Source organism: Pteronotus mesoamericanus, unplaced genomic scaffold (genome assembly GCF_021234165.1).
Source record: "Pteronotus mesoamericanus isolate MK-2021 breed Mesoamerican mustached bat unplaced genomic scaffold, CSHL_Meso_final contig_25, whole genome shotgun sequence".
Lineage (NCBI taxonomy): Eukaryota > Metazoa > Chordata > Mammalia > Chiroptera > Mormoopidae > Pteronotus > Pteronotus mesoamericanus.
In genome coordinates, this window is record NW_026555105.1 from 18,101,141 (window position 1) to 18,228,031 (window position 126,891).

Genomic DNA, 126,891 nt, shown 5'->3' on the forward strand with positions numbered 1-126,891 from the left:
ACTAAAAAACATTGAATTGTACACTTTAAATGAGTGGAATGTATGGTGTGTGAATTATATCTCTATAAAGCTGGGGGGGGGGGTTATTTTAAAAAAAGACATTGCATTTGGCAGTATCAACTAGAGAAGAACACAAACTATGACCCAGCAATCCTAGTCTTAGGTATATAGTCAGCAGAAAAATTGTACATGTTCATCCAAAGACATGTACAAGAATATTCATAATAGTACTATTAAATATAGACCTAAAGTGGAAACTGAAAAGCTCGTCACCAGTAGAATGGATAAATTGTGATACATTCAAATAATGAAATTATATGAAACAATGAAAAGGAACTACAACTATTTATGACAATATAAATGAATCACAAAAACAAAATTGAGCAAAAGAAGCCAGAGTCAAGATTCCATTTATATAAAGTATAATACCTGGCAAGCCTAATCTATGGAGTTAGAGGTCAGGATACTGTTTTACCCTTGGGTGCATGAGCAGGTAATAACTGGAAAGGGTATATGAAGGGGCTTTTGAGGGCTAGCAATGTTCTGTTTTTTGATTTGGGAATTGGTTAGATGTATATTCACTTCGTGAAAAATTAATTGGGCTTTACACACTTATGATTTGTGTATTTTTATGTTATACTCTAATAAAAAAAGTTTTAAAATTTCAGGACATTTTTGAAAACAGGCTTTTACGTGCTAAGATGTTTCTCCTGTTTTTCATCACTCCTTGATACTCTAATTTTTTTCAGCTGTGTAATTATCACTCTATTTCAATTTTTCAATCTTTTTTTCTTTAAAAGCAAGCCATTGCTGCCCTTAAATAAGCTTTTATTCGAAATAGAAGTGACCATTCTTCTATTTCCTGCTCCAGCAATATTCAACCTTTTTCATCTCATGGCTTATGTAAACTAATTACTAAAATTCTGCAGCACACCAAAAAAATATATTTTCTGCCAATCTGACAAGAAAAAATATGTATAATTTTGATTCATTCACACTGGACAGCTATTATTGTGTTGGCTGTTGTCACTTTTTAAAAATGCTTCCTTTGAGAAGATTTTTAAAATTTTTCTATTTATTTTTAGAGTGACGGGAAGAGAGGGAGAAAAAGGGAGAGAAATATCAATGTGCGAGAGATACATCAATTGGTTGCCTGTTGCACACCACCAACTGGGGACCTGGCCCAAAACCCAGGCATGTGCCCTGACTGGGAATTGAACCCATGACCCATCAGTTCGCAGGCTGGCACTCAATCCACTAAGCCACACCAGCCAGGGGCTGTTGTCATTTTTAAATCTGACAGTCTAAGAGAAAAAAGGTCAGTGCCCCTGACTAAGTAGTCAGGTATTGTATGTTTTAAAAATTCCTGTGAAACACTGGTTGAAAATCACTGTCCTATTGTCTGAAAATTGTTGAGCTGATTTTCTAATAAAAAGACACTTTACTGCTCTCTACTGGTAAATTGTCACAATAAATTTATAAATTATAATGTCTATGGCACCCACTTAGATATCATGTCCTGCAAAACAGCTTGTCCAACTAAATGTGGTGACCTGTCATTTGGCATTGTTGTGGTGAAACCTTCAAAGAGTAGAATGCTGATGCTCTCTACGTGGTTTTGTTCTTTCTTTTTTTTCATATTTGATACTGTTCTTAAAGACATGATTTAAGTATTTACCATCAATCATCACTGAAAAGGTTAAGCCCACTTAGACAAACATATAAAACTAGAAGGTCAATAAATGTTAATCAAGTTGTTCAATCAAAGAACAATTGATTAGCTTTTTCTCTACCCAAATCTGTATCCAGAACAATTCTAGATGCCTTAACTGCTGCTTTTCTTGCTCACAACATCCTGTGAAATAACCTGATAGACACCTTAAAGGCCTCTGTTAATCTACTGCTTGTGGAGGCCTCATAAGTGCTAGGCATTCTTCTAAACATTTTAAGTACTAATTCACTTAATCTTCTAATCCTCATCTGTAAGGTGCCCTTACTTTCTGCACTTCACAGATGAGACAACTGAAGCACAAAAAAGTTGTTATAAGTGATAATATTACAAAAATATGTTCTTTGGGGGATTTGCAGTCCAACATGGACACCAAACAAAATAAAAAACATGTAAAGATTAAAAAACAAACAAAATAAAAGAGTAAATACTTTGGACCCATGAGACAAGCATTGATATCTGTTTGATCCCAGTTTTCTCATTGGTATGACAAGGAGGTTAGATTTGCCCAAGGTCACATAGCTGATAAATGGCAGAGCTAGAATCCAAACTTGGGTGTTTTGGCTCCAGAGCCCAATCTTGTACTTCCTATGCTAAACATAGTACCAGTCCATGGCCTGTTTCTGTTTCTTTTCTGCCTTCCTGTGGGCAACAAGTATTTGTTGCCTATACTCCTGCTATTTTCACCTATTGGATGTATAGATACCCAAGTGGGCCCCTGTCTCTTAGCTCCCTGCATCCTTCCTAATCCCAGAAAAACCTATGACTTTCAGCTAAGGACATGGAAAACAAGGTAAAAAAAGAAGATAGTGGCTCAGGTTCTGATTTATATATGCGGTCTGTCCAGAAAAAGTCCAGCCATTGTTGATATCATAATGGGTTGCACAACATCACTGTGACCTGGCAGCCAAGGAGAGTGGACTGGAATGCGCATGAGTGAACAATGATGACTTCACTGTACTTGTCAGCGGGGGTAGGGGGGCAGTAGACACCTGTTGAGTGAGTATGTATACTATGTGGCCCTTGCATTCAAAATGACTGAGTGCATAGAGCAATGAATCTGCATCAAATTTTGCATAAAGCTTGGGCATTCTTCCATGGAAACTATTTGAATGATTGAGAAGGCTGCAGCTAGCTATGAGCAACTGGTGATTCAGCTTCATCACAACAATGTGCCTGCTACCTATCATGTCTTGTGGAGTTTTTTGGCAAAACATAAAATCACCCAGGTGACTCAGCCCTCCTACAGCCCAGATTTGGCGCCCTGGAACTTCTGCCTTTTCCCAAAGCTAAAATCACCTTTGAAAGGGAAGAGATTTCAGACCATTGATGAGATTCAGGAAAATACTACAGGGCAACTGATGGCGACTGGGAAAAACTGGATAAGATCCCAACGGTCTACTTTGAAGGGGACTGAGATGTCATTATCCTATGTACAGAGTTTCTTGTATCTTCTTCAATAAATGCTTTTATTTTTCATATTGCATAGCTGGATACCTTCTGGAGAGAACTTTTTCATCTTCCCCAATAGAAACTCTGGACCTATTAAACAATAACTCTCCATTCCCTCCTCCCTCCAACCCTTTGGCAATCACTATTCTACTTTCTGTCTCTATGAATTTGACTACTCTGGGAATCTCACGTCAGAGGTATCATACAATATTTGTCCTTTTGTGCTTAATGCCTTCAAGGTTTATCTGTGTTGTGACATGTGCCAAAATTTCCTTCCTTGGTAAGGCTGAATAATATTCCATTTTATGTAAATAACTCATTTTGCTTATCCATTCATCTGTTGATAGACACTAGGTTGCTTCTAACTCTTGGCTATAGTGAATAATGCTGCTGTGAACATGGGTGTCCAAATATTCCTTCAAGTCCCTGCTTATACTTTTTTGGGATAAATAGCCAGAAGTCGAATTGCTGGATCAGATGGTAATTCTATGATTAACTTTTTGCAAAACCATCATACTTTTTTTCCATAGTTGCTGCACCATTTACATTCCCACCAGCAATGTAAAAGGGTTCCGATTTCTCCATATCCTCAACACCTTTTTTTTTTTTTTTAAGTAATAGCCACTCTAATGGGTGTGAAATGGCTTCATTGTGGTTTTGAATTGCATTGTCCTAATAACTAGTACTGTTGAATATCTTTTCATGTGCTGATTAGTCATTTGTATGTCTTCTTTGGAGAAATGTCTATTCAAGACATTTGCCCATTTTTAGATTAGACTTTTGATGTTTAGAATCTTTCAGAGCTTTCTTATGTCTAGAAATTTTTGTAAGACTTGGAGGTGTATGTATGTCATTTTAGCCTCTGGGATGACTTGCGGCTGGACCTTTGTCTCTGCCAGGATGAAATAACCAGTTTCTCATTTAGTTTTTCATATTAATTAATTAATCAAGTAAATCATTAATTGTACTGTTATTCAAAGAGTCAGTCTTTGGGTATGATTGATTTCCAGGCTAACACAAAAGAGTATATGCTTACATGATTATATGAAGTTCTATAATTGTTAAAATTGGTCTATGGTGCTAGAAGTCAAAATAGTGGTTACCTCTTGGGGAGCAAGTATTGACTGGGAAGGACAATTTGGGGAGGGAACAAAGGAAACTTTCTGGGTTTATCTGTAACTTTATCTGGATGGTGGTAACACAGGAACATAGGTAAAAATTTATTAGGCACACAAGATGTTTGCATTTTGCTTTGTGTAAATTATATCTCACTTTTTAACAGAAAATGCTTAAAAAAATTTTTTTGCAGGCTCTTCTTGTAAATCCTTTTAGTGTTAATATCATGGGCTCAAAGGTCTGAGGTGTTCCCTTGTGACCTCCTGTGGCTCTCTTTATTTTTCTCTGTCCTTGGACCCAGCACCTAGCACAATGCCCAGGATTCATATATACAACATGTATTAATTGAGCACCTCCTCTGTGCCAGGCACTATGCTGTGTGCTGAGGAAATGGCAGTAAACAAAATGGATAAATCTCCCTCCTTATGGAGCCACAATCTAGTGGTAAAGATAGGGAATAAATAACCTAGCACATACTATTGAGGACAAGTAAGAGAACCTGTCTGGGGAGTGGTCAGAGAAGGTACCCTTGGGGTATCAATGTTTGAGCTGGGATCTGAGGGCTGAGGAGTTATCTAAAGGGTGTAGGGGGGAAAGGGAGAGAATTTAAGGTGAGAGGAATCAGTATGTGTAACGGTCCTGAGAAGGAGAAAAATACAATATATGAAGGTCACTGTAGTTGCAGTCCAGGGAGAGGGGAAGAGGGTCCTTGAGATATGTCTGGAGTTGTGGAAAAAGCAGCAGTAAGACATCTATTTGGCCTTTATCTTAAGAGTAATGTGGAACTATCAAAGTTTTAAATGGGGAAGGGACATAATCAGATTTCTGACTTAGAAACAGTACTCTCACAGCAGGGTAGAGAATAGATTAGAAGGATACCAGGGAGGATGTGAAAAGGCCCGGGACAGTTTAGGCACCAGTCCAAGCATACAGTGTATGTTTAATAAATAATTGTGGAATGAAAGAAATTCTGACTCCTTTTCTTAGATGAAACCAGTTAGCCTGAGCTTTACAATCAGTTTACAATCCACCTGCTCATCTTCAATCGTCTGTGATGTTTCTGTGGTAACAGACCCTTAACTCCCATTTTAGATGATGAAGCTGAGGTTCAGAGGAAAAGAAAAACACACAGCTATCAAGGGTGAAAGCCAGATCTGAATCCAGGCCTCTAGGACAGACATGAAATTCAGTGCTGGGGAAGCTGCCCTACATTTGAGGAGGGAGGAAGGCACCTACTGAGTTTGGGGAGACGATGATGATGGAAAAAGGTAGAGAGGGACTTACAGGCAAATGATAATAAAGGCTAAAGATTATCTTTATCACTATTAACGTTACTAGACACTATGTGTCAGGTGCTGTACTGTTTTCCATGCCGTCGCTCATTTCCTCTTTGCAAGCACTATTTTTATCCCCATAGTTCAGCTTGGTAAACTGAGGCTTGAAGAACTGAGTTCCCCAAGAATATTGAGTTAGAAGCCTTCCATAGTGCTGTACAGTGACTCTGAGGTGGGGAAAGGTGCCACTGACGATATTACAGCACCAGAACACAAAGATCTTTTGGGTTTCGGTACCAAGCTCTGCACCCAAACGAGCTGGTGCGCGCTCGGCTGGTCGCGCACTTTGAGACGTTTGGTCACGTGGCCAGGCCCCACCCACCCTGGTCCGCCCCGCCCCCTCCCGCACTCCCTCCCTCTCTCCCTCCCTCCCCCTCCCTCCCCGGCCCGGTCCGGCCCATCCCCCTCCCCGCCGGCTCCCTGAGGCCCTGCCGGGTCGGGCTGCTGGCAGCCGGGCGCCGACGGCCGGACAGACGGGCGCACGCGAGGACGGACGGACGAACTCACGGAGGGCCGCGGGCACGCACGGCCGGGGCCGGTGCTCCGAGGCCCGCCCGGGAGGGCTGGGGCCGCGCTCAGGTGAGGTGACGGCGACGCGAGCCCGTAAGGGGTGGGCCCGCCGGCCGTCCGCCGTCCCGACCCGGCTGGCTCCGCTGGAAGGAGGCACCGCCCGGGCCCGGCGCGGAAAAATGGCGCCGGCCGACCGTAGAGCACGGCCCGTGTGCGGGCCGGGCCCGGAGCTGCCCCGCCCGCCCGCCGTGCTCGTGTCCCCGTCGCCATGTTGGGGAGCGGACCCCGGGCCTGCGGGCGGGGGCGCTGGAGGGAGCTGGGGCCCGGCCGGGTTTAGAGAGGGTGCCGGACGCGCGGTTGGGGCGCTGAGGGAGTGCAGGGCGGGCCAGGGTCTGCACGGGGTGGCGCTTCAGGCCCGAGGAACTGGCGGAGCCGGACGTGAGGTCGTGGCCAGGTCGCGGACAAGGGACACTGGTCCAAACGGAACCGGGGTCGGGGTCCGTGGAGCTTGTGGGGGCAAGACCTGGAGCTGGGTTAGACTATGGGTAGTGTTCAGGACCCCAGAGCCGGTAGGATCCGTAGGGGTGTGAGGCCCGAGCTCAGGCTGTCAGGACAGTGGCAGTCCTTTGGGCGGGGAGGAAGGGGTTGCTTAGAAATGCGGACTCTTTAGGTATCAGATTGGGGCAGTCATCAGAGTCGCGGGGCTGAATTGCAAGACCGTATAACTCCTGAGGGACTGAGGACGTATGTGCCCCCAGGATCCTCCATTCCTTATTGGGGGAGCAACAAAAATGGGGAAGGGTTTGATAAGGAAGGGAAAAAAGAGGGACTGAGGTTCGGGTGCAGGAGCTGGCCAGCAAAACGGCTGCAGAGAATGGAACTGGTTGGCAAAAAGAGAGAGTCTCCATCAACTTAGGGAGTTTGTATGTATCTTTAAAAGGAGGGACCGGGCTGTTTGTGGGCGGTGACCCAACGTGTCTTCCCAGGAAGGGGACAGCCCACTGTTTTAAGAGCTGGGTCACCTGGGAGGTCATCAGAAAGGCATTATTGAATCCAAAGATCTTAGAGATCCTGTAGCGATTTCAGGTGATTTTCTCTGAGACATGTATAGAAAGGTAAAGGTGACTTCTCAAGATTTTAAAAGCTAGTAGCAGAGAGGGTACTGGCACTCAGGTCTGCTGCCTCATTCAACACACTGCCTTAGAAGAATTTGCTAGCAGGCAGAAAAATGTTAAGAAATCAAGCATAGCAGCTTATGTCAAAGAACTATTTATTTTGTTTCTGTAATGAGTTTGTCAGTTTGTGAGTTCAGAGGCTGAGGGAAATACAAAAAAAGTATGGGTAACCAGGTATTTGATAATTTCCAGCCTACCTCCATTTGTGCAAAGAAGTTATCTTCAGGATCCTTATCTAGAATTTTAAGAGATGCTCCTTCTCTAGGTGTTTACTATGCAACAAAGGGACATAAAAAGCCTTTTTTAAAAAAAGTGAATAATGATAGAGACCCAGGATCACAATTGTGATCGAATTTTAAATAAAGAGAAGAACTGAAAGATCAAATGTGCTATGGGAGAATTCTGAGGGAAAGCTATGCAAATCAATCATGATATAGTTCTAGGGCTCCCATATAATCAAGAAGGACTTAATTTTGTTTTTAATTAATTGATTGTAGAGAGGCGGGAGAAACATAAATTTGTTGTTCCACTTATTTATGAATTCATTGGTTGATTTTTATATGCGACCTCACCCCCCACAATCTAACCACCTGAGCCAGGGCCAAAAAGAACTTTCAACAAAAAGGTTGTGAGGACATTCATAACAGTAAGATTTTCAATAGATATTCAATATGTATGCATATACCATATGTGTGTGTGTGTGTGTGTGTGTGTGTGTGTATAGCAACACGATTCATTTGTTCTGGGTCTTTGTAACACAGGAAGGCCCAACTTTGTGCCCTGGGCCCCACTAGCATCTAGTGAAACTTACGTATTTTTAAACATAAAACAAAATACAATTTAAATTTCAAAGAAAATGAATTATATTGAAATATAGTAGTTTTTTATTGATTGATTTTAGAGAGAGCAATGGAGAGAGACAGAATTTCTTTTTCTTTTTTTTTGTTTAAAGATTTCATTTATTTAGTTTTAGAGAAGAGGGAAGGGAGGAAGAGAGGGAAAGAAACATTTATGTGCGAGAGAGAAACATTGATCTGTTGCCTCTGTCATGCCCCCAGCCAGGTACCTGGCCAGCAGCCCAGGCATGTGCCCTGACTGGGAATTGAACCAGTGACCCACTAGTTTGTGGAACAACACTCAACCCATTGAGCCACACTAGCTGGGGTAGAATTTATTTTCTTAGGCAAGTTCGTGGATCCCGCCCCCGCACTGCCCCGAATTCTATCTGTGGACTCAAGTCTGTGAATCCCAGGTTAAGAAACCCTACTCCTACTACAAAGTATGTTTTCCATTCACCATACATTTACTGTGTGGTAGACATCAATTGCATGTCCAGCATTATGCTAAGCTTTGAGGCTTCAGAGGTCTTTAGTGCAGGACCTTTTTACTTTGGATATTCACTCCCATGAGAGAAGTAGACATGTAAACAATGGTAAATGCCAGAGGAGAGTTAGCAAAGGTTGTAAGGACACAGCAGTGGGCATGACTCTGCTCTAGGAATCAGGGAAGGTTTCGTGAAAGGATGACATGAAATGTGAAGGAGTTTGCCAGATGGAGAATTGGAGAAAGTTGATTGGAATATGGTTGTGAAGGACCTTACAAGGAGTTTGGACTGAATCCTTAGCTGATAGGAGGTATTCAGGGTCTTCAAGGAGTGGACTGTATGATGATATTTAATTTTTAGGAGATAAATGGATGTCCTTTAGAAGGAAGGAGGACAGGAGAGCAGGGAAAAAGTAATGACTTGAACTAAGGCAGAGACTTTGAGCATTGGACATTAGAATTTGCAGGTGTTGATAATTATGAGTGGTAAGAAAATTTAGATTTCTAGTTTGGGATAGTGGCTGTCAAAAAGGTTAAATAATAAAAGGAAAATGAAGTGAGAATTGTCACAGATAACAAAGGAGAAGATATTTTTTGTTCAAGACTTTTGGAAACCATTGCAAAACTGTTGAATGTATAGTTTTTCCTTCAGGAAAATAGAGATGTCAGCAGACATAAAAGTCAGAGAAATACACGAGAAATATTCCTAGAGTGTAGGAAAATCACAGCAATCTATGGTAGGGATCCACAAACTATGGCCCATAGGTGAAATTTGGCCTGCCCCCTATTTATGTAAAGTTTTATTGGAACACTAGCACACTTATTCATTAACATATTATCTTTGGCTGTTTTCACACTACCAATGGTGGAGTTGAGTGTTTGTGATAGGATATGTACCTTACAAAGCTGAAAATACTTATTTTACCATATGGCCCTTAACAAAGACCTTTGCTAATCCCCCATCTGCGTGTCTGAATTTGGGTCTTCAACTTCAGTTTAGCTAGCTAGTTCCTGTATGATGGAGAATAACCATTTTGGCTCTGTCCTTCTGGCTGGATCCCCCATGCTCTGTGTACCGGCAGCGTGACATAGACCCCTGAATATTTTATGTCCGTGTCAGTGATGCCAAGGCCTGCTGTTCTCAGTTCTGCTGTGTGGCAGCTGTGGTAATACCAGGTTTTTACAGCTTAGACCATGCTGGGACTTGTTTTGCCATTTTTCTATTTTAGGTTGTCTTTTTCAAAAAATTTCTTTATATTTTCTGATTATTAATCATTTGTTGGTTATATGCACTACAGATGCCATTTCCCATCTTGAGGTTAATCTTTTAAATCTCTTTAAGTTGTCTTTTGTTAAAAAGAAGTTCTGAATTTTAATAAAGTTTATCAATCTTTTCCTCCCCCAAGAGTTTGAAATTATCCTTTTACTGTCTTCTTGAATCTATACTGATTTGCCTTTGATGTTTAGATCTCTAATTCATCTGGAATCAACTCTTGTGTGTGATTTGGGGTGTGTACAGTTTAATTTTTTTCCCGTATGTACAATTAATTATCCCAGCACCGTTTATAGAATGGCTTTTGTTTTCAAACTGTGAGTTCTTTTGGTGGACTTTGAGGTCCTAATTCCAGCTCCACTGCTTGCTAATTTGTGACCTTGGTCAAGTTGCCTCAGTTTCCTGATCTTTGAACTAGGATAATAGTGTTTATCTTATAGGATTATCATGAAGGTTAAGTGAGTTAGTTCATGCAACATGTAGAACTGTGTGACACCTAGAAAATGCTTAATAATGTTACCTGTTATTTAACATTATCATTCATATCTGATTCCCAGCAGTAAGCACAGAGGAGAGGCTTGATATGCTCAATATAATTGTAGAATTAGTTTGGTTTTTAGGACAATACAAGGTGGTTGAGAGCTAGGCTAAGGGTTGCAGGAGATGCTTCCCGATTGTCTTGGTTTTAGCTGTTTATCATTAGACTGTCAGCTGAAATGGATGTCCTCCCACCCCAACACTTATTATAGAGAACTTCTGCAACAGAGGATGCAAACTGGCAGCCTGTGGTTGGATTTGACCAGCAGACACCTTTTGTTTGGCTCATACAATATTTTTTTTTTAAGATTTTATTTATTTTTACACAGAGGGGAAGGAAGGGAGAAAAGAGGGAGAGAAACATTGATTGGTTGCTTCTCACATGCCCCCAACTGGAGACCTGGCCCGCAACCTTGACTTGGGGGTGGGGGGAATAGGGAATTGAACCTAGGACCTTTTGATTTGTAAGCTGGTGCTCAGTCCACTGAGCCACACCAGCTAGGATTCATATTGTATTTTTAATGTCTTAAAATTTTATATAAATTTCAGAGTTTCTGACATCTTGAGGAATTGAAAGATCTGTCAACACCAAGCCCACATTCTCTCATATCAAAACAATAAAAGCTGAAGTTTTTAGGTGGATATGTATTTCCTGGTTTTCTTTGTGATCCTCACTACTCACCTGCTTTGCACATTTACTTTTACCACCCTGCATGCATGTAATTTTCTGGTTCTTTCTGAGGTTTTAAATATTATATCTCCTAAATCAATAAATGACATATTAGGATAGGGTCAGGACAGATGTTTGACAAATGAGTTCGTGGGCAGGTAAGCACAAAAATCTGTTTCTAAGGCTGACTCATACTTGATCATAATGAATGAAGTGATAATTGAAATTAAAAAATGAGATGACATTTAGTTCAAATCACTGAACATTTAGGCATCTACTATGTGCTGGGTACTACATAAGAAATGATCATATCAGTGATAAAAGAAAATTAGCTGGCCAGCTTTATGAAATACCACAGAAGAGGTCTTTTTATGTATGATGTAGAGCTGTTTTCCAAAAGAGCAGTTGGATGAGAGAGAGGAAATACAGAAATTCATTCATTTGTCAAACATTTATTGAGCCCTACTATGTACTTTTGGCTGGAACTCCACAGGGTATGAAGATGAATCTAGCCAGGGTTTAAGTGTCATGTGTGATGGACCTGGGATATCAGAGAATGGTACTTGAAAGAGGTAGTCTTTGAGCGGAGCTGCCAAGAATGGTTAGGATCATAATACTTGGAGACGAGGCAGTTTTTTGCAGGCTGAGTGAAAGTATGATTGTGGAGATAGATATTCAGGAGATAGTAGAGTCCAGCTTGGCTCGAGAACAAGATTACAACATGTCTGCTGTTGGAGTTGAGGCTGGAAATGGAGATCGAACATCAGCAATAATAATAGTAGAAGGTCACATTTTTTGCATGCATACTATTTGCCAGATAGTGTGCCAAGCATTTTTATAGTAGTATTTCATTTAAACCTTACAACAACCCTGTGAGATAGGCACTATTTTTATTTATTTTTTTGTTTATTTTTTACAGATAAAGAGACTGAGGCATAGAGCTAACAACTGATGGAGAAAGAACTTGAGTCCAGGCAGTCCAAACCTTGTCCTTAGTTTTTGTGTGTTATACAACTGAATCATGAAAGGCTTTGAATCCTTTTCATTTGCAAGCTAAGAAGTATATTGATAATAACTAATAACTAATTGACTAAGTAATGGGAAGTCATCAATAGTTTTTAGCCATAGGGTAACATAATTAAGGCTGTACATTAGGAAAGTAAGCTTGGTCATGAAGTGTAAGAAACAGCAGGAGAGAAAGGAGAGATAAGGAACTAGTTTGCTCTCTCACTCTTCACTAGATTGCGTGCCCCTTGAGGGCTGGGCTTGTGTCTGCTGGTTCCTGCCTCCCTCCCTGTGGCCCCAGTGTCTACCTAATGTGTTATCTTGCACATTTATTTTTTAAAATTTAATCTTTTTGTGTCTCACCTTATTCTAAAAAGATAAGGTGGCTGCCTAGGAGCTCAATAAACATTTGCTGAGTTAATTAATAAACGAGTAGAGTATATATAAATATGTACATAAAGGGAGTACCAGGACTGTGTTAGAGTAACACAGCTCTAGAATTTGGTGATAAGCTATAGTTTATATATAAACACTATAAAGTAAAAAACCGGTACCAACATCTTCTGTAACTTGTGAAGAATTGTGTATTTTATGTCAGTTAGACTATTAATTATCAATTAATATTAACTATGTCAGTTAAAAAGCTGAACTCATAGAAACAGAGTAGAATGGTGGTTGCTGGGGCTGGGGAGGTGAGGAAAATGGGGAGATGCTGGTCAAAGGGTTCAAACTTGCAGCTATAGATGAATAAGTTCTGGGGAGTTCATGAACAGCATGGTGACTAGAGCTATCAATACTGTATTATATAGTTGAGAGAGTAGATCTTAAGTGTTCTCAACACTCAAAAAATGGTTAATTATGTGAGGTGATAGCTGTGCTATAACCTTATTCTGTTATATATTTTTCAATATATACATGTATTCATCTTTTACACCTTAATTAATGTATATAACTTATGTTTCTTATATCTCAATAAAGTTGGGAAAAAATGATGTCAATTAATGATCCCCAAATTCAGAGGGTATTTATACCTTAAATAGGTATTTAGGTTAGTATTTAGCATTAAGCAGATTCAAATCCCTCCCACCCTCACCCCCACCCCCACACACAAGAAGGCAACAGAAGTTCTCATTAACCAGCTCCTTTACTGATATTAAACCACTGAATTAGAATTAATATTAGTTCTATAGTACTGTTTATGTACATTTTCTAGAGATCACACAGCAGCTGTCTCTCACAGAAAGAAATAGTTGCAAATTTGTGGATCAAATTCCTGTTTTAGATTTTTACTGAGAGAAATTATTCATTAGATTAAGTCCCTTGCCGTAATTTTAAATGTTATATGGAAGCAAGTTCATTTCTGCTATAAAATACAGACTTTAAAAAATTCGAACACTTGGAGAAATTCACAGACACTGTGGTTAACTACCAATTAACCAGTGAAAGTGGGAAGTTACATAAACCATCATCTGACTAGACTTAATAGAGACAGTTTAGTATACCCTAAATAATGGATTTGTTAAACATTCTTTCTCATTATGGATATTAGTGAAGAACAGTTTGTGCATACACATGCATGCATATATCAGTGTGAAGTATATTGATAATAACTAATATAAGTAAAGTTGAATCTCAGAATGCTTACTAAAGAAAATGAGCCTTTAACTGAGTTCTTTTATGTTGTGTTACTTTTCACTGTATGAAGAGATGACTCATTCAGAAGCATTGAGATTAGTTAAAGTGTGGAGAAGAATTTGATTAGTATAGTCTGTATATGTTGACTGCCTCCCACCACTGAAAGATGTATATAGTTGATGAGTAATTAGTTTCTACCTTCCAGTAAACTCATTCATCTGGGGAAATGATGTGAACATAAATAAAAAGAAGGGAAAGCATGGTTTAAATGAAATAGTAAGTGCTGTGGGAATTCAGAAGAGAGAGAGAACTTCACCTTGGAGGATCACGGAAGGCTTCATGGAAAAGGTGGTATATTACTTTTCCAGGTGTAGTTACAAACTGGGTGACTTAAAAATTTATGTAGGGGAAGGGGATAAACAGAGGTGGAAGGGGATATGAGGGGATAAATGGTGATGGAAAAAATAAATAAATCTCTGACAGTTCTTGAAGCTAGAACTGGAATTCAGGGTTTCAGCAGGGCTGTGTACCCTCTGAGACTTTGAATAGAATCCTTCTTTGTCTCTTCCTAGGTTCTATCAGTTCTTGGTGTTTCTCGGTTTGCAGCTGCATCACTTCACTCTCTGCTTCTGTTGTCATATGGCATTCTCTATATATGTCTCCAAATTTCCCTCTTCTTATAGGGTTACCAGTCATATTGGATTAAGGGCCTGCACAATTCCAATATGACCTCCTTCTCACTAATTACTGTATTTTGCTGTGTATAATGTGCACTTTCTGCCCAAATTTTTGAGGAAAAAGTAAGGATGCTCCTTATACATGGGTATAATGATTACATTCCATGGATGTAATATGGATATAATAACCCTGTGTATAATGGGCACAAAAACATGGGTGCACAATGTACATGGCAAAAACAGTACATCTGCAATGATCCTATTTCCAAATCAGGTCACATTCTGTGGTCGAAGGATTAGGATTTATGTTAACATATCCTTTGTGGGAACACAATTCAACTGATAACAGATGACATGATAAAGAAGTATTAAATTAAAATTTACTAAATAGGCCCTGGCCGGGTGACTCAGTTGATTGGAGCGTTGTCCCATACACCAGAAGTTCACCAGTTCGATCCCTGGTCGGGGTGTGTACAGGAGGCAACAGATGATGTTTCTCTCTCACATCAAATTTTTTTTCTCCCCCCTCCTTCTCTCTCCACCTCCCTCTCTCCCTCCCTCTCTAGAATCAATAAAAATGTATCCTTGGGTGAGGATTAAAAAAAATAAAATTTACTAAATAAAAGGAAGGGTAAGATTGCAACAAGGAGAGAAGAACCAAAGGGAATAATGGACATAGGAAAGTAAGGAATATTTAGGAAGTGAAATAGTGAGACTTGTGGTTTGCTGCTGTGTTGAAGAGTTATGGAGAGATCCCAGAGTAGTTTCTTGGGGTCCTAAAGGCCAGACCTAGGACATTTGAATAGTTCTGAGTGGGTAGTGTGTGTGGGAGCAAGACAGCATTGCAGAATTTTGAAATGGCAGACAACTGATTCAAACTTTGAACAACTAATTCAGGCTTTAGGGAGATTCTGTGATCAGGTGATCTTGGATAAGTAGACAACTTGAAGAAAAACAGATGGTTGATGATATAACACACCCAGCGGCCCTCATTTGCCTATGCCAGTAACTTTTCACCAGTCAAGAAATTCTTCTTATGAAAAATCCAAAACCAAAAATAAAACAACAAAAACCATGACAACAAACTGAGGGTTTTTATTAGCCTCTTAGTCATCTATGGGTGTTGAGATAGATTAATTTTTTAGGTTCTCTATTCAGAAGCCTCTCCATGGATTTCAGTAGTAATAATCATGTCGCTCTTCATTTTCTTTCAACCTTTTCTTCAAAATCACCTTTTTTCCATCCTATTTTTTACATCTTGATTTTTCTCTGAACCCTTTTCAGTTTTTCCATATCTTTTTAAAACATCTGACTAATGGTAAGAATTGAGGAAGACTATGCACTATATATGCCAGTGATACACTCTTTTTCTGTGTCCTTTTAATGATAATTGACCTTTTGTTCATAATAGGATTGTATTCAAATTGTTAATACTCATTCAGATCATAGTCAACAGTAGCCCTAAGGTGCCTTTTCTTATTTGCGCCTATGCAGTTTTTCCTGATTCTTTATTTGCATTCATATTTTCTCTGAGAACATGTATCCTCATGAAGTTCTAAAAACTGTATTTAAATATTACAAATAAATACATAACCTCCTAGTCATTATCATATACATATAATCTTTACAACTTTAATTCGTATAGTTTTTTTTTATAGATGTTTTTCATTTGGCAATACATTCATGCATTTTTCCACTTGTTTATATAGTCATCATTTTTAATGGATACACAATAACCAAAGTTTAAATACTCTTTGGTTATTTTGCATTTGAGTAATTGCCAGTTTGTTTTTATTTTGGGTTTGCAATTCTAAATTATACTGCTGTAACATCTCTTTAGAGATATTTTTTCCCCAATTCATTTTTCATTTTTCATTTTAGAGTATTTTCTCTAAAATGATTCAGTTGGGTCTAAGTATTTAACCATATTGTCAGTATTTTTTAGAGCACCTTTAGAGCAGTTTATATTACCACTAACCATTAGCTAATATTAGATTTCATATTTTTTTCTTCCAGTATAATAGTGGTACGTCACAGTTTTGTGGGGGTTTTGATATTTAAAGTTTTATTATTAAAATTTTAAGCATACAGAAAAACTCACCCGGAGATAGTACAATGAACACCCTTTTACCCATCACCTATATTCAGCATGTTGCCATTTGTTTAATAGTATACTTACGTTAAATCTTTTTAAAAAAATCCTCACCTGAGGATATGCTTTATTGATTTTAGAGAGAGAGGAAGGGGGATGAAGGGGAGAGAGAAAAGCATCTGTGAGAGAGACATCAATTGATTCCTCCCCTGTGCGCCCTGACCAGGGATCAAATGATCAAATCCACAACCTTGGTATGTGTCCTGACTGGGAATCAAACCTGCAGCCTTTGGGTGTACAGGGCGATACTCCAACCAAACTAGCCTGGTCAGGGCTGTTAAACCTTTTTAAAATAAAGCCATCATGATATTATGCCTTTAAATATTTTAAAATCCATCTCTTAAAAATAAGGACGTTCTCTTTAGTAGATCATAGTACTGTTAACACATCTAACAAAATTATCAGTAATTCCTTAATATTGCCTAACATCACCTAGTATATTTAAGTTTCTTCAACTGACTCTGAAATGTTCAAAGTGGAATCAAATTAAGTACCATGTATTTCATGTGCACGTTATTATTTTTATAGTTCTTTAAAAACCTGTAACAATTCCCATTTGTCTGCTGCCTCACCATTTCCTGCCATGGCATTAATTTATTGAGACCAGAGCAGTTTTGTTGTTGAATTTGCCACATTCTGGATTTGTCTGTTTTCTTTGTGGTATTTAACTTGTTCCCTTATTCCTTGCATTTCCCTAAACTGGAAGGTTTAAAGACTTGATTATATTCTAGTTAAACATTTTGGCAAAAATAATAATATTCTTCACATTGCATGATATTGCAAGGTACATAAATGTCAGGGTTTTCCACTGTCAATGGTAATATCAATTACAGAGTTCAAGTTGTGACTGCCAGATCTCTCCATTGTGAACTTGTACTTATTTTCCTTGTGACCAGCAAATAAATAAATAAATATATTTTTTGTCATTGATGAGCATTTTTTCAATCTCATTTTATCTAATTTTCATATTATTTGACCATTTGTTTAGTGAAGATTTGGTATTTTCCTTTCAAGTGTTTGTACTATGCATATTAAAATTTTACTCAGTGTAACAAAAATGGTGCATCGTTATAAAACAGAAATTTCAAGTTTTAAAATTTAGCGAAAATAAAATATAACTTAACCAAAAAAAGAGAAGATACAGATTGTAAATATATAACTGGGCGTTTCTTTGACAACATCTTATGATGAATCATGTTTACTTTTTTGTTTTCTAAAGATTTTATTTATTTATTTTTAGAGAGGGAGGAAGGGAAGGAGAAAGTGAGGGACAGAAACAGTGATGTGAGGGAGATAAACAGATGAGTGGGAGATACAGCAATTGGTGCCTCTCGCACGCTCCCAACTGTGGCCCCAGATGCAGCCCAGGCATGTGCCCTGACTGGGAATTAATTCAACCAGCGATCCTATGGTTTGCAGGTCAGCGCTCAGCCCACTGAGCCACGCCGGCTGGAGCTGATGTTTGCTTTTTTTTTTCGTTTGTCTGTTTAAATTCTAAACAGACAAACTTAATTTTAAAGCTCTTGAATCAAAAACTTACTTTTCTTTTTGAAATGGAGATAAATCCTAAATCATAAAAGTTGTTTTATATACGCACACACAAGACACCCAGAATTTATTTTCATTCCTTTTCCTCTGAGTGTTTCATTTAGCTGTCTTTTATACACTGTTCTTTATCACTTTTAAATAATTATTTTTGTGTCATTCCTAGTACAGATTTTTTCTTAGTCCGTTTCTTTTTTGTTATGTTATACTCAAATAGGATTTTTCTTTCAAACCACAAAAGCAGTATAGGCTAATTGAAACAAGCTGAAAATCATTGGAGGCACATGAAGAAAAAGCCAAACATCGGTTCCTCTCCTCCCAGCTACCCAAATGGAATAGCTTAGTGTTTCTTCCATATTTTTCTCTATGCGTTTAGAAACACAGGTATACATACTGATTCATTTTCTCTTATTTTGTAAATTATCATGATGCCATATACATTATTCTACAACTTCCTTTTTTTTTTTTTTTTTACTTACTTGGATATCATATATTTTCTTTTATGTCATTAAGCAGGGATCCAGTTCCTTCTTTCCAGCTGCATAATACTTGTGTAGGTTTCTATCAGTGAACATTCAGGTTGTTTCTCATTTTCCCATGTCACAAAGAGTAGACATCCTTGTGCATAGATTTTTAAGAAATGAAGCTTTTACCACTGAGGTAAATTTCCAAATACTGGTTAAAAGATAAGCTTCTTTTAGTATTATGAACTGCCACGTTTTTTTCCCTTTTATTCCCTCTGGCACTGGAGAACAAGGATCTTTTTAGTTTTGCTAATCAGTTGGATGAAAAGTGTTGTCTTATTTAATTTTCATTTCCCTGACCATTAATAAGTTACAGACCCTACAAATCACTTTTCTAGACTTTTCTTCTCTTGAGTTACTATTTTTTTACTTTTTAATCAATTTGAAGGTGCTTTTGTGTATTTGGGATATTAATCCCTTTTTTTTGTCATATGGTACAAATATATTATGCCAGTCTATCATTTGGCTGTTTACTTTGTGGCTTCTTTTGACATATAGACTTTTAATATTTACGTAATCGTGTCTGTTGATCTTTTTCTTTATGACTTTTTGGGTCATCACCACCCTACCAAAGTTAATAATTCTTTTACATTTTATTTCTATATTTTTGTCCTATGTTATTACTTTTTAATCTTAATTTTGTTTTTCTTTTTTGGTAGTTTGGGCAGAGACTTATTTTTTTGTTTTTTAATATTAATGAACCTGTTTTTACCTTGCCGTTGAATTTCCTTTTCTGATCAAAAAATTATCTCTTCTTCACTGTTTGTGGACAGGCATGGTATTAGATTTTCTAATTTTTAAATAATCTCATTTGAGCTTTGAAGAAAATGCTTTTCATTTTGATTGCTGTCCTGTGTTTGAAAATATTAATGTATTCATCTAATACAGTTATGTCTGCAGATTTGCTAAGTGTATTCATGTGGGTCATCAGTAATGATGAAATGGTCGCTGCAGGACTTGAAAGCTGACCTTAGGACTTCAGTGTTTGATTTAAAAAGTGATAATTATAAGAGCATAAAGCAAAAAAAACAAAAACAAACTGTCAACACTGTCATTATGAATATATTAAGACCATGCAGAAGAAGAAACACCAACAGGTTCTTTGAAATGATGGTCTAAGCCAGGACTCCTCTAACATAGAGCCCAGATCTCATGATTTAACTCTTGTTAGAAACTTTATTAGAGACAGAGTCCTTGTTCTTTAAAGTTGTCTTACATTATTGTCATATAGCAGGACAACATTCATTATCATATGAGAGAGAGAGACATCAATTGGTTGCCTTCTCATATGTGCCCCAATGAGGGATTGAACCTGTAACCTGGGTATATATGTGCCCTGACTGGAAATCAGACCCGCGACCTTTTGGTCTATGGGACAGTGCTTCAGCCAGTTGAGGCACACTGGCTGGGGCTTTTCTAGTTTCTTTAATATAAAGTATTCCACTTGTAAGTAAGTGTCATATAGGAAGTTTCCCTACTACTAAGAAGCTTTGGACAAATTATCGACTTGAACTTTAATTTTTCCATCTGTTCCATGAGAATATTGGACCAAATTATTGCCAAGGTCTCTCTCGAGTAATTCTTGCTCTGCTCAGATTCTTGTCAAGTTATTTTTAGGGAATTTTGTATTAGTGCCTAGATTCTAGGATTTGGTCAACTTTTCAATGTCATTTGTATATTTAGAGCATGGATTAAAAGACTGATGCTCTAAACGTATTATTATTTTTTAATTGTAGCTTTATAATTGAAATAATGTGGTGGTGTTTATAATTAGCCCATGATGTAGCCCTGGCTTGTGTGACTGAGTAGATTGAGTGCTGGCTTGCAAACCAAAAGGTCATAGGTTCAGTTCCCAGTGAGGCACATGCCTGGGTTGTGCCCAGGTTCTTCTGTTGGGGGCGTGTGAGAGGCAGCCCATCGATGTCTCTCTCACACATTGATGTTTCTCTCCCTCTGTTCTTCTCTCTCTAAAAAGTAAATAAATTATATATTTTTTAAAAAAGAACATGATGTATAAAGTAATTTTTCCCTAAATTTTACTTTATCCACCTACTATGATATCTAACAAGGGAAAAATCTTATTGAGCCTCTAATTTATTCTTTTGGTTTACAGTATGCATGATTAAATTATTAACTATGTCTCTATTAGAATTAGTACTAGTTTTAGGAATCTAAAATTTCATATTTCACTAATTTATCTTTTGTTTCTTATACTATGTCAAGATTGAAGTTTAAGAGTTAATTTTACTAATATTTTTTAATCTCTTAAATTGTGTGTTATCACTACCACGAGCAAACTAGTGTTATAGTATTGAAATGCCAGTCTCCTTGACAGGCATTTTGTTGATTCTTTCAGGGAACTAAATTCTGTGATTAGGGTGGAGGTTTGCATAAATTTTCCCTGGGAGCTGTGGACTTGGGAACAGGAAGTATGTACTAGTTTTGTAAGAAACTCATGAGAGAGTGTAGGGAGGATGAGATAGGATCTTTCTTTAGTTGTGACATGGCAGATTGTCTTTGATAATTCACAGGTAGTTTTTTATTCAGACACTTTTAAAATGCCTTATAAATTATCCTGAAACATTTAAGCCTCTGTGATTAAAGGTCAACTTAATTTCTTGAAATTAAGTAATATAGGTATAATATCTAGACTTAGATTTATAAGGCAGATAATGTAGGAATTCTAGGATAAAAGCATATAAAATAATAATTAACATTCTTGATAAACAGTCCTTGAGTTTTCTTAAACCTAGAAGGAACCTGAGACTCTGTCTAGCTTAGTGATTCATCTTCTCATTTTATAATTTAGGAATCTCAGGCCCAGAGAGATTGTGTCCTGCCCAAAATCATACAACTTTATGGGAAGATCATAACTAGAACTCAAGGTACACCCTGCCATGCTCAGCCTACCTCTCTTTCTAGTCTATTACCTTGTTTCATTATTATAAATAATGCTAATCTATTCTCAAGATGTACTCAGTTGATTTTACTGCTAATAATTTGACATTTGTCTGTATGAAAACAGTTTAAAAAGTGAATGTTGAGTTAGGAAATCATTGCACAGGCATTTGGCTTTACTTAATTTCCTTATATGAGTGGTGCTGCAACTGTGATGGTGCACAGTTGTGAACCCAGGACATCTGTGTTTTCCATTCATTTGTCTGCTTGCTGCTGCTGCTTTTTTTTTTTTTATAGCTGTCATTTGTAATAAATTTTTTAAAGGAATCAGTTATTGTTACATTAAAAAAATATAATCAGCGTATTTACAATTTTAGAACAGAAAGAGCAGGAAAGTGACAAGAAAGACTAAGTCTATAGCTAACTATATATGTGATGTAGGGCAAAAAAAAATGTAACCTCTGTAGGACTGTTTCAGTTCCCTACTTACTAGAATCCTTCAGGGGTTCTCCCCAGGACAAATGAATTGGTTTTTAAATATTTGTTAATTGAAGTGTGACATGCATAATGTGAAGTGCACAAATTATAAGGATATTGAATTATAAAATGAATACCCTAGTGTAATCACTATTGATGTATTTTGAAAAACATCCTTGCTGATTATGATAAGCTTTCCTTGTTAAAAAATGAACAAACAAACAAGACTGTAGATCCTCTCATGTCTTTACCACTCTTTCTAGAGTGAAATTAGCCAAAGCAGTGATCGAGAGAACAGGTTTGGCCAGTCACGAAAATGTTACCGTGAAGAAGTTTGTTATGCTTATATGTTTAGTCTTCTGATATTTCTCTTCTTCCTCTTTACCCTTTTTCCTTTCTGTTTAGGTCCTGGATAGAATGGAGAGGGGTCCTACTGAACCTCTAACTATCTTATCTGAGAGTGGTCAGAATTCTTACACAGGTCTGTTGATTCTATGAATACAAATGCAAGTTTGATTTATAAAAGACTTGTATCTACTTAAACAAAGGATTGAATTAAAAATAGACTTTTACTTTTAAAAAAGAAGGCCTTTTGATCTCAATGTGTGTAGAATATTTTACTTTGGCAGGCTGCATTTGGCCTGTGGATTGGACCCAAAGTGACCCAGTTGAGATCTGCATGGTAGAAAAGCAGTTGAGTCATGTTGTTATCAGTTCTGTTAGAAGTACAGAATGTGGAAGAATTTGTAATTGATTACATGGAAAGTACCAAAAAAAGATGAAGAGGTGAATATTTTAGTTGTCCAGGATTCTGGATGGGATTGGAGTTATGGATAAATCCAAGAAGGAAAATACTTATTTGGTGCTCTTTCTGATGTTCTCAGATTTCATACCATTGGAAAAAAAAAAATTAAGAGTACCTTGTAAGTCTCTGATTCAGAGAAGGGCAAGTGTATATAGTTGATTTCTGGGGTTTTTTTGCTCATCTACCATCTCATCAACATGAATGAACTTTATCATTAATCAGACATAAGAACTCTAGCTCATTGATTTCCCAAACCTGTCTTCACATTTGAGTCACCTATGGAGCTTGGCAAATTACTAATGTCTTTGTTTCCCTACTTTCTCCCCCACTCACACCTCCATTGGGATTTTGTTATTTAATTGACCTGAGCTTTGGAATTTTTATGTATTTATTCTTCAATAGGTTATTTATTTACTTACTTATTTAGAGAGGAAGGAAGGGAGAAACAGAGGGGGAGAAACATCTATCAGTTGCCTCTTGCATGCCCCCAACCGGGGTCCTGGCCTGCAAACAAGGCATGTGTCCTGACTGGGAATTGAACCAGGGACCTTTCAGTTTGCAGAAAGATGCCTAACCCACTAAGCCACATCAGTGAGGGCAGCTTTGGAATTTTTAAAAGATGCCTAGGTATTTCTAGAGTGTAGACAAGTTTGGGACCTCTGCTCTAGCTGGCTAAAGCAGATTTGGCCACTATGCAACTTAACTTTTTTTGCATAAATATTTAGATAAATATATAAATAAGGGTATAAATCTTTTGATTTAAGAATCCTTTGCTTTAAACCTAAGTTGTTAATAGAATGTAAGCTTCATAAAAGCAAGCACCATGTCTGTATTTTCTTCACCATTTTATCTTTATCCTTTAGAACAATACCTGGCGTATATTGCATACTTAAATAATTTGTTGAATGAGTGAATTAATCTGTCAGTCTCTAGTGAACTGAGAGTATGCTTTTACCTAATACTCAAGTGGTCTGAGACATCCAGTGGGGTGATATTGAAGAGCCCAGCCTCTGTAATCTGACTGCTGGGTCTCAAATCATGGCTCTGTCACTTACTAGTTGTATGACCTTAAGCAAGTTTCTTCTCTATGCCTCAACTTCCTCATTTGTAAAATGTGGGTTATAGAATCTATTCCATGAGTTTGTGGGGGATACAAATTGAGTTAATAATGCAAAGCACTTAGAACAATGCCTGACACATAATAATGTTCTGTAAATTTTAGCTGCTGTAGAATTCAAGAAGCCCTGGTTTCTCTGCAATTTGGGTAATTTATCTGTAGAATACTGTTTGAGGACTAAGGTAGAATAAAAGAATCAGCTGCATTGAATGTAATTAAAGAAAGCTTGACAAAGAAGGTGATTTTTTTGTCAACTTAATGAGGTATAATTTACATGAAGTAAACTGCATGCATTTGAAGTGAAACATGTTTTGATGAGTTTCAACCAATGTATTTATTAGTTTATAGTATTTCTTATGAAGCAACCACCACAATTAAGTACAGAAGATTTCCATTTCCCTAAAAAGTTTCTTTTTTTTCCTCTAAAAGATTTTATGTATTTATTTTTAGAGATAGAGGGAGGGAGGGAGAGAGGAACATAGATGGGTTGCCTTCTCACACCCCCCCAAATGGGGACCTGACCCACAGCCCAAGCATGTGCAGCCTTTTGGTTTTCAGTCCAGAGCTCAACCCACTGAGCCACATGAGCCCGGACCCTAAAAAGTTTCTTCTACTCCTTGTCAGTCTGTTCCTCCCAGTGCCTCCATGTACTATACTGCTTTGTATTTTTTAGTATTTTATATAAACTCATTCATACATTATATTCTTTTTTGTGCTGGCTGTCATTCAGTATAACGATTTTAATATTTATCTACGTTTGTATATCCATTCACCAGTGATGGACATGTAGATTGTTCCAGTTTTGATGATTGTGAATAAAGCTACTATAAACATTTTGTATAAGTCTTTGCATAGACATGTTTTTATTTATCTTGGGTAAATTCCTAGCAGTGGGATTGTTAGGTTTTATGCTATAGTATCTAACTTCCTTTTTTTCTTTTAAAGATTTTATTTATTTTTAAAGAGAAGGGAAGGAAGGGAGAAGGAGAAAGAAAGAAACATCAATGTGTGAGACATACATTGATTGGTTGCCCCTTGCAGGCCCCAGGGGACCTAGCCAGCAACCCAGGCATGTGCCCTGACTGGGAATTGAACCAGCCATCTTTGGGTTCGCATGCCAGCACTCAGTCCACTGAGCCACACCAGCCAGGGTAGTAACTAACTTTTTAAGAAATTGCCAAATAGTGTTAAAGGAGATGAATATTTAGCAGGATTTCCCAGGAGGGTGCATTTGGTTTTTTATTTATTACATTAAAACTTACCACAAATTTAGCAGCTTAATAACACACATTTATTGTGGCACATTTTCCATGGGTTAGCAATCTGGGCACAGTTTAGGTAGGTCATCTGTTTCAGGGTCTCTTATAGGCAACAGTCCAGGTGTCAGTGAGGGCTGGAGTCTCATTTCAATGTTTAAAGAAGGAACTGCTTGCAGGTTCACTTGGTTGTTGGCAGAATTCGCTTCCTCAAGGAATGTTGGATTAAGGGCCTTGATTTCTTGCTTGTCTGTTGGCTGCAGGCTATTCTCTGTTCCTTGCCATGTGACCTCTCCAAACATGGCCTGTGGAGAAGGCAATAGAGTCTTCCAGGGAGATAAAGTCTCAGTTTTTTATAACCTAATCATGGAAGTGACATCCCTACACCTTTGCTATATTTTGTAGGTTAGAAGCAAGTCACTAGACCAGCCCACATTTAGAGAGAGGATATTAAACAAGGGTGTGAATACTAGGAGGCTGGAATAATTGGTGGTCATCTCAGAAGTCCATGTACCACTGAAAGCATGGCTTAGTGTCAGGCTGGGACTAGATAGGACATTGGGGAGAGGCGTGGGGAGGAGGTTAGCATGTGAAATTTTCTTTACTTTCCCTCTGTCAAACAGTGTCTCTTCTTTCTCTCTACCTTTCACATTAGCCTCTCTCTCCTTCAAGGACAGAGACATAATCATCACTCCCACAATGAGATTTTAATCTTGAGTGGTATTTTTTTTAGAGAGATTCAGTTAAGGGCTTCCTGAATTGTGTATTGTTTATGTATTTTTAAAAACATTTTGTTGTAGAAATTGAGGGAGATACAAAAATAGAATACTATGATGAAACTTCTATGTACCTTTCCCCCAGATTCAGGAGCTTCCTTTCAACCTTGGCACTATGAACATTTTGGACTGGATAATTCTTTGTTTCAGACTGTCCTGTGCTTTGTAGGATATTTAACAGCATCTCTGATCTTTCTGAGCAGTATTCCAAATATAGTAGGGATATACTATATTTTACCCTTTTACTAATTGATGGCAATTTGGGTTGTTTGCCATTTACTTTCAGTTTGAGGCCATTATAAATAGAGTTGCTATTATCTTTCATAGGCAAGTCTTTGCATAGACATGTTTTCACTTATATGGGGTAAATACCTGGAGGTGAGATTGCCTGGTCCTATGATAAGTATATGCCTAACTTTATAAGAAACTACCAGATTGTACCTTTTTATATTTCCACCAATATGAGAGTTCTGGTTCTGCATCCTTGTCAACATTTAACATTATCATTCTTTTAAGTTTTAGTTATTAGGTGTGTTCTTTTTGGCCTTATATATATTTTTTGTTGTTAGTGTTGTTTTATTTTCAGTTACAGTTGACATACAATATTATATTAGTTTTATGTATACAACACAGTGATTAGACTTTTATATAACTTGTAAAGGGATAGCCCTGGTAAGTCTAGTAACCATCTGACACTATACATAGTTATTACAGTATTATTGACTATATCCCCATTCTGTACTTTACATCCCCATGACTATTTTCATTACTGGCAATTTGTACTTCTTACTCACTCCACCTTTTTTTACTTATTCTCCCAGTCTCCTCTCATTTGGTCACCATCAGTTTGTTCTCTGTATCTGTGCACTTGTTTCTGTTTTGTTTATTCATTTATTTTTGTTTTTTAGATTCAACATATAAGTGACATCACATGGTATTTGTCTTTCTCTGTCTGACTTATTTCACTTAACATAATGTCCTCTAGGTCCATGCATGTTGTCACATATGGCAAGATTTCATTTTTTTTTCTTTTTTAATCCTCACTGGAAGACATGCTCATTGATTTGAGAAAGAAGACATTGGTGTGAGAGAGAAACATTATCAGCTGCCTCCCATACACACCCTAACCAGGGAATCAAACCTGCAGCCCAGGCGTGTGCCCTGACCAGGGATTGGACCCACAACCATTTGGTGTATGGGATGATGGTCCAGCCAACTGAGCGCACCGGCTAGGGCCAAGATTTCATTCCTTTTTATAGCCAAATAATATTCCATTATATATACCACATCTTTATCCATTCGTCTATTGATGGACACTTAGGTTACTTCCATATCTTCGTTATTGTAAATAATGCTGCAATGAACATAAGGGTGCATATATCTCTTTGAATTAGTGTTTTGGATTTCTTCAGGCAAGTATGCAGAAATGGAATTACTGGGTCATATGGTAATTCAATTTTTAATCTTTCATGGAACCTCCATACTGTTTTCCACAGTGGATACACCAATTTACAATCCCACCAACAGTGCACAAGGGCTCTCTTTTCTCTACATCTTTGCCAATACCTGTTGTTTGTTGATTTGTTGATGATAGCCATTCTGACCCTTGTGAGGTGGTTATCTCATTGTGGTTTTAATTTGCATTTCCCTGATGATTAGTGATGTTGAGCATCTTCCCATATGCCTATTGGCCATGTATATGTCCTCTTTGGAGAAATGTCTATTCAAGTCCTCTGCCCACTTTCCAATCAGATTGTCTGGGTCTTTTTGTTGTTAGGTTGTATGAGTTCATTATATAGCTGGGACATTAACCCCCATGTTGTATGTATCATTGGCCAATATCTTCTCCCATTCAGTAGGTTTTCTTTTCATTTTGTTAATGGTTTCCTTCACTGTGCAAAACTTTTTAGTTTTATTTAATCCCATTTGTTTATTTCTCCTTTTTGTTTCCCTTGTCCTGGGAGACATATCCAAAAAAAATATTGCTAAGAGCTGTGTCAGGGGGTTTACTGCCTAGGTTTCCTTCCTAGAGTTTCATGATTTCGGATCTTATATTTGTCTTTAATCCATTTTTAGTTTATTTTTGTATATGATGTAAGAAAGTGGTCTAGTTTATTTTTTCTGCACGCCTGTCCAGTTTTCAAAACACCATTTGTTGAAGAGCCTGTCTTTATCTCATTGTATTTCTTGCCTCTTTTGTCATTAATTAAACATGTAGGGTCTCTTTCTAGGTTTGCTACTGATACACGAGGTCTGTCTGGAAGAAGTCCAGCCATTGTTAATATAACGAGAATGGTTTGCACAACATTGATGTAACTTGGTAGTCAAGGAAAGTGGACTGGAGCGTGCATGTGTGAACAACGATGACTTTGCTGTATTAGCCAGTGGGGGCTATAGACGCTGTTGAGTGAGCATCTGTATGTACTGTGTGACCGTGGCGTTCAAAATGAGCTAGTAGAGGAATGAATATGCATCAAATTTTGTATTAAGCTTGAACATTCCTCCACAGAAACTATTTAGATGATTCATAAGGCCACAGCTATGGGCAACTGGTGATTGGCAGCTTCATCATGACAACGCATCTGCTCACACATCATGTGTTGTGCAGAGTTTTTTGGCAAAACATCAAATCACCCAGTTGACTCAGCCCCTCTACAACTCAGATTTGGCGCCCTGGGACTTCTGGCTTTTCCCAAAACTAAAATCACCTTTGAAAGGGAAGAGATTTCAGATTCTTGATGAGATTCAGGAAAATAGGAGAGGGCAGCTGATGGCAATTGGGAGACCTATGTGAGGTCCCACAGTGCCTAACTTTGAAGGGGACTGAGGTCTCACTGTCCTATGTACAATGTTTCTTGTATCGTGTATCTTTTTCAATAAATGTCTCTTTTGCATATTACGTTGCCGAATATCTTCTGGACACACCTCATATGATTTTGTTTCTGTCCCACTACCACGCTCTTTTGATAACTATAAAACCTTGTAGTATATTTCAAAATCAGGTAGCATAATACCTCCAGTTTTGTTCTTTCTCTCAAGATTACTTTGGCTATTCATTGTCTTTTGTAGTTCCATATAAATTTCAGGGTTACTTATTTTAGTTCTGTGAAAAATGCCATTGGTGTTTTGATAGGATTGCATTGAACCTGCAGATTGGCTTAGATAGTATGGACATTTTAACAATGTTAATACTTCCTATCCATGAACATGGTATATCCCTCCATTCATTTGTATCTTCTTCATTTTCTTTCTTCAGTGTCTTATAGCTTTTGGAGTATAGGTCTTTTACCTCCTTGGTTAAATTTATTCCTAGGTATGTTATTCTTTTTAAAATTATATTTATTGATTTTAAAGGGGGGGGGCATTGATTTAATGTTGCACTTATTTATGCATCATTGGTTGACTCTTGTATGTGCCCTGATGGCTGGGAGGGGTGAGGTGGGGGGTAAGGAAGGATGCAAATATAGTGGGATTCTTTCTTTAATTTCTATTCTGATAGTTCATTATTGGTGTATAAAGCTGCAACCATTTTAATATTTCTGAATATTAATTTTGTATCCTGCTACTTTTCCTGAATTCATTTATTAGTTCTAATAACTTTTTTTGGTAGAATCTTTAGTGTTCTTCCCAGACTTTTATGAGAGAGATCTGTTTATTCTTATAGTATTATTTTAAAATATCATGCTGTCTGCAAATAGTGACAGTTTTACCTCTTTCCAATAGATACCCTTCTTTGTGGCATTAATTTTTTTTTTTACTTTTATTTGCATTTATTTTATGCTGAATTTATTCCCTGGCTATACATTTTTGTGTCTTTCAGGGTATCTTTTTCTTCTGTGCAACCTCCTATTCTGGTTTAGAACAGTCTTCTCTTTTTCAGTAAGGATCATCTCAACGTGGCCGGGAGAGCTCGCCTAAGTGTGGGTTAATCTGCCCAAGAGCTCTGTAAGTTCTGTGGTGCATCTTGGAGGTTTTGTTCACCTGGATGTGCTCAATGACCAGATAGTCTACATCTAAACACTTAAGTTCAGCATTACTCTCTGCATTTTTAAGCATGTTCAGTAAAAATTCAGAACTCTTTTCAGGCCACTGAGCCTGTGTCCAGTCCGATTGTATGATCTGAGCTGGTCTACCAGCTCCATCGTTGTAACAATGGATTGGCAAACATTGCTTCTGTCAAGTGACATCTTTCATATATTTGGTGGCTTTTTGGATATGTATACCCTCGATGGCCTGGGTAGTTTCACCAGTGTTCTTAAAATGAACATGAAGATTTGAACCTCTTGATTAGCATGATTTTGTGGGGTTTTCTGGGTCAGATGAATAAGAAACCATTTTCAGAGGTCACCTCTGGCCGCTTACAGGAAGAAGAGTCAGTTTGGATTTTCTGATTAATAATGATGTTGAACATCTTTTCATGTGCATATTTTAAGATATGGCATCCAAGAGACAACCCATCAATGTTCTTAAATCTTAAAAAAGGGGGGCTTGTTATGAATAACAAGACACCTGTTTGTTTTTTTAGGATTTTATTTATTTATTTTTAGAGCTAGGAGAATGGGGTAGAAAGAGAGGGAGAGAAACAGCAATGTGCAAGAGATATATCAATTGGTTGCCTCTCGCACACCCCAGCTGGGGACCTGGCCTACAATCCAGGCACGTACCCTGACCAGGAATCAAACTGACGACCTTTGGTTCACAGGCCGGCGCTCAGTCTACTGAGGCGCACCAGCCAGGACAAGACACCTGTTTAAAGTGTCTATTTAAATATGTTGCCTCCCGCAAAAATCTTTTGCCCATTTTTTATTGGGTTATTTATCATATTACTAAGTGTCCTTTGTCTTTTTTTCTATGTGTGTTAAAACATACACACGTAATTAAGAACATTAAAATAATGAGTGCAGTTTTATATACATTTTATATTTTAAAATATATTTCCCATGATGTTAAATACTTTTGAAAACATGAATTTTAATGGAGTAGCAATATTTGAGTACATTTAAATTGTTTAAACCACTTCTCTTGTTGAATCATGAGCTTGCTTGCAGTTTTTCACTATTAATATTTTGATGAACATCTTTGAATATGAATCTTTAACCACATCTAGCTTGCTAGATGTTAAGATTATAGTTAAGATATTAAGGAGAATGAACATTTTTAGGCAAAATAATGAATATTAATCTATTTCATTGTACCTTTTCCACAATTATTTTATTTAAAAAATTTTTGCTAGTTATCGGAAGAAAGGCATGTTTCATTTTGCTTTTTTTGATAACTTATGAAATATAAGTTAATTTATTGATGGGCCTTTTATTTATAATTTTTAGAAAAGATTTTATTTATTTTTTTTTAGAGAGAGGGGAAGGAAGGGAGAGAAACACCAATGTATGAGAGAAACCTAACCAGGGACTGGCCTGCAACCCAGGCATGTGCCCTGACTGGGAACCAAACTTGCGACCCTCTGGTTTACAGGCCAGTGCTCAACCAACTGAGTCACACCAGCCAAGGCAGAAAAGTCATCTTTGAATCCAGCAGGTGTTGGAGCAGTTCTAATTTCCAGTGCTGTTAATAACTTTGACTCTCAGTGTTTCCTTAAGTATACCAATGAAAAATTAGAGTGGAGGTGATGATAGTGATGAAAAAGGCATTTTAATTTCTAGCTTGGGATTAACTTTTGAAAGGAGGAAGAGGAGAGAAGAGTGGAGAACAGCCACTAGTGGAAGAAGGATGAGTTAAAGATCTTGCGCCAAATGATTTCCAGTTTTTCAGGAAAATATGATAACACAAAAGTCACATGACCAACATTTCACATAGTGTCCTTAGATCTGGGAAGTATGTTAGCTCCTTATTTTCTAAATGACAACATGGAAATTAAGAAAGGTATAAGATACTCTAAGAGAGACATAGAAAAAAACAAGATAGAACTCAGAGTGGTATAGTTTACTTTTAGATTCTATATAGGTATGTTTTGTTTGATCTTTACAGAAGAATATGGTCTTATATTCTTATGCTAAAAACAAAAAAAATTTAACAAAACAACTAAAGTTTATAATGAGCAACAGAAAACAAAAAGTTTTTGTTTCTCCATCAACTTTCTCAGGCAAATTCTTAAGGCACATTTCTCTCCTGACTCAGATACCTCATCTAAAGGCAAACAAAATAGTGTATGAAAAGTTGGTTCTAAACTTGGGCTGCATATTAGAATCACCTGGATAATGTTTAAATACCCAAAGCTCAGGCCACAGTGCAGACCTAGCATGACTCAGGCATTATTTTTTAAAGTTTCTGCAAGTAATTATAATGTGTAACTAAGGTCGAGAGCTGCTGAAGTTCTTTTAAAGCATACACTCATTTCATATCAGGTATTCTGACGTCAGCCATTTTGGAGTAATTAGGGAAGTTCTAGTTGGTGAGTATTGGCCTGAAATAAACTGTATCACTTGGCTCTGATATTACTGCTAATTATACACTGAGTTTGAGTTGGGTAGAGTCACTCTGGTGTGAAGAAAGTTTGGTATATGATGGCAGAAGCACGTAACTTGAGGTTGAAAGACCAAGGTCTAGTCCTCATGCTGCCACAATCTTAGTCTGTATCATAAGTCATAATACCACTGTCTAGGTTTGTTTGTTTCTCCCTTTCTCTCTCTCTCACTCTCTTTCTTTCTCTCCCTCCCTTCCTCCCTTCCTTCCTCCCTCCCTCCTTTCCTCCCTCTTTTCCTTTCTTTCTGCAAGTTAGACTAATTATTTTGTAAATTCCTTTCTAGCTCTTAAACTTCAAGTCTGTGAACCACTTGAGGTGAAGGAGAGACAGCTGGTGGACTTTGTGTGCCTGAAAAATAGGTGAGAGAGGAAGGCCACAACATTGATAAGAGCATTGTTGAAGGAACCATCTGTGGGACGGGAGGGGAATGGATGGGGAAGAACAGAGTGCATGAACCATGGAGCCAGGAGGTAAGGGAGGGTCAAGTGAGATAGGGTTGGGGAACAAGTGTGGGCGACTGGCCTAAGGGAATATTGTTGGAGGTGGTGGAAGTGGCTCAGGACCTAGTAATGATGTGTCCCGGGTTCTTACCTTACTCTCAATGACTCATAGGAGAAAGGTGGTCAAAGGAGTTCTCTCAAAACAAGAAGGTAGAATACAGAGGATATTTTTTGTTGTTGTTGCATGTCTGAGATGAGCTAAGAACAGAAATGTAGTTGCTGTTAAAGGTTTAAGAGAGTGGTAGATAGCTGACTTTTGTTTTCAACAGATAAAAAAAAATTTCTGAGTGCCCTAATATCTCTGTTACTACTTCACATTCAGTTTTTCCCAAATGTCTAAGAATTATCTTATGACTGTTCTCTTCAAAGCAGTTCTAAGCAACATTTATATATTGGTTGTAATGTCTCTTCAGTCTCTGAATCTAGAACTGTATCCTCTCCTTTATATTTCCCCCCTCAAGATTTTGGGTTTTGAAGAGACCAGATCAATTTTGTTGTAGTGTGTTTCAAATTCTAGATTTTATTATGTCTTCATGTAATCAATTACTTCTTTGTGTAATTTTTTCTGGTAACAATTTCTGTATGTAATTTTTCATCTTACTCTGTCCTCTGAATTTTCCATTAAGGAAAAATTAGGTTTTAAGACTAATTTAGACTTAGTTTAGGTAATAATACATCATAGATGATGCCTTATACTTCAGGTTACATCACACCAGGAAGCATAAATGAAAGGTCTCATTCTAATTATTGCTGTTTTTGATCATTAGGTCAAGCTGATAACTTTCAGGTAATTCCATTGTGAAGGTACTCATTTCTCTTTTGCAATTAAGAAATAATCTGTGGCATAATCCTTTGGCACTGTTGGGAGTCTTCTGTTCCCCCCCAGTTTCACCAAATGATTTTTAGCATCTTTTGATCATCTTTGCTGAAATCATTTATTTCATTGGAGGTTGCAGAATGGTGGTTTTTAAAATTCTTTACTTCTACACTTATTAACTGGCATTCTCCTGTAAAGAAGAACTTTCCCTCTCTACTGAGAATGAACCCTCTTAAAAAGACAAAGTTAAATTGCTTAATTATTTTTCCTTAATTATCAGTCTTCAGAGTAAGAAGTTGATGCAGTAGTCACTCCCAGTGGTGGCAGATGACGGGCTTTTATTTTTTTTTTAACTCTTTCATTGAGCTACCAGTGTGAATTAATGGGTTAATTTATTCATGATATTATAAGCACTTTTAGTCATTATTCTTTTTTATATTCAAATTGTGTCAGATTTGCCAGTGAGAACCCCTTATAACTGGCTCCTATGTTCTTGTGAAGCCCTCATTGGTCTTAGGGCTTCCTTGCCTTTTGGTACAACGTGACTTTTTAAAATTTACCTTGTATATAGCCATTTTTATTGGTTTCTTGTATTTCCTTCTAGAGTATTTTAATACTAGCAAATATAAAATATATGTTCTCTTTTCCCACAAAAAGAAGCATACTGTAGTCAATGTTTTACTCCTTTTATTTTTTCTCTGAACACTATATTTTGGAGATTTTTCCATATCAACATAGAAAGCATCCTCATTCTCGCTGCATTTCACTTTTATTGGATGTACTATAATTTAATCAATCTCCATTGATAGACATCTGGGTAATTTCCTATCTTTCTATTATAAACAGTGCTTTAATGGATAACTTTGTATGTATGTCATCTTGTATGGGGACAGGTGTGTCTGTAAGGATCACTAACCAGAAGTGCGCTTGCTGTGTTAATGGTATATATAATTATAATTTTGATAGATATTATTTAAATGATGTTACACCAGTGTGCACTGTTGCTAGCAATAGATGAGAGTGTCTGTTTTCTCATAACCTCACCAAGACAATGCATCATCACATTTTTGGATTTTGCTAATCTGATGAGTGAATATATTTCTTTTCTTCTTATGTATGAGGTTGAACATCTTTTCATATGTTTAAAGTTCATTTGTTTCCTTTTCTGTGAATTTTATGATATATTTATTTATGTATACAATGATTTGTTCAAATTGTTGTTTTTATTTTATATATCTATATGTGCACACACATAATATACCATACCTATAAATAAAATATACTTTTTCTATAATGTTTATATATGAGAATTTGCTCTTTTATTAGTAGTACAATTGCAAATATTCTTTGACTTTTTAAAAATTTATGGTATTTTTTTCTTGCAGAATTCTTTGATTTTGTACTTGAATTTATCAATCTTTCATGGCTTTAGATTTTGAGTTGTAGTTAGAAAAACTTTTCCCATGCCAAGGTTATAAAAATTTCTTCTCTGCTTTCTTCTAATACTTTTAGGGTTTAATTTGTTACACTATTTGGAGTTGTCTTGATGTGAGATATAGCTCTTAATTATTTTTTTACTATATGGCTACCTAGTTCCATTTAGTGAAAAATCAGTTTTCCTCTTTATGAGATATTAAAATTACACATGTATTTTGATTAATTTTTGGAATTTCTAGTCTGGTCCATTGGTTTCCCATCCATTTATATTCCAGTACCACAGTTTTAATTATTAATACTTTATGTTTTGTTGTCTTGTAGGAGGTGTCTCATTTACTGCTCTGATTTTTCATTTTGCCTGACTCTTTACTTGTTTCCATATGAATTCAAGAGTTGGCTTGTTTAGTTAAAAAAAAGAAGTTGGAGTTTTTATTGAAATTGTTAAATTACAAATCAGAATTTATATTTATGAATCTTTTTGTCCAAGAATTTGGTGTTTCATTCTATCTGTTCAGGTCTTTTTTTGTATTTGAATATATTAGTGTTTTTACATTTTCTTCTTGAAGCTTTACATTTCATTTTTTTTTTTAAAGATTTTAAGTATTTATTTTTAGAGAGTGGGAGGGAGGGAGAAAGAAAGGGAGAGAAACAATGTGTGGTTGCCTCTTACGCACCCGCCACTGAGGACCTGGCGCACAACCCAGGCATGTGCCCTGACTGGGAATTGAACTGGCGACGCTTTGTTTCGCAGACCGGTGCTCAACTCACTGAGCCACACCAGCCAGGGCTATACTTTTATTATTATTATTTAATTTCACTGATTTTTAAACCTCTACTATAATGCTTAATAACACCTCATGAGTATCTTCTTAACTTTAAATATTTTATTTATTTATTTTTAGAGAGAAGGGAAGGGAGGGAGAAAGAGAGGGAGAGAAACATCGAGGGGTTGCCTCTCCAGTGACCCCAGCTGGGGACTTGGCCAGCAACCCAGGCATGTGCCCCTACTGGCAACCTTTCAGTTTGTGCGATGATGCCCAACTGAGCCACACCAGTCAAGGACTCTTCTTCTCAACTTTAGATAACAAATACCTGTAGTCTTTCCCCATTCAGCAATCTGCTGACTTTTAGGCTGAAAAGATGTATTTTGTTGCATTAAGGAAGTGTTTGTCTATTTCTGTTTTTTTGAGGGGGTTTTTTGATCAAAAAGAGTTGTTGAATTTTTCAAATGACTTTACTTTAGTATCTGCGGTAATGATCTTATGACTCTCCCCATTACCTTCCTTGCATTCCTAGAAGAAACTTGAACATTATGCCTGATTTTTCTTTTAATGTACTGTTGATTTAGACATCTTGCCTCAATATAAGAGAGTGAGCAGTATAAGAGAGATTGATCTATAGCTTTCATCCTGTAGTTTGTATCAGCTTTTGATATTCGTGTTATATTTGCTTCAGAAGAAAATTAGGAAGTTCTCTTTCTTTTTGTATACTCTGGAACAGTTTCAGATAATTAGACTTACCTGTTCTCTACAGGGCTAATAGTGTTTCCATTAATTCTGTACATGGTCCTTTTGGGGGCATTATTATATTTACATACATCAGCAATTTTCAGCCTTTTTCATCTCTTGGCACACATAAACTAATTACTAAAATTCTGTGGTACCCCTGAAAGTATATTCTTTGCCTATCTGACACACACACACACACACACACAAAATAGGTATATATTTTAAAATTACATTTTATTGATTATGCTATTACAATTGTCCCCATCTTTACCCCTTTGTCCCCCTCCATCCAGCACCACCTACTCCTTCAAGCAGTCCCCCCACCATTAGTTCATGTCCATGGGTCATGAATACAAATTCTTTGTTAACTCCATTTTCTATACTGTACTTACACCCCCATGGCTATTCTGTAACTACATAAAATAGGTGTAATTTTGATTCATGTACACTAGACATCTATTGTTAGGGTAGCTGTTGTCTTTTTTTCATTTGACAACCTAAGGGAAAAGAGGTCAGTGACTAAATAGTTAGGTATTGCAAGTTTTAAAAATTCTTGCTGTGTGCTCACTGAAAATCGCTGACATAGATGTGAGCAAAACCCTAAGTAAAATAATCTCTCTGGTCCTTTTAATTTCCTTTGTATCTGTGGCTTTCTTATTTCTTATTTAATATATTTGGACTTTCTCCCTTTTTTACTCACTAGATTAAGTAGTGTTTTAACTATTTTTCTCCCAGTGTACCAATTTTTGGATTTATTTGTAAGTTCTGCCAATGCTTTTCTATTTTCTGATTTATGCTTTCGTCTGTATTAATTCCTTCGTTTTGCTTTCTTTCAATTCACATTACCAGTTTTTCCCCTAACTTTTTGAGTTAGATGTTTAATATATTTTTGTTTTGATAAAGATATTTAGGGCTGTAATTTTCTTCTTTACTGATTTGGTTGTATTTACATTCTAATATGTAGTGTTTTCCCTATTGTTTTCTAGAAATCTTGCAATTTTTAAAGCCCAAATCCAAAGTTTTGTTGTTGTTTTAAGGTAGAAAGTCCTTTGTTTTTTATTTTATGTTACATTTATAATTTTAGTGCATGGTCATCAGAGTATTTGACTATCTTTTTGTTACTTTTTGGATCTATTGAACTTTTCTTTATGGCCTTTCTTGCAGTTTAATTTTTATTAATGTACCAGGGAGACCTAAACATGGCTTTTTCTTGAATTAAAAAATAATAAAGGGGTAGTTTTTCCCTAATTATTTGTTAATTATTATTTAATTATTTATTAATGCCTAGTACATTTATTCATCTAAAACTTTGAGAGTATAAAATCAATATTTGGCAATAACGTAGAGACTATAACAGCCAAGTTTAAGACACTGTGTACAGAGATTATCTTTTTTTTTTTTTTCTCAAGGACATGCTTATTGATTTTAGAGAGAGGAGAATGGTAGGGGGAGAGGGAGGAAGAGAAACATTGATGTGAGATAGATGAACATCTGTCAGTTGCCTCTAATACATGCCCCAACTAGGACCGAACCCACAACCCAGGCATGTGCCCTGATCGGGAATTGAATCTGTGACCCTTCACGGGATGACACGCCAACCAACTGAGTCACACTGGCCAGGGCCAGGTAGTATTAAATGGAAAATTTTTGAAGTATGCCAATACTGTGCACTTTCTATGGGTAATTTCTGTGTGTATAAGGAATATTTTAGAACTTAAACTGATAATTTAATGAAGAATAAAATGTATAGGTATTAGACATAAAGTAGGAAGAAACTTAAATCTGTACTTTTTCAAGTTTAAAAATGAATTTTGAAATTCCGTTGGAAGAAGTGAATCTTTTATTTAGTGTTTATACAGAATATTTTGGTTTCAGCACCAAATACCTGCAAACGTGAGGCATGATGTTAATTTATTTTAATTTGATAGATTTATAAATGGCAGTGTAGGGAGGACTTTAATGCCTAAGGTCCAGGTTTCATGATTCTTAAGTGAAACTGGTATATGTTCCTGAGTTGCTTCTATATTCTCAGTACTTGTCGATGAGTAGTCTAAGATCTCAGAAAAAAGATACGTTTTGTAGACTTAAAGAAAACTGTATTTTAACGTTGTCTGGATATGCCTAAGTTGACTTGATAACTTGGGATATTTACATTAACTTCCATTGCAAAAATAGGTTACGTGTGTAATTTTTATATAATATTGTAACCTTCTTCTTTTTTAGAATTTTTATTTGGCGGCTACCTTGAAATATAGGCCCTAAAAATGCCAGCTTGTTTGGATGTAGAAGATGACTTGGATAAATGATAAAAATTAAGAAAGACATTTTGGTGAGTACAACCTTATGTGAGAGAGTGGATATGGCTCAACTTAATTCCAAGCAGTGGAGTTACTCTACCAAAGTTACATAGCAAGTAAAAACTCTTGTTTCCCTCATCATTAGTGTTTAGTCAAAGGAGAAGATAGTCCTTTGGCCAGATTTGAAAGACATCAGCGTACTTAATGAAGCCAAAATTCACTAAGTTAGAGTACCTTCTGTTCTTTTAGAGTTAAGACCTTGCTTAATCTCTTTTTTCTTGGGGAGTCCACAGACCTCCCAAATGGCACATCATAACACTTAATAAATGCATTTTAAATATCTGGTCTTCTCCAGCAGTACACCAAACCCACTTAGTTCACTCAGGCCTAGTGCTCGACTAGCTAGCCACATGTGTCATACCTGGATTGTCAGACTTAGACAGTGGAAACTGATGGCTTGTGGGCCATATGCAGCTGCAGTGAGTTTCATTTGTCCCATAGAGTATTTTCCAAAAATATAAATCTCTTTTTAAAAATCTAGAGATTTCACTAAAGGAAGGATTTTTGTCTCAAAATTCAGAATATTTATTGTTTCTGGGCCTGTACAACTCCTGCCATCCTTCCAAAAGAAAGTAATAAGCTGGATCAAAGTTGTGGGTGCTCAGCATAGATGGGTATTTGAGTTTCCCCTTGCCCAAACCATTCATACAGTACGTGCAAATGCATTTGATACCAATGTTCTTCTTTTATTTATTTTTACCTGCCTGACTCCAGTAGGTATGTGAGTTTGTGATATCTAATGTAGTAGTCTTGTCTTTTGCTCAAATGGTAGCCAAGTCAAATAATTTGAATAGCCTGTGACAAAATTTTACCTATTATTTGGCTATCTGCACCAGGTAAAAATTCAGAAGAGAAAGGACTGGTGCAGGTAGCTGAATATATACAATATATATGAGATATTTTTAATTGTATTTATTTATTTTTAATCCTCCTGTGATTTGGAAGATGTTCGTAAGTAAGCTTCTAAGCCTTCCTGATTTTCTAGTGGAGTTTTATATTGGAGCTTTTTCCCTTTTTTTGGGGGGGTGGGGAGGTAAACATTTTATTATAAACAATTTCAACCACATATAAAATTATAGTACAAATAATACCTAAATACCAATGACCTATAGTTAACCATTATTAACGTTTTGCCATATTTGCATAATGTGTTTTAAAGTAAATTACCGGTATCATATTTCACCCCTAAATGTTTCAGTATGAATCTCTTAAGAAACAATAAGAACATTGTCCTATATAAGCACAACACCATTATTTTCATATCTAACAAAATTAGTAATATTTTCCTAATTATCCTAAAAATGTGCTTTACCTTTTTATAGATTTTATTTATTTTTAGAGCAAGGAGAAGGGAGGGAGAAAGAGAGGGAGAGAAACATTGATCAGTTGTCGCTTATACACTCCCTGCCTGGGGACCAAATCTGCAACCCAGGCATGTGTCCTGACCAGAACTGGCAACCTTTAGGTCTGTGGGATGGTGCCCAACCAACAGAGCCACACTGGTCAGGGATGCTTTACATCTTTTTTTCAAACCCAGATCCAATAAAAGACCATGATTTTTAAATCTCTTAAGTCTCTTTTCATGTAGAATAGTTTTATCCACCTTTTTCTTTCTCTGTTATCCCTGACTTATTGAAGAGGTCGAGCCAATTGTGCTGCAGAAATTCTAAACTTTAGATTTGTCTCATTATTTCTTCATGGTGTTAAGTTGTTCTTTTGTCTCCTGTTAAAAACTTGTTAGATACAGGTTAAACATTTTCGGCAAGACTATTTCATAGGTAATGCTGTGCATTTAATACTATACATAATTTCTGATTGTTTCTCTGTTAATGATGCTAAGGTTGATCATTCTGTTCACATGGTGACAGTCAAGTCCTTCTATTGTGAACTTAAAGTTTTCCCATTGTCAAGCAGCAAATTTGGGATGCTACTTTGACATCATGTAAACATCCAGTTGTATGTCAATTTTTCACATAATGTTTTATCTTTTTTAATGATCCTTGCCTGAATTTATTAGGGATTTCAGAATTATGATTTTTAAAAATGATATATTTCTTCTTACATTTAAATTGGTATTCTTCTATAATAAAGGACTTTTCTTCATCAACTGGAGCTATTTGGCTACCCTTGAAATTTCATTTGGAATCAGTTTATTCTGCGTTGAAAATGTAGCGTAAATAATATGCTTGCTTTTTAAATTTCTCCTGAAAATCACATTTGTTCTTAAATTCCTCATAAAAAAATCAAAAGAGCCCCAATAAAAAGTGAAATCAATAGGTAACCTAGAAACTTACTATGTCAGTGAGCAAGAATAACTGGTAGTTAATCTTAACAAACCCAGAGAAATAGCACATACGCTTTTGTGATCAATGATTGCAAGTGAGCAATTGAGTCTCTTGATATAGTCAACTATAATCTGTTGTCTCTCTCCAACAGTCAGTTGCTGAACTGCATTTCAAACTCAAAGATTAGTCATTATTTTGATATGAATTCTTTATTGATAGATTTTAAGTGGAATTATCTCAATGAAGTTATATAGAGGTTTCTTTAAAACATTTTTTGGAGAGAAGTCCAGCAGTTTTTTTCATAGACTGCTTTTCAATTTCTTTTTTTTTTAAGCACTTGTGTAGTGCCCACAGTACTGCTAAACTGGTAATTCCTGAGTTTAAATTAGCTGACTTGTGTGTCTGCCAGTAGAGAGTTTTCCAAATCTTAATACACAGCCTTCATGGCATGACCTATGACCTCTTGGAAGACAATCAAAGTCCAGGTTTTTTAGTTGATTTCCTTCTTTACAGTTAAAGATGCTTTTGGAAAATGTTTCTGAAATTTTAAATTCTCTTCTTGCAGTTGTTCTACCTTAGGTACAGCTGCTAAATAGCTATAGTTTTTCATGCAGTTTATCATTCTTTTCCTGCTGAGCAGCAATCATTCTTTTTCCTGCTGAGCAGCAGCTTTTAAGCTCTAAAATCTTTTTTTTTAAATCTTTATATATTTTATTAAAGATCAAAGCTTAATCATCTACAAGTGTTTTTTGGCCATTCTTAGCCTCCTGCTTTCTCACATAGATTTTTTTTTAAATTTATTTTAATTTATTTTTTCAAATACATTTGTCTCTGCCAACCCCCACCACTTTCCCTTGCCCCCTCCCTCCTTCCCTCCCTCAGCTCTTCCCCTTTGGTTTTGTCCATGAGTCCTTGCTATACCTTCCTTGACTTCCCCCTTCCCTTCCTTTTCCCTGCCCCCCCTCCCTCCTTCCCTCTTGTCTCTGTTGATTTCTTTTCCTTTCAGTGTTGCTGGTCTTATTTTCCTTGCATCTTTGTATTGTTGGTTAGGTTCCACTTATAGGTGAGATCATATGGTATTTGTCTTTCACCCCCCTGGCTTATTTCGCTTATAAGCTCTAAAATCTTTTAAGTTTTGTTTATTTACCTTTAAAGTTCTTTAAACTCTGTAAAGGCTATTCTAAATGCCGTTGTTTCTCTAAACCATCCACATCACACTGTTCTTTAGCAACAGTTATTATACCAGACTATAAGATGCCCTAGTCAGATGTAAAACATTTTTGCCCATATTTACTGATGACAGAGGGCTTTTGCCTCCCTAAGATTACTTAAATTGATTTTTGGAAAGCCTTTGGTCTTGAAGTTTAGAGGCTATTTCAAAATATAAAAATGAATACATTTCTCCATTTATTCAAGTAATGCAACCATATCATAGCATATTTAGTTTGTGTTTCCCTAATGTACTTAGAGCATATTTGAAAAATAAGAAAATTTACCAGCAATATTACTAGCCTAGCACAATCACTGTTTGCATTTTAGTGGATTGATTTTTCAGTCCTTTTTTCTTACCCATCTTTAAAAAAACAAAAGAAAGGATCATTGTAATTATTGTTTATATAAGGAATTCTTTTAAATTAGAAGATTTGTGTGAGGTTCTTATGTTTCCATGACATTCTTACTTAACACGAATGCTGAAAATTAATGTTCATTCATTCACCTTTGGGTTAAGAATGTGATCTTCAGTCCCAAATCTAATGGAGGAAATGGCCACAAGATGTGATCTTTAGTATCTATACTCTTCAGTAGGCAACATAACTAAAAATAGCAGAAAATGTGACTTCTTTAGATCTAAAAGTTAAAAAGTAATTTAGTTCTGTTCTAGACACAATTCTTTTCCTCTATAAACATGTGTTAACCATTTATTTTCCTTTCATAAAAATATTTTTAAGTGTTTTTGTTTGTTTTGTCTCTATTTTCACTATTAAGATCACTATTTTCAGCCATACCACTATTAATAGCCCTTTAAAAGTTGTTTAAAATGGTCCACATATCCCTAGTTGGTGTTGCTCAGTGGATTGAGCGCCATCCTATGAACCAAAAGATTACCGGTTTGATTCCTGGCCAGGGCACATGCCTGGGTTTTGGACCATGTCCCCCACTGGAGGTGTGCAAAAGGCAACCTAACTAACACATAGGTGTTTCTCTTCCTCTCTTTCTCCCTCACTTCCTCTCCCTCTCAAAAAACAATAAATAAAATTATTTTTTAAATAAAATAAAAATGGTCCACATAAAAGACTTTAGGATTTTAGGTAGTCCTCCAGAAGCTTTTAGTTGGATCATGTTGTGCTTTGCAAGTTAGAAAAAGAGGAGGGCTTTAGAAACCTTGGCTTCTCTGAAGCTTTTGACAGGAATAAGGGAAATCTTGGGGATCTTCTGGCTCTGTGGGATCCACCAAAGGCTTATATAAATTAATTCTCAGAAAATACTTGTATTATTTTCTTGTGATCCCTTGTTCCCTCCTCCTCGTATTCTAGACTTACAAAATGTTTATTATGTTATAGTGTTTATGTCTATTATGTGCTACCTTTTTAGCATATAACATAATAGACATAAACATTATAATAAAAGGAATTTTATTTAAAACTGGTGTATTTTTATTTCTAGTATCTTTGAGAACTAATTATTATAGGATGTAATTAAAATAATTTATCCTCTCTGCAATTTCTTAATTTTTATGGTATTTCCTCATTACTTGACAATTAAATTATAGTTTTCACAGAACTATGGATTATACATTATTGATTGTAAGATTATGCATTGCGATGTTTTATCTCTCTTTTCTTTTCAAAGGTTTTTTTATTGTCCACTTGGCACATGCTTCTGGAATAATATTCATCATGGTTTTGGATGACCTTCCAAACTTAGAAGACATCTATACTTCCTTGTGTTCATCAACAGTGGAAGACTCAGAGATGGATTTTGACTCTGGACTAGAAGATGATGACACAAAAAGTGAAAGTATTTTGGAGGATTCCACAATCTTTGTGGCCTTCAAAGGAAATATAGATGATAAAGACTTCAAATGGAAATTGGACACAATATTGGAAAATGTGCCCAATTTGTTACACATGGGTAATTTGTTTTAATTAATTCTTCCTTCTAAGTGTTTGCCTTCCTATGGAGGATCAGAACTTAACATAGCAACACTTAAATAACCTGCTCTAGTGGATAGGAGTAATCCTTAAGACCCAAAAATATTTATTGTTTTTAACTCACTGGTCTTCAGTTTCCTTACCTATAAAATGAAGAGGTTAGACTGGATCTTTAAGGCTCCTTAAAGCTTACAAAATCTTTTATTCCATGGTTCTACTTAAAAGTATACTTGAAATTTGTTCTTTTAAATTTTAGATCAGAGGTTACTAACCAACAGCTTGCTGCTTCCAACAGTCAGCTACATGTTATGCTAGCCCACTTTCATTTTTTTGTTTTGGTTTTTAATTTTTTTATGCTTGAATTTCATTGCCAATGTTGTAAACTTTTTAAAATTTTACATAAAAATCCATATTTTGATTTGTCTTTAAAAATGAAAAGATTTGATAACATTGAGCTCTCCCTCGGTCCCAGATGGTGCTGAATGGCAGCTGCCACTGAAGGCAGGCCCTCACCTCACCAGAATTCCCATCTAATCTCTTCACACATTTAGATGATCTCTCTTGTTCTTGTTTTTGAACCTTGATTTAGATGTTCTTCATCTTTTCTGCCCAATTATCTAATAATCCCTTCAAACATAATACAAAGCCTAAGTATCTTGATTTGATCAAGTGCTCATTAGCTTTTTTAGGTTTGGAGTTTTTTTTTTTTTCTTTGAGATTTGGTATCAGGAGGGAAATGGTTGTTTTTTTCAAGGACTTTTTTTACTGTGTTATGTAAGACTTCTTTATATTTATGGATTTTTTAGCATAGTAATAGAGAATTTCATGTGTTAAAGTTACAGTTATCACCATCATTGTCACCATGATCACAGTAATAATATATTATAGGGACCTAGCTGGGCCTGAAATTTTTTGTTGCTCATAGTTACCCACATTTTTCCCCCCTTGTTTTTAAATTGTTGAGTCAGTTTATTTATGGCTTTTAAATAATTTACCAAACCCAGACTTAATGCTGTTACTAGTTTATATTTTTGGTGGAAAAAAGTATTTTAAGTCATCATATCTTCTCAAATATGATGGAAGTTTTAAAAATTTTTGATAAAATATAACTGTTATAAACAAGGATTTTTCTGCAGCCATATCACAAGTAGATAATACCATAAGCATATTTGATGTTTGTTTAGACCATATACAAGATTTAAGTACTCTTCAGATTGGGAAGAAGTCCTGTAGCACCTGTGCTCTGTGGAACCAGGATCCCAAGCTTCCTCTCTTTTGCTGTTCAGAGGCATGAGTGTCATGGAAAGGAAATTGACCTGAGAATCAGAGCTGGATTTTAATGCCATCTCTGATGCTGCTAGTTAGCGACCGGCTCCTGGGCCAATCACTTAGCCTTTCTAGGCTTCAGGTACCTTGCCTGTAAAATAGACTCGGACTAAATATCTCCTAATCCTCGTTAAATTTCTGTAATTGTATTATCTCACTGCTCTTAGCAAGTAGTCTCTTTTTCCCATATTAGAACAAGTGAACTTCATGTCTGGGTAAGTTAACTTTCAATGTATAACAGTTTCGAAGTTGGCAGGGGCTTTAAGCAACATGTAGGCACTTTCCCCTATCCGTGGACATTTTTTATTTTGAAAACATATACCCTTGTGACCATTTTCTTAACATTAGAATGTGAAACTGAATAGAGGATACTAAAGATCAAATTTAGCTGATTTTTAACAAAAGGGAAAATTAGTTTGTCTGGCATTGGTGAAAAAAAGTTTTTTTTATCTGCTAACTGGACCTAGGATTTGCTTTCCATCTGTAAAATATAATTACAAATAGTATTACCTCTTCAATTAATTAATGTTTATATCTTCTTTTAAAAACATGTCCTGAAGTTCGCATAGACTCTTCAGACTTGCTGAAATGTAGTGTTTTCATATCCTAACTGAAGCTTGGTTGTCAAATTTATGTTGTTTTGCCCCTCATTTTGGTGTGCTTCAATGGAAATTGTACTTTTGTTTAAAGTAGAAAAGGATTTGCCCTGGCTGGTGTGGCTCAGTGGATTGAGCGTTGGCCTACAAACTGAAAGGCTGCCAGTTTGATTCCCAGTCTGGGCCGTGTGTCTGGGCTGCAGGTCAGGTCACCAGTTGGGGACATGCAAGAGGCAACCAATGGACATTTCTTTCTCCCTCACATCGATGTTTCTGTCCCTCTCTCTCTCCCTTCCCCTCTCCCTGAGAATAAATGAAAAAATAAAGTAGAAAAAGATTTTAAAATCAAAGACATAAAGAATCAAGACTTAAGACCTCCATAAACTGAAACATTTATAGGACATTGGAAGATATGTTTGCTCCTTGTCTCTGTAAATATCTTCCACAGGGATGCTCAGTGAATTTTTAAACATGAGTATTAAAATTTCAAATATTTCATTTGAAGAGGTAAAATTGCTTAACCTTTTGTAAGTAAATCTAGTGTCCTTTATAGTGCTGTCTCTTTAAATATGCTGCAGATTCTTTAGTATTCTACAATTGGCTTATCTGCCAGTTGAATTTTTATAGAATTTTACTTGAAATTTGAGACTTAAATGTTCCCAGCTTCTCAGTTCACATACATTGAATTGAGTCCAGAAGTAGACATTATTCTATCAGTTTAAGCTTAACCTATTTCTTCTCTCATATTTCTTACTCCATCTTATTTCTTTCCTTTCATTCAGGTTTTTCTCTTTTCTTTTCTTTTCTTTTTTCCTACTTTTAGACAGAGGAGAAGGGAGGTAGAAAGAGGGGGAGAGAAACATCAATGTGTGGTTGCCTCTCGCGCACCCCCACTGGGGACCTGGCCCGCAACCCAGGCATGTGCCCTGACTGGGAATCGAAACCAGCAACCCTTTGGTTCACAGGCCAGTGCTCAATCCACTGAGCCGCACTGGCCAGGACTCCTTTCATTCAGTTTCTACAGTGTAGCAGGTCCTGCACTAGGTTTTTGGCATATATTATCTCATTTAGCACTCACAATCTCATGAAAGGTAATTTTCAGAAAGATTAAATAACTTGTTCCTTCACCCAGATGCTAAGTGGTAAAATGAGGTTAGATTTGAAGTCTATCTATAGTATCAAAGCCTAAGCTCCTCTGCCACTCCAAGCTAGTGCACAGCCTTGTTCTTTTATTTGGTTGTTGTTGTTTGTTTGTTTTCATGTCTTCTGGTGGCCAAAGATTACTAATTTTATTCTTTTTCTTTCACAACCAAGAATCCAGCAAGCTAAAGGTACAGAAGGTGGAGCCCTGGAACAGTGTACGTGTGACATTCAACATCCCCCGGGAAGCAGCGGAGCGGCTACGAATCCTGGCTCAGAGCAACAACCAGCAGCTTCGGGATCTGGGGATTCTCTCCGTTCAGATTGAAGGTACCCATTTGGACCTAAATCATAACAACAGCAGAATTGCATGATTTCCTGTGCTGCTTTCCTCTCAAGTTTCAGAATGCTGAGTAACTTATGTAACCTGTGCTTCACATTGTAGCACGTTAGGGTAAAGAGGGATTAAGGCTCTGGCTGGTCCTGATGCTTCCGCGTCTGTAGCCTCAGACTCCATTCTCATGGCTGACTTTGGCTATCAGCCTGTCAGACTTTGATTTTACTGATATCCTGACCAGGAACTGATTTGTGTTTTGAAGTAACTAATTTCAGTTGCTTCCTTCTACCAACCGAACCTTAGTTTTTATTTCTTTATTCATCTAACAGAGATTAGGATGTGCTAAACAATTCTTTTGTAGCAGTATTTATTTTTTAAATACTTTGCCAATGAAATGAAAAGTGAAAATATACTACAATGAATATACTACACGAAATGAAAATGAATTTCAAAATAAAAATATACTATACACACACACAGCTTAAATCCCTGCAATGGCTTGCTGTTCACAGAATAAAGACCAAACTCTTTATCATGACCTCAGTCTTTACACGGGCTGACCTCTACCTTTTTCATCCAGTCTTATCTTCTACAGTCCTTGCTGTATGCATTCTAGTCTTTCCAGCTTTCTTTTGGTTCCTTGAATATGCATTTCTTCCTCCTGCCTTTGCACTGATGTCTTCTCTATATGGAATATTGTCCCCTACCATTTCCTTTCCCTTAAACACCTACTCAGCCTTCTGGTGTCAGCTTACATCTTCTTGAGGATGTATGTTCTGAACTCCTTGACTCAGAGTTTTTTGTCATGTGAACTCCCAAAAGTCTTTTTTTTTTTCTCCTCAGATCATTTATCTCACACTTCCATTAGAGCAATTATTTGATTATTGTTTTGTTCCCCCATAGACTGCAAGTTCAGGTAGGTCAGGGACCATGCCTTGTTTTGCTCACTGTTGTATCTCTGCTTGCCTGTACATGTTTTAGGTTCTTTAGTAAACATGTATTTAATGAAAACAAGGGAAGCACATATATAATAGTGCCACTTTGTTTCAGCACTCAGAATACAGTGATAAATAAAATATTGTCCTTGCTTTTATGAACTTGAAAGGAGCTCATGGTCTTGATGAAGCAGATAAACCTGTGAGAGGTGTAAGTACCAAGTGTGGAGGAGCACAAAGGAGGTTCTGTCTTTGGGTGCTCGGTGAATGAAAACTCTCTCCCTCCCTCTTATGTTGATGCAAGTAGGGTGGCAACCAACGAACGATTTCAGCCTTCCCTTCCACTGGTGAACCAAGCCCTCCTGACCCTGTGCTTGCTTAGAACCTAAATGCTCCACAAAATGTCAGCAGCTGAGATGGTCGATATTTTGTGTATAGAAATGAGACATACTTTGTGCGGTTAGGATCATCGGTTGCTGTACCCCAGAAGGGACAATACCAACAAAAGATTAGTTAGAGAGGGTTATAGGTAGGTAGATTGAAAAATGGGATTCAGAATCATTTAATAAAATGAAGGAATAGTGGTTTTCAAAAACTTGAAAAATATTGGATTATCTAAAAGGATTTAGACAAGTAAAATTAATTTACAGCAATCTATAGGATATAGTATGAACTTTTAGGAAGAGTGGAAGTCAAACAACTACTGGATATAATAACACTATGTAGACTGTTTATAAGTACATAAGTATATGTACCCTTTATAAGAAACACATAAGTGATTAAGATGCTGCCTTCTCGTTATTGTTATAGCCATAAATAAAAATGTAAGTACCAGCAAGGTGGCAAAATAGATAACATATAATTCTAGAAATTATGAAATTCACATATTGCAGAAAAGAGTTTTTTTACTTTTAGGTAACATGTATCCCCTGTGATCTTTCTCTTTCCACATTCCATGGGAATTCAGGCAGGAAGAAAGTGGTGGCAGCAACTGTTGCTTTTGTGAAACGTAGTAAGTTGATGCCTTTATAAGTTGTAAAGGGAAGTGTTACCATTGTGGTGGTGTCTGCCGCAGGGATGGAGGGACAGGTTGTTCCCTGAACAGTTTGTTCTCCAGTGAAGAATACTTCCTGTACCTTCCCTTTTTTAAAGTTTTGGCCAGGGAGTTGGGGAGACATCTTTTTTGAGGGCATTTTGTGACCCTTTTATAAATTCATGGTCATTTAAAGTAGGAATCTGCAAATTTTTCTGTAAAGGGCCAGAGAATAAAATTGTGTTTGGCTTTGTCACACAACTTTTGTAGCACAAAAACAGTCATAGGCAATGTAAATGAATAAATATGGCTATGTTCCAATAATACTTTATTTAAATAAACAGGCAACAGGTTAGAATAGATCTAGTCTACAGGCTGTAGTCAACCCCTGACTAGCAAGTTTAGGAGCCAGTAGTGTTCTCCACACATTTGTTTGTTTGTTGTTGTTTTTAAACAAAATTTAGCTTACGTGTAGTTGGCAATTAGGGGAATAATAACAGTATAATGTGGAGATTGTGTTTATTCATATGTGATTGTTCCTGGGCAGAGGGAGCTAGAATAGTAGGACTAGAATGATAATTTACCTACAAGAAAAAATAGCCTTTAGCTCAGCTGCTGCATAGATGGAAGTCCTCTGAGCTTTATTTGAAGAAAATTAAGAATGGGAACTTACACTCAAGTATTATACCTTCCCCAGAAGTACACCCCCAGCATTGCATGGCTCTCAGCTTATGACAAATCACACTTCCTGCTGGCACAGGAGCACAGCCTTGATGGCAGCCACACTGGCTCAGAGTGCAAATCACTCCATTTGCAGTGTCTCAGCACCTTTTGTCAGACGTTTCCACTCTAGTGTTTTGGTGTATGTTGTCTCCACTAATCTTTGTTTTTATTAGAGCTCTGGTTACAGAGCCTCATGAGCTTTGAGTTTGCCCCAACAATGTTTTTCTCACAAAGCCCGTTATTTTCAATGTGAGGTTTTACAGAAGGTGTGGTTTTCCAGGAATGCATTTATCATATCAAAAAATTCCTATGATTCTTTGTAAGATTATGATAAAATGACTGTCTTTTTATTCAGTAAATAACTAATAAATGCCTACCATGTACCAGGCACTGTTCTGTGTATAAAAGATATAACTAGGGTGGGCTTATATCATCTAAATCAGGACACTTTTGAGAGTAAAAGAGGGTGCTATTAATAACTACCCCAAGACAACAGATATAAAGGAACTAGAGCAGGCTTATGGTTACCCTTGTATAGTGATGGGGGATACAGACAAGGAAACAACTAAATGAATAAGTACTTACGTGGAGTGTGCTCTGAAGAAATAACAGGATGTTCTGGTAAGGGTGACCTAACCTTGGATAAGATGGCTAGAGTAGGCCTTCCTGGGCATGTGATACTTAAGATTACATGAAAACTGAGGCATTGACTTGTGTGAGAATAGTGCAGGAGACTGTTCTAGACAGAGGGAACATCATGTGGAAGGTCTTGAGGTGAGAAGCAGGTTTGTGTGCCTAAGTAACTTAAAAAAAAAAAAATGCCACGAAGCCTGAATCCTTTTTATTGAAGGAAACAATAGTGTGATTTGGGGTTAGAGAGGTAGGCTGTCCAGTACAGTATCCACAGCCATATGTGGATGTCATGCAACTGGAAATGTGCTGTAACTATGAAATACCTACTGGATTTTGAAGGCTTAGCTCTACCAAAAAAAGAATGTGAAGTATATCATTAATAATTTTATATTAATTATGTGTTGAAATAATACATTGGATGTATTGGGTTAATAAATAAAGTATAATACAGTTAACTTTACCAGTTTGTTTTTACCTTTTTACTACAGCTTCTAGAAAATTTAAAATTACATGTGTGGCTTGTATTATATTTTTGTTGAGTAGCACTGGGCTAGATAGATAATTAAAGGCATTGTGTACCCTATTAAGAAGTTTGGCTTGCATTTCTAAAGCAGTGTTTAAGCAGAGAAGTGACATGATCTGATGTCCATTTTAAGAACAACATTTTTCTGCTTAGAATGTCCTAGCAAGTTTGGTGTATTAATAGTTTTTTTTTTCCTTTTAGTGGAAACCCTCAAAATCTGTATTTCTCTCCTTTACTTCAGACTCCCATAGCCAACTTAGAGCATCCAATAGCCCCTGGCAATCGGTAGGATGTTTGTTCCTGTGACCAAGCTACCTGCCTGGTTAAAACAGAAAGCTGGCATACAGCACTGACACGACAGAGCAAACCTGTGCTCCCATTAGCTTCCTTCTTTATCATCTGGCTCTGTAAGGAAGGACTTGCAGTGAATGCAACCTTTCAACTCCTCAGCCTCAGGCCAGCTATACTTTTTTTGTCCACATGGTGGTGCATTTCTCAAGAGTAACAGTCAAAATTTTGGATTAAAGGTGTGAAGCATCCCAAAATTTATTTCAAAGACCTCTTATCATTAGACCAAGTAAGATTTAAGTTGCCTCTAAGTTTAGGGTACATTCATTTGGAACTTTCCTAGTGAAATTACCTACTAGGCTATTGTGAGGTTCAAATGAGACAAAATTTTGTAAGCATCAAACAATCTTACACAAATGCTGGTCTAATCATCAGATGTCTCCAAGGTAAATTAGTAAGAGCCTATCTACTCTTTTTTTTTTTCCCCAGTTAAAGTTGACATACAATGCATTTGTTTCTTGAGTGCAACACAGTGATTAGACATTTATATAACTTACAGAGTGATCACCCCAGTAAGTCTAGTACCCAGCTGACATCATACATAGTTACTACATTATTGACTATCTTTCTGTGATGTACTTTACATCCCCATGGCTCTTTTTATAATTGGCAATTTGTACCTGACTTCTTAATCCTCTTCATGACCATTTTTACCTATCCCCCCCACCTTCCATCTGGCAAACATCTGTTCTCTGTATCCATGAGTGTTTCTGTTTTGTTTGTTCTTTTGTTTTTTAGATTCCCCATATAAGTGAAATCATGTGGTATTTGTATTTCTCTGTCTGATTTTTTAGGGCTAAGTTATATGCCATTGTATATTATGTACCACATTTTTATCCATTCATCTATCAGTAGACACTTAACAACCTATCTACTCTTCATTGTACGAATATCTCTCCTAGATATCTGTTTACATTGCAGTTATTGAAAGGAAAATGAGTTTTTGCTCACAAATATTAGTGTCCCCATATCATTATTTTCCCTTACACATGTACACATGCGCTCTTGGTGAACGGGTTGAAAATAAGTACTCAAGAGTTCCAAGCTCTCTGCTGATGCTATGCATCATTAATCATTGTCCATCTGCTGTATTGTGAGGATTGGTCATGTTCTCTTTGTGCTTCATGTAAGGTGACTTGCTCAGATGAGGTTGAAGAAAGATCCGTATAGTATTGAACCCACCGTTTTTGTGTTGGTAAACTTACCATAATCCTTCAGAAATAGACTACAACTCTCATGTACCCGTTTTTAAACAAAATTTGCATTTATTCTGATGGTTTCCTTTTTATAACCTGTCATTTTCAGGGGAAGGTGCTATCAACCTGGCTTTGGCTCAGAACCGAAGCCAAGATGTGAGAATGAATGGACCCATGGGAGCTGGAAATTCAGTTAGGATGGAGGCAGGATTTCCCATGGCAGGTGGTCCAGGTGAGATCTCCCACTCAATTGTATGACATTTTACTAGTTTCCTTTCTTGGCTCTACTTGCTAATGGATCATTTGGGTCCTATAAAATAGACAGGGTTTCCTGGCAGATATTTTTTACTAGTTCAGGAAACAAGACATGGACTTACTCTTAGAAGGCTAGGTAGAGTTCACAGAGCATAAAGCTTATAGTCTTCACAGTATTTGGAGCTCATGCTTAAAGGTAGATGAGCACTGAGCAATACTGCAAATATTTATTAAGTTCTTGTTATATGACAGGACCTATGCGAAGTGCTGGAAATAGAAATGAGTAAAATATTTTTTATCCTCAGGATGTTATAGATGGTGGAAAATGTAGCTTTCTAACTCCTCCTTTCTCTAAATCTGAGAATCTGAGCTAAGAGTTCTTGCATGCTTATGTGGAATCTGCAGAAGTATGTGGGAAAATATGTGTTTTTGTATATTTAGGACTTGAGAGAGTTATAAATTATTTACTGCCTTTTCTAGTAATCCTGATATTTCTTCTTCAGAGGTTAAATTCAACATTTTGTCAATTACAGGATACTAGAATTGAGTTGACTCTCTCATTTAAAGCTGAGGAAGCTGTGGAGCTCACAGAAAGGAAGCGATTTGCCTAGGGTCAAGTAACAGTAGGCTTAATATTTCAGATCTAACTCCCAGTTCAGTGCTCTTTTTTACTACAGTAGTGGCTTTCATACTTTTTCTGTTGTAAGACCTTTTTATTCAAAGAAACCAGAAAAGCACAGCTGCTGTGGTTGAAGCAGAGTAAGCACCTGAAACTATACCCAGTCATTCACCTCCCCACCTACCACAGCAGCTCTTGAAGAAGTGCAGGAGAGGGTAGAAGCCCAGTTTATAAAGCCATTGTTCTGAACAGTAGCTGAAAACTTGACCATATAGAATTGGAAGTAGGTTTTTATCCTGACACTGCTATTTATTGGTTACCTCAAGCTAGTCACGGCATCTCTCCAAACAACAGTTTCGTCACCTATAAGATGAGATAATAGTGCCTGTAATCTATTGAGCTGATGCTTAAAGGTGTATGAGCCATGTAGCAAACATTTTCTGAATTCCTATTCTGTGTCGGGACCTGTGCTGTTGGGCTTTTGTGAAGTACGATATAACAGATGGAAAATACCTAGCCTCATACCTATAGTAGGGAGTCAGTAGATGTAGTTCTCCATAGAAGTCTGAGCATTTGGTGTTAAGGCAGCTTGATGAATACCAATAAAACAAATTAACAATTAAAAAAAAAAAAAAAAAGGTACCCTGGCTGGTGTGGCTCAGTGGATTGAGCACTGGCCTATGAATCAAAAGGTTGCTGGTTGCTGGTTCGATTCCCTGTCAGGGCACATCCTGGGTTGCAGGCCAGGTCCCCAGTAGGGGGCATGCGAGAGGCAACTGATTGATGTTTCTCCTGCACACTGATGTTTCTCTCCTTTTCTTTCTCCCTCCCTTCCCCTCTCTCTGAAAATGAATAAAGTCTTTTTTTTTTTTAATGCAACTTGATGAGAGATTATAGGTGGCACTCTTGTCACTAGGGAAGAACCAGTCAGAAGGGTGGGAAGAACCTAGCTAAGTTGCATGTAGTTAGTGAAAGAATAGACACAAGATGAGATTCAGGAAATTTGGGTTCTAGTCTCAATTCCTGGCCAAATGACTTAATATTTACTAGCTTTAGTTTCCTGTAAATATATTTACTTTTATCTTAGAAACAATAATCCCTTCCAGACTTAAAATTTTAGAATCCCATTAAACATATATCAGCACACTAATTGCATGCTCTCCTAGTACCTGGCAAATAACTGTCTTAGAATCTGGCATATAGCAGGCACGTTTACTAAGCATCTCTGGAAAATGAGTGTATATTATAGTTCATTGTCAACAAAGGAAACTTAGAAGCTTTAGGTTAAAACTAGGTTAGATTTAGTAAAGGCCATTGATTGTGATAATATATACAATATGAAGTTTCAGGAATAATAAGTTAGTAGTGATCTGTAGTCACAGTAATATTTTAATGCCTAATCTTTACTGCCAAGCATACTTCAGGAATGCTTTCCTCTTATTATCTATAGGGGCAGTGGATGCAAACAAATTTAATATAAGGTTAAACTAAGCAGAGATACTTTTCTAGGGAAAGAGATCTAAGTACCCTATAAAACAAAAATAAATGACTTGGGAATTCTAGATACTCAAGTTCTGGTCTCCCCACCCCATTATAAATTTTTCTTAGCACTGTTTCCTCTCAGCATTGGCAACAGAAAGTTGACTGATAAGCAAAAGTCTTTTGTAATTAAAACCATATCCATAGTCTTTTTTCCCCCCACTGTTTTAGAGAATCTCAAGATTAGTGAGGAGGATATCATAGTAGTCATTTAGACATGGTTTCTCAACCTTGTCATTGTTGATGCTTTGGACTGACAATTCTTTGCTGTGGGGAGCTGTCTTGGGCATTGTGGGATGTTTAGCAGTATCCCTGGCCTCAACCCCACCAGATGTTAGTAGCATCTACCACCCCATCTTCCCAGTAGTGTCAACAAAACTGTCTCCAGACATTGCTAAATGTCCCCTGGGAGACACAATGGTATTCCCTCCGAAAGTTGTGATTCATGGATCTAGTCCAAATTCTCACCTAGTACTGGAATGTATTTTATAGTGTCAGTACTGAGCATATAGACAGCATGTGCTTGAACATTTCTGAATGTAGGAGGCTGATTGTAGACTAAAAAACCCTCCTGCTTATCTCTCAAGAACTTTCTTACAGTCTAATTACCATCTTTGAAAAATGGGATGGGGTTCCTTAGAAACAAACCCAGTTTCAACAGATGAACATTTACCCAGTTGTGCTCCTCAACACAAAATACCTAAAAATGCCAAATAAAAATATAACATTTAATGCACAGTTGGGCTTACAAGAAAGTCAGGGAAATCCCCCAGGCAAGAAAGAAGTCAAAGAAAAAATTTACATGGCAGTCAACAAATGAGAAGATTCTGTAGGGGCCGAGGGATTTGAATTTTAATCGCCAGATAATATGAAGCCTTGCCTTGGGTCCATATAAAGAAGAAAGTTAGAATTCAGAATTCTACATGAAGCCTGAATTTTCGGTGAAAGATAGATTTGAAAATTTTTACCCTCTGACATAGAAAGACAAACATAAAATTTGTCTCTCTCAGCCTGGGCTCCTAGTTGGGGATAGGGGAAATGGTGGTTTCCAAATTGTTTTCTCTACCCCATACAGGCTGGACATTTTTGCCCTGTGGGGCAAAAATAGGTTTACAGTTTTGAGAACATGAAACACAACTTATTTTTGTATTATTATTTACTAATTATTGTATTATTTACCATACAAACAACTGTAAACCTACTTTTGCCCCACCCTGTATTATTGAAATGACTCTGGAACAGCCAAGCTAAGTCATTAAGTGGTTCTATGCTGGTGGTAATTGTTGAAGCTCTGGAGAGGCACATTCTCAACTGAAGCCATTTCAGATTCTCATAGTTTAAGCCTACTATAAATGAGATTATACTCTAAATTTATAACATTTAGGAATAGACTCCCTCCCTTTAGTTAATGTGAATTCTAGATAATGGGAACATTAGGGTACTTAAAATTATAAAAATCTATGAGGACAAGACACTATCAAAACATAACAGAATTTGGGGTGGGGAGACCAGAACTTATAGAAATTTTTAAATTATTGAAGTAAATAACTTATTCAGCAAATTAGACACAGCTGAATTGGAAGGTGAACTTTGAAAATTCAGCAGAGAAAAAAATAAAAGATGGAAATATGAAAAAGCTTAAGAGACATAAAGGATAAAATCAGAAGGTCTAACATAAGTCTGAAAAGAGTTCCAGAAGATAAATTGAGGAAGGACAATAGGTAAATAGAGAATGGCTGAAATTTTTCCATAATTATTGAAAGAGATAAGTTCTCAGATTCAGAAGCTCAGTAATCCTGAGCACTACAAATAAAAATAAATCCACACCTGGACACAAAATTGTAAAGCTACAGAACATGAAAAACAAAGAGAATGTTAAAAGCAACTCAAAATAAAAGAACAATTATTTACAAAGGAAAGACTATCAGACCCACAGCTTATTTCTCAACAGCAACATTGGAAACCAGGAAACACTGGAAAAATATTTCAAAGTGATGAGAAAATTATTGACAGCCTAGAATTTTAAACTTAGCTACACTGTCAACATTAGTATGAAATAAAGACCTTTTCAAAGAGACTAAGAAAATTTACCATTAACAGACCCTTGCTAATTGAACTGCTCAAGGATGTACTTCAAAAAGAAGAAAATTGAACCTAAGATGGAAGAAATAAAAGCTAAGAAAGAATGGTGAGCTAAGTAATTGGTAAACCTGGGGTAAATATTTCTAAATAAGTATTGACTTATTTAATATAATGATGACCTCATACTGTCTTTAGACTTTAAGTCAAATTTGTGTGTAGACACTTTAAATATAATTACTAAAATAATAGAAATAGAATGTATAACTTCTAAACTATTAAGTGGAAGGGTATAAAGGAAGGATGGATGAAAAATATTCAGTGAAATTCAGGAAAAATAAGAAAACAGCACAGAAAAAAGAAAAGTAAAAAGCAATAATATCATAAAATGGTAAACCAAAATATACCAGTAATAAACAATAAAGTCAAATGGATTATGAACTCTGATAAAAAGAAATTAACTAGATTCAATAAAAAAATCAGATTTAGCTGTGTGCTCTTATAGGAAACACATAAATTAATAAGGACTCAGTTCATAGTTAAAAGGATAGAAAAAGGATAATCCAAATGAATATTAACCAAGAAAAGGGGGGCTATTTTTATCAGGTAAAACACAATTTAAGATAAAAAGCTTTAAGGAGGATAAATAGAAATAGGAAAAATTCACCAGAATGGTAATTAAACTTTTATATTCTTAATAAGCTAGCCTCAGAATATGTGAGGCAAAAATGGACAGAATTACATGAAGATAGCAAATCTTGAGGGAAATTTTAACACACCTCTGTTAGTAGTTGATGTATTGAGCTTACGAAAAATGGATGAGAATATTATTACTAACATAACTAAAATGGTTTGATATAATGGGTATACAGTTGACCTTGAACAACACAGGGGTTAGGGGTGTCAACCACCCATGCAGTCAGAAATCTAAGTATAACTTCTGACTCCCCAAAAACTTAAGTACTAACAGTCCATTATTGACTGGAAGCCTTACCTTAACGTAAACAGTCAATTTTAACACACATTTTATATATTGTGTGTATTGTAAGCTGTATTTGTACAGTAAGCTAGAGAAAAGAAAATATTATTAAGAAAATCATAAGGAAGAGAAAATACACTTTAATACTTACTGAAAAAAGTCCACATGTACGTGTACCTGCACAGTTCAAACCTGTGTTGTTCAAGGGCCAACTGTATATGGGAACCATGCGCTAATAATTCAAAGATTCTTATCTTTTCAAGCATAACTGGAACATTTATATAAGCTGACCATGTATTATTCCAAAAGCAAGTTTTAATAAATGCCAAATATTGGTACCACACAGATCATGTTTTCTAACCCATACATAGTGCAATTAAGTCAGTGGCAAAAAAACTAAAATATCCTGTATTTTTAGAAATTAAAAATGCATTCTAAATACCCAGTGATTTTTTAAAAATCAATAATCATGAACATAAAAAAATATTTAGAATGAAATAATGAGAAGAGCACATACCAAAATTTGTAAGATATAGCCAGTACAGCACTTGGAAGAAAATTAAGCCTTCAGATACTTAAAGTAGAACATTAACTGAAAACTAACAAGCTAAGTGTCTGTCTAACTTAAGATTTGAAAACAACAAAACAGTAATAATTTTGGAGAAAGAAAATAATAAAGATAAGAGCAGAAATAAGTAAAGTATGGATTTTTAAAAACCCAGTAGAACAGAGGAGCAAAACCAAAAGATGTTTTTTTGAAAAGCTTAACTAAAATAGATGAATCTGGTCAGACAAGAAAAACAGAGATGCACAGGCAATACAGAGAATGAAAAAAAAAAGTGTACGCCTTAAAAGGATGTATTTTTTGGTATGTGAATTATGTCTCAATTTAAAAAGGGAAAAAAGAGTATCCCATGAATAATCGTATGCTAATAAATTTTAAAGCATAACTCAAACTGACTTTATTAAGATATAGAAAACTTGGAAAGTCTGTAACTACTTTAAAAGTTGAGATAATTAAAAACCTGTCTCCCTATAAGCCAATAGGATAACCTACAGGCCCAGTTGACTTTGCAGGTGCTTTTCACTAAATATTTAAAGAACAGATAGACATATTTTTCCAGAGCATAGAGAAAGAGGAAAGGTGCTTTTCAACTCATTTTGAAGTTATTTTTATCTTGATGCCAAAATTAAAGGAGGACAGGAAGAGAAGATAATTACAGGCTATTACTACTTACGAACATAGATGCTAAATCCTAAAACGCCTAACAGTATCAGAAATTAGCTATGGAACAAGAAAAGTTCTGAAACATCTAATTGGAATATAAATTGGTATAACCACTTTGGAGAGCAGTTTACCAATATCTAGTAAAATTGAAGATGTTATACTTTAAAACCTAGCAATTCTAATTTTATAGTGTAAAGACACTCTCACATGTTCACAAGAATACATGACATTACAAAATTCTAATAATGAAAAGTTAGAGTGGGGTGGGGGGAAGGGGTAGGGGCTTTGTATTTATCAACAGGAGAATGGATGTATGAGTTCCATAATATGGAGCACTAGTAATGGCAGTCAAGATGAAAAAAGCTCAAAAAATAATATTAGGTGAAAAGGAAACTGGAGACTACATATAATATGGTGCCACTTATATGAAGATTAAAAGTATACAAAAAATGCAATGCCGTTTTACCTACATATATAGAAAAGAAATAAAACATGAGACTGAGAAGGGGTATATATACATGTGTATCTGAAGGAGACAGGGCAAAATACTTAGATGTATATAAGGTAGATAATGGTACAGAAATTTTTCATACTCTTTCATATTCTTGAAATATTTCATTAAAAACACTGTGTCAATTCCAGTACTCTATTCTAGAGATTTTTTTTTCCCTCTAGGATTAATAAGAATGACCAACCCAGCCACTGTTATGATACCCCAGAGTGGAAATGTGTCATCTTCCATGATGGCACCAGGCCACAATTCAGAGCTGCAGCCCAGGACTCCTCGCCCTGCTTCTCAGTCAGGTAACTACCTCAGTCTTTTAGGATCAAAGAGGCAGGAACTTCCTGCATAGATGATTACAAAATTCATCTGTCTCTGATACAATTCCCAACTGCCCAACTTCAATGTCACCTTCACAAAATCTGCCCTAATTTCTTCGATTTAAATGTTATCATTTCCTTCTCAGAATTTCTCATTATTCTTTAACTGGTTTTACTCCAACATCCCTAAGAATGCATTTTTTTGGCCTACTTATTCCTGCAAGATACTCCATGAAAGAGAATTCTAAATGATGAAGTAAACTTGGTAAATGCATCATCCTCCTGGAGATACAAAATTAACATATGGAGAAACTGAAAGTCTTACAGTGAAGGAACCTTACTAAAGTTGTTAGGTCCAGTGTTTCCCAAACCTGAATGACAATGTTTTGTTTTGTTTTCTGTAATACTAATGAGCATAGTTCCCAGAATATGCTTTGAAAATACCATACCACATTTTATGTTTGGCTTTTATGTCCACTTTCGAATCATAAGCTCTTTTAGATATCTTTATATCATCTTGGTACATGCCTTTGCTATAGAAGATGCCCACAAACATTTCACTGAATGGTACCAGCAGATTTTACTCTATATTTGCAGAATTGCCAAGACTACTGTTCTAGGGTTTAGGTTGCACTAAGTTAATTTTTGCTTTGTTAACTGTCTTTATACAGATGCAATAGATCCACTCCTCTCCGGGCTCCATATACAGCAGCAAAGTCATCCCTCAGGATCTTTAGCACCCCCGCACCACCCAATGCAGCCTGTCTCTGTGAACAGACAAATGAACCCAGCTAATTTTCCCCAGCTGCAGCAGCAGCATCAGCAGCATCAGCAGCAGCCACAACAGCAACAGCAACCATTGCAGGCAAGACCCCCACAGCAACATCAGCAGCAACAGCCACAGGGAATTCGACCCCAGTTTACTGCCCCAACTCAGGTGCCTGTTCCTCCAGGCTGGAACCAGCTGCCTTCTGGAGCCCTCCAGCCTCCTCCAGCCCAGGGTTCTCTGGGCACAATGACTGCAAACCAAGGGTGGAAGAAGGCTCCCTTGCCTGGCCCAATACAACAGCAACTCCAGGCAAGACCATCTTTAGCCACGGTACAGACACCTTCCCACCCTCCCCCTCCATATCCCTTTGGCAGCCAGCAAGCCTCACAAGCCCATACAAACTTTCCTCAGATGAGCAATCCAGGCCAGTTCACAGCTCCTCAGATGAAGAGCATGCAGGGAGGGCCCTCCAGGGTTCCAACCCCCCTGCAGCAGCCCCACCTCACCAACAAGTCTCCTGCCTCCTCACCCTCCTCCTTCCAGCAGGGATCCCCTGCGTCCTCCCCAACGGTTAACCAAACTCAGCAGCAGATGGGACCAAGGCCACCTCAAAATAACCCACTTCCCCAGGGATTTCAACAGCCTGTCAGCTCTCCGGGTCGGAATCCTATGGTTCAACAGGGAAACGTGCCACCTAACTTCATGGTGATGCAGCAGCAACCACCGAACCAGGGGCCACAGAGTTTACATCCAGGCCTAGGAGGTGAGGAACACTGAAGCTATTTGTGTTGGTAAATCTACTGGAGATAGATCTTAGAACTACAATTTGAGATAATGGAGGGAGTGAAATAAGGATGTTATTATTTGATTTTGTGGATATATGGTGACGTTTGATATAAATTAGTTAACTTGATACATTAGCAGTATCTTACTGATTATGTTTAAGCTAGCCCTCTGGATAAAAATACAGGTAAAATTCAATATAGAGATGCTCATTTTGTTTTCAAATTATTTTTGCTTGATCTTGTATTAGTAAATTAAAATGTCAAGAAGAAATACGCATTTTATTAACAACTTAAATGCTCAGCTGTAGAAAAAAACTAAGATTATGCAATACAGCAAAAATGAAAAGTACAGGGTCTTACTGGGGAAAAGGCCCATCTAGTTTTCAGTTTTGATAATCCTAGATTAGTAAAATAGCATGGTGTGTGTTAAATTTGATTAAAGTATTAAAGGGGAGTAAGTTCAGAAATCATTGACTTTTATAGTTTTATAATGCCAATGCCTGCTCCTTAGAGAGGGAATTCCACCAGTTATACCTAAAGGAGATTTATTTATTTATTTTGTAAGGTGCCTCTTGTATGAAGAAAAAGCAATGGAGCTTAATGTGTGAGAGGTAAAACGATTACAGTAAAACTTATCCATCTCCATGTTTATTATTTATTCTTATTAATCATTGATCTAGTGCACATGAATGTGCTTGGAGCTTTTCAGTAAAGTATAGAGAGTGTCAGTAATGCCGTCATCTGATAAACATACCCCCCACCAAAAGACACCCATTGCCTACCCAGAAAAAACCCTTGCATCTTTAGTGCAACATAGCAAAGGCATGTTCCCATGGTTTCTGGTGAAATTAAGTTGCTCATCAGTCTTTTCACTCTCTTGTAATTAATTTTATAGACATGCAGGCTCCAATATTTTAATCCTAAGAAGTTTTTAGAAAATGCAAGAATGTTTCAGCTCCAAACTTGACTGTTCTGGGCATCTAGCCCTGGATCAGTGGAAGCTGGGTAGTCCCTCCTGCAAATGTGTTTTCTGACTTAATTACAATGAAAGCATGCATATGGGGACTTGTTACTGCTAAAGAAAGGACAAATGCATATTTGCCTACAAAGTATTTTTCAGGACATTGAAAAATTTGGCCCTTAAAAAAAATAAATGGACTAGTACAAAAAATTTTAAGTGAGCTTTAGGTCTTGATGCTTTCATAGAGCAGATGATGTGCTCACCTAGGTGATCTGGCCACATCAAGGCCTACGCTATAAACAATGAATGGGTTCTGAGATTCTCCTTATTACAGATTTTCTGAAATTAAACTTTCCTATAAAAAGAAGTAACACTTCAGCGAGATTCTATTAGAGCATGGTTTTTGGTACCAAAGCTGTCAGAATTGCAGCAAACATTATGAGGGGAAGGCGTGATGATAAACTTTATATAGCCTAACTTTGAAGCTCCTATAAATCATTTCTAATCTTTTGTCTTTTCCAAAGAAACAAGCACAACATTGGGGGGAATTTTTCTACAACAGAGATTGTCATCTATTTCCCTCAATGGAGGAAAAAAAAAACACGTATCTATGCTTAATATCAGGACCCAGCTTTTGTTTTATAGTATTTCTTATCAATTTGTTTGAATATGAGAGAATTTATTCCATTGGTACCTGTGTTAAAGTATGTAAAGTTTTGGGGTTCACTCTATTACAGAGAAAAGTAAAGAGCTCTAAACCTTGCTGTGACGTGGCCTCAGATCACACTTAGGGAGCAGATTGCCATCTTTTCCTTGGCATGTTCTAAGTGTAAATTTTTTAGTATTTCTTTTTCATTTTGACAATGCTCATGTAAGAGATTGTGTTGATTTTTTTAACCATCTTTCCCAACCTGATTATTAAAGATCTTACCAGTGTGACAGAGAGCTAAGCCAGTGGAGACTTCATGCAGCTCATCCTTCCTTATTCATTCCACATCTAAGCAAGAGTATAAATTTGCCAGGTAACTGCCTTACTCATTGTTTTCTATTAAGGAATGCCTAAACGCCTCCCACCTGGCTTCTCAGCAGGACAGGCCAATCCGAACTTTATGCAAGGTCAGGTGCCTTCGACCACAGCAACCACCGCTGGGAATTCAGGAGCCCCTCAGCTGCAAGCAAATCAAAATGTCCAGCACGCAGGTTTGTTTTGTATGATTTATTCAGCAAGCATTTAGTGAGCATTGTGTGGTAGATAACTGTGATAAGCAACAAGGGTGAACATTTAAGTCCTGGTTTCTCCCCTTAATTTCAAACCCATAAATGAATTATTTTTTCAAGGCAGTAACTGATCTATTGAAAGTACATAAAGTGTCTCAGGAACCTGGAAACACCTAAGGAAAGGAGATGAAACTTGAGTTACAACAGGATTCAGCAATTTTTTCTTTTTTAAAAAGAACCAAATAGTAAATCATGTAGGCTTGGCAGTTACTTAACTTTGTGTTGTAGTACAAAAGTAGCCAGAGACAATATATAAATAAATGAGTTTGGCTGTGTTCCAAACACTTTATTTACAAACTGGCAGTGAGCCCGATTTGGCCCTTGGACCATAGTTTGCCAACCCCTGAGTTAGTAATAGGGCAGAAGGTGTTTGTGACAGAGAAAACAATAGATACAAAGGCATGTAGGCACATGGCATTTTGGACAACTGCAACTTTAAAAATCTCTATATAGTACCTGTTAGCTGTGTTTATGCTGAGTGTCTGAATTCTGACTTACTCGGGTACTTGACGACCAAACTTCAGTCAGCAAGCTTTTGTTTTAATGTCAGCAGTGTATTGCATATAAGAAATTTTGAAGGAGGAATAGGGTAGAACAGAACAGTTTAAAAATGTTTGTAAAACAGTATTATATAAGCCCAGACTTTGTGTTTCTGGTTGCTTAGGTACCACATAATTAATCCTATTACCCTTTCTCATTCATGCAGTTAGGACTGAGTTAGTGCAAATATTTTCTCAACTCCATCCCCACTTGGAGTTAACTTAGTTGTGTGGTTCCAGCTTTAATTGTAAATCACTAAGGAATGAAAAAAATTCTAACTTAACAAAAAATAGTCTTTTAAACTACCTCCTGAAGGGCGAGGGTAGGGCAAACTGCTTGTCTTTCCATATCTGTTGGTGCAAAACTGCATTCTTGAGCTTTTTGAAATCATGTTTTCTGTAGGAGGTTTTAAAAGAGTAATAAAGTCATAATTCCTCCACCCAAGCATAGCTCTATTGTATTTGTATATGGTGCCTCCCACATGCACATATTGTTTTCATTTCCCCATTTATCCTAAGATAACTCTACTCTTGCCTGCCATTTTCTTTATTCTCACCCTACTTTATTTTTACCTGCTAGCTTTAACTTCTTCCTGTAAAAATACTTGTCTGTTTGTTGTTGTCTCTTGCCAACTAGACTTCAAGGTGTCAGGGATTTGGTCTCTCTTGTTTATTGATATTACCTGAGTACCAAAAGTGCTTTGTACATAGGCACTCAATAAATACTTGTTGATTGAATGAATATACACTGGCATATTCAGTGTATATACAGTGGTGATGGACTTCAAGTTAAGAGTTTTTAAGACTTGATTTAGCAAATCTTCCTTGAGTTTCATGAAAACTCTGGATAGTGTGAACAGTAGACAGTTTGCCCCCTGCCTCCCTGGCTGCAGCATGGACTAGCCTCATAACTTTGTTGTGCCTGCCACTTTCTAGTCCACATTTAAAAGTTAAAAATAAAAGGGAGATAAAATAACCTGGAAGGTTATTCAGTAAAAAGCAAGATAATGGAAGTAGCTATAGGAAAATCCCAAAGACCCAAAATAAGTAAACAATACAACAAGCCAGGCAGTGTTCGTTGTCTAAATTAGAAATCACTGAGAAAATAGAACATCTCCCGTGGGGTCCACCAGGAACTGCCAAGAGGAGGGTCATTGAAGTTTTAATATCCCTTGTTAACTATTCTGTATCTACAGCTTCTGGGTCATCTGTCAATTGACTCCTACCAGAGGCTCAGCTTTCAGATCAGGATTAAATAATTTTTACCACACTGGGGCAGAGGAGATCTGTCCTTAGGAAATATTAGATGTTCTTTAAAATGAAGCATCCAGATATCACACATATAGAGTCATTATTACTTTTTCAAGAAGCATTTTTAAATGTCTTAGCATTGTTGAGGTTTTCCTGAGAGGATGCATTGCATCACATTCTTTGTTCCTTGACTCATCTAACGCAGGGCTTTCACTAGCCAACAATGTTTTTTATTAATTTTCATTATCTTTTGAATCTACTCACTATCCATATTTATTGAATTCATGAAAGACTAAAACCAGACCACACTCTGTTACATATTCACACATGTTCTCTTAAGGCCCAATTCCTACCCCAAACTGAGATCTGTTACTGGACCCTGCAAGTGAAGGCAGGTATCACAGGGAAGACGCCATGCTCTACCCAAAGAGTCCCAGGAAAAAGCACAAGTTCTCATTGAAGTTCACTGTTGCTTTAATCAACCTACTCCATAACCTCCCCGACATGCTGTCCGGAACCCACCTTGACACCCACAGCAGGAGGCTGAAACCCAAGCAGGCCTGGAGGATGGACTCCAGCCATCAGTGTAGGAAAATTTCACTTGGCCAGAAACAGATTCAGTGAGTTACAGAGTACAAGTCCTTTTTAAATAATGAGATGCTGCCTTGCTCTTCATTTAATATGAAAGAAAGTAAACTTTATTGATCTTTGATATCTTTAGGTTACCAAATAGGAGTAATGAAATGGATTATTATCCTCTATTGTATGGTTATTGAGAATGTAACAATCCACAATCAAATCTCCATACTTTAAAACACACAGCAAGTATGTCAGGCACAGCACATTTGTTTATGTTAGTCAGGGGATATATGGGTGATGGGTGTTTTTCCTTATTAAGGTAATAAGATAATAGTATTTCTCTCTAAAACTGTGCTTTTTTTTTTTTTTTTTTTTTTTAAGGTGGCCAAGGAGCTGGTCCTCCTCAAAACCAGATTCAGGTGTCCCACGGGCCACCAAATATGATGCAGCCCAGCCTCATGGGAATTCATGGCAACATGAACAACCAGCAGGCTGGTAGTTCTGGGGTTCCTCAGGTGAACCTGGGCAACATGCAAGGCCAGCCCCAGCAGGGCCCACCATCTCAACTGATGAACATGCACCAGCAGATTGTGCCCTCCCAAGGCCAGATGGTCCAGCAACAAGGAAGCTTGAACACTCAAAACCCTATGATCCTTCCAAGGACCCCACTTATGCCACAGGGCCAGATGATGGTGAACCCTCAGAACCAAAATCTTGGGCCCTCGGCTCAAAGGATGACCCCACCCAAGCAGATGCTTCCCCAGCAGGGCCCACAAATGATGGCAACACATAACCAGATGATGGGGCCTCAGGGGCAAGTTTTGCTCCAGCAGAACCCAATGATAGAGCAGATCATGACCAATCAGATGCAGGGGAATAAGCAACAGTTTAACACTCAGAACCAATCTAATGTCATGCCGGGACCAGCACAGATAATGAGGGGACCAACTCCGAACATGCAAGGAAACATGGTGCAGTTTACGGGACAGATGTCAGGACAGATGCTGCCCCAGCAAGGGCCTGTGAACAACAGTCCTTCTCAGGTTATGGGGATTCAGGGGCAGGTCTTACGGCCACCAGGGCCCAGCTCACACATGGCCCAGCAGCATGGTGACCCTGCTACTACAGCAAATAATGACGTCAGCTTGTCTCAAATGATGCCTGATGTTAACATGCAACAAACCAACATGGTCCCCCCCCATGTGCAGGCCATGCAGGGAAACAGTGCCTCGGGAAACCACTTCTCAGGCCATGGGATGCCTTTCAATACACCTTTCAGTGGAGCACCCAATGGAAATCAGATGTCCTGTGGTCAGAATCCAGGCTTCCCAGTCAATAAGGACGTCACGCTAACAAGCCCATTGTTGGTCAACTTACTGCAGAGTGACATCTCTGCAGGCCATTTTGGGGTAAACAATAAACAAAACAATACCAATGCAAATAAACCGAAGAAGAAGAAACCCCCTCGGAAGAAGAAAAATAGTCAGCAAGATCTAAAGTAGGTTGTGATAGGTTTTGCCTCAAATCTTGTTGATGTATTTCTATGTGGACTTCTTTTGATGAAAAATTTTAAACATAAAATTAGAGTAGTATAATGAAATCCCCCTGCTTCAACAATTATCAACTCATAGCCTATTGTGCCTTTATCTATGCTCTATCCATTACCCTCTTGATTACTTTAAAGCTAATTTATTTCAAATATTTTAGTATGTGCTTCTGAAAGATAACATTTTTTTTTAAGATCATAAAATACTATTAACACATCTAGAAAAACAGTACTTCCTTCATATTCTTCGTAGGTACCCAGTGTTCAAGTTTCCCTGATTATCTCAACTTAACTTTTTTTTTTTTACAGTTTGTTCAAATAAGGATTCAAGCAAGGTTCATACATTGCAGTCGACTGATGTATGTCTCTTGTGTAGATAGTGTCCGGGGGGTTGCAGCACTCAGCCTGAAAAATAGCCAGTGCTACCATACTACAACGCTTCAGAGCACCTCAGGCTTATAATGGCTGTTGGGGAACCAGAGAGGCCAAATGTGTTTTGGAAATGAAAACTATTTATGGAAATCCCTTGCTGTCTCTCAAATAGAAATGGTTTTTGTACAGGTGCCTTTTCTTTAAAGGCTCTTTATTATCCTTAGAAGCTTAAAATCTCATGCTAAGATGATTGGACCTTTTAAATCAATTACCCTTTTGGTAAAGGGTTCTCCAGGTGAGTTCTTTTGCAAGATCACAGCAGGAAGGACAATTAATTTATACTTCATTTGCTGAAGCAAAGTGTTAATTTAAGTCATGTATTTGGTTTTAATAAAATAGTTCCATAAATAATACCGGTTAAACTGAATTTTCTGCCTTTAATTATTAATAGGAAATAGTGGCAAATGAATGTGAAATGGGCTAATTGAAATAAATTACTAGAACTATAGAAAAGAATAGAGGAGCTTTAGTTAAACAAGCATAAATGTTCAAAATAAAACCAGCTACCTTTCTCCCAGCTTCCTTGTAATTCCTTTGGTTGTACTCTAATATGCTCACTTGCTGCTGCTTGAATCTCATAAATCAGCAGTTATTTATTAACAACCTATATTTACCTGAATTCAGACTCAATAAACCCTTTAATTAGGTAATTTTTTTTATTAAATAAGTATAAAAATTTTAAATGCATTGAAAATCTCATAAGCAAAGTAAAAAGACAAATGACAAACTGGGAAAAAATTTGCAACAATATTATACACAAAGTATTAATATCCCTACTATTAAGAGCTTTTTTTATAAAGTTATTGATTATGCTATTACAGCGGTCCCATTTTTTTCCTCCCCTTTTGTCCCCTTCACCCTGCACCCCCTCCACTTTTACTTAGTTCATGTCCATGGGTCGTACATGTAAGTTCTTTGGCTTCTTCATTCCCTATACTATTATCACCCTCCCCCTGTCTTTTTTTATCTACTATTTATGCTGCTTATTCCCTGTAACTTTTCTCCCATTCTTCCCTCTCTCCTCTGATCTCCATTTCTATGATTCTGTTCCTGTTCTAGTTACTGTCTAGTTTGTGTTTGTTTTTTAGGTTCAGTTGTTGATAGTTGCAAGTTTTTTTGTCATTTTATTGTTCATAGTTTTTTATCTTTTTCTTAGATAAGTCCCTTTAACATTTCATATAATAAGGGCTTGGTGATGATGAACTCCTTTAGCTTGACCTTATCTGGGAAGCACTTTATCTGCCCTTCCATTCTAAATGATAGCTTTGCTGGCTGGAGTAATCTTGGATATAGGTCCTTGTCTTTCATGACTTTGAATTCTTTTTACCAGCCCCTTCTTGCCTGCAAGGTTTCTTTTGAGAAATCAGCTTATAGTCTTATGGGAACTCCTTTGCAGGTAACTCTCTGCTTTACTCTTGTTGCTTTTAAGATTCCTTATCTTTAATCTTGGTAATTTAATTATGATGTGTCTTGGTGTGTTCCTCCTTGGATCCAAATTCTTTGGTACCCTCTGAGCATCTTGGATCTCCTGGAAGGCTCTTTCTTTGGCCAGATTGGGGAAATTCTCCATTATTTTTTCAAATAAAGTTTTCAGTTTCTTGCTCTGCTCTTCTTCTGGCGCCCCTATGATTCAGATGTTGGAACGTTTAAAGTTGTCCAAAGGTTCCTAAGCCTCTCATTTTTTTTGAATTACACTCTCTCCATTCTGTTCTCGTTGAATGTTTATGTCTTCCTTCTCCCAATCGTTGCTTTGAGTCCAGGTTTCCTTCCCTTCACTGTTACTTCCCCGTATATTTGTCTTTATTTAACTCTGCATAGCCTTCACTTTTTCCTCCATTTTGCGACCATACTCAGCCAATTCACTGAGCATCCAGATTACCAGTGTTTTGAATTGTGCATCTCATAGGTTGGCTATCTTTTCTTGCTTAGTTCTCTTTTTGGGGCTTTGATCTGTTCTTTCATTTGGGCCATATTTCTTTGTCTCAGCGTGCGCGCGCCGGGTTCTGTTGGAAGGGGCGGAGTCTTAGGTATTCACCAGGGCGGGGCAACTTGGGTCACTGTGTTGTGACGCTGTTCGCGGGGGAGGGGTCCAAGAGGGAACAATTCCGCTTGCGCAGCTCTCGGTAGGCCTTCCGTCACTTTCCCCGCTACCCACAAGTAAATTGGGCCCTTCAAGTGCTGATTCCCAGGTAGGTGGGTTTGTATACATTCTAGGACCCTGCAGGTCTCTAACCGACTGTCCTGGGAGGCTGGGAGTTTCTCCTGCAGCTGCCAACCCCTACAGGTTTTTGCCTCCAGAGTTTTGAGGCTTTCTTTTTCCACACTGGAACCCTGGATTGCACAGTCTGTCTTGCTCCCCAGCTGTTCCTCACATTTTATTTGCACGCAAATGTAGGACCACCTGGTCTGCCAGCCGCCACTTTGCCTGCCCAGTCCTCCAGCCGCCCTCTAGCCACCACCTTGCCGCATGTCCTCTCCACCCTGGCTGCCCCTCTCTGCTCCTCCTACTGGTCGGGATGAATGTGTCTAGCTCCTTGGTTGTCGGACTTAATACAGTTAGATTTTCTGGCAGTTAATGTTTATTTTTTGTTTTTAAATTTGTCCTTTTTTTGGTTGTGCAAGGAGGCAAAGTGTGTCCACCTACACCTCCATCTTGGCTGGAAGTTTAATTGTATAATTTTTTTAATCTAAGTTAAATTCTTCACTGCTCTCAACCTCTGAAAATAATATTTTTTGTGGTGATATTTATTCCTCCCAGTGGTCTAGGAGTATAATTGCAAGGTTATTCAGTTATTGTTAACGCATTTTGGCACTTTTCACCAGCCCTGAAGGAGACTGCTTATTTTGGGGGGGTACAGATTATGAAAGGGGCTTATACAGCATCACTCTTGGAATGGGAGACAGTAGGTTTAATGGGAAGAGCACCTACTCCCAGCTCTTCCACCACCTCTCTGTGTAACCTTGGGCCTGTCTCTTATACCTCTCTAGGCTTTTATTTTCTCATCCACAACTTAATGGCTGGACTAGACACCTGAGTTTTTTTTTTTAGCAGTACAATTCTTTGAAATTAATACTATAGAATATTTGCCTATAATTTGAAGTGAGAGAGAAGTCACGTAAGAAACAAATTCATACAAGGCCCCTGATTAATGCTAAGGACCTGCTTCAGGTTCTAAATTTCCATGTCCTATGGTCTGGCTTTTTAAATGGATTAAAGGTAAGACTTATGAAACTACCCAGAATACAAGGAAATAAAATACTGTCCAAAAGTAGGTGACCAAGATCAGGACAAAGGGAACCTAACGGTAGGAAAGCAAGGTGCAGCTAGGAGTAAGGTTACAAACAAAATGAGATGTGAACAGTCTGGTTCTCTGGGAATGTGGATGTTAGTAAATAACATTTTCTTCTTTTCTTTACCACTAAAAATTTTAAGCTACACCCCAAGTAAAAATGCCAATTGGATGTCTGCAAATACTCTGCAACAAAATTAATTAGCTTTGTTCTGGTATTCTCCATCTTTGTTCTGAATACCATTTTCACCAACAGCCTACAGCTTCTTGCCATGTATTATAAATTGTGGGAGCCACCACCGTAATATCCACAAAAAAGACAACCTGGACTACTGGTTGAATTTCATACATACACCAGAGATAGTGTGGTTTCACAGGACAGTACTTTATAATGTTGATAGCCCAAACTGTGATTGTCTTAAAACATCTTAAGAGATGGATGATTACATGAAAATCATTATATCAGAAATTTGTAGAAGACTGTGTGAGTAAATAGCTGTACTATTGGATTAAGTAGATTTTAAATATTGGTGAAGTTGCCAGGTTATTTTTATGCCAAATATTAAATATTTTATCAGACTAGAGAAATGTAAATAATGGTAGGGATGATCATGCAAACATTTTAGTCCTTAAGAAATAGGGGAGAGGTTAAGGTAATTTCATGTATTAACTGTACAGTTTACTCAAATGTGTAATTTGTTTTTAGCACCCCAGATACTCGCCCAGCCGGTCTAGAGGAGGCTGATCAGCAGCCCTTACCTGGAGAACAAGGAATTAACATGGACAACTCAGGCCCTAAACTGCCAGAATTTTCAAACCGACCACCAGGTGAAAAAATATTAAAGATTATATGCTTGTCATCATTTATACAACATTACAAGACTTCTCTTCAAGGAAACTGTACTATATTATTTTGTCTCCTAACTAAGCTAGCAGTTTAATATGTCTAGTGTTTGGAAAATTTGCCTTGATAGTAAGTAAAAAGTTCAAATATAATTTTTGAAGGCATATTGATTCTGCTCAAATTAGTTTTTATTTTAAGTCCTCATTAGATCAAACTAAAATGTCAAGTGCTTATTTATTCTTGTCAATATCAAGGTTCTATTTGGCATCATAATGGAGTAAGATTAAATGAAAAGATGTTTTTTCTCTAATCCTGCTTGCCTGCGTCTTTCCTGCAGCCTTTCCTACTGGGGCTTTCTCAGAGCAGAGAACTACCAGAGTTTAAAATAAGAAAGACTCTTGTATACCTACCACCTAGCTTAATAATAATTAGGACCAATATTGTTCAAGCCCCCTGTGTTGTACCCCTTTCTCATGGTAAAACTATATTACCCCCTAAATGTTGAAAAATTATGCTGAATAGGAAAAAGTTTCCAAATTCATTTATTCCAACCTAGGTATTATAGAACCAAATGTACCTGTCACAAAATCTCTGTACCTGGACAGTGATTTGTAACCGTACTCCCCTGTGAGACAGTTGAAAACACACAAGCCTGTCATATTTCAGACACTCTCCTCTATGTGTGCAAAGGAATATATTTTGTTTCTTCCTCACAAGTTATTCTACCTTCTTTTTGGCATATAAGTGAGAGTGGTGTTATTTTAGGGATAAACTTTAATCCACCCTTAATTTATGTATTTTAAAAGTGAATCAAAAAAAAAAAAAAGTCCACCATGATGTCTATACTTTGCATTATTTATTACAAATTGTTTGGGCACACCACACTTCCAGGCAGTGAATTGCCGCAGCACAATTGAGGCTGGGAGGTCACCAGTCTTTGCCAATATGTCTAGAAGACATTATGAACAGGAAGGTACCTTCTTCCCTCAGGAACATCTGAATTCTTGTTATATGAATCCCAGGGGTCCTCACACCTAGGATTATTGCTTCCAGCCTACAGGCTGACTTTGGCCTATAATGTGTTTGAATTGTCATGCAGTATCTTAAACCAAACAAAAACCTGAATTAAAATGCCTTTAGAGGATTTGCTCTGTGGTTTGGCTCTGTCCACAGGATTACTTCTGTCTTGTATCAACCTACTACTCTTCTTCACTACCAGCCTGACCCCTAAAAGCATGTTTGCATTCCTTGATTAATAAATTTGGTTCTTGATTATGTCGTATGCACTGTGTGTATCATGGCTTTTCCTGTCCACCATTCTGTCATGGCAACTCCAATCTGTCTTATCATTAGTGTTCTTTGGACTGCTGCCTCTAGCTTCTGGAACTTTATAGCAGCCATGCCCTTAACTGTTACTTTCGAGAGGCTGCTGTATTGTCTATGCTGCTCTCATTGGCATTTACTGTGCTATCTGGTGGCCGAGTTTTAAAAATACAAGGCATTTGTGTCATAGTCCTAACATCAAGGAGCTTCTACAGAAATTACAAGTTTCTTAACATGGAAATCTGAGTTAAACCTATGGAAATGCCATGCCATTGGCTTTGTAAATGTAAAGAAACGACTTGTGCCTAAAACAAAAAAGGATTTTTTTTAAAAAATCTTCAAAACTGGATTCTGCACATTTCACTCATTGGCGCCATGGAACTCTTTGGCCAGAAGATGTTAATTCACTCTTGAGCACAGGTTCTGACCCTGTGGATCAGCAACATTTGGTAGCTGTCTGTGAAAATCTCGAGCCAGCATTTCTTCCAAGTGCTAGAGCACCTTCTTAAAACTTTCCAAATGTATTTTTCATGCAACAGTAGAACAAACCTAGTTTGTGAAATTCTATCCCAGCTATCTGCCCACTTTTTCCCACTGAACCATCCTTATTCTTGCTGTCATATAAGGTTTTGGTTCTAAAAGCCAAGTAAAATATTCACAATATAAAGAGCTATTTGAGATGTTGGCTTCCATTAATCTATAGGGTATTGTCCCTCAGAGTTCTTTTCTCAAAATTATTTTTTATTCCTGAGGACTATGCTTCTGGCTTATTCTCCCATTGTGGAGTTATATAAAATTAACATCCTTTAAAAAAAACTCCAATGCCCTAATTTTATTTTCAATGTGTGTATCAACTTCTATTAGTTCCAACTCTTTATTAAACTGATTTACATTGGAAGGGCAGTTTAATTCATTTGGGTTCCCCCAAAGGATTGAACCTGAGGGATGCGGCACAGTGTGTGGAGCCAATGGATTGGAGTAATTTTAAATCCCTCTTTCTTAAGGAACTGAATCCTAAAAAGTTACATTTTACTTTTGTTGAAGATATAAAAGGCTATCTTCAATGCTGGTGTTTTCAACAAAACCAAGTCTTAAAAAAAATTAATTTGTGCTAACAGAAAAAGTGAATCCTAATTGCTTTACTTCATTCACAAGTGCAATGAAATATTTATGCCTTCATGCACCCCAGCACTGGGGGGTCAGTTCCTTGATCTTGATGGAGTTTTTCTCATTTCATCTAAATGTTCGGCTAGTATAAGCTTGGCCACTTGCAGTGCATAACACAGAGTGTCTATCAGTCTTAGTACAGTAATGCCTTGTTGAGACCCTGAGGACTGAGGAGCTCAAGTTCATGATGCTTTGCTTTTTGCTTCTTTAAGCAGGGTGCCCTTTGCTTATGTCCAATAATGAGGGGCTGCCCCTGCCCCCCGGGAATGGGCATGCCTGAGCTGTTTGTGCACAGTCTGTGCCACCTAAATGAGTATTGCTTGGCTATACTCTAAAGGTAGCAAAGCTTTTCTTGCTAAAAATCTAACTTCCCTGATTTTGGGGGCTTGTTTTAGGTTATCCTTCTCAACCAGTTGAACAGAGGCCCCTTCAGCAGATGCCTCCTCAGCTCATGCAGCATGTGGCACCCCCACCACAGCCACCACAGCAGCAGCCACAGCCACAACTGCCACCGCCACAGCAGCAGCAGCCACCACCTCCCAGTCAGCCACAGTCTCAGCAGCAGCAGCAGCAACAGCAGCAGCAGCAACAAATGATGATGATGCTCATGATGCAACAGGACCCCAAATCAGTTAGGCTTCCAGTGTCCCAAAACGTCCATCCCCCAAGAGGCCCCCTGAACCCAGATTCCCAGAGAATGCCCATGCAACAGAGTGGCACTATGCCTGTCATGGTCAGTTTACAAGGATCTGCCTCTGTGCCGCCGTCACCTGATAAACAAAGAATGCCAATGCCTGTGAATACGCCTTTGGGAAACAATTCAAGGAAAATAGTGTATCAGGAAAACCCACAGAATCCTTCCAGCTCACCACTGGGAGATATGTCCTCACTTCCTGAAGCAAGTAGCAATGAAGTACCATCTGTCTCAGGAGGCCCAAATAACATGCCTTCGCATTTAGTAGTTTCCCAGAACCAGTTAATGATGACAGTGCCCAAACCTGGGCCATCTCCTCTTCCAGCGACTCAAGGTGCAACTCCCCAGCAGCCCCCTATAAATTCTCTGCCTAGTTCTCATGGCCACCACTTTCCGAATGTGGCTGCTCCAACCCAAACATCTAGGCCTAAAACACCAAACAGAGCCAGTCCTAGGCCCTATTATCCTCAGACACCAAACAACCGACCTCCCAGTACAGAACCTTCAGAAATCAGTCTATCACCAGAAAGACTCAATGCCTCGATAGCAGGACTGTTTCCCCCACAGATTAATATTCCTTTACCTCCTAGGCCAAATTTAAACAGGGGCTTTGATCAACAGGGCCTAAATCCAACAACTTTGAAAGCCATTGGGCAAGCACCTTCAAATCTTACCATGAATAATCCTAATTTTGCTGCCCCACAGACTCACAAATTAGATTCTGTGGTGGTGAATTCTGGAAAGCAGTCTAATTCTGGAGCAACGAAACGGGCAAGCCCAAGCAACAGTCGCAGGTCTAGTCCTGGGTCCAGTAGGAAAACCACTCCAAGTCCTGGGAGACAAAATTCAAAAGCCCCTAAACTTACTCTGGCTTCTCAAACGAATGCAGCCCTGTTGCAGAATGTGGAGTTGCCAAGAAATGTATTGGTCAGTCCTACTCCTTTGGCCAATCCCCCTATACCTGGGAGCTTTCCTAACAACAGCGGCCTGAATCCTCAAAATTCTGCTATGCCTCTGGCTGCCGTGGGGGGCGCTCTTGAGGATAACAAGGAGAGTTTGAATGTGCCTCAGGACAGCGATTGCCAGAATTCCCAGGGTAGGAAGGAGCAGGTAAACATTGAGCTAAAAGCAGTACTTGCCCAAGAAGTTAAAATGGTTGTCCCTGAAGATCAATCCAAAAAGGATGAGCAACCTTCGGACCCTAACAAACTCCCCAGTGTTGAAGAGAACAAAAATTTGGTGTCTCCTGCTATGAGGGAAGCACCAACGTCGCTAAGTCAACTTCTTGACAACTCTGGAGCTCCTAATGTGACCATTAAACCCCCTGGGCTTACAGATGTGGAAGCAACACCTCCGGTAGTTTCTGGGGAGGATCTGAAAAAAGCATCTGTCATTCCCACACTGCAGGATCCGTCTTCTAAAGAACCCTCAAATTCCCTAAATTTACCTCACAGTAATGAGCCATGTTCAACCCTTGTGCATCCAGAATTGAGTGAGGTCAGTTCTAATGTTGCATCAAGCATCCCTCCAGTAATCTCAAGACCTGTCAGCTCTTCCTCCATTTCCACTCCTTTGCCCCCAAATCAGATAACTGTTTTTGTAACTTCCAATCCCATCACAACTTCAGCTAACACATCAGCGGCTCTGCCAACTCACCTGCAATCTGCACTAATGTCAACAGTTGTCACAATGCCCAATATGGGTAACAAGGTTATGGTTTCTGAGGGACAGTCAGCTGCTCAGTCTAATGCCCGACCTCAGTTCATTACACCTGTCTTTATCAATTCATCTTCAATAATTCAGGTTATGAAAGGATCGCAGCCAAGCACAGTTCCTGCAGCCCCACTGACAACCAACTCTGGTTTGATGCCTCCCTCCGTTGCAGTCGTTGGCCCTTTACACATACCTCAGAACATAAAATTTTCTTCTGCACCTGTACCGCCTAATACTCCTTCCAGTACTCCTGCTGCAAACATACATGCAGGTCGATCCTTGGTCCTTAACTCACGAGCCACTCCAGTTCAGCTTCCTTCCCCACCTTGTACAGCTGCTCCAGTTGTCCCTCCTCATCCCCCTGTCCAGCAAGTAAAAGAATTGAATCCAGATGAGGCTAGTCCTCAGGTGAGCACCTCAGCAGATCAAAGCCCTCTGTCCTCTTCACAGTCAACTACAATGGTTTCTCCCCTTTTGACCAATAGTCCAGGCTCCTCTGTCAACCGGCGAAGCCCAGTTTCATCTAGTAAGGGCAAAGGAAAAGTGGACAAAATCGGCCAGATTTTGCTGACCAAGGCCTGTAAGAAAGTTACAGGCTCTCTTGAAAAAGGGGACGAGCAATATGGTGCAGATGGAGAGACTGAAGGCCACGGGCTAGAGACCACAGCTCCAGGGCTCGTGGGAACAGAGCAGTTATCCACAGAGCTGGACAGTAAAACCCCAACGCCCCCAGCACCCACTCTGCTAAAAATGAGCTCTAGCCCTGTTGGCTCGGGCTCCACCTCAGCAGGACCCAGCTTACCTGGCAGTACTCTCCCCACCAGTGTACGCTCAATTGTAACCACTCTGGTACCCTCTGAGCTCATCTCTGCAGCGCCGACCACAAAAAACAATCATGTTGGCGTAGCACCTGAGCCACTTGCGGGTGGCCTGGTGGAGGAGAAGGTGGGATCTCATCCAGAGCTTCTGCCCAGCATAGGTATGTACTCAGGCCTGGCATTATTTCTCCTCCTGTCCATTTTTTGATGGCCTATCCCACAAGAGAAAGCATCACTCCTTTTCTACTTGCAGGAAGAAGAATGGGCTAAATGGTAATAATGGTGTTTCATTTATTAGAAGTACATTGGGAAAATATACTTTTAAAATTCTGTGTTAAACTTACACTGATTAACATAGTCCTGAAATAATGACATTCATTTATATAGTTTTTCATTTTACAAGGAAGCCTTTTTACATACGTTATCTTACACCATCTTCATACCAAATTATGTTAGGTATCCCTAATCCCACTCTATGGGTGAGTAGACTGAAGCTCAGAGTTTAATATCTGTTCAAAGTGTATAGAGTAGAACCTCCAGTTTAACATTGTGCCGTAAATGTGAACAGTTTCTGCAGATTCTTCTTACCATGGTAAAGGCTTGCTCTCAACATTGTCACAACAGGATTCTAATATCCCCTTTGTCACTGTACTCTATCCCAGGAACTATTCCCTCCTCAGTGGCTGCTCCAGAGAATTTTCCAGAAAATCAAGTTTCATGATGATAGACATGGGAGGAGCAAAGTGTTTAAGAGACAGATAAGCTTGGCACTAGCATTCACCATGTGTGTGGGCTTACCCAAGTTCCTTGACCACTCCAAACTTCAGTTTCCTCCTTTGTAATATGGGAACAGTAGTTGTAAGGATTCATTGAGATAATGCATATAACATGGTTAGCACAAGACTAGAATATAGTAATTTAGTAAATGGTAAAAACAAAACTATTACCAGTTTCTTTTCGATGCAATGTCTTTGTAAATTAGACTATTCCATTTACATATATCTAGTTCAGATTAGTTCCAGTGTTAAGATGGCCTAATGATGGACACTTAGGTGTCCTTACCCCTCCCCTTCTCTTTGCATCTTCCCCCTCACCTGCACAAATGTGTTCCTCCTCCTGTGAATCTTCAGTAGTTCAAAAGCTCTATTTCCCTAGGGTGGGATCAGTCACACACTGCCAAACCTAGGAAGGACCATTGCTATATCCTAGGCCAGTTAATAGCACCTATCTTATTTATGCAGCCGAAATATTTCGAGTGCCCTCTCCTGAGTGGGCAGAAAGAACACAAGCTTCAGGGTAAGATCAGAGTTCAGATTTAGCTCCACTGCTTTCCAATCATAGTTGGATAAATTCCTTAACTTCTTGTAAGCCCCTATGCTTCACCTGTAAAATAGAGATTGTAATTCTTGCCTCTCAGAATTTATACAGATATTCAATGATCCTAGCATAAAGGGGCCAGCACACTGCCTCACAGAGCTCTGGAGAGGTTAATTTTCCTTCTCTCTGCCTCTTACTTCAATGCTTGAAACACAGGGAGCAATAAAGGCCTTTAGGGAGTTCAGGGCTCATGTAAGAGAGATTTCACAAGGCTGAGTGCTTTAGGGTTCTAGTTCTAGTTCTTTTGAGGTAGATGAGCCATAAGAATTAAAAAGCAACCTGGTATGACTTAAATATAGTCTCTGCTATTAAGCATTTTCATTCTACTTCCTTTCAGGGAACTTTTCCCTCCAATACCAGGAAAATAATGATGACATAATTAGAAAATATTTTTATCTGGATCATATATAATCCTAGAGAAATGTGTGAGCATTAAGAAGATAAACCAGCAGTTGGAAAAATTCTCAGTTTTAAGATTGTTTCCATTCTTTTTTCAAAGGGTTGCTGTGCTTTTACCTTGAAAATGTGAGAAAGCAGTACTGGAGTTAAAAGTAGAACTTAAGTTATAGTCTTGAGCTTTATCAGATAAACATTCAAAATAAACTTTTAATACAAATGCATTGTTGAGTTTTTACCAAGTTGGGAGAGAGATCTGCAAAATTCATAATTTCCACAAGAGGGTAAAACTTACTATTGCAGTTTAGACTATCAGACCAAAGTGTCAAGATGGGAGGACATACCTTTGAGTCACTGTGACATATCTAAGCCCTTAATCTTTACTGTATGATCCAAGAAGTTTCCATTCTAGAGTATGTTGTGTATTCTGTTCCTTTCTCCTTTAAGTGTCTAAGTTCCCTCTGTCCTCCAAAGCCTAATTCCTGTATTTCTCCCTTCAGTGTACCTTCGGATTGCTCAGTCTATAATAGATCTCCCATGCTTTGCACTCCTGCAGCACTTAATAATTTTATGAATCTCCTTCATATAATATCACAGTGCACTCCAGTGTACCACATGTGTATATCTTATCTTTAATACTAGATTGAGTTCCTGATGAGCAGAAAGGATGTAATTTGGTCTCTAAGGGTGCTTGGCACAGTACCTTAGTAAGTTCTTATACCTGTTAGATAAGTAAATGACATATCAAATTGATTTATTAAGTATGAATATCTGCTTTCTGTGCATCACTCTTGCCAGGTGCTGTAGGAAAGTACAAAATAAATTACATATTCAGGTCTCAAGGAGTATAGTCTTTAGAGGGGAGACAGTTTTTAAAATGGTAAGGTGAACAGTGTAATTAATTGTTTCTCTGAAAGTGGTTTGGGTTGCCTACTAAGGTATGCTTTGGGTTTTTTAGAGGCTGGATAGAACTTGATCCCAAGAAGCAAAAATTATGTGTGCGGTTGTCCTCATGGCCACCTTCTTTCTTGATCTTTATACACACAGAAAAAAAAATCCCGTCATAGTCTTTACTACTGAGTGTTAATTTATTGAGTAAAATTTGAAATATACTCTCAAAGCCAACTTCAAGTACTACCTTCTAAAAGTATGTATATTTCAGCAGTTACTTAGCCCTTGATTTAGTCAGTGCTTCTGGTTTGATCTAGAAAAGAAAATAAAAGGCCTGTATTTTTTTTTTTTCTTTAGCCCCTTCACAGAGTTTAGTCCCAAAGGAAACTCCAACCACAGCACTGCAGGGGTCTGTCGCCAGACCAGGTAAGGTACATTTTGGAAAGTCTTGGGATGGAATGGGTTACAGGTGAAGGAACTGTTGCTGCTCTCAATGTGCCAAGAGGCGGTTACACATCAGTTTCCTTCAAACAGACTGGTTGAGTGGCAGAGCTTGTGAAGTACTATTTAAGGTTATTTTGTCCCTGAGCAGCTTACTCTCTTACACATTCTGGGTGTCAGCCAGGGAACTCAAGAAGAGCATCTCAGTGCCCATTGTCTGCCACCCTGCCATGGGTGGTTTCCATTGCAGAGTTTGCCCTGTTCCATAACCCTGACACTCATAGCTGGCAGCTGACAGACTGGAATATGGTAACTCATTGGGGTGGCAAATGTTACTGCACTAAGATAGTAATTGCATTATGACAGAAGCGCAGGCTTTTTTCAAGAACCTCTGCTACAGTGAGGTAGCCATTTCTCCAGGGAGACAGTCATTTCAGCCATCTCTGGATGGCATTAAGTTTCTTCCCATGACCAAGACACTGTAAATAGCACTAGAGATGGTGTTTCTGGAAGGTGGAGTCCATGGTAATCTGACAAATAACTGCTGTGGGATGCTGGGTCAGCTCTGAATGCATAAGGATCTTGATGGCAATAACAGCACTGCCAAAGCAGATACATACCATAGATATGTTACAGTTTAGTCTTGCCTGAGCCATTGTCACTGTAGGTCACTCGAGGGGTACCAGGAAAAAAAATGAGGTATGACTGCTTTCCACATGGAGGTTAGAATCGCATTTACAGCACAATTCATACACCTGACAAAATTCATAAATAAAAAACACAATCATGTTTAATTTTGTAAGTCTAAACCAGTAAAAGTAAGGTATAACTTGTGTATGGGTGTTTTTTTTTTTTAAGAGTTTATGTATTTATTTTTAGAGAGAAAGGAAGGGAGGTCGGAAAGGAGAGAAACATCGATGTGAGAGAAACATCAATCAGTTGCCTTTCGTACACACCCTGACCAGGGATCGAACTGGCAACCTTTCGCTTGCGGGTTGATGCCCAACCAACTGAGCCACACCAGTCAGGGCTGTGATTATGTTTTAAACCTGCTCAGGGTCCTCTGTCCTGTGTGATGGGTAGGACTTTCTACTGCACACTGTTTGGGTAAAATCAAGCCTCTGAAAAATGAATGAGCAAAACCATTTCAGCCACCTGGACTCTTCCTTAGCTACCAACTGGCCACATGATACCTGAAATTGTTGAAAATAGAACGAATTGTTCAAAGTGGGTAGATGGTAAACCTTATTTTTGGTGAGAAAAGGAGCAACTAGAAAAGGGAAGGGAATTCTATTTCCTGTCCCAACTTTTTACTCCATATATGTCCTTCTCAGAATACCTGGCCTAAGAATCCTGTTCCTTTTAAAAGTTTGACTTAAATGAATTTCCTTAAAATACCCCAAAGTCACTGCCCCCACCAAACACCTTTGATCCAGACTTACATGAATGAACTATGGTAGTGTTAAGTCTCAAAAGACTTGAGTTTTGTTTCAAAACAGCAATCTAATCAAGATTTTTTTGTAATCACTCACTTTTGATGGGCCATTTTTATTTTTGAGCACACATTACCTGAGTTTCTTTGCTCCAGCAGAACCAGCAAGGCAGCAGAGACTCAATGAGTTAGTATCTGTTTCTTGGAGAGGGGTTTCCAGGTTGTTTGGATCAGCTATGGGGAGCTAAGTAGAAAATGAGAAGCAGGGATTCTCTTCTGCTAGCATTTGGATTAAAGGCAGAGTAGTCCAGCCTCCTCACATGAAGGCTGCATCAACATGAGCATCATAGTAACAATAAATAATAGCTAATACTGAGCTATTACCAAGCACCAGGTACTGTACTAGATTTTTTATATGTGACATTTTGTTTAATCATCTTAACTTTGAAGTGAGTGATGTGTTTATCCAATGAGACATTGAACACAGAGAGGTCAAGTAATTTGTTCAAGGTTGCATGGCTAATAAGCCATGAGGTCAAAATTTTAACCTAGGTACTCTGGCTTCATTGCCTTCAAGAAGTTACCATGTAATCAGTAGGGTATGTTAGAACTGTACACTGAGTCTGAGGTGCTGAACTCCCTAAAAGCAGGGACAGGTGCAAGGCTATGGGACACCAAAGTCAGGAGAGATCACTGCTATCTAGTGTATTAGGGAAGTCTGTTAGAAAAGATGAAACTACCTGAAGACATATAATGGAGGAAGAAGATGTTTTTCTGCTGGTAAACCTTAAACCTTACTTAAGCAAAGCTCTGATAGACAAATTACTGAGATTTTCCTTTCTTGGAGAGCATTGCTCGGAGGTTGAAGAACAGGAACATAATGGGGTCCGTAGGCCATATCTCAAAGCAAGGTCCTCTAAAATCCTATGAGGAAGACCTTTGAAGGAGAATGCATTCTTAATAGTTGTTTAAGACATATTGGACAATTACTATCTTTTTTAAAAGTGCCAGGAATATGGAAATATTTTAAGAATGAAAATAATCTCTTCTATATGAGAAGAAAAGGTTTACTTTACTAACCTAGTTATACCTGGGTAAAATATGAACCGGGCAGTATGAATTTAGTTCTGTTGATCCAAACAGGATTATTTCAGACTGTGGAATAGAAATAAAAATAGACCAAATAAGCATCTTATGCCCCAGACAACTGAGTTGTGTCTGGGCCAGCTCTGTCTCTGTACCTTGTAGAGTGAGGGTACTGATAGGGACAGAGACATGTTAGCCTAAATAGGGCATTCAGAACCTCATGAGCACCTAGCTTCTCCCTGTGGACATATACACCAGACACTTCCACATCTCATTTCTATCCTTTTTATTTTTTACAGAACTTGAGGCAAATGCTGCCATAGTCTCTGGACAAAGGTAAGATGATCATTTCTGCAGACTCAGCATGAATATGGCATAAACCTCTTTGAAGGATATCTGCTTTCTCAGCCTTTAAACCTCTTCTAAAGTAGGGAGCTGTCATGCATCCTAACCTTTCATAGGTGACATTTTTCGTGATAAAATCTGGTGGCTAAATTTGTACCTTTGATGATTGTTTTGAAAACTAAATGAGATAACATGTTCAGCACTCAGCATGGTGAATAAATAGTAAGTGTTCAATATATAGGAGCGTTGCTGTCATTGTCATTAATAATAGTCCTTGCAACACCTTCTGTAGCATAGCTGTTTGATTCTTAAGGAGGAAGAGAAAAAAAGCCAGGCAGGGTCTAACCCCCAAACCCATGCTTTTTCTCTTCTTTTTCTTTGCTGTCCCACATAACCCACCAAATGAGGTTTCACCTTCATTGGCCTCTTGGAGAGGAAAACTGTTGTTTTCCAGAAGTCATTCCTTTTTAATGTAGGAATGCACTCGATAACATTTTAAAGAATTTCTCATAATTGTACATCAGGTTAGTTTGTAAAACACATTCACGATCATTCTTCATTTAATCCTTATATCTACCCTGTGAAGTGGTAACAATAGCCAGCATTTATTTGAATGCTATTCAGTGCCATGCACTGGGCTACAAGCTCCCTAGATGTATTGATATTATCTCAATTTAATTTTCACAGTATCTATTAGGAAAGTAAATACTCTCTTACAGATAAGGAACCTATAGATCAGAGAGGTTAGCTAAATTACCCAAAGTAACAGATTTAGTAAATAGTGAGGCTGAGATTCAAACCCAGGCCTTCTGACTCAGAGCCTTCACACTTCACTAATGTTTTATAGCAGACAAGATAGAGATTTATAGATCAAGAATCTGAAGCTTAGAGAAAATTACATACCGTGGCAAGTTCATAGTAAGGATCTTGTATGAACTTACCTCTGTTATTCTGGCTCTAAATTCATTGTTACTTCTACTAGACTACTTTGCCTGTCCAAGTGTTTTGTTTTTGTTTGGTTTGGTTTTTGTATTGGACTAATCATTGAAATCATTTGCATTTTTCAAGCATACACCAGCTATATGTCTAGAGAAAGAAGGTAATGACCGGAAATACCCTGTGGGTATTTGTTTCTAGAGCTACCTGAACATTGACCGTATAAACACCAGAACAGTATTGCTGTGGCTTTTATTTTGTCAGGAGAAAGAGGCCTTTCCATTAGGGACTTTTCTACTCTCAGAGGCTTGGACCATTTTCTAGGCTCCCAGCCAGAAACCTATCCTCACCACTTCTAACAGGATGTGTAAATCTTCCTGACTTGTAATTCCACCCCAGCTTCAGCTTCACCTCTCCTTGACTTCTGGGACAGTTGTTACATATAAAACTAAGGTAGTGAACAGTGTGGCTAAATTCCCAGCCATAATGCCACAAGCGAAGGGTCCTCTGGCAGGAGTGAACAGTGGAAGGGCAGGGATAGTTGATAAGTCATAGTTCATAGTTCATGACTTTGAGGGGCTCACAATCTATTGGAAGGCACAAGACATTAAAATAAAACATGCTGTATAGTCTGATGCCAAATACAGACTATGAATCCAAAACAGAACAGACATCTCCACTTTGGAAGAGAGGTTATGGAAGACTTCCTGGAGGAGACACCCCTTTCACTAGTTTTTTGTTGTTTTGTTGCATTATTTTTGTTTCAGTCTGTGCCTTACAAGTACATTTAATCAGCCTCTTTTTTTCCTAATGATTTTAACATGAATTTTTATACCATGAAAGTAGTAAAAAGTTTATTAAAGAAAACATGAAATTCAGATCAGAGAATTACTAAGAATAAAAATTATCAGTAAACCAGTATTCCTGTGACTCAACAATATTTGCTCTGTATATTTTAGTTCATCTTCTGGTCCCCTTCACAGAATATATGTACAGATAGAGATAGTGTTTTATATATAAACAGTATACTTAATTTATATATACCTAATGTGTTGTGTTATAATTAAATATGTAGTGTTTATGTATAAATGCTATATATTGTACACACACAGACATCTCACACCCATTCATTCATATGTGGTTACATATATACTCAATATATGTTATAATGAAAGTGGGATTATACTATTCATAATGTTGGTAACATTTTTTCCCACCATAATATCATGAACAGTTCTTACCATTAAATAACCTTTACATTGTGATTTTTTATGATTGTATATGATGTACCATGATTTAATTAACTAATCTATTGTTAAGCATTTACGTCTTCTGTTTTCATTAATATGAATAATATGCTTTGACATTCTGCTGTGTAATTAGAACCCTGTAAAAAGATTTGTTTCCTTAGACATCCAGAAATGGAATTGCCAAGCCATAGGATTACACCAGGATGTTTCAGTCTCAGCATTATTGACAGTTTAGATAAGATAATTCTTGGGGGGGGCAGGGGGAGAGGTTGTCTTATGCATTATAAGATGTTTAGTGGTAGACCTGGTAGATGCCACTGAAAGATGCTAGTGGCATTCCACACCCTGCCTTGCCCGCCCTAAGTCATGACATTCAAAAATGTCTCTAGACATTGCTAAATGTCCCCTAAGAGACAAAACTGCCCCCTGTTGAGAGCCATTGGGTTACACAGTTTACACTTGATTGAGAATTTGTGTCTGTTTTTGTCAGTAATACTGGATATTATTAATTTAAAGTCTTTGTATATTGTCTGGGCTGATGTAGCTCAGTGGATTGAGCACGCCAGCCTGCAAACCGAAAGGTCGCCAGTTCAATTCCCAATCAGGGCACATGCCTGAGTTGGGGGCCAGGTCCCCAGTTAGGGTTGTGCAAAAGAGGCAACTGATCAGTGTTTCTCTCACACATCTATGTTTCTCTCCCTGTCTTTTTTCCCTTATTAAAAGTAAATAAATCTTAAAAAATAAAATCTTTGCATGCTGAAAAAGGGGATTGAGGTAAGGATAATCAATATACCCATCAGTGTATTGTAAATATATTTCCACGTATATTCTTCCGTAATGGGACTTGTAATAAGCCATTAACTGAATATACCAGGTTCATAGTACATGCCAATATGTTAGTAGTTTCCTAGATTTTAGGTACTGTACATTAACTTTTGAGGGGGAATATTATTATCTTAGGAAAATGGGTGAGAAAGTTGGGGGATTTTTGTGTGAAGTTATAATGTCTTTTACCTGTTTTCCACAATTTCACCAGCATTATGCTTTAGTTTTTATTTTTACTAAGGTAACATGCTAGACTCACTTTTAAATTGTCAGTAATATAGGAGGTAATTGTGCTCAGTGTCCCAGGGTGGGCTATATTCTCTCCAGAAAGACTATGTAGTTCTCCTGCCTTACTCCTGCCTTATGAATTAAACTATCTGAAGAGCTCATTTTTGTGTAACTTGATTCCCTCACCTCCTTGGAAACTTTGTGTTTCTATCAGCAGTGAGCCCAAAGAAATAACTGAAAAGTCCAAAACCCCAAGCCGGAGAAATTCACGAACTGAAGAGCCAACTGTGGCTTCTGAAAGTGTGGAAAATGGACATCGGAAGCGATCCTCTCGGCCTGCTTCAGCCTCCAGCTCTACTAAAGGTTAGCAGTGGGGTGTGGGTACTATTGGGTTGGCCAAAAAGTTTGTTTGGTTTTTTTTCCATAAGATGGCTCTAATAGCACTTAGTTGTCTTTAACTTCATTTGAAACAAATTTGTTAGAATGTATTGTGGTAGCTGTCATATCAGTGTGCGTTTTAAAACACTTATCAAAATTGGTGGATTTTTGTGTAACCGTTTTAATGTTGAAGATAGAAGAAAATAAGCAACATTTTCAGCATATTATGCTTTATTATTTCAAGAAAGGTAATAATGCAACAGAAATGCAAAAAAAAAATTTGTGCAGTTTATTAAGAAGATGCTGTGACTGATCGAATGTGTTAAAAGTGATTTGCAAAGTTTTGTGTTGGAGATTTCTCTCTGGATGGTGCTCCACGGTTAGGTAGACCAGATGAAGTTGATAACGATCAAATCAAGACATTCATTGAGAACAATCAATGTTATACCACACAGGAAACAACTGACATATTCAAAATATCCAAATCACGCATTGAAAATCATTTGCACCAATTTGGTTATGTTAATTACTTTGATGTTTGGTTTCCACATAAGTTAAGCAAAAAAACCTCTTGACTGTATTTCTGCATATTATTCTCTACTTAAACATAATAAAAACATTTCGTTTTTAAAACGAATTGTGATGGGTGATGAAAAGTGGATATTTTGCAATAATGTGAAATGGAAGAGATCATGGGGCAAGAGTAATGAACCACCACCAACCACACCAAAGACCAGCCTTCATCCAAAGAAAGTGATGTTGTGTAGGTGGTGGGATTGGAAGGGAGTCTGCTATTATGAGTTCCTTCCAGAAAACCAAATAATTAATTCCAACAAGTACTGCTCCCAATTAGAGCATCTGAAAGCAGCACTCAATGAAAAGCGTCTGGAATAAGTTAACAAAAAACACATAATCTTCCATCAGGATAACACAAGACTGTATGTTTCTTTAATGACCAGGCAAAAACTGTTACAGCTTGGCTGGGAAGTTCTAATTCATCTGCCATATTCAGCAGACATTGCACTTTCGGATCTTTATTTATTTCAGTCTTTACAAAATTCTCTTAATAGAAAAAATTTCAATTCCTTGGGAGACTGCAAAAGGCACCTGGAACAGTTCTTTGCTCAAAAGATAAAGTTTTGGGAAGATGGAATTATGAAGTTGTCTGAAAGATGGCAGAAGGTAGTGGAACAAAGCGGTGAATGCATTGTTTAATAAAGTTACTGGTGGAAATGAAAAAAAAAAGTGTCTTTTATTTTTACTTTGAAACCGAATGAACTTTTTGGCCAATTCAATATTTGTAGGTCAAGTAGAAGAATGGGAGCCTTATCACAGCAGCAGAGGTCTTTGTCCTTCATCTTTGCATCTATTCCTTAAATTTGTTAAGTTACTTAGACTTCTGTTTGGGCCTTCCTTTAATTGTTGGTTCATTTAACTTTGTGTTGTGTGTGTGTGTACAGCAAGCAGTGTTGGATAAAAGAACATAATAGGGCAGATTGATTCAATATCACCACTTCAGGTAGGTCCTCAAGAATATGACCCAGCCATCTTTATATGTTTCTGTAGTCAATTCTCTTTTCCCACTCTCTGTTTTTAAACTTTTAGCCCCTACCTTCTCCCCTCTCTTTCAGGAGAGACCCTTACATCTTCACAGAAAAAATAGAGTTCCCTCAACTCTTACTACCAACACATAAATCTACCAGTGTCCTCCTCTGCTCCTACTATATTAGAGCAGCTGTCCCTCCTCAAGTCCACGGCCAATTCCTCCACTTGTGCCTTTGATCACATCTTTTCTCACCTTCTCAAGACCTTTACACTACCAGTTTTCTCTGTTGACTGCTAACTCCATTTTGAATTAATTCTGCTCTTGGCTTCTGTGACCCAGAATTCTTGATAGTTTTCTGACTATTCTGACTGCCCCTTCTCAGTCTCTACCCAGACATTAGATGTTTCCTCAAACTTTGATCCAGAGTTGTCTTTTTCCTTCAACTTATATTCTTCCTAACTTATCTCATTCATGCCCCCCTTTAGTCACAACCTTTCACAGACCACTCATGAATATATTTCTAGTACAGAACTCTAGAGATTTTAGACAATTGCATGAATATCCTTAATAGGACCTCCAACTCAACATGTCTGAAACCAGATTTGTGATTTTCACCCCAGTGTCAGGTACTCTACCATTGTTCCCCACCTCGGTGAATGGCACCACTGTCTCTCTATTAGGCAAGTCCTCCTCTGCACCCCTCTCCCTCACCCTCACGTCCATCACAAATTCACTGATTTCGCTGATTTTATCCCAAATTCATCTACTTTTCCCACCTTTACTGCTATCCTAGCTTAAACCCCGTCAGGGATTTACCATTATCATTAGTATGAAAGCCTAAAAGTGTCAACATGGACTACAAGTTTCTATGTGCCTGGCCCATCAGCTTCTCTCAGCCTCATCTGACTTCCCTTAGCATTTCGGACATACTATGCTGATCCCTCTCATCACAAACCTGTGTGTATGTTACACCTATGGCAGGGAGCATTCTTCCTTCTTCCTTCTTTTCTTCTCCTCGGTAACCTCCAACTTTTCCTACTTACCTTAGCTCAGTTGTCACTGCTATAAGGAATCATGGCATCATGTTCACCTTCATAACACCACGGTTGTAAATTTATTTCTATTTATGTTATAGGTAATTAATACTCTCTTGGGGCAGAAGAGGTCTGGTTTTGCCTACCACTGTATCTTAGGTGTCTAGTATGGTGCCTAATACAAAGAGGTATACAATCACTAATGATTAATAACTATCGATCAAATATAAATTAAGTACTTAATACATGCCAGGTTCTGCAGACATAATAGTGAGAAGACAGAGTCTTTGTCTTCATTATATTAATTATAGTTGGCCTTCAAGCACATGGGTTTGAACTGCATGCATCCACTGTACATGGATTTTTTTTTAATACAGTTGGCCCTCTGTATTCCCCAGGTTTCATATCTACAGATTCAACCAGCTGTTTTCAATCTGCAGTTGGGAATCCACAGATGCAGAGGGTCAGTTTAAGTTATACAATTTTCAATTATACGGGGGTTGGTGCCCCTAATGCCAACATTGTTCAAGGGTCAACTGTATGTGCTGGCCAGAAAGACTCTATCTAATATAGTGTGTCGTCAAATATTAAATGCTATGATAGCACAACTACATGGATCTATACGAGCACATAGCTGGGATGCTCTGCTCCTCTGCCAAATCAGAGAAGGCTTCCTGGAGAAAATGATGTTTAAGCTGAGACCTGAAGAATGAGGAGGCATTATCCAGCTATAGAGGTTGAGTGGAGTATTCTAGGCAAAAAGTATAGAATGTGCAAAGGCTCAGATCTGAGAGAGGGTTTGATACTTCATCCTCTCAGGAAGTGCAGTGAGCTTAAAGTAGCTCAGGTTGGTCAAGAGCCAGGATCATGGCCAATTGCCTGATACCAGCAGGGCTGCTGCGAAACAGTCAAGTGACATTGGGATGCCAGCCTGAAAACCAGAGCAGGCTGTGGTGCACCAATGCTAGACACCAGACACTGACCTGAGAACTCAGCTGTCTTTGGCAGGTCATATTTCTGCACAGGAATTTCATGATGCCTCATAAGACCCCCTGGGAATGGGCCACAGGCCAATGGATCATATACAGGTAAAGCAGAGGTGTAGAAGTCACCTTACCTCAGCCTGCCAGAAAGTGAGGGGAGAAGTTGGGAGGGACCTTTTCTCTCCAGGCATACCATGTACACCACAGGCAGTGTCCTCTTAAGTATCCCCACTTTGGATACCGATATGGAACCAACAGCTTTCTGCCTCCTCCCTGGGAATCATCTCCTCAGCAGAAACGTGTTTGGAAGAAAACATGTCTTTCAGTATATGAGTACAAAACTTCGAGCACTAAAGGGAAGATCGCTGGAGTTCTGTGGGAAATCTGTTTCCCCCCAATTCTGCGTATTCTTTTAGTCCCTCACTTACCCAAAGGATCAAAGTTTTGTTCACCACTGTATCTGTAGCATATGGTGTATAATTACTCTTAGAGGAGGAAAAAGGTGTTGGCCTTTAAAGATGTCACACATCAGATTTTTGGAAACTTGACCTGAGCCCAGAGCCTCAAGGTACTAAGTTTGTCATTTACAATGCATCAGAAAGAATTAATCAAAGGAGTAGCTGAGATAGTTAAAAAAGAGATGCCCAAATTAGAGTACTATGTAGAAAACTGCCAGCCAAGAAGGAAATGGAATGCTGGAACGTGTTTTAGAAAAGGAGTGGGGAATAGGCCTGTACACTCAAACTGGACATTATCCCAAGATGGTGGTAGTCATGTCAGAATACCTGCCCCATCCATGCTTTGAGGCTTAGCAACTGGCTTAGGAGAGGCCATAGTGATTCATAGGCTTCGTGATCTTCAGAGGGATGCCAAGTAAATGTCTCCCTAGAGAATCGCAGAGCTCTGGCCAGACCCCAGGAATCACAGTTGTATATAGATCTCCACACCAGCCCTCAGGTTATCTATCAGCCCTTAACGGTTCCAGGGTAAGTTACCTTTTAAATCAGAAATGAGTGCTGTAGCTCTTTTGGTTTTTAAGTGTTAGAGCTCTTGAATCCAAATTAAAGAATAGTGCCCTGGCTGATGTGGCTCAGTGGATTGAGTGCCAACCTTCAAACCAGACCGTCGCCGGTTCAATTCCCAGTCAAGGCACATGTCTGGGTTGCAGCCCAGGCACCCAGTAAGAGGCACTTGAGAGACAACCACCCATTAATATTTCTTTCCCTCTCTCTCCCCCTCACTTCCGCTCTCTAAAGATAAATGACGTTTTTTTAAAAATAGAATAAATATTTATTATTACTTGGCCTGCTATACTGTATCCAAATGTGAACCAAACTCATAAAATAGCTTGAGTGATCACCAAATATCAAGCTGCTTTCTGAAATTTATGGTTCTCAAACTTGGAGACATGCAGTACTAGGGAGTTAGAACATCTTCCTACAGCATCAGTAGTACTCCTTAAAGTTTTGAGAGGAAAAGGTTTCGCCTTTTTGTACTCATAAGATTTTGGTCATATATACACAAACAAAATCAGAAATAGTGTGTGTTTTTCACAAGAATCTTGAAAACTAAGAAATACTATGAGCAGTTTATAATGAGAAGTATTGATACTTCTTAATTTTAAGATTTTTTTAAAAATTGATTTTTAGAGAGAGAAACATCTGTTTGTTTTTCCACTTATTTATGCATTCATTGGTTGCTTCTTGTATGTGCTCTGACCAGGGATCGAACCCGCAATCTTGGCATATTGGAACAGTGCCCTAACCAACTGAGCACCTGGCCAGGGCAATATTGGTACTTTCGAATTATTGGGGAAACTGACACTATCATGTTCCTGCTGTGAGAATAGAGTTCGCTTGTGTCATGCTGGCCATGGCCTACTAGACTGCCAGATTGGGGCAGGTGGGATAGATGATTTCTGGGCAAGTCCATGGAGCCCACATGGTTGATAGATCATGCTTTAATCTGGCATTTTCTTTTTGGTTGACTGGATTTCCCCCACACGCACACATTTTTAATTACAAACACAAAAATTAGCTCCCACAAATCAGTGAACTTCTTTTTAAAATTGCACTTGATCAGAAGTGTTGTTTATAAATATGCAAATGAGTAGTTGCACTTCCAGCATGATGAATTCCTTATTAACATAGAAGTGGGTTTTTTTTAAGTTTCATTTATTATTTATTTACTCTTCTGTGTAGAAGTTTGCATTATATTTCAACTGGGGAAAAGGATCAATAGTTAAAAACATGAAGTTCAATGCTTAAGTTAGAAACCAGGGAAAATAGGCAAATATGAAGGAAGTTCATAGTAACCTGTAATCAGCAGCAGCTGTGGGTGCCTCTGGGGGGCTCTGAGATGCCTCTGACAGCAAAGTGGGGTGAAAGCCCTATCCTACCCACAACCAGTGTCTTGAGAAGCAACAGTCTAAAAACAGAGTATACAGATATACTTAAAACAGAAGTGTTGTTATTGTGGAAATGCAAGTGAGCAGACATAACTAGATACATCTTATGGGAGAAAAACCTGAAGAGTAACTACCTGAAACTGCACTCTCGTGGCATCATCTAGAAAACAACCATGCAAATTTTGAAAGGAAATTTTCAGAATTTTTTACAATTAAATAGAAATCTTGGCTAAAAGTAGTACAGTAAAAAGCCCAAGAAGTGAGCAAAGTCAAAGTCAATTTCTGAAAGTCCTCAAAGGTAAAGCCTACCTACTAGAAGATGTAATAGAGTCTCGTATGTAGATTTGGCCAAGTTTGCCTCAGGTCATAACAAGGCAACCAGGCTGAAAAAATGCCCTTAACAAATTACAAATTAAAATGGACAACTGCCTGAAAGACGTATTGATCGAGTTTTTTTACCATATAGTTGGTTCTAAAATATGAATTTATGAATGACATAACTCCATTATTAGGTTTTGAACTATTTGTACAAGGTCTGTCTGGAAAAAGTCCAGCCATTGTTAATATAATGCGAACAGTTTGCATGACATCAATGTAACCTGGCAGCCAAGGAGAATGGACTGGAATGCATATGCATGAACAATGTCAACTTCACTGTACTAGTCAGTGGGGGCAGTAGACACCATTGATTGAGCAACAGATCTGCATCAAATTTTGCACTAAGCTTGAACAGTTCTCTGCGGGAACTATTTGGTTGATTCAGAAGGCTGCAGCTATGGGCAACTCGTGATCAGCAGCTTCATCATGACAACGTGCCCACTTGTGCATCACATCTTGTGCCGTTTTTTGGTGAAACATCAAATCACCCAGGTGACTCAGTCCCTCTGACAGCCCAGATTTGGCTCCCTGTGACTTCTGCCTTTTCCCAAAAGTAAAATCACCTTTGAAAGGGGAGAGATTTCAGACCATCAGTGAGATTCAGGGAAAATATGACTGGGCAGCTGATAGCAATTGGGAGATTCAGGGAAAATATGACTGGGCAGCTGATAGCAATTGGGAGAACTGTGTGAAGTCCCAAGGTGCCTACTTTGAAGGGGACTGGGGCATCATTGTCCTGTGCACAATGTTTCTTGTATCTTCTTCAATTAATGTCTCTCTTTTCCATATTACATGGCTGGATACCTTCTGGACAGACCTCATTTATCTATTTTTATATTAATTTGTAAAATCCTTGATGGTTTAAAAAACTGAGCATTTTTCAACAATGTATGTGATGGGTCTTTTTTGCCAATATGGTATTACTAATGGGTGCATGGTATTGGGACTATGCTTGGTCAGATAAGCTGGCAGCCTTTAGGAACAGGCCTGATGCATACCCTCAATGTGCTGTCAGTCACCTAGAACTCCTTACCTTAAAGAGTTCGTCTCTAGATTTTCTTCAGTGTTCAGTGGAGTAATAAAAGTGGAAACATTTCGTTAGGAGTATAAAATTGAACCACAAAGCAAAAAAACCCATCTTTTCAGAAAGATTTATAAAGACATTAAAAGTGAGTTTGTTCTATGACCCAGATTGGCTGGGATTATCCAGGGAAGGTGATAAGAAACCAGAATCAAATTGATATTTTTTTTCCTCGTGGAAGTGTTAAAGTATACCCTACACCATTACTTCCATCCTCCACCTTGGTATCATCTAAAAGATTATTTTTTTGTAGTTTCTACCACAAATCACTTGTTTATTCATGGCCCTAGTCATTGATTCATCCTCAGAAACAGAAGCAGCCTGCCAGATCTTTGGGTGCTTTGGAGCAATAACAGATGGAAAAAAGGGGAAGGGAAAGCCTGAGGTTGCTTATCTCACCCCCATCCCCACTCTTCACCTCTTTTCCCAGCCACATATGTGTTTTTTAGACACATCATTAGATCCTTCATATCACAACAAAGGGGAAACTCCCAAAGTTGGCCTAATTAACAGATATTTGTCTGAGGATGAACACTCAGTCAAGAAAAAACTATGTTTTTACTGCAAATGACAAATTTACAGTGAAAATGAAGCTTGAGTGTTGGAAGTGAAAGAATTGATTATGGAGAGTTTTGGTTGTGTGAGACTCTTAAATTTACATGCAATTAAAATGAACAGCATTATCAACATCCTGTTAGATTAACTGTCCTCTGATTAGCAAAAGACTAACAAGAAATCAGAGAGACAGATTCTACCCCATGGCACAAGCAACATGACCTCCCAACAAGAAAATTAAAGTCTGATACGTAACATACTGAAATTTCCAACAACAGCAGCCTGAAAACATTGCACAGGTCACCTCTTGGAAAGTCATCAAAGCCTCACCTGTTAGCAATTACTGTAGCTAATAGAACAGTAAAATTTTTGCTCTCTGCACCTACCTTTTGAGCCTTGGTTCTCAAAATAGGGTAAAAGAAAAAATTGCTTAGAACACTGAATCTAACATACAGCATCAGGAAATTCAGCCTAGTTTCCAGAAATGGATAAATCTTGATTATTTTACATATTAAGGTATTAGGTAGGAAATATTATTTTCTCCTTGACAGGAAGTAATTTTAAAATACTGTTTTCATATTAAAACCAAAATATCTACTACACAGTAGCATGAAGAATGAGGGTGAATTTTTAAGATCAATATGAGATTTAAAATTTTTACATTTGGAAAGCTTCAAACTATTCATTGTACTCTGCCTTAAGAAACTTGTGTGGAAAAGTTTTTTTTAGAAACGTTGTTTAAATATAAGATTGAATTGATTTAAGACACTATAATAATACAAAAGGAATTAAAACACACTCTTTCCCTTTTTGTCATCATATGTGTAAATCACTCAGTTCCCATCTCTTCCATGAAGTCCTCAGGCTCACCTGGGCTCACAGAGCAGGCTGTGGTTTGCTCTGAATTGCTTCCATGCCTGTATGCATCCACAGCCATGATATACCTGGCTAGGCTACAGTAGACACTTGTTGACCAAGGGTCATGGTAATGTTATTTAGGAACTTTGACTATAGTTTGCTGCAGCCCAGGCCGAATAGCTCAGTTGGTTAGGCCATTGTCCTGATACCACCAAGGTTGTGGGTTTGATCTTCAGTCAGGACACATACAAGAATCAACCAGTGAATGCATAAGTAAGTGGAACAACAAATCAATGTTTCCCGTTCACTCTCCCTTCCTCTCTAAAATCAATAAATAAAAAAAAGTGTAACATTTCTTACTACAAAACAATGGCTTAGCTCCAAAAGGGATCCAGAGGCTGGTTTTTGCACTCTGGCATATTATTCATTTGTAGCACTGCTCATTGATTTCTCAACAAAAACGCTGTTAGTCTATCCATCATTTCTCTGGGTGATGGAAACTGGTGATGGAGATTGTGGGGTTAATTGCCTAGCTAAACAAGCTTTCCCCATTCTGCCACTTTTTCAACTAGGTACATGTGCTCCATCTCCCACCATCTATATCACATTTCCATAGTTGCCAGGCCCTAGCGCATAGGGCCATACCTTCCTCTCACAGAAGCTGGAGACCCTCTTCACAGTGGGTGCTCCTTCTGAGGCCCTTGGACTGATTCAGAGCCAATAGAGCTCCATTGAGGTCACTGGGCCTGTGTTCTTGCAGACTGCCTACAAGGCACTGCCGTGAAGAGTTGCCTCAGCCCTAGCTGGTGTGGCTCAGTGGATTGAGCACCAGCTTGTGAACTGAAAGGTCACCGGTCAGATTCCCAGTCAGGGCACATGCCTGGGTTGCAGGCTAGGTCCCCAGATGGGGGCGTGTGAGAGGCAACCAATTGATGTTTCTCTGTCCCTTTCGCCCTTCTTCCTGCTCTAAAAATAAATAAAATCTAAAAAAAAAAAAAGTTGCCTCAGCTAAACATATCCTTCCTTTCCCCCCCACAGACATAACCAGTGCGGTGCAATCCAAGCGAAGAAAATCCAAGTAAACAAGCTGGACAGCGACTTGATACTTGTAAATGTGTGTGAATTTTACAAAAAGCAATTTTGAGCTGTGACTTTTTAAAATCCATTTCTGTACAGCGAGTCATTTTAATAACGTGGCCCTTTTTCCTAGTCCCTGCAACCTGTTTCGTAAAGTGCAATGAGGAAAGCAGAACTGTTGAACCCTTTTGGTGTTGATGAAGTTCAAGGTTTCTAAAATGTTGCCATGTATTGAGAGGAGCTAATGCGATTCTGTTATTAGTTTTCACATTTCCTAAGCAGCCTAGAGTACAGGGTGAGCATTTTTAGATCTTCTAATGATGTATTGTGCTGTGGAAGTACTGTGTGAATAGCAGTAGTGGGGGGCAAAAGGAATCGTCTCATTTGGAAATGTAAATAATTTTATTATATAGTGTTTTGGATGTATTTGTTGTAGAAATGGACCAGTGAATAAAGAGAATCTAAGGATTTGTACAATGTGAAATACTGAATGTGTTAAATAAATGTCATTGTCCTAGAACATAAATGTATGTTATTGGTAGGGGGTTATTGGGTGAGCAAGCTGTTTTCTTTGGATCGTAAGTGAATAGGAACAGCCTTCTTTGTGAATTAGAATCCCACATTGTCCTGATTGCACCTGAGAGGCACCTGGCAACCTCAGGCAGGTGTAACATTCTTGCTCCCTCAACTCTTCTTGGCTTTGAAGAAACTAGCCCTTTCAAACACTGTACTGGGCACTTTATATGTTGGTCAAATTTCTTTTGATTGCATATAACAATTGAGAGAGGATCAAAGGTCACCTACAATTTTCTAGGGACAGGAAGTCATCAGAAACTCAGATAGCACTTTTTCTCCACCTTATGCAACTGCTTCTCCAGGTTTGGATTGCTTCAAACCAACTGTTAATACCTCCTCCATTCAAGAGATAAGCCCAGCCTGACCAGCAAGATTCTTTGTAACAGCATCAAGAATCTAGCCCAGTCTAGGTCAGCGTTCCACCACAGTCCAGCTCTGTGGTTAAATGGGGCAGTTCCCAAATAAAAGCAGTCATTACATGTTACATACTTCAAAACTGTCCACTACATTCCACTCTGGCTGCCCTGTAACATCTGCATCAGGCTTAGGGGTGACTTACCATTTACATGCCCAGGCTTTTCCCTTCCCTGGCTCAATTCTTACATAAAAATTTGTAGTCTACAAACCAGCTGCTTCTCTCCCACCCTAACTGCTATCTACCTTCAAGGACTCAGATGCTTGGAGCTCTGTTTTTGTCTTGGTCTGGGTCTCAACCTTCTGTGTCTCCTATGTCTAGACATATATCCCATCCTTTCCCCTCAGTAGCTCCTTGCCTTTGCCATAATCCAATGACAGGCCAAAAAGATGAGTTGGTGATTCTCCGTCACACTCTTATTCTCATCTCTATTCTATCTTACTCTATATGTCTCACATTACAAGGATCCTCTAAAAGTAGTTAGTTATGAGCCAGACCCCACACTGTTCCCAGCAAGCTTATCTGCCCTCTTCCTTCCCTTATGATACACACAAAAACCAAAGCCAGCCTGATGATAATGCTTTCTGCCAATACTGTGCTTAAGATTGCAAAGTGCTTCTCCTACTTTAGTCAGGCAGAAAGCATAATGTGCTTTAAATAGATTTTTATTTGTTTTTTCTTTATATTTTTTTCTCCCATAGAGGAATAACATTACAGTCTAACAATCAGAATCCTGTTACACACATACACAGGCATGCCACGTGACTGTGTTGAGGTGGTTGTGTCCTTGAGTCTGTTGACATGTCATAACATGGTCAACCAGAGTCTCCTCATTTCAGCCCGTCTCAACACAAAACACCCAAGAGGGATGCACTCAACTTGGTTCCATTTGGAACTAGGTGGCAGGGCAAGTAGGAAGATATAAGGGGTTATAATGTGTCTGCATTCGGTCCCCTCACATAAAGCCACACGGATATGAGGAGGCATCCAAGGGCTCTAGTGGGGTCCTTATTGCACCTAAGATATTATGGGTCAAAGCAAATTGATCAGGGCACAGGCAGGAGCTGGGGAGCAGGCATACTTCAAAACGGCATCAAACTGCATTCATACACATGTGATACCCTGCTGGGGCCAGACTGGCAAAGGCTGGAAAGTGACACCCAGCTTGGAGAGAGCACTCAGACATATTGGGGAATTATTGTAAATTGCCCTTTGATGTAACTGGGACTCACTCTAGAAACGGGTCCCTCTGACATACTCAGTTTTGGCAAAGTGCTGGTAGTATTGACAATTAATACTCACAAACTGGAACAAACTTCTCCAGGGTCTCTGAAAACATCAGTCAAGACAGACTCTCTAACCCCCCTCCTGTCTAAGGTTGCATAGGACTTTGTGAATTCTGGTTCCCTCATATATTCAAGTTCTGTGGTTTAAAAAAAAAATCCTGAAGCATGCTCAAGGTGAAAGGCACATACACAGTCAATACAATATGATGAGGTCTGATGCTTCAGGAATCAGACTAGCAAGAGACCGAGTAGTGTTGGTTCTTAGAAATCTATACACAATTAAAATATTGCCACACTCAAGTGCTACAGAATCTATAGGAAAGTACAAAAACCTATAAGCCTTTCAACCAGCCAGGTGATGAGATTGGAAGATTCTAGAACTACAGGAGCTCCAGAAATATGGGTAAGGAAGGGCCTTTTGATATTTGAGCCTAATGTCCTATTACTACTCTTACCCCATCAGAAAGATCATGGGCACTGCCCAGGACTGAGCCTAGGCCCCAGCTGGCAACAAAGGCGATAAAGCAAGAAGAGTTGGAGGAAGTTCTGACTCTTGAAAGTGCTGAAGACCCTAAGCTGGCTGTGAAGTGACCAAGGGGTAGCTGGAAGAAAAAAGTGACAAGGTCATAAACTGAGGGAGAATCTTGGAGAGAGAAGCAAGGTTGCCAACTACTGAGGCCCTAGTGGACTGGCGTGGGGGCTTTGATCAGTTTTTAGTATAGCTCTGGCTTACTCCCTTTGATAGGAAACCCCAACAGGGCTTCCTCTGTCCCCATCCCAACATCCGTTGAGCTACCCTCTCCCTTACCCACACATTCCACATGAGGCTTTGGGCTACAGGGTCTGGAAGGGCAGCTGCTGATGCCCTCATGGGAATGCAGAGTTATTTCCAAGCCTCTGCTCAACTGTGAGACCTGGAATTGGGGTAAGAGGGAAGACCTATGTTAGTATGTAACAGGAAATCTTAAAAGTTTTGAGGAAGAAAGAGCACACACTAGAAAAGGACAGTTCAAGAAAAAGGGAAGCAACTTGGGGCATCCCAAAAGGCTGTTGCTGGTGTCTGAGCCCAAAATTCAGTCCGGCCGTGAGAAGGGCAAAGCTGACTGCCCCTATTCCTTCTGTCTCACCCAGGGATTCAGGTTTCCTCCTCCAGGTATTTACTGGAGGAGAAGGGGAGGGGAACCTTAGGGTACCCATTTCTCCCCAGCAGCCTAGAAAGGAAGAGAGCACTCGGAGAAGATGAGGAGAGTCCCCTGAAGGCTCTGAAGCCGGGTAGGGACTATTCAGGGATTGGGACAGTGAAGCTCCTGGCCTCCTACCCAGGAGTGTTTATTAGCCATCCTGGGCAGGGTGTAAAATATAAAGCCAGAGGCAAGATGAAGGCTGAGCTGTCAAGCTTGGGGTAGGTTCACCCCACAGCTTGTCTTCCCCAGCATCATTCCTCTGCATTCTTACTCTGGGGTGTGCACTTTCCCTGCCTAGAAGCCCTCTGGCCTGCATCTCTCCTAAGCTAGTTCTAGCACCTTGGGCATGTGAACAGATAGCCAGGATGGCAGGGCCTTGCCCAGCCTCTACTCCTGGGGTGACATATTGGGGGTAGGGTAGCAAGGTATTAACTAAGCCTTTTCGACCCGGAGGCCTACAGAGGGGTAGATTTCAGGAAGGGATTTGGGAGTTGGGATTACAGGAAAGGGAGGTGAGGGCAGACTCAAGGCTCCAACCTGAGAGCAGGGTTTGGCCTCTCTGAGCACGCACACAGTACCAACTCCCATGGTGCCCTGCTTCCTACAGCTTCTCAACCTGTCTGTCTTGTCTATATTACCAATAGGCTCTCTCTTTTCCTCGATTCCATCCACCTTCTCCCTCTAATTCACATCTCACAGTCCTTTTCCACATACTTTACCTTTCTAGGCCTAAACAACTACAAGGAGCCCAGCCCTCAGGGGAGGAGGGAGGATGAAACTAAACATAGAAAACTTTAGTCTCAGCCCCCCCTCCCCACCCCATCTATTTGGGAGGGAACTACTGGGGATGAATAATAAGGGAGCAGGAGCGAATGTAGTGCCAAACGAGATAGGGTGAGGCTTGTAAAGAGGGATTTAAAGTGAGGAAAGAGCCAGATCTGCGACTGGAAGAGGAGACTCAAACAGGAGTGGGCCAGAGGTAAAGGACAGGAGGGCAAGCATGAAGGGGAATGTCAGTGCATAGATGAGGGTGGGGACCACAGAAGGAAAGAGAGTAGGGGAGATGAAGGGTTAGATGTTGGGCATGGGGGCCAGAAGGAGAGAGGGGGTGAAGGGCAGGAAGAGGTTCAGAGGCGGATTAGAGACTCAGAGATAGGGAAATCGAGGGGATTGAAAAGGGGGCTATCAGCCCACCTCACACACACTTAAGGAGGGAGGTTGTGGCATCCAGCCCCAGGTGGGCTGTGGGCGCCCCTTGAGCAACACACTGGCTGTGGCGGAGGAGCCTGACAGGGATCGGGGTCGGCAAGGGGTTTGTGGTTCGGCCGGCGGACGCTCAATAGTTGAACTGGCGCTGGCACGGCTGGTAGATGAAGTTGCCCTGGTGCTTAGGCCGGCGCTGACGGCTCTCGCGGGCGCGGTTCTGCCGTTGCATCACCTTGGCGCTCAGCGCATGACGCTCCGCCCGCTGACGGGCCCGCTGCAGCCGCCGTACCTGGCCCGCTTTCTCCAGCAGTGCAGCCCGCGCTGGCAGAGGGGCGGCTGCATGGTGCAGGGCCCGGGGCTCCAGGCGGACCGGCGCCAGCTCCCTGCGGGGATAGAGGACTCGTTTCAGGGCCGGGCCAGTGCAGCGCTAAAAGGAGCACTGACATCTCCCACCCTGTCCCTGCACCCTTGTCCTGGCGCAATAATGCCTCTGTTCATAGGGGCGCACCCAATGCCCTTCTTGAGGGTGCCAGCCCTTCCTCCAAGCCAATCTAGAGATAGCTCCTCGTGTTCTAGCCCCTGTGACAGGTGAAAACCAGACCCCAGGGAAGACTTCGCTCCAACTCGTAATTCGGCTCTTGCCTTTCTCTTAAGCTTCTGGAAGCCGCATCTCCTAGACATCAGCCCTGCCCCTCCAGCCTCTCCCAACTCCTAGCCACGCCTTTCCCCATTCAAAGCCCCACCCCTTTACCCCCAGGCAGGCTCTGATCCTTGTTCCCGACTTCTCGGCCTTTTGCCTGGAAGTCTCGCCTCTAAAGGTCCCGCCTCCTCAGTGCCTCCGGGGCGGTACCTGGGCTTGCTTGCCCAGCCTCCAGGGGGAGACCCTGGCCTCCTAGACACGCGTCCCTAGGACTCCACTCTGCCCCGCGCTCACCCATCCTCGCTAAGGTCGCCGTGAGGCAGGTCCGCGTCGGGGTGCGGGGAAGGGGGCCCAGGCTCCAGCACTATGGTGCTGCCGGTGACGTAAACAGACATGCTGGGGTGCTCGATGAGGAGGTCCTCCAGAGGGCTGCTCTGGAGGCGGGCAGGCCCGAGTCCAGGGCCCTCTGCAGTAAAACAGGCGGGAGGGGTAACAAACCAGCTTTCGTCCATCAAGGAGGGTGCGGGTGGAGGGCGGCCTGCGGGGGCAGGGGCTGCCCCGGGACTGGGCGGAGCCGCGTAGCTGTCTACAGGGTGCCGAAGGGGGAGCCATGCGAGGGAGGGGGTGCAGCCAGGAGGCACACACACGCACACACCGGACACAAGCGGGTGGGGAGAGAAAGGGTATCGTTAGTCAGATCCTCGGCCCTGCCCATCGCCCTCACGGGGCACCCACAAACCAGGAGCCTCAACCTAGTGTTCGTGGGCCCCAACATTGCACCTCCAGGAGACGACCTGGGCTTGCATGGGGTGTTACCCCACCTCCAGTGTCACTGCCTCAGCCCCAGTTTGCCCAGCAGGCCTTGGGGAATTCCCCAATCCCCTACCAGCTCCCGTCTCCTCCGCTGCTTGGCCACCTGACTTTCACAGGCCCAGGTAATCAGCCATAGCTGTGGTTCCCGACTTAGGCCTCACCCGGCAGGTCAATGATGAGCCAGCCATCCACCTCCTCGTCCTCGGAAACGAAGGCTTGGGGACAGTCGGGATCCTCAGGGGGCGGGGGGTTGCTGAAGAAAAGGCTGGTGAGGCGCTGGAACATGGTGGGGGAGTGTAGCGGCCTCAGGGGGGCGCTCTATAGCAGTGCAAAAACCTGAGAGGCATAGAGAGGAGTCAGAGCCACCACTAAATGACGTCTACCCCCACTCCTGCCTAGGGATATCACCCCAAGTCCCCATACCAGATCAGGGTACAACAGGGAGGTGTGGGGAAGATTTGCGGCATGTGTGCTTTCTGGTGTGTCAGCCTGCTTTCAAGCTTTTCTATTTTCTGTGTGACCGTAGGAAGTTATTTAACTTATCTGTGCTTTACTTTTCTCATCTGACAAATGGCAATGAAAACAGTACTCTCCTCTGGGCCTTTGTAAGAATTAAATGAGGCACTAGCTGATGTGGCTCAGTGGATTGAGTGCTGGCCTGCAAACCAAAGGGGTGCTGGTTCAGTTCCCAGTCAGGGCACATGCCTGGGTTGCGGTCCAGGTCCCCGGTTGGAGGCGCATGAGAGGCAACCACACATTGATGGTTCTCTCCCTCTCTTTCTCCCTCCCTTCCCCTCTCTAAAAGTAAGTAAATAAAATCTTTAAAGAAAAAAAGAAACTAGCAAATTATTAAAAAAAAAAAAAAAAGAATGAAAGGAGCCAAACACAAAGAGCTTAGAACAGTACCCTTTAATCAACTATTTAATATATTATTGCATGTTCTAGGGACATGGAAAGAGAGGTATATATGACCAGACTCTCAAGAAAGGTCTCCAGAAGATTGAACATCCAAGCTGGTCCTTGAAGGGTAATTAGGAGTTCTCCAAGCAAGGAAGAAATTGCCCAATGTTGTGGTTATTTATCATTATCCTAATATTGCTAACATTCATGTGCCAGGTACTATACTAAGCACTTTACCTATATTGCCTCATGTAATCTTCACAAATCTAGAAAGTGGGTATAATTACTAGTCCTTTTTTAGAGGTGAAGAAACTGAGGCGAAGAGAAGTAAGGTAACTTGCCCAAAGGCAGCACCCATAATCACTATATTCCATTGCCTTTGCTGGGTGTCTCTCTGAATTAGGCTTTTTTAACTTGGTGGCCAAGGGCCATGGTCCATGTGCATTTTTCTGGGGTGAAGAACCTTGGATTTCATCATGATTTCCTAAACAGCACTACTTGAACCCAGAGATTAAGAACCACAGAACCGTTTGATTGCACAGGCCTCAGTTCTGTTTGTGAAATGAGCTTGGAAGATCCTATTCCCACAGGCCCTCCCCCTTCTAACCCCCTACCCCCAAGCTCCTGCTCAAGGGCAGCATCCCTGGCTAGGAGGAAGATCAGGTTGCCTGGCCCCAGGGAGACAGCAGGTCATTGGGAGGTGATGGTAGAGGGAGGGAGCTATCACACCCCAGGAGCCTTTAAGGATCAGCGCTGAGGGTTAGACCAGGACTCAAAGCCTCAGTCAGCCCTTCCCTGGGTGAAGATAAGGAAGAGGACCCCTGCTTCAGGAATGCAGACACCAAGTAGGTGGCTATAAATCTGCTCCTCTCCCCATCAGGGCCCACTGGATGTCCCTAAAGCTTGACCCTCCATATTTGTCCCCTGAAGATGGTCAATAGTTTTGCTACTGAGCCACTTGTCACCTTCCTCGAAGAATGTTTCTGTACTTCCTATAGAACTCCCTGGCGACATGTCCATACTTATTGGGTTGGCCAAAAAGTCTGTTACATTTTTTCCATACTGATGGCTGTAGTAGTGCTTAGTTGTCTTTAACTTCATTCAAAACAATTTTGTTAGATTGTATTGTGACAGCTGTCATATAAGTATGCATTTAAAAAAAAAACCTACCAAAATTGGTGAATTTTTGTGCAGCCATTTTAATATTGAAGATGGAAGAAAATAGACATTTTTTTAGTATTATGCTTCATTATTTTGAGGGAAAAAAAGAAACTGAAATGCAAAAAAAAAAAATTTGTGCAGTGTATGGAGAAGGTGCTGTGGCTGATTGAACGTGTCAAAGGTAGTTTGTGAGGTTTCTCGATACTACTGACATTGGTACAATGCATAAGACAGACCCACTACTACTATTATGCTGTAGGGCTGTCTTATGCATTGGAAGATGTTTAGCAGCATCCCTGCCTCTACCCACTAGAAGCCAACAGAAGGAGATAGCCAACATACTCAAAATATCCAAATCAATAAAGTTATTGGTGAAAATGAAAATTGTCCTTTATGGGGAAAAAATGTAACAGACTTTTTGGCCAACCCCAGTACATTCCCTGAGGGCATTCTACTCTACTCATTAACCCACCTGGGGTATTTATGTGATTGTGACTATCTCTCCCATTCCCTGGGAGTGTTTTCACAATTGCCAGAAAATCCCTTAAGCTCCAACCCTGAGAGTATTTCCACATTTGGAGACCCACAATGAACTCCAGAAGGAAGTGTTTCCTGGGTGCTGAGTTCCCTGGTGGGAGATCTACGGGGATTATGAAAGGCTGGGCCATCCCACCAGTACCTGCCCAGCACAAACCACATATCCCAACCCGTCTGTAGCCACAGGGAGGAGTTAGTGATGTAGCTACAAAAAATCCAGAAAGTTTGGCCCTTCCTGAAGGAAGAGAAGATTGGGGCCTTGATGAGGAAGCCCCTCTTTCTAAGGACCTACTATTTTACTGAGAAAATGAAGTTAGGAGTTGTTTCAGGGACTATCATAGACACCAAGTCCATTTCACAATCTGAGGATCAGAAGATATAAATCTATCTAAAGGACACACAGCTGGATGGTGGCAGGGCAAGCCTAACCTCAGGCCACTGAGCCTCTAGTCCAGAGTTTACACAGAAAAACCTCAGCAAATAATCCTCCAAAATATTCAGATAGGGAGGGCAGATATGAATCAGACCATGATCACTGGTCTCCTCAGACCGCCCCCTCCCTGCCCAGCTATAAAAGGATCTGGGGTTCCTGACACCAAGGTTCATCATGCATTTACCAGAGCACCCACTGTGTACCAGAGTCTGCTCAGGGCCTCCTCAAATTACAGACAGATTGAGGTAAGGGAGGCTGGAGGTGGGGGAAGAGCTGCCTGCCCGAGGTCACACAGCAAGTCAGTGACAGAGCCAAGAGTAGAAGCAGCACCAGCCAGCTAGTGCCCGCCCCTCTCATGACCACTGGGGAGTCTCCCGGATTTTCTTTCCCAGCCCTGCCAGCTTCCTGGTTCTCACATTCCCAGCCCTGCTCCAGGGAGAACCATTCCCCTTAATAACTGCAGCAGCCGTGACCAGAATAACACTTGAGCCCCAAGCCACCTCTACCCAGCCCATCCTTGAGCAAAGCCCATCCAGCCTCTAGGCCCATCCACTTAGAAAGTCAGATGCTCTCCTCTCCTGCCCTTTCTCCTGCCCCTCTCAATGGGCAGAGAGGGGCAGCAGGAACCTTGTAATTACCAACACTAGGCCAGGTCATGTCCTTCTATCTGACAACTCTGGGGTTTGGGGAGGTGATGAAGGGCCAAACTCTTACCCTGACCCCACCTCAAAATCAGCCCTGGAGACACACTGATGCAGCCACTGACTCACCTTTTTGTGGTCAAAACAGCTGAGAAACAGCAATTTCATTAGGCTCTGGGTCTCCAAGGTACAGAGCGAGGGTCAGGGCCACAAAACGGGACCCAATCTCCAAAGAACTCCTGGAAAAAAAATCCAGGAGTGAGGAGACCTAGGAGCCCTATCAAATTTGGATGGTACTGGGCCCACGGTAGTGTCCTCAGTCATAGGAGGATATGTAACTTGTTACTTGTATTGAGTTCCTACTAGGCATGTGCCCATGGTTAATGCATCTGTTGCTCACTCAGTAGGCATGACTCTGATTGGCTTCGCGACCACAAGTAAGCCACATACCCTCTCTGGGACTCAGTTTCCCCTTCTGTGAAATGGGATCTAAGACCCCTAGTTTGGAGGATGGGAGCGAAGTCAGATAAGGCGCTGCACACACGTCAGGGATTAGGATGAGGTTATTATGTTAGACCCTGGGGGTGCGGAGCCTGGAGCCACAGGGAAGAGATTCCACCACCATCTGGCGCTGCCCCAACGACCCGGAGCTGGAGCTCCAGGCCTCCCTTCAACTCCTGACGACCCCCCACCCCGCCCCGAACCTAGACCCAGCAGCACAACCGAACCTCTCTGGAGCCGCAAGGAGAAAGTAGGTGATCAGAGGCCTGACCCCAGCCCCTGGATTAACCCAGGAAACTGCCAAGGCCCCTCCGGGCCCCGCAGCATTTCAGTGTCCCTCACCCAAGAAGCCAGCCCCAACCCAGCGCCCACCGGTCACGGGAGGACACGCGACCCGAGCAGGGGGGTGGGGGGCGGTGCCGGCCTTAGTGACGTCTCAATGTCAAATGCAAATAGAGAGACGTCACGGTCTACCGGGCAGGCAGCAGCCAATCGGGAGACGGGAATGCGGCCCCCGCGGCCGCGGGCGGAGACAGACAAAGACCCAGGAGGTGGGGGCGCACAGAGCCCCTTGGCTAAAGCTGGTCGGGACTCACCCGGGGACCCCGGCGGTGCAGCGGGCCGGTATCGCTGAGGTAGTGGTGCCGCGGAACGGCGAGGGGTCGGCGGCTGATCACGGGCCAGGCCGCATCCCGGGGGCTGGTCGAGGAGGCGGCGGAGCTACGCGTCGGACGCTCGTGGCTTGCTGCTCTCCCCCGCGGGGCTTTGAGTGTGTGCAGCCGCCGCCGCTGGGCTCGCAGCACAAATTGGAACGTTCAAACAGCTGATTGTTACGTCACAAAGGGGCCCGCCCGCCTAACGTCACTGGCGGGCGGAGCGGCGACCAATCCCAGGCTGCGGATTCCCCTCCCCTCCTCCTCTCCTCCGTTCCTCTGGCTAGTGGCTCCTGCCTGGGAGCCCAACTCCGAGCCGCGGGGCGCCGCCCGGAGAGGCGACTGCTGGGAGCTTGGATCCTCTGTCCTGGGGTGACCCACAGACCTCTCAGTGAGAAGGGTCCAACTCCTCCCTACGGGATTCCCATCTTCCTGCTCTCCCTCCTCTTTTCCCAACGCCCTCACCCCTCCCTATGTCCCCCAGATCCTCTCACCTACATCCTATATCCCAGTCCCCCAATATGTACTTTTCAACTTCACACCATGTCCGTGATCCTCCATCCTTCCCAGCACTTGTCTTCCTGCTCACCCTCCCTTTTCTGTTCACCTCCTCACCCCTACACATTCTCTGCTTTCCCACCCCACGGTTCCTCAGCTGGGCAGGTTTGAGAGGTGGAGTTGAGTAGTACAGATTGGGGGACTTGGATATAGGATGCAAACACCTATGCTTGGGCAGCACCTGGGATTGTAGAGAGGTTGGTTTGCTGACGGGAAATTTTAGTGAGTAGGACTTGGAAAGGAATTGCCCTGGGCTGAATAAACATTCACCTAGAGACTGCTCGGTCCTGGAAGTTTACACACCTTATTTAATCTGTTGCTACCGGGGCTGGACAGAAAAGTGACAGGACAACGATTCATGATTAGTCCCGACGTACACGCGGGGAAAGTGAGGCTCACAAATCTTACTGTTAGCATGTGGATTCATATTCAATAATGCATTCAACAGTTATTGAGTGCCTACTATTGCCACTGACAGACCATTAGGTGACATTTACTGAACACTTACCAAGTGCCAGGCACGGTAGTGTAGCACTGTATATGTGTTTTGATCGTCACAACACCCCCCAAAGTAGGTATTATTCCTATTTCCAAGGTGAAAAAACAGACTCAGCTCAAGGGACTTTCCAAGATCACAAAGCTAATGTAAATAGCAGAGCAAGGATTTGAACCCAATGTTTCTGGTCTTGACCCCTTTCCACTCTCTACACGAGCCAGATTGTCTAAATCCCAGTGTTTTTCAGCCTCCTGCAGGAAACCTGGGCCCACTCCTGGCTGCCCCAAATTTGCTGTGTGACCTCAAGCAAGTCATATTACCTCTCGGCCTCAATTTCCTTATCTGTAAACTTAATGTGTCCAAGTTTCCTTCTATCTCAGGATTCGGCTAATCCTATTCTTTAGGCCCCCGGGTCTCCCAACGGCCTGAGAAATGCCTAGAGAGAGGCCACAAAGAGACATCCTCAGAATCTCCAAAGCCAGAGGTTCTAGACTCTTAGTAAAGCAGGGTTGGTGGGGGTGGGTCTGAGAGCTGCCCATCTGGCCCAACAGGAGGCAGGGGGTGATTTAGGCCAGGGCTTCATGCTCTGGTGAGAAAATCCTGTCCCCGCCTAGTCTGAAACCCCAGAGGGACTCCTTAGCCCTAGCAACTAGGAGAAGGATCCAGGAAATAATACCCAGAGGTTTCCAGGGGGAGGAGAGAGCCGTGTTTTGGCCCCAGGAGTGGTGTTTCCAAAGTGTCCTCAGTCTGTGCAGCCGTGAGCCTCTGCCCATCACATCTACTTCCTGTTAATCTCATACCCTCTCTTGACCTTCTTTGCCGATTTAAACTAAATAATCCCTAACATGCCTTTCCTGTCACACCACTTGCTTCTTCTAAAACCTTCTGTGGCTCCCAAAGTACCACACTCTGTAACACAACATTTGTAGCCTTTTATGATCCAGCTGCAGTTCTCTCCAGCTTCATTCCCCCACCCCTTCTTCTCCTACCTGCACCTTGTGCTAAGGTCAAACTCCTCGTTGCCTCTCCACCACCACATTTTTGCTCAAGCTCTTCCCCCTGCCTGGAGTACCCTCTTCAGGCCTTTCTGAATTTAGATCATTCCTGTCTTCAAGATTCTATCCACCCCTCCTTCCTCTAGGTAGCCTTCCCTGTCCCCTCCCATATGTCCAGAGCTTCCTTGATGAACATTTATTTGTTCACTAAACAGAAAGTGTTTAATTGTGTGCTGTGTTTATGTATGTGTGTCTTCCCCAAGTGAATGGCATCTCAAGAGCAGAATCTCTGTCCATATTCTCCCCCCAGCCGGCCTGTGCTGGGCCTAGCACAGTAGTCTCTAATCAAAGGCTCAATAGTTAGAACTCAAGAAGGCTGGCTGGCACAGAAGTCTACGCCTGGCCCCTCTACCCTGAATACAGGAAGCACGCACTTGGGGACAGGGTTCTGGTTCCCACCGAAGAGTGTTCCTGGCTCTGGTACCGTAAATGACCCTGATTCTGCTCCCAACCTTAGCTGAACCCTATGTACAAGCTGCTAGGGCAGGTGCCCGGTCTTCAGTCTCTCTGTAGAGTCAGAGATACCCATGGAAGTAGGGAACTGAGGCCCAGTGGAATCCCATCCTGAAACTCCTGGGACCTGTCCCTCTCCACTGGGGAAACCTGACCTCAATTCATCCAAACTTATTATTTTATAGGTGGAGAAACTGTAGCACACTAAGACACACAGAGATCAAGGTACTTGCTTAGAATTATAGAGCAGCAGAGCCATCAACTGACACTGGCCTCAGAGAGTGGGCTTAGTATTTTGGGTCCATCGCCTATGCCTGGGGGCCATAAAAAGAGGCAATGAGCACCGTGTTGGGGGTGATCCTGGAGACTCATTTTCAATCATATATAAGGTGCCACTCCTGTATATGTACATGGATAGACACGTGCATCTCTGCATACACATGAAGGCATCCATATACAAACATACACATGTGCACATGAGCTCACACCAACAGGGTTAACACGTGCCCTTCTACTCCCTGCCCAGATGTAAGCACTTGCCCAATTTTATGGGTCCCAGGATTGGAAATCTAGAGGCCACCCTTTTATTCTTGTTTGGGCCTTGGCCTTGCCCTCACCAAACCCGGGAGGCTCCCTGATAGCTTGGGGCCCCCCACTTCAAACGGTAGAGATATATCAGCCTGGGTGTGTCCTTCACAGGACCTTGCTCATACGCAAAGGTATGAGCCTCCTGGAGAACTGGCTCACCACTCCCCCCCTCCCGACTTCCCCTCTAGATAGAGGGCAAGGCTGAGATGAAGCCAAGTGGGAAGCTTGGAATCTGAGTCAAAACCAGCAAGGCCCTATCATCCTAGAAGCAGAGCACCCCCCAAAACCCCCACTAGGTTTATAGAGTTAAACAAGTAATATTAATGATGATACTGTTGGTATTTCTATGTGCTAGGTAGTATTCTAAGCCTTTACCTGTTGATAACTCCTTTAGTCTTCATGACAATCCCCTAATATAAGTAATATTATTCTTCCATTTTCCTGATGAAGAAACTGAGACAGAGGGGTGGAAAATTGAATTGGTATGGCTGCCTAAATTTAAACATACTCCCAAGTTCTCCAAATAGATAAGCCTATATTTTAACAAGGGGCCATATCCCCTTGAGCTCTTACTCAAAAAGCTTTGTTGTTTAACCCAGGGATGTCTGAATTGAAGGTAACTTTGTGTGTGTGTACACCATGAAAAACCATAGTCTGATTGTCACTAAATCCAGATTCCAATCACGGTTCTATCAATCTTGGGTTCACTGCCTGGCCCTGGGCAAGTTACTTTCTTTGTCTGAGCCTCAGTTTCCCATTGGCAAAATGGCCAACTCCAAACTTTCTAAACAGCACTCCAGTCCCAGCCTCCAAGCATCTGGGTTTGTGTGAATGGTGCTTAATGGCTCTGATGAGGAGGAGTCTGTGGTCAGTACAGGGTTCATTTCAGGAAGAGGAGGCAGACAGCAGGGAGCCAAATGTATGGCTTAGTTTTAGCCCACCTGCTCCTGGTGTGAGAGTGGGGTGGTAACTCTGGTGTTCCAAGGATGTGCTTGTGAATGTGGACAAGTACACAAGTGAGCTGCTTTGGTGTGAGTGTCCTGCATGAATTCCCACATTTAGAACTTTTGAAGAGAAATGGTTGCATCCCTCTAGCTTTGAGGCTCAGGAGAAGAGAGTGGGCAGGAAGGTTCGCTCCACAGCAGGGGTCCCAACCACTCTTCCAGGAGCAAACAGATTCCCTGAAGCTCAGAGCACCGCCCTTTTCTGCTCACAGCTTCTCCTTGCCTTCCTGCCACCTCCAGATGCAATTCACACTGCTGGCCAGGCATCCTCTCATGGTACCTGGGACACAGTAAGCATTTAGTAAGTGCTGGCAGGAAGTGTGAATGAAGCTGCCCTCATCCACTGTTTATTCTGTCAGCACACCACACACACACACACACACACACACACACACACACACACACACACCCCTGTACAAATGATCATACTCCAACCGCCACCAGTGTTCATGTGTCTGGGATTTTTGCTCTTACCCTGTCCCCCTCATTCAGAACCCTGTCCACTAACCCACCTCATCTTGTGTCTAGATCCTCTCTATTCTTCAGGACTAATCAGCAACTCATATTTACTGAGCACCTACTATGTGCCTGTAATTCTCCAAGATGGACACTGTCATTCTCCCCATTTTACAGATGAGGAAATTTGGGCTCAGACTGCTGAGGCCCAAGATCACTGAGCTAACAAGTGTCAGTGCATGTTTCTATATATTCCACTATGTGTAGAAATATTAATTGTATGTATGTGTGTATACAGTAATAACTAGCATAAAAGTTATAAAGCCTATATGTAAAAAATTTACAGTATTTTTGCCTAACACTCCCATGTTTGCCTTGAAGGAGCAAACTGCTATGTTGTGGAGGTGGCCACATGGCAAGAATCTAAGAGAGGTCTCTAGAAGCCAAAAGTGGTCCCCAGCTAACGGCAAAAAATGGGGATCTAAGTAACATGGCCATAAGAAAATGAATTCCCGAGGGAGCCTGGAAGCCAAACTGTCCCTAGTTGAGTCTTCAGATAAAAACACAGCTGGCTAACACCTAAATTTCAGCCTTTTGGGTCCCTGAGCAGAGAACTCTGATAAGCTGTACCTGGACTTCTGACTTATAGGACTGTGAACTAAGTTTTTTTTTTTTAGTGCGGCACAATCTTACTTATTTTAAAAATGTTTAATTTTTAAATTACAGTTGACATACATGTTATATTAGTTTCAGATGTATAAAATATGATTAGATATTTATAAACCTTATTAAGTGATCACCCCAATTCAATCGGTGTTGTCTTGAGCCCCTAAGTTTGTGGAGGTTTGTTACACAACAATTGAAAACTGCAACACACATGTTGAAAAAGTTTTTAAAAAATATTTATTTATTTTTAGAGAGAGGGGAATGGAGGGAGAAACAGAAGGAGAGAAACATCGATTGGTTGCCTCTTGCTCGCCCCCTTACCGGAGACCTTACCCAGAACCCAGGTATATGTCCTGACTGGGAATCAAACCAGCAACCCCTTAGTTTGCAGGACGTTGCCCAACCCACCAAACCACTCCAGTCAGGGCTGTAAAAGATTTTTGCATGAAAATTAAGAGACAGCTTGAGTTACTAATCTTACTCTAATATATTTTGTCTTAGTGCAAATATTTTTGTGAACTTCATAAAAATAGTGTTATAATTGGGAAAAATCTTTTTTTTTTCTATCTTGTTTCTTTTGCCAAAGTCATATAGTTGAAAATGAGTAATTTGAATATGTGGGATGTAATTCCAGGGTATCTATCTATTAGCCAAATGGCACTTCTTCCAGGAAGATCTCCAAGATTTCTCTGGGAGGAAGTAACCTCTCCCTCCTCAGAGCTCCCAAAACACATTGTCTGCTGGTCTCTTCAAGCACTGCATCCTCTCAGTTGACCATACACTCAGGAATGCCTAGTTACTTTCTGGGAGACAGATACCTTTTCTGTACTTGTGAATCTCATTCAGTGTAAACAGAAACATAATCAGAGACATTATAATACATGGAGATAAGGACTAGGACAGTAGGTAGACCAAAGTGCTAGGGGAATCTAAAAGGAAAAAGGAATTCAAGGAAGAGAGGCCATGTGAGTGAGGCTTTAAAGAATGAGAAGAAGTTTGCCTTGGGGAAAATGGATTGAATGGCCTGGATTGTGAGTTCAAATCAGGAGCCCTGCATCCTTGTCTTGGCTCTGCTTTTGACTTGATATTTGACTTTGGGTGACTCTCTGCCCTTCTATGGGCCTTTGTTGTTATGTCTGTACAATAACAGCATAATGGGAAATTTCTTTGCTTGCTTTTTTCTTTTTTCTCCCTGCCCATGGTTTTCTAAGGAGAGTTTTGTCTTGTCTTACTGCTTTCTAGGCTTTTGAAACACAGAACTGGGGTATCAGGATGGAAAAGTGTGAGGAAAGAGAAAAGGAAAGAAAAAAAGCAAGGCTGTGGGAAAAGGCCTAGAAGGGACAATTTTTGATGGAAAGTGACAGGTTTGGTGAGCAAGAGACACTGAGAGGCAGCCATGGGGCATGAGAAGATTAGTGAAAACAAAGGAGATTCTAAAGAGTGTTGACAGGGATTGGAGACCCTTTCATGTCTTTTGAGAGATAACAAATAAATATTTGAGTCCTTTTAAAATTACTTTTGGGAGTTGGACTATGGACCTTGGATTGAATATATTTTAATTTCTTTTTGAATAGGTGCATAATTCAAAACCCCAGAGAACAAAAGGATATAGGTTTCCATTCCATTTCCACCTCCAGCACCCTCTGATCAACTTCCGCTTCCCAGGGGCGACTGCTGTTACCAGCTTCTTATTTGAATTGCCAGAAATATTCTCTGCATATACATATATGTGTATATATATATATATGATCTCCCTGTTTTGAACACGGAGGATAGTACACCATGCATACTGTGTTGAAATTTGCTTTTTTTTTTGTTTACTTAACAATACAACTTAAATAGGAGTCCTTAAAAGTACATACAGAGCTGTCTCATTCTTCTTTACAGACACATAATATTTTGTTGTATCATAGTAAGGATGGACCGAAGTTATTGAATCAGCCCTCTGTAGTTGAACATCTAGTATGTTTTCAACAATTTGCCCTTATAATGTAGTTTTTGAATTTGTCATTGAAGGTGCTAAGCCTGAGTCACATAGGGCCCTGAGATTTATTTGGGTTAGGGAGGTATTTGAACTCAGTGGTATCTTTCAAAGATTCCAATCCATTCTCTGGATCAAGCTCTTCCCTCCATCCCTTACCCTTGGTTTTACCTACTCACCTTCTGGACCCAGAATGGCAGCCTCAGTCTCTACCATGGTCTGTTCTCTCTCCTCAGAACCCCTCCTACTCCATGAAATCCCCCTGACCCTTCTCCCAACTCCCTGGATTCCAGCCAAGAGTCTACCTCCAAGAGCTTTTGGCAGAAAAGTCAGGGATAAAGTTTCAGAATAGAGTGTAAATATTTATTTATTGATTCCTGGAGTTGCCTGGAGACTCTCTGCTTATTCCCCATTGCTTGTCTGGTTTCCTGCAGATTTTGCCCTCCCTTCCGGCCAGAGGAATTCACTGGGTCTACTCTGCTCCTGCAGACAGGATCTTACGTGTGGACCTTACCTGTGAACCTTAAAAAAATGTGCCTTCTTATAAGAGAATAAACCCTTTTACCTGTAATGAAATTGCATGGAATGGTCATTTAGATGTAATTTAGTGCTCTAAGTTTACAGATGAGGAACTGAAGCCTGAAGGAGGGGGAAGGACTTGCACTTGAAAACGGAGTGAGTGAGTGAAAGGGACAGGACAGGAATTTGAGGCTTCTACCTCCAGTTCTTATCGCTTCACTGTCTCCTAGAGTTCAAACACAGTCAATCTGTAGTCTCTCAAAATCTAGTATATAAAGTTAACAGAATTGTGGTACATTCATCCAATGGACTACTACCAAGCATTTAAAAAGGAATAAATTATGAATACCTGCAAATATATGGATGAACCTCAAAACACCGTGTGAACAGAAGAGACCAGATGCAAAAGAGTATATATCATCTGATTCCATTTATATGAGCTTCTAGAACGGGCAAAAGTAATATATACTGACAGAAAGCAGATCAATAGCTGCCTGGGGGTACGTGAATTAACTACAAAGGGGAATGAGGTAATATTCTGCAGTGATAGCTATGTTCAATATTTCGATCGTGGGATTGGTTACTCAGATGTATATATTTGTTAACACTCATCACATCTCAACAAAGTTGGCTTAAAAAGAATAAAAAGGCAACATTGAAATATAATTACTCAACTTAGTTGAGAAAATACAATATGACCACTGACCTGCATGCACAAAATCAACATTGACCAACTTATTTGAGAAGGGCAAAGTCAGCAGTTTCTAACTCCCAGGTCAGATGCTTTCCATCTGTGAAATGAAGTTGTCACAGATTTTCATTGGAACGCAGTTTTCCTTAGACTTTCTGTTCAAGAACTTCCTCTGTCTTAACAACTGTTCCTGGTTTGAGTTGGATTAGAAAACCAATGACTAATGCCTCCTTGCTCTATATCCAGGCAATTTACTGGCTTGCCAGATTTAAATTTTCTTCTGCAGGGGCCTTCAAAGCTTTTTAGTTCTGTACTTAATAAAAGTATTTGCACAAGCATTAATAATCATGACTAAAATTTATTGATTGCTTTCTATGTTCCAGGAGGTGTTTCTAAAGGTTTTTCATATACTCTCTCATTACAGTTTCATAATGAATCCTGTGAGGGAGCTACCCTTATTATCTACATCTTGCAGATTGGGAATCTGAGGCAGAGAGTTTGAGTTATCTGCCCAAGGTCTGTCAGCTACTAAATGACAGACTGGGACATGAATCCTGTCAGCCTGACTCCAAGATTATATTCTAAATTCCTACATATCTACTTGAATGGATTCTTCAGATAACCTCTTTCCGCAGAATGCACTGAGAGAGAAATACATTTTCGGAGGTGAGGATGAGGGGGGTTGGGCATTGATGGGGTGGAACAGGGAGGTAAGGTGTTAGAGCCAGCTGTCCCAATTTTTCTGGGCTGGCCTTGCTCAACCTCACATTGATGAGGACCTCTGGAAATATGACCCTACAGTCAATTGGCTCTGGTTCTCAGCCCAGAATACTAGGGATAGGGAGCCAAGCAGGTAAGAGGTGACAGGTGAGGCTCTTTGGAATGATGCCAGGAGTAGCCCAGGTGACTCCTTCTGAGCCAGGGTGTCCTTGGGTAAAGCAGGTGGGACAAAGGGCATGACATGAATCCTTCTTTCAAAAGAAAAGTCAGCCTCACTCTTTTGCTTGGGGATAGTTGTAATTCCATCTACCTAAAATCTGTTTCTAAAAATTAAAATGTATTAAAGGATGCAACAATTCACATAAATAATTGTATAAAATCCAAACAAACTTTGTAATTTCTAAAAAATTATAAACAAAATTCAAACAATCAAGATAAAGTCAAGTTCACCCTTGACCACCCCTCATTCAGCCCCAGAGGCCTTCCAACACTGCCCCTAATTTGGACTGTATCCTTCTTCCCTTTTTGTACACAACATATGAATATACATATAGGAAGTCGTTTGTTTCATTGGGCTTGTTTTGCTTCTAGGTTTAGGATTATACTTTAATTTTTTTTACTTAGTTACAGAAACACAGTTCAAAATTCCAAAGGTTCAATAGGAAATACAGTGAAAAGCAGGTGTCCCTTCCCTCCCGACCATTCAGTCTCCTCCCTGGAGGTAGCTACCAACTCTAGCTCCCTGTGATTTCCTCGAGAGATATTCTGTGCATTTAAAATCCAATGCATATGTACATCTATGTATTTTTTGCACATATACAGGGATATTCTTATGACCCATTTTTATTTTGTTTTTTCACTTCTTAGCATATTTTGCAGATCTTTCTTTATCCGTATGGAAAAGCCTCATTATTTTTTACACCTGCATTGCATCCCATTTTATGTATGCATGATATTTACCAGTCTCCTAATGAAAGAAAAGTGGTTTCCAATATTTAATTACTACAGACAGTGCTGCAATGAATATTTTATCCATTATTTTGCACATTTATTTGTAAGATGACTATCTGTTAGAGGGTATTAGTCAGTTAAGGTTATCTCAAAAGTTTCAGTAGCAATGGAAAAGTTGATATTGCCAAATAGATTCCAGGATGTAACAGTCTATACTGCTTGTAAGTTTGTTGGTTTCTACATAAATATATTATATATTCTGTCCTGCAGATTCCCATTTTCACTCAGCAATATGATTTGTAGTTCTACCACGTCAACACATGTAGATCTACCTCATTAAAAACAAAACAAAACTTGTGTCATGGTTTCCCATTGTATGGCTCTATATAGCTTATTTAGTTGATCACTAATTGATGGAGATTTGGGTGGTTTTCAATTTTTTGCTATCACAAGCAATGTTCCAGTGACTATTGTTTGAAGAGAATTGATTCAGAGAAGTGAGTTGCAAGATGATAAGTGTACACATTTCAAATTTATATAGATGCTGTTGAATTGCTCTCCCAAACTATTGTACCAGTTTAGATTTCTACTAATGGTGTATAAGAGCTTTAGGTTTGCATTTAGAACTGGCCCACCCTGGCCAGGTAGCTCAGTTGGTTAGAGCATCCTCCCAATATACCAAGGTTGTGGGTTCAATCCCTGGTCAGAGCACATACAAGAATCAACCAAAGATTGCATAAATAAGTGGAACAGCAAATTGATGTTTCTCTCTTTCCCTCATTCTTCCTTCCTCTCTCTGTAAAATCAATCAATAAAAATAAATAGATTTAAAAAACAAGACTTGGCCCATGTGTTTCCTTTTGATTTAAAATTCAAAGTCCTAGTTATCACTGGGATCATCCAGCCCCTGAGATTCCCCCTGCCCCCACCTGCAGAGTCTGAGTGGACAAACTGAGTGTTGGGAAGAATGGACATAGATGAGGGGCAAGCTGTCCCCAATTAGCCAGATGGTCACCCAGGTAACACAACCTGGGAGAAAAGTGAGCTCCCCATCTCTAGAGGTACCTGAGTGGAGGTTTTGTGTCAACAAATGCACTGAGCATTTACTCTGTGACAGGTCTAGGGCTGGGTGTCTTGACCCAGAGATGAGTCAGATCCAGATGCTGCCCTTTCAGAGCTTGATACTCGTGGAGGAAATAGATTAGTAAACAGACAGTGACAATACTGTCTACTAAGTATTGAATCGGACTTCCTTTTCTGAAAATATCTGGAACTTCCTGATACATAACACATGGAAATGCCAGAAATAAAAAAAAATAAACATCCTTTTAAATGCACAACTGGACCTGAGATAGTTTGGGTTTTAACAGACAATTGGGGAGATGAAGCTTTGGGCTTATGTGAAGTTTGGGGTTGGAACTGAGACCCTTGATAAATCTAGGACCTTTGAAGGTCTATGCCCGCTGGTTAAGAGTAGATCAGGTGGAAATAAACATCTGACTACTGGCACAGGAGACAAAATATCCTTGTGTCCTATGTGTCTGCATTGACTCCATCTTTAGTTGGGAGAAAGAAACTATTTCCTGAGAATTTGAAACTGCATGCCTGCCCTTAATGTGTCTAGGGTTCATATTTACATCACCTGCATGGCCGGGAATCATGGAGCCTAAGAAATTAACATAAAAAGAGACCTACTCCAAAACTCTCAGATGCCTACCTGAAACAAATCCTCTCCAGGCCTATCCCTGCCATCCCGCCCCTGTTCCCCATTGAAGGCTACACAGAATTCCTAAAGCCCTTCCCAACATTAGCTAATCTGCAAGGAAACAACTGATGAAATACACGAGGAAGCAATCCACCATGAGTAAGATTTAGCAGACACAAGGAACAGAAGAATCAGACTCCCGATGACTTCAGGTAACAGAATTATCAGACTGTAATCATTAAGTGCAGGATAGAAGTAGCTGTTAAATGCTTTGGGAGCGTAGAGAAAGAACTTACTCCCTGATGGGATCAGTCTTCATAAAGAAGAAAACTTGAATAATGGTCTTTGAAGGATATGTAGAACTTTGCCAAGTGAGGACAGGTGCTGTTGGGAGTAGCCAATGGGATGTACAAAGTAGAATGCACCAAGAGAATGACTACTGGTAATTTACTTTCTCAGGTGCAAAAAGGGTGGAAAACTGGGGGAAGATGCAAGGCAGGTAGGTAGGGAGATGGATCATGTTGGCCCTTGCAAGCCATCTTAAGTGCTTGGGTCTTGAAGTGTAAAGGAAAGCCAGTGAGAGGTTAGTAATGTTTGTTCTTTAATGCATGCATGCATGCATTCATTCATTCAACAATGGGTGTCAGGGATAGAGAATGGGTTGAGAATAAAGAGTGGCAGCAGGAGACTAGTCAGGAAAGTATAGTCAACATCCAGGTGAGAAATCATGGTGGCTTTGACCAGGGTGGTGGTCCTGAAAATGGAGAGGAGTAGGTGGATTTGACTGATATTTAGGTCAAAGTTTGAAGGTGGATTGTATACAAGGGATGGGGAAGTGGGAGATATCAAGACTGATTCCCAGGTTTGTGGCTGAGCATCTGAAAGATTGGTGGTGCCATTCACAAAAGAATTAAAGAGGAAGAGTGAGTTGCTGGAAGAAAGATCATGAGCTCAGTTTTAGATATTTGGAATTTAAAGTGGCTTTGGGATATCCAGGTGGCAATGTCTAAGAGGTAGTTTAATGTATATAATCTGAATTTTAACAAGAGAAATCTGGGCTGGAAGTAAAGATCTGAGAGCCATATAAATGGTAATTGAAGCCAGGGAAGGATATGAGAGTTGTTTTGGAGGCTGAGTTCCATTTCCTGTTGTATTGGTTAAGAACTTTTGGTTGCAAGTAACTAAAGACCCAACTCAAACTAGATTAAACTAGAAAGGGAATTTGATTAAAATGTTCCGCAATAATTGCCTTCGGGCAAGGCGTGATCCAGTGGCTCAAATGTGGAACTAAGATCCAGTCTTTTTCGACTTCTCCAAAACACTTCCTAGGAGTTGGCCCAATTCTTGACAGTCTCTCTGTCCACATGATAGTGCAGGGGGATGGCTCTGCCAAGGCACCTGTCCTCAGGGTATTATGTAAAGCCATATCTCTGGTTTCTCTGGGACCTTACAATACTTGGGTCTGAGCGTTGAGGAAGGAACTGGTGTGGGTCTCCCAGTGGGCCTCACCAGGGATGCAACCCAGGAACAAGAGTCAGCTAGTGCAGGAGTTAAGTGGTGTTTTCTGGGCCCTGTGCTTCAGCACTGACTTGCTGTGTGACCCTAGGTCAGGTGCTGCTTCTCTCTAGGTGTTAGTTTCCCAGTCTGTACATTGGACTAGATAAGGCTTTCCCTATTTTTTCAATCTTAAGGATGTCTTTAATTATTTTTCCTTACATGCCACTGACTTCCACTCACCTCCATTTGTTGACTTGTTATTGTTTTTAAGTTTTGTTTTGTTTTAATTCTCACCCAAAGACAAGCTTATTGACTTTAGAGAGAGGGCAAGGAGGGAGAAAAAGAGGGAGAGAAATATTGATGTGAGAGAGAAACACTGATCATTTGTCTTGTATGTATCCCCACTGGGGACTGAACCCCCAACCTAGGCATGTGCCCTGATCGTTAATTGAACTCATGACCTACTGGATTACAGGATGATGCTCCAACCCACTAAACCACATCAGCCAGGGCTGTTTTTAAGTTTTTATATAATTTATTGTCATCTGATTAAAAAATCTGCAGTGTTAAATACAGATCAAGCCTACACTGTATCTTTAGGTTTTTTGATTGTTTGTTTGTTTGCTTTTGCTTTCACAGCAACCCTGACTTTTTCCACTCTGTTTTTCTGGGTTTTCTGTTTGTTTGTTTGTTTGTTTGTTTGTTTTAGTTCTTTTCTTCTTATCCAGGTCATGTTTTTCAGACCTATGTTTGGGTTGATTTCTTTTTGTAAAATCCAAGAAATTGTAAATTTTATCAAAGTCTATTGTTTTTCCACCACCAAAGAGGGTTCAAATCTGAAGACAAAGATAATTTTCTTGTGTATTCTCATACATGTTGGTTAGATTTTCTCAAATTTATGATTTAGGTACTGTTGCCTCCCCAGGATAAAGGACCTCAACGATTATTTGTTTCTGTGGAAACAGTTGATAGGTCCCGAACTTTTTTCCCTGGCTGTTTACTTGTGTCATTCATAATGAAGGCTCGTCATCAGGCAACCAGGGAGGAAAAAAGACTCCAGTTGTGTCTAAAAATTCTGCACACTCATCAATATGAGGTTATTGCTCTAAGTTTCTGTCTCATAAATTTTTTTAATAGCCCTGGCCAGTTGACCTAATTGGTTGGAGCTTTGTCCTGTGCACCAAAATGCTGTGGGTTTGATTCTTGGTCAAGGCACATGCTTGGGTTGTGGGTTTGATCCCCATTTGGGGTGCATATGGGAGGCAACTGATCAATGTTGCTCTTTCATTGGTGTTTCTCTCTATCTGAAAAAAATCAATTAGAAAAATAAAAAATTTTGTTAATGAAAAGTCTCAGAGAATTCAGACATGCAGTAGCTGAAGTCTGAGCACTGGGAACAAGATATAGGGGGATCTGGGAAACAACTGAACAATGCTCCTACCAAAATATCTCTTGAGTCCATCCACTTTTGTCTACCACCATCTTCTTTCACCTAGTTGACTGAAACAGCTTCCTCTCCTTACTGTCAACCTGGCTTCCTCCAACCCATTCTTCACTCAGTAACCAGAGGGATATTTTTAAACTCTAAATTGTGGTCCTGTTCCAACTCTACTTAAAACCCTTTAGTGGACTTCCCATTGCTCTTAGAATAAAAATCCAACTTGGCACAATAGTCCTCAAAGCCCATTTGTCCCTTGATTACTTCTCCAATCTTAGCTCTTGCTCATTTCACTCCATATTTGTATTCCACACAGCAAGGTCATTGTAACCTCAATCTCCTCTTCTCCATACACACCACTCACCATTGCCAGTTCTTTACATCAGTGGCTTCTTCTTACCCACTATATCTCAGCTTAAATATCACTTCTTGGGACAATGCTTTTTTTTCCAGGCAGTGATATTGATCACCCAATCCAGTCTATAGTAGGTCCTCCATTATTCATTATCATTGCTCCTGGTTCATTGCCTTCGTAGGTCTAATCACAGCCTCTATTCTTTTATTTTTTCTATTTTGTATGGCTATCTCATCATTATTAGTAGATATTTGCCTTCCCCCACTCCATCTAGCATCCAGTCACCCTAGCTTTCACTCAAATAACTTCACCCAATTGCTTTCAGGGTGTGCTGTTGTAAGGCAAGAATAATAAGTGCATCATCCAAATTCTCACAGATCCTTTTCTTTTGCTGCGTTACACACAGAAGGATGACAGATGGATGACATAGTCTTAATCAATCTTATGCTCTTTCCAAGAACTTTGACTCCTGAATGGAGGATGCGAGACCATTAAAAACTAGTTGTTCATTCATTCCAGTGGTGGCACCTGGTTGACCTGAGAGGGGTTCCTGCTACCCCGCTCTGCGTTGTTGCCTACCTGGTCCTGACTATTCCCAGTCTTTTTCTTTTTTTTTTGGCCCTGAGAACTCTCTTTTAGTCTTCTAGTGAACTTCCTTTATTGAAAGATGGCCACAATCAGTTTGTTATTTAGAGTAAAATAAATATACTGAGTAGACTGTATGTCCACAGCCCAGCACAGGACCTGGTAACACTAGGTGTTCAATAAATGCTAAAGGAAAAACTGTCCAGGTGTGTGGCTTGAAGAGGGTTACTTAATATCTCAGACCTCAATTTCTTCCTCCTAAGTAACCCACATATCATCTGGGATCTCTGATTTCTCAGGAGAGAAAACCATCATGCTTGTTCCTTTATCATCTTCCTCCTTTCAGTTCTCTACCCTTCCTTTCAGCTACAACAACAAAACAACCCAACCCAACTCAACCCAACCCCAATTCCCCTCATTTTCTCAGGCAGAGCACCTTAACCACAATGTCTGGCTGAGCTATCACTCAGATCCTTGTTATGCCATTTACTAGCTGTGTGACCTTAAGACAAATTATTAAATCTCTTGGTTTTAACAAGGTTAAAACAAGGCCCAGGTTTCCTCATATACATGTGGTCATAGGGAAATTATAGTATGCATAATAGTATATATTTTAAATGAGATAAAACAGGTACATGTAAATTGCTTAAAATAACACTTAGCACATAGTAAACACTCAGTACTTGCTAGATATTATTAGTATTTTCATCTTCTTATTGCGTATGCTACTGGATAGCTATGACTCCAGGGTAATGTTTTCCAAAGTATGGTTCCTGAACCACCAGCAATCAAATAAATTGGAGAAATTAAGAATGCAGTTTCCTGGGCTTCCATCTAAGACATAGTGAATCACAGTCTCTAGGGCAGAGCTGGGAAATGTACATTTACAAATACCTCTCTTAAATGAGTCTGATGCTCAGTCATTTTTTTTAATATTGAGATGTCATACACATACCATAAAATTTGCCTAAAGATTACAGTTTAATGTTTTTGGGCATATTTACAGTTGTATAACCATTACCATACTATAATTTTAGGACATTTCATCATCCTGAAAAGAAATCAGGTATGAAAAGAAACCCTGCAGCAGTCATTTCCATTCCCTGCTCTGCCCCCAACCCCAACCCTGACCAAGCCCTAGGCAACCACTACTATACTTTCTGTTTCTACAGATTTGCCTATTCTGGCTATTTCATATAAATGGAATCATACAATATGTAGTCTTTGTGACTGGCTTATTTCACTTAGCATGTTTTCAAGGTTCATCCATATTATAGCATGTATCAATTTTCCAGTCTTTTTTATTGCCCAATTACAGTCCGTTGTATAGATACGCCATATTTTGTTTATCCATCTATGGCAAACAAAATGGATTTTTTTGGCATACAAAATTTTGTATGGACATATGTTTCATTTACCTTGAATATAGAGCTAGGAATTGAATTGCTGGATCATATGGCAACTCTGCGTTTAACATTTTGAGGAACTACCAAACTATTTTCCAAAATGACTGCAGCATTTTATGTTCCAACCAGTGATGTTATGAGAGTTCCAATTTCTCCACATCATTATCATCTTTTATTGTAGGTATCCTAGTGGGTATAAAGTGATATCTCACTGTGGTTTTGATTTATATTTCCCTAACAACTGATGTCATCTTGACATCATAATAAGCATCTTGACACATGCTTATTGGCCATTTATGTATCTTTGGAAATGTATCTATTCAAATCTTTTGTCCATTTTTAATGTCACTTGTCATTTTATTATTGAGTTGTAAGAGTTCTTTATATATTATGAATAATTGTATCTAATCAGATATATGATTTGCAGGTATTCCTTCCCATAAATATTCTCTCCCATGGTTTGTCTTTTCATTTATTTAAAAAAAAAGTTAGAT

General features: G+C 39.5%; 2 protein-coding genes across 4 annotated transcripts; one reads left to right on the plus strand and one right to left on the minus strand.

Moving 5' to 3' along the window:
* Positions 1-6,021: 6,021 nt before the first annotated feature.
* NCOA6 (nuclear receptor coactivator 6) lies at positions 6,022-98,774 on the plus strand. Its single transcript, XM_054573854.1, has 15 exons — positions 6,022-6,210; positions 38,953-39,058; positions 44,222-44,503; positions 47,760-47,915; positions 53,423-53,545; positions 60,688-60,816; positions 61,506-62,366; positions 64,403-64,549; positions 67,378-68,494; positions 72,971-73,092; positions 75,994-78,984; positions 81,845-81,913; positions 84,746-84,782; positions 88,245-88,393; positions 98,289-98,774. The coding sequence occupies exons 3-15, from the start codon at positions 44,269-44,271 to the stop codon at positions 98,330-98,332; spliced, it is 6,180 nt and encodes a 2,059-aa protein (XP_054429829.1). The 5' UTR covers positions 6,022-6,210; positions 38,953-39,058; positions 44,222-44,268; the 3' UTR covers positions 98,333-98,774.
* Positions 98,775-99,485: 711 nt separating this feature from the next.
* TP53INP2 (tumor protein p53 inducible nuclear protein 2) lies at positions 99,486-109,417 on the minus strand. Of its 3 annotated transcripts, none has more exons than XM_054573857.1 (5): positions 109,217-109,417; positions 108,249-108,358; positions 104,609-104,783; positions 103,929-104,220; positions 99,486-103,377 (listed from the first exon to the last, which is right to left on the minus strand). In XM_054573857.1, exons 3-5 carry the CDS (start codon positions 104,730-104,732, stop codon positions 103,125-103,127), a joined length of 669 nt encoding a protein of 222 aa, XP_054429832.1. In that variant the 5' UTR covers positions 104,733-104,783; positions 108,249-108,358; positions 109,217-109,417; the 3' UTR covers positions 99,486-103,124. The 3 variants fall into 3 exon arrangements, with proteins under 3 accessions (XP_054429832.1, XP_054429833.1, XP_054429834.1); XM_054573858.1 differs by lacking the exon at positions 109,217-109,417 and adding an exon at positions 108,993-109,038; XM_054573859.1 differs by lacking the exon at positions 108,249-108,358.
* Between the last annotated feature and the right edge of the window lie 17,474 nt (positions 109,418-126,891).

Coding starts and splice junctions, on each gene's coding strand:
- NCOA6 (XM_054573854.1), top strand. CDS start 44,269: ATGGTTTTGGATGACCTTCCAAACTTAGAAGACATCTATACTTCCTTG. Junction 68,495..72,970: donor AATAGTCAGCAAGATCTAAA/GTAGGTTGTGAT, acceptor ATTTGTTTTTAG/CACCCCAGATACTCGCCCAG. Junction 88,394..98,288: donor AGCCTCCAGCTCTACTAAAG/GTTAGCAGTGGG, acceptor TCCCCCCCACAG/ACATAACCAGTGCGGTGCAA.
- TP53INP2 (XM_054573859.1), bottom strand. CDS start 104,732: ATGTTCCAGCGCCTCACCAGCCTTTTCTTCAGCAACCCCCCGCCCCCT. Junction 104,221..104,608: donor GCTCATCATTGACCTGCCGG/GTGAGGCCTAAG, acceptor GGCACCCTGTAG/ACAGCTACGCGGCTCCGCCC. Junction 103,378..103,928: donor GGCGACCTTAGCGAGGATGG/GTGAGCGCGGGG, acceptor CTATCCCCGCAG/GGAGCTGGCGCCGGTCCGCC.